This window comes from Arvicola amphibius, chromosome 8 (genome assembly GCF_903992535.2).
Source record: "Arvicola amphibius chromosome 8, mArvAmp1.2, whole genome shotgun sequence".
Taxonomy (NCBI): Eukaryota; Metazoa; Chordata; class Mammalia; order Rodentia; family Cricetidae; genus Arvicola; species Arvicola amphibius.
The window spans coordinates 127256025-127400203 of NC_052054.1; the positions used below are offsets into that span (position 1 = coordinate 127256025).

Genomic DNA, 144179 nt, shown 5'->3' on the forward strand with positions numbered 1-144179 from the left:
TTAGTCAAGAAAAATCTTACTAGGATTAGTGGTACGTTTGTGATGAGAGCTCTTGGGAGCCTGAGACAGGAGGATCATGTAGATCCAGGCCAGCCTGGGCTACGCAGCAGCAACACTGAAAACAATTAAACAAACCAAACCAAATAAATCAGTTAAACCTCCCCTCCAACAACAACAATGAAAATTAATTGGGAGATAGGCAAAATCTGTGACGACTGATTAAGGGAGTTAATGCAAGGATGGGGTTGCAGAGATGGCTGGGTGGTTAAGTGTGTTGCTCTTATAGAGGCCCTGAACTCAGTTCCTAGCACCCATACCAAACAGCACAGAATCGCCTGCAACTATAGCTCCAGGGGACCCTAGACCCTCTGCCGGCCTATGCATGTGCGCGTACCACCCGCAAACAGATGGACACACATGCGGAATTAAAAATAAATAAATACTAAGAAGTCCTGAAAGGAGGGCAAGCAAGGATGAGATGTTTCTATCGGCATACGGATATGCAGTTAGGAACCGTCCTCTCCCTCCTGTAGAGATCAGCTGCGGCTCTTCAGTTATCACATGCGCTACCAATGTCTGGGCTGAGAATTTCTTGGTGAGTTTCACACACTGCATATGCGACATACAAGTCCAGTTTAAGTACAGTGCCTCAGAATAATAACTCCTTGACTGTTTAGAGTTCTCACCATACAGTACTAAATGTCCGGGCTATCCTAATGGCAAGCAAACTCTCGTTATCTGTAAATGTGTTCTCATTAGAACTCTGGTTAGAAGAAAAGATATTCAACCCAAATTTGTTAAAAACACCCACACTAGAGCCAAGAAGCAGGAGATGAGTGAGATGAACCCAGAGAGTGCAGAGTGCTCCCTAGAGTCGATTCTTGTTGGAGGAGGAGCTAGAAACAGGGAGTTCCCAGAGACCTGTGCCTTGGGGCCTCCAGGCCAGAGCCTGTCCAGAGCACCAAGAGAGCCCCTCTGTGGAGTAAACGCCCTGTGTGACCCTCCTGCCCTGTCCTAGTGCCTAGTGTTCTGAAGCTACGACAGCCACTATTGCCGAAGACCCAGCATGCGAGAGGAAACAGAGGTTTGTGGAAGACTATGAAGTTTAACTGCACAGATGATCTCATGTTCGGTCATCAAAACCCATGGAGACACTCGCTAAAATTTCCACTGCTGAGGGTAACGAGTCATGACCTCATTCTCTCTCACACCAGCTTTAGTGAAGACGCTAAGAATAGCAAGTAGGAGCCTTGTATCGGATTTTCAGAGGGCACATGGGGGGGGGGGGGCTCGGAAACAACAGTCACCTTCAAAGGCTGCCCCCAGATGGCAGAAGACAAGCAGAGAGTCTAATGTACCTCAAGAAACAGGGCAAAGGAACTCTAAGAATACTACAAAATTTCTCTCTAAAGAAAGCACAAATTGGACGCCTAGGTTCAAATATGCAGGGTTATCCTTAGAAAACCATAAAGGGCTGGGTACATGCCCAGCACTCAGGAGACAGAGGCAGACGGATCTCTGTGAGTTCAAGGTCACCCTAGGCTATATGAAATTGATCCAGTCTGAAAGAGAAACAGAACCAGCTGTGATGGCTCACACCTGTAATCCCAGTACTTGGGAGTCACAGGACTTTAATCCCAACACTAGGGAGGTGGAGACAGGAGTGGTATGGCTGGGCAGAGAGAGGAATATAAGGCGGGAGGAGACAGGAGCTCAAGCCATTCAGTCTGAGGCCTTGTAGAGACAGAATACCCCACTCAGTCTGAGGATTTCTTAGAGGCTGGTCTGCTTCTCTGATCTTTTGGTTTTCACCCTCTAATATCTGACTATGGGTTTTTATTGTTAGAGTTTGCACTACACTCCAGTTTGGAGTCAAAATTTGAAATAACACCTTCGGGGTCAAGCTGTGCTGGGAAAGAATACAGGGCTTACTTTACTATGCCCACTACATAGATTTGTATATAAAGTCTAAGTTATTACAAGTGGGAGTACCATGTCTGCTCTTAGCATTTTAAGGCTAGCAACATCAGGAAGTATCCCGAGGACCAAGTCAGTGGCAGACAGGAGTGCTGCTCTTGGAAGTGTGGCTGTTTATTCAGCTGACAAGGGCTTATGAAGATTCTCAGACCCAATAGCTAAACTGGAACAAATGAGACTTTTCTCAGATATTACAGTAATGGATCAGGAACAGTAGCTCCCTAAAATCTAATTCCTCCCCCAAAGGAGGCATCATTTGTGAAAAGGAAAGGTTGTTGCAGAAAATTAACACTTACCTCAGAGTCAAGAGGGATAGGCAGGTGAGGGTGCTGTCCTGGAGCTTCATGGTGCTGCTTACATACAAGTTCAGAAAGAGGGCATCAAGGAACACCAACCTGAACAGATATTTCTCTTTTTAACAGGTATATGTACATGTGTGCTTGTGTGCATTCAGGCGCACGTGTGTGTGTGAGAGGGGGGGGAGGGAGAGGAAAAGGGAGGGAGAGAGATATGTGTTCATATGAGTATGTGTAAGTCAGAGTTTTACATCTGGTGTCTTTTAAAAAATTCTTTTATATTTTTTTATTTTATTGATTTTTATTGAGTTCACCTTTTTCTCTGGTGTCTTTTTTGATGGTGACAGTTCTCCATTTTATTTGCTGGTGCATGGTTTCCAGATCTTTGCAGTTTCAGCAAGCCTAGCTACCCAGCTTCCCCAGGCGACCCCCTGTCTCCTCCTGGCGACTATTAGGATCACAGGAGTGTGTCACACTCTCCTAGTTAGGGATACTATTGCTTTGATGAGACACCATGACCAAAAGCAACTTGGGAAGGAAGGGGTTTTGCAGTCACAGTTCCATGTAAACATTCATCATCAAAAGGGCAGGAACTCCATCAGAGCAGGAACCTGGAGGCAGGAGCTGATGTAGCAGAGGCCATGGAGGACAGTTGCTTACTGGCATGCTTCAATTGCTTGCTCAGCCTGCTTTCTTGTAGAGCCCAGGACCCTCAGACCAGGGATGGTCCTACACACAATGAGCTGGGCCCGGCCCCAACAATCACTTACAATAAGAAAATGCCCTGTAGCATTGTAGAATATTATTTTAAGATGCATTACATTTGTTTATATGGTGGAACATTTGTGTAATGATGCAAAGATGTGTTGCATTATTTTATGCTGCATTTCTTTAACTCTGTAAAGCTGTGTTACTTTACCTGTCTAGAACACATGATTGGTCTAATGAAGAGATGAACAGCCAATAGCAAGGCAGGAGAAATGATAGACAGGGTTGGTAGGCAGAGAGAATAAATAGAAGGAGAAACCTGGGGAAAAGATCAAGGAGCAAGGAAAGAAGGGGCCAGCTACCCAGTCACACAGCTTGACACAGAATAAGAAGGAAAGGAAAAAATATACAGAAATAGAGAAAGGTAAAAACCCAGAGGAAAAAGGTAGATGAGATAATCTAAGTAAGGGGAAGCTGGCTACAAACAAGCCAAGCTAAGGCCAGGCATTCGTAAGAAAGAATAAGTCTTCATGCAAATTTATTTAGAAACTGGGAGCATGCCACTAAAGAGCAAAGAGCCAAAAAAAAAAAAAAAAACAGTCGAAGAGTACAAAACAACCAACAACACTATAGCCCTTTCTTTTTGAGACATTTTTCAATTGAGGTTCCCTCCTTTTAGATAACTCTGTCAAGTTGACACAAAACTAGCCAGCACAATTGACCCCTTGTTAGCTTGACACACCAACATATCATTGTTAAGCTATAACTTTTCCTTTCTTGTTCATCCCCCAAATTACATATGAATATCAATCTTACAATATAAACATTCTAAATTTTAAAAGTCCCACAGTCTTTAAAAAATTCAAACACTTAAAAATTGTCTCTTTAAAATATTCAGTCTCTTTTAAAATCCAAAGTCTTTGTAAAATCCCAAAATCCCTTTAATGGCTCAAAGTCCCTCAACTAAAATAATAAACTCAGTGTCTAACATTTGGGATCCACTCGCTATATGCTGGGCTCCTCCAAAGGGCATTGGGTGACTTCTCCAGCTCTGTCCTCTGCAGCACATACAGCTTGCCTTCCAAGATTTGACAGGTTCTGCTCCACCACTGCTGCTGTTCCTGGCAGTCATCCCATGGTATTAGCGTATCCAAAACGCTGGCATCTCTTGCAGCTGGACTGCACTTTTACCAATAGGCTCTCCTGGGCTCTCTTCGATATTCCAACCTTGCCCCACAGTGCCAAGCCTCAGTTGCTCTCCATGATCCCTGTATGACTTCAAAACCAGATGTACCTGGCTGGCTTTTACACTACCAGGTTTGACTGCCAGCCCGGACAACCCCGGGCTCCTCTGGAACACAGCTTCTCTGTGTTGACCCCAAGGAAACACTGCCTAGAAGATTTTACCTCAATGATGGTCGTGTCTTTATTTGTTTGCTTTTCCTTTTTATTTGTTTTGCTTTGCTTCTGAGACAGAATTTCTCTGTATCACAGTTCTAGCCATCCTGGAACTAGCTCTTGTAGCCCAGGCTGACCTCAAACTCACAGGGATCCGCCTGCCTCTGCCTCCCGAGTGCTGGGATTAAAGGCGTGCACCTCCACCGCCTGGCTTGCTGGTCTCTTTTTAATCACTGCTAATTTCTCAGCTCCGGCTAACCAGCATCGACTATCTCAGCAAAGCAGAGGTTCTACTTCAGTGCTCTGGTCTCTTGATAATCATCACAGCTGATTCTTCAGCTCCAGCTGACCAAACACCACCGATTCCTCACACAAAATGCACAGCAGAGTCTTTGCTCCCCAGTCTCCAATGTTCCCGAACATGCTTACCTTTTTTCTAAAGATTTATTTTATTAATATATTTTTATTGATTTGGAGGAAATTTCGCATCATGCACCCCAGTCCCACTCATTCCCCAGTCCTTCTATATCTCCTCTCCACCCCTGCAGCCTCCCCAACCCACCACACAAAAGAAAATTAAAAAAAATAAAAATAATTCTTTAAAAAGAAAAACAAAACCAAACAAACAAAACCCTTTGCTCCTCTGTCTTTCCTGCCTCTTCATTATATTATAATAACTCCTTTGTTGTAGTGGCCTTGGGAGCTGTAGTGTGTCACACAGTAGACCCTGTGCCCAAACAGCTGTACTTGCAAATGTTCATTGCAATGAGTGTTGGTCCGGTTCAAGGCCTCTGACTCCTGCTACACCATCAATGCTGGACTCTCACTGAAAGATCTCTTGGATATCCTGCTGTTGCCCTGAGTCATGGAGATTCTGCAGTACCATTCTGCAGGACCAGTCCCTTGTCTAGCTCCAGCAGGTCATAGGTGGGGTGGGCCAACTCAAAGCTCTTGATGTGAGCCTGAGTGGTAGTTGGGGTCAGCTTTCTAGCTCTTCAGCTTTCCTACATGCATGGCCAAGGATGGGGTCAGCTTTCCCATGTGCGGAGCCAGTTCTCCCAGGGCCGTTTGAGGACTGGGGCCAGCTCTCCCATATCCACACCACTGGGGCCAGTTCTTCTGGGAGGTGGGGCAGGTCTTCTGCTGAGGAAGCTGGCCAGCTCAGGCCACCAGGGCCAGCTCTCCCTCGGTTTCTGGTGTTAACATGGGTCCAGCTGTGATAGGAACATTGACCCAGACGTGACCTTCGGCTACAGAGCAGGCCTGGATGTCATCATGTCAGGGAGTAGCAGCACAGGCCACTCAGATAGGTGTGACCTTGGTAACAGCGCGGCCCTTTAGTCACCAGTGTGGTCTCAGGTGGCAGCCTAGGCCCTGGGCATTCACAAGGCAACCTTCTTATTTTACAGACTCCTACAGAATAGCTCACTGAGCTTTGAACACTCAATGACTTTCTAGTCCGAACTTCCAAAGTCCTTCCACAATCCTCCCCAAAATAACATGGTCAGGCCTGCCGCAGCAACACCGACTCCTGGTGCCAAATTGTCTTAGTTAGGGTCAATATCGCCATGACTAAAAGCAACTTGGCGAGGAAAATCTTTGCTTCGCTCACAGCTCTATAGAGCAGCCCGTCATCTATAGTGCGAACAGGAACTCAAGCAGGGCAGGACGCTGGAGGTAGGAGCGGAGGCAGAGGCCCTGAAGGGGTGCTGCTTTCTGGCTTTGCTCAGACGGTTTGCTCAGCCTGCTTTCTTAAAGAACCCAGGACTGCCAACCAGGCCACGGATGGCACCCCTTACAATGGGCTGTGCCTTTCTCCATCATTACAAATTAAAAAATGCCCTCCAGCCAAATCTTTTTTTTGTTTTTTTTCATGGTTTATTTTTTTATATTTAAAAATTTCCATCTCCTCCCCTCCTCCTCCCCCTTACCTCCCCTCCCCTCCACCCATACCCCCCTCCCTCCCTCTCCAGGCCAAGGAGCCATCAGGGTTCCATACTCTATGTTAGACCAAGGTCCTCCCAGCTCCCCCCAGGTCCAGGAAGGTGATCAACCAAGCAGAGAAGGCTCACACAGAGCCCGTCCATGCAGAAGAATCAAAGCCCAGCGCCATTGTCCTTGGCTTCTCAGTCAGCCTCCACCGTTGGCCACATTCAGAGTCCAGTTTGGTCGCATGTTCTATCAGTCCCATTCCAACTGGAGTTGGTGATCTCCCGTTAGTTCTGTCCCACCATCTCCATGGGTGAACACACCCCTCACGGTCCTGACTTTCTTTCTCATGTTCTCCCTCCTTCTGCTCCTCATCAGGACCTTGGGAGCTCAGTCCGGTGCTCCAATGTGGGGCTCAGTCATTTTCTTCATCTATCGCCAGGTGAAGGTTCTATGGTGATATGCAAGATATTTATGAGTATGGCTATAGGATCTGGCCTTTTCGGGCTCCCTCTCCTCAGCTGCCCAAGGAACTAGCTGGGGGCATCTCCCTGGAAACCTGGGAACCCCTCTAGAGTCAAGTCTCTTGACAACCCTCAGATGGCTCCCTTAATTCTTAAGGACGTATTTTTTCAGTTAAGGTTCCCTCATTTCAGATAATTCTAGCTTGTGTCAAGCTGACATAAAACAGACGAGACATCCTTCAAGCTTTTACATGGATGCAGAGGATCCCAACTGTGGTCCTCACACTTGCACATCTAGTTCTTTATCCACCGGCTCTCCTCCCCTGCCCCTCCTCTACGCTTACTGTGTAGCCTGGGGATTTTATTCAAAAGCACCTAGCAGCTCTGTAGGTCTAGATGGGGCTGTTTTCTGTGTTGTCAGGTTGTCTGGTGGTGCAGGTCTAAAGGTTATACCTGGAGCAGCAAAGTCCTCCCTGATCTCCAAAGTGAAGCCAGCCGGGGAACAGGAGCTTCCCAAACTGAAATTCTGAGGACTTTCTGGGGTTGGCCTTCCTCAGCACGGAAACACCGAGGACTGTGGAGATCCTGGCCTGAGTAGCCTACAGGATTCCTCAACAAACTCAGCTTACAAAAGAGTGTGGGAAAGTTGGGGGGAGAGACGCACAGCAGAGAATGATTATAAACAAATGGTATAGATTAGCCTAGGATGTTGAAACCGAGTGCGGCATGTCATTTAAACATCATTAAGTGATAATATAGGGGGATTCAGGAGACAGACTTAAGGTGGAGACCCTATTTCCGGAACACTGTGGGAATTCTTACAGCAGGCTGCTTGGAGGCCAACCAAAATCTCCTAAATCAAAAGTATATTTTTATTTTGACATAATTTCTTCAAAAATTCTATGAGTTACAGCTAAACTCGTAGAGTGTATGGACTCAGAAAGATAAGCAATAGTCTCTAGGGATCAACATCTATGCTTTCAGTTGGAGTCGGGCCAAGCAGCGTAAAGACTGTGCCTGAGTGGTGACCGAGCGCGGCCAGAGGGCTGTGGACACAGTATTCCTAAGCAACACAGCCAATGAAAGGAACCGCGCTGCTGGCGCTGCGGCTTGAACGTGATGTGCGTAGTCCCTAGCTGATGGTACGATTTTAGAAGGTAATAAGATCTTTAGGACGTGGTATATGGCTTTTTCTTTTGGGCCACCAACCAGCTTCCAAATCATGACAGGGAGACTTCTTATTAGTTTCGAATGTTCTGTCCAGCTTAGGCTTGTTTCTAGCTAGCTCTTTTAACTTAAACTGTTTCTTTTTATCTATATTTTGGTTGAGGGCTTTGTATTTCCCTCCCTCCCTCCCTCCCTTCCTCCCTCCCTTCCTCCCTCCCTCCCTCCGTTCCTTTCTGTCCTATTTTTCCTGTTTCTGTGCCTAGCAGGCTGGCCCTGGGTGTGTCCCTCTCTTTCTCCCTCCTCCTCTTCTCTTCCACTTGAGGCTAGATTTCTCCTATTCATTTTCTCTGCCTACCAGCCCTGCCTGTCCCTCACTTTCTGCCTATCTATTGGCCGTTCAGCTCTTTATTAGACCAATCAGGTGCCTTAGGCAGGCAAGGTGAAACAAATGCCACACAGCTTTACATGATTAAACACACGTCCTTACATCACGGAACAAATGCAGCATAAGCAAATGGCACACACCGTCACAGGTTAAAGTCATATTCCGCAGCGTAAACAAGTGTAACATGTCTTTATATAGTTAGATATTCCATAACAAGGTGGGGTCTCTCTGGAAGAAGTGGCTCATCAGGCTGGTCCTTCTGCTTCCTGTCCACACTGTCAGGATCCAAGGAAGAGCGGCAGTAAAGCTGCAGGCTCCTGCCACCCCAGCCCTACCTGCCACATAGCTACCCCTCCATGCTGGACCCAATCTCCTTAAACTGGGGTTCTCCCTTAAGTTGCTTGTCAGAATTCACTCACAGTGAAGATAAAAGTAACTGACATGCATGGTGTCATCGTGGGAAAGAGAATGAGTGGCGCAGCGTGTGCTAAGGACGTCTGGGAAGGCTTCAGTGTAGCAGGGACATCCGGATCCATCACCCTCAGAGTTCCGACAGGCAGGCACAGGCAAGCCAGGCACGCGGGCTTTCCACTTAGCTCACCTGGCTTATCCCTCAGAGACTGTGCAGCCTGGAGGGGTTTGTTTCATCCTTCTGTGCCTCACTGTTTTACATAGGTGGACAGTGAGTGTGTGCGTCCCATGTTATTCTGTGTCTACAACACCAAGGTAGACACAGGATAATATGTGCCAAGCCCTAACACAGGACCAGGTACACAGCAAGCCTTATGTGTTACAGCTATAATTATCAGGCCTGTCTATTTTGTAGTCCCAGGTGACGAAGAGTTTGGAAGGGTACCAAATGTGTTAGACTATGAAATCAAGAACTTAAAAAGACTTTCGACAGGAAACATAATAAAATATTAAAAAGTGACATTTAATGACAGAAAGTCCATTAGAGGCAAAATAACAAGAATGAGATTGTTTTGATAACAGTGCATGAATTATAAGTTTTTAGCTGATTACATTTGATGTAAGTTAATATATACTCACGAAAACTAAATGGAAGTTGACTTAATAGAAATACAGTGTCCAACACTGACCCTACACTGGTGGAAATACAGTTGGAATTCCATTTCATATTCTTTGTAGGCATTGGAAAGTGAGTGCATCCAAAGGAATCAAAATCTGATGGATTAGATGAAAACCTTTTTTTCTAAGATTTAATTTTTATTTTATGGACATGTGTTTTGCCTGTATGCATGTATGTATGTATGTATGTATGTATGTATGTATGTGCACACACACACACCCATCACATCTGTGTAGTGCCTGGGGAGACCAGAAAAGGACATCATACTCTCTGGAACTGGAGGTCATAAGATCCCATGTGGAGCCTGAGTAACTGAAGTGATCCAGCTCCAATGACAGAGTCTGGGTGGTGGCCTCACCAGAAGAGAAGAGCCTGTAGCTCAGTTCTCCCAGAGTCTGGGTGGTGGCCTCACCAGAAGAGAAGGACCTGTAGCTCACTTCTCCCAGAGTCTGGGTGGTGGCCTCACCAGAAGAGAAGAGCCTGTAGCTCAGTTCTCCCAGAGTCTGGGTGGTGGCCTCACCAGAAGAGAAGAGCCTGTAGCTCAGTTCTCCCAGAGTCTGGGTGGTGGCCTCACCAGAAGAGAAGAGCCTGTAGCTCAGTTCTCCCAGAGTCTGGGTGGTGGCCTCACCAGAAGAGAAGAGCCTGTAACTCAGTTCTCCCCATTTAAAAACCAACGACGAAATTCACAGAGGTGAGATTTTTGTGCTCTAGGGACCTTGATTCACAAAGCAAATTTACAAGGAACTAATTTATATATATATAAAAAAATCACCACGTGATTAGTATTTAATGGAAGGCCTAGCTAGAATGGTGAAGGGAACCTATTATATTTATTTTTCCCCTTTATATTTGATTTTTATATTTCTTTAAATACAAATAGGCTTTTGTATTAAAGATCTTGTTTTTTATTGCAGTTATTCATATGAACCTCTGGGTAGAATAAATAATAGGCAAGTATGAAAATAAATAAAAATTGATACCATGTGTTTATCCAAGTGTTAGCAAGGACAATCTTGTATAAGTCAGTCCACTCTGAAAATGAAATCACAGACTAGGAGGTTGCTATGAGGACAAGCCAGAAAGGGGAAATTCAAGGTTGCCAAATTCTCACTGTGAACTTCTGAAGTAGATATCTCTTAGCCTAAGTGGTCTTGAATGGCCATTGTATGAGGCCATCTCACCTCCTGACGATGTGGGAAAAGCTTTTGTACTTAGCTTCCTTGCCAGCATTGCTGCTGGTTCATAGGAGGGTCCATTATCATACCAGGCTTTGTAATGTGCTGGTATTAGGATCACATAGTTTCTCTTCTAAAAACAATGTAAGAAATCTCAGTGCATGTGCTGGTAGGCCTGTGTTATGATTTAGCTCTAAGCCTACAAAAGGTCCTCAGCCTGCCGGGAGCTGTTAAGACATGGTGGGGCCTTTAGGAAGTGGGGCCCATTAAATAAACCTTGTCACAGGAGTGTATAGACCCGTGCAGGATACATTGTCACTGGAAACCCTGTTGTCTTTTTCCCTCTGCATCCCGGCCTCCGAGAGGTGACGAGCTCCCCTCACAATGCGCTGTGCTGTCACTGACCCAAAGAGATGACATCCAGAAACCATGCACCAAAGTCTCGAAAATCATGAGCCAAAAGAAACCAGTCTTCCATTTTTTTTCCCTCAGGTAGTTTATCATGATGAAGGGAAGCAGACACAACTGGGGAACACCTTATAGAAACTTAGAGAGAGGTTCAGTGTGGTGGCACATGCCATCAATCCCAGAACTCAGGAGAATCACACGTTTGAGGTCAGCCTGGGCTATATAGTGAGCGTCAGATCAGCCTGAATCATAGAAGGAGGATAGCCTGTCTTTAAAAACCAAAACAACATGCATGCTGAATCCTATACATTAAACATAGTATAGATAGTATTCATATATACAGAAAAATCCAGTTACTGAATACTAAAATCCCCCGATGTTCAAGGTCCTTCTGTAAAGGGGTAGAGTGTTTACATATAACCTCCACACATACGCCTGTGTATTTTAAATCATCTCTTGCTTATTCATAAACTTAATATGATGTAAATGCTGTGTAAATACTTGTCACACTCTATTGCTTAGAGAATAACTAAAGAAAAATGTTTGTGCATATTGGGGACACACTTCTCTGGGTATATGAGTGCCTCTCTGCCCTGTCGTTTACCGAATCCACAGCTGAAGAATTCATGTTGAAAACCAATCGCACAGAGGTCTTTCTAGAAATCCTAGAACTTTTATTTTCTTGAAGTCCACTTGACATCATCTGAAGTAACATTTCCTCTAGTTTAGCCAACTTCACAGAAGCTGGCAGAGGTACAAACATGCCTGGAGAGGAGGAATCATATTTAAAACTTTATTTATCATGTTTTATTGAAAAAGATCATGAATTTTGTTTATTTTCCTGTATGTACATTTATGTGATGTACACACATGTATATGTGCAATATATGTATATACATACATACATACACACATATATAGTCAAGTGCCTAGCCATGTACATATGAGTGTGAGTCTATGTACAGAGAAAGATCAGAGGTCCACATTGTATGTCTTTCTTGATTACTCTCTACCTTATATAATGAGATAGGGTTTCTCACTTGAACCCAAAGCTCACTGACTCAGCCAGTGTAGTTAGGCAGCTTACCACAGTGATCCCATATGTCTGCCTCCTGAGCGCTGCGGTTACAATGGGTTGCAGTGCCCACTTGGCACTTAAGTGGGTACTGTGGATCTAAACTCCCATCCCAAAGCTTGTGAACCAGACGTTTTACCCACTGAGTCATCTCTCCAGCCCTAAATCTCGTAAATTATTTGAAAAGCAATGTGTATGTTGTTTCTACAGATGATAGGAAATTCTCTGTAGGATTGGTCTCAAAGAGAGTCCATCTTCTTAAAGGGGTTATGATGCACGAGGGTGCAGAAAGAACGACCGAACAAAGGAATTGGTCTAAAGCAAGCACCAATCCAATTGTGAGAACCTGTACTTCAGAAAAACAAAGATGGCAATTAATCTCTAGTACAGGGAGGTCAGGTGGCCTCACCTTTGGATGGCTGGGTGCAGAGAGGACTCTTTCTGGGTTGCACTGGTTTTAGTCTTTGCGAAATGGGGCTGCTTTGTCTTTCCAAGTAGTGACACCCAACTTGGATGCAATGTAGGCACAGAATTTTGCCAAAAAGCCAAAATGAGAGGACGCCCAGGGTAAGACATGACCACATTGATCTAAAGGAATCCTTCACAATAGTAAACAGCAAGGAGAGTTGGTTAAGAATGGGAACGGTTCCAGACGGGCACTGAACCATTATGTCTCCATTGAGACTGCTGGAGAGAGGGTCTTGGCTACTTCTGCGAAGGGCAGTAACCACCTCTAAAAGCTGTGGACTTTCTACCCATTCAGATAAGCATTCTTAGTAAAGAAAATTCAGTAGAATTTAAATGAGCCACCAGTCAGCAAAAACTGCTGCTGACATTATTAATCTTCCAAATTACTCAGATCCATCATATACATAAAAACTCATCATCAGGCACTTGTGGAATAGGTATCCTTCACTTAAGAAATGGTCCCTGTCAGCAAAGTTTGCAGTACGGAGACTTTCTATCAAATCAATCTTATTTTCCCATTGATTTCCATTACAAAATCTGAGATGCATTCTGCTGTTAACTGCCATTAACGGCCTACGGAACCCTTTGGAAATGGCACACGTAAAAGAAAAATGATAATATCCCAATAAAAGTGACATTGATATTTAATATATTAATAATAACATTGTGTTGTATTCAACATGTCACAACAAAAAACATTCAGACTAAAATATAAAACTGCCTCACATTCACAAAGGGAAACCATCCCTAAAACTTGGGACTTAATTTATCACTACCTTTATAACTGTCTGGCGTTTCTATCCTTCTACAGTAAAAGTCACTTTTTATCATTTAGAAAAATCTTCTCATTTCCTGCTGGTTTCTTTCTTTAAATCTTTGTTCAGAAACCCTTTAAGGGTCTCTGATACTGCCCCTAGGTGAGGGAAATCAGCCTATCAGGTTTAGTCATAGTGGGTTAACCCTGTGCTGCAGGGATTGAGGGAACAGGGCGCCTCCTGGAAGGGGCTACAGAAGTTAGCACCGACTCTCGTAAATCATAGAGTAGATGCTTCCGGCGCCTTTTCTACGTCCTAGGGCAGTCTAGGAACTGCCCAACGACTGTCTGACACTGGTGACACATCTGTGTTTACTATGGTATTTTCAGCCTATACCTTAGCACTGTATATGTGTGTTTTACTGAATGTAAGTTGAATGACTAAATTTCAATGACTTTGCTCATCCTTCATTACTGCTTCTCAGGTCTAGTTTTTCAAACTGGACAAGTGATTGATGATATTGATTTCTGTAGGAATCCTGTCATGATGGTGGAATTAAACACCTGTCTAGACACAGAGCCTGGGCTGGATACTCTTGACAATGGGCTTTTGCTGAATTTTTGAGTTCCTTACTTTTTCATCATGCTCTATGAAGTTTTGTTAAGTGGTAGGTCACTCAAGCTAGAGGGAAAAGCAAACTGACTCCCTAGCCCATGGCTGCCACCAGTAATGCACCTAGTCATCTCTTTACCCAATCTGGATGACCTCGTACAACGCAGCAAGCCTCAGCATTCTGTGTTGGCCTTCACATTTCATGTTGAAATAAATATTCTATTAAACTGTTACCCACAGAATTCTGAAATGTTAAAAACCGGAAAATTGGGGTACAGCTTGAAGTAAAATCAGTAGACTAAATAGTTTTAGTTTGTTAAGAGTCCTTGGTTAATTCAACCAAGACCAATTATTATTAGTATTACTTATTTTGGCTGATCATGTTCAGAGTTCTTAACATGTCAGTGTCTCAAGACTGAACCCATATAGAGAGTGAGGTCGATGCTAACTAAACTCAGAAGGAATAGACAGAATCTTATTTATAAACATTTTTTGTTGGCATTAGCAACCATGTTGGTCGCAGTGGCCATGTTCCCTTAGGAGGCACATCTTTTCCCTGCAGGCTGAGCAGGAGGGATGCCCAAGTATGAGTGGAAGGTGAGCATAGGATGACAACTCAGACAGGTATTTAACCTTTAGGAATAGTATTCTGTAGACGTGTGCTTGTCTGGACAAGGTGTTTCTGAGGCTGTGCTGGAAGAAGCATGCCTCTGGGGCTGCGTTCTCTGAGCTCAAGGCCTCGCTTACAGTTCAAGATGTGAGCCCCTGTTTTCTGCTCCTGCGGCCAAGCTGTCCCTGCCATCATGGATGTCAACTCTCTGGAACTGTAAGCCAAAAGTAAACTCTTTAAGTTTCCTTGGTCACTGTGCTTTGTCACTACAGTATAGTGACTAAGGCAAGAGGCCAGATAAAGCTGACTCTTTTCTCAACTTGGAATCACAGGACAACTTTTTCCTCTCTTCTCGCTCTTCCATTTCAGCCTCCAACATTTACACCTCGTCCTGTCAGTTTTAATCCACCTCCTGCCAGACACTCTTGTTTCCACACTACCGCAGACTGCTTCCTCATCTCTCACTTTATTTTAATAAGAGTGTGAAGGGACGGAAGTCACGAATACTCGAAAGTATTTTTTAATTTTTTATTACAATTATTAATGCATGCTAATTAGACACATTCATAAGTTTCATTATGATATATCCATGCATGAAAAGTATTTATTCGTGGTAAGACCATTTGTAAGATGGTCTGTCATTCAAATGCTCCTCCCTAATACTCCCCTTCCCCATAAGGACAAAGACAATATAATGCAAATACATTCAATTCTGTTGCAACAGTGAAACTGCAGGTCTGGCAAGAGGTGTCAGGGTTTATATGCCAATGAAAGGGAGGTCAGGAAAGTCACTGGCAAATGAGGGGTGCAGAGCTAAACTCAAAATGCAGGTAAAACCAACAGGCAAGGTGATTACTTTGTTGTGTCAGAAAAGAATACTTCAAATACGAAAAAACTGAGATCTTCCAAGATGTGTATGAAGTCTCACGTTTTTACAAGATGGCCCTTTCTTTGATTATGCTGCAAAAGTTTAATATTAGACAAAGTGACTTAGGAGTTGAGTAATTCCTCCTTCCCATTGGAAGGTTTTAATCCTTTTGATATATACGGATAGCAAAAGATGACGTGGGAGAGAAAGCAAATCAGATTTATCGAATTAATCAAAGCTATGTGTGAGATGAGGACCTGAGAAAGACTGCATCTTAGTGCTTTGGCTCGCTGAAGACGTGGCAGTTTGCTGAAGACGTGGCAGTTTGCTGAAGACGTGGCAGTTTGCTGAAGACACGTGGCAATTTGCTGAAGACGTGGCAGTTTGCTGAAGACGTGGCAGTTTGCTGAAGACACGTGGCAGTTTGCTGAAGACATGGCAGTTTGCTGAAGACACGTGGCAGTTTGCTGAAGACACGTGGCAGTTTGCTGAAGACATGGCAGTTTGCTGAAGACATGGCAGTTTGCTGAAGACGTGGCAGTTTGCTGAAGACATGGCAGTTTGCTGAAGACATGGCAGTTTGCTGAAGACACGTGGCAGTTTGCTGAAGACATGGCAGTTTGCTGAAGACATGGCAGTTTGCTGAAGACATGGCAGTTTGCTGAAGACACGTGGCAGTTTGCTGAAGACACGTGGCAGTTTGCTGAAGACATGGCAGTTTGCTGAAGACATGGCAGTTTGCTGAAGACACGTGGCAGTTTGCTGAAGACACGTGGCAGTTTGCTGAAGATACGTGGCAGTTTGCTGAAAAAGATGTGGCAGTTGTGGGGAGCCTGAGGGGACAAAGGGCATACAAAGGAGAGTGACAGACCGAGGAAGTAACCAAGGCTGCTGCTCAAAGGCTGCTGCCAGTGTTGGGTGGGACACTCGCAACAGGAGGATCTTAGGGGAGACAGTGGGAAGTTACAGGGTGGCACTCTTACTTGCTATGGGTCATTTTAGAGGAAAAGAATCCAATTTTCGCCACAACTTCAGGGGAGTAGGGAGAAGCCAGGGTAACCCAGAAAGATCTTGCTTCATGTTCAGCTCAAACTTACTCAGCACAGCACAACATCTTCTCTTGAGAGTTTGTTGAGACCCCAGACAGGTGCTTCATATTTTGTAGACAAAATCAAGTGAATAAAATTGATGTGTTATTAATTAATTCTATAATTAGCACAAAAAGCCCTAAACCACATCTTTTTTTTTGCTAAGTACCACATAGAATAGTTATCTTTTTAAAATTGTTTTTGTTGAGCTATACATTTTTCTCTGCTCCCCTTCCTCCCCCCCTTCTACTCTCTACTCAGGAGATCTTATCTTTTTATCCTTCCTGTGCAGATGCGTGCACATCTCTCATAGGGTCCTCTTTGTTGTCTAGTTTCTTTGGTGTTGCGGACTGTAGGCTGGTTTCTCTTTGCTTTATGCCTGAAAGGCACTTATGAGTGAATGCTGGTGGGAGAGCAAACTGGTACAGCTGCTTTGGAAATCAGTATGGCAGTTTCTCAGAACGTTGAGAAACAACCTACCTCAAGACCCAGCAATACCATTTTGGGGTACATACGCAAAGGATGCTCAATCATACCACAAGGACTATGTTCAACTATGTTCATAGAAGCCTTATTCATAATAGCCAGAATCCAGAAACAACCTAGATGTTCCTCAACTGAAGAATGGATAAAAAATGTGGTACATTTACACAATGGAATAGTACATAGCAATAAAAAATAATGACATCTTGAAATTTGCAGGCAAATGAATGGATCTGGAAAAAACCATATTGAGTGAGGTAAACCAGACCCAGAAAGACTAATATAATATGTAATTGCTCATAGAATAGGTATCTTAAGACTTAAGGGTTTTTTATTTCTTTTTTGAGAATTCCATATATAAGTACAACGTGTTTTAATTAAATATACCCCCTTTTCTCCCTCCTACAATTTCTCTCCTATTTCCCTACCACCATTCCTTCCTCATATCATCTTGGTTTTAAAATCCATTGCTAACTACATTCAGCATTGAGTTTTAGTTTTAAATAAAATTCCAAACAAACCCTTAATTAAAAAAATATTGCTCTAAAACTCAGTCTCTGTTTTAAGCAGCTGTCCCCTGAGGAAGCCCTACTAGTCCTAGGCATAGGAGGATAAGGTATCCATATATTAATAAAGCTGAAATTACCCTGTGGCAATGCATCCTTTAGTTATGTCCGTGAGTGACGTGTCTGGATCAGCTACTTTCATGCCATCGTGGTCCAGAACTCATGAACAACTTAACGGAGGGAAGGCTTATTTGGGCTTGTGGTTTTGAAGAGCTGAAGTCCATCCCTGCAGGGAAGGCATAGGGAGGGCTCTGTGTGTGGCAACAGGATCATGAAGAGAGTGGTCCCATCTAGTGGACCATGAAGTAAACAGAGAAGGACAAGGCCCAGGCAGGTACACCTTTAAAGATCCAACCACTTGCTGCCTGCTTTGGAAAGCCAGGCTTCAACTTCTAAATGCTCCACAACCTTCAGAACAGCAAGAACCACCAGCTGGGGAATCAAGAATTCAAAACACAAACCGATGGAGGGAAATCAGATCCAAACTGTGCTTTACATACATACTGAATTACAATGCTTTTAAAATTTATTTCACGTGTGTGATTGTGGTGCCTACATGTATGTATGAACACTGTGTGCCTGGTGCCTGCAGAGGTCAGAAAAAGTATTAGACCTCCTGGAAATGGAGCCATAGATCACTGTGAGCCACGATGTGGGTGCTGGAAATCAAACCTGGCTTCTCTGCAAGAGCAGCAAGCACTCCCAACCACTGAGCCATCTCTCCAGCTTCTTATATTAAGTTACGATTAATAAAATATTCTCATTTCTGAATTCATGGCATTAATATTTATTCTTGGGTATTCCCTGTAGTATCACTTTCAAAGCATTTTATTTATTTGATTATTTAAGGCAGAGTTTCACTGTGTAGCCCTGCATTGTCTGAACACACAGAGATCTGGCTACCTCTACCTCCCAAAAGTTGAAACTAAAGATATGTAACACCACCTCTGACAATTATTATTGAAAATGTTATCATCAGTGTTTCCCAAGACAGTGTTTACCTAGAAGACAGATTTTGGAGTCAACCTGGAGGGATAGCTATATCTGAATTTGCTTCTGGTACTTAACAGACATGGAAGAATGGGAAAAATACACGCATTCTCTGAACTTCAGTTCTTCAAACAGACCAACACACCACAGTAGTGAAGGCCTGATGTGAACAACTGGCAGAAGCCAGATACTGCGAAGGCATTCAATACATGAGTCAGAAAAGTGCAGGCTACTTTTGTTCCTGTGATCTTAATTTGTTGATTATTTCATACATTGGCATACTTAACATGTATTTTTGCAATGTGAAACTAGGATTTCTAGGCTATTAAAAATATGGAACTAAATCCTAATACACAAGACAGCCCACTCTGAGTTGTTTGATGAGCGGAGTCCAAAAGACTCTCAAAACAATATAAGTCATTTCTGTTGACCTTGCTTGCCTCCCAGAGGTTTATGGTAGGTTGCCTATTGCTGAAGACATGCACTTCTGAGGCTGGACCCAAAGGACCCAAGCTAGATCTGATCTGATCTGAAAGACTCCTTCCCAAGGACTAGTTTTCATAGTACCGGAAGGCACTATGCATGTGTCCGAGAACCACAGCCACCACCATGGCATGGCACCCCTAGAGGCAGTCATCTTGGTGGTAACAACAGCTCTCTAATTGGTCTTAAGGCCCCTCAACAGGAGGGAACTCATGCCTGATAATGGAAACCTAGTCAAGTACCCAGGGTTAGTGAGGTCAGGGACCTTGGAGGAAAACCTGCTACTGCTTATCCTTATACCCACAGGTGAGTGGAGATCTCACCCGTCATCAAAGGAGTGTCGGTTTGCAACAGACAAATACCATAACAGAAATCACAACTTGTCAGAATTCAGAGAACAAAGAATCTCGAGGTGCCCAGCCTCAGTTGCTCCATCTACAACACAACTCCTGTGCCCAAGGCTCGGGAACCACCAAGGAAGAGGAGCTGAAGGACCAGGAAATCCTCCCGTGAGGCTGTGTCTTCTACAAAGGCATGGGGCGTCACCCATGATTCCTCATGCTTTGAACAAGTGCATCTCCAAAAGATATGATGGTGTTGGTTGTTTTTACTGTTTTGCTCTTTTGGGGGCCCGCCCAGCTCCCAAACAAATATACACAGAGACTTGTTATTACTTATGAATGCCTGGCCTTAGCTTGGTTTGTTTCTAGCTAGCTTTTCTTAACTTAAATAGTCCCATCTATCTTTTTGCCCCTCAGTTTTTTACTGTTCTCTCTCTCTCTCTCTCTCTCTCTCTCTCTCTCTCTCTCTCTCTCTCTCTCTCTCTCTCTCTCTCTCTCTCGCCGTGGATGTCAGGCCCCCTGGACCTGGAATTATAGACAGTGGTGAGCTGTCACGTGGGTACTGGGAACTGAGCCATGGTCCTGTCCTCCCCTTTCTCACTCCTCCATCCTCTCTTGATTTTTTTTTCTTCTTTTATTTATCCTCTCTGCCTACCAGCCCCACCTATCCTTTCTCCTGCCTTGCTATTAGCCATTCAGCTCTTTATTAGACAGGTGTTTTAGACAGGCAAAGAGACATAACATCACAGAGCTAAACAAACGTAACATCTTTGCATTATTAAACAAATGTTCCAGAACATAAACAAATGTAACCCATCTTAAAATGATATTCTACAGCATTATGCTAACAGGGAGGGGGGAAAGTGTCACAGGGCCCACCCCTAGGCAAAGAATGCAGGCAACTAAAGAATGCTGAGAGCAAAAGAAATTTCTACAGCAATGAGCTTCCTGTTGGTTATCCAGTATCAATTGGTCAGCCCTAAAATCATATACATACAACAACACTAAATGGACTGAGCACACATACATTTAGGCATATGTATGTTACACAAATACACATATATACATACACAAGTATAATGATAGCAAAGAAAAAGAGGCCATGAGTTTGAGATGGAGGGGGAGAGGACAGGGGAGGATTTAGAGGGTGGAAAGGGAACTGAATTCATTAAATATCTAAATATGATGAGTGTTGGAAGCACACCCTTTGGAGTGTTTTGTTGCATACATCTCTTAGAACAAATTCTCTATAAAAAAAAAAACCTCAAAATGTTATTTGCAAGAATTACTTTGTAAAACTTTGTAGGTTGGATGCCCGGAAGTTACATGGAGAAAGCTTCGGTGGCAGTCCTCCAACCCACTAGAGCAATCGCTATAGACACATCTCAACCTAAAACCAAGACACCCAATATTCTGCCAGGCAGAGCCTCATGCAGACGTCTTGTAAGTCAGGCACTCATGAGCTTCAAGCTCTGCCAGGTCACTTCCTGCCTATCTGATCTTGGTCAGTTTATATGTTAAACCTGGAGATCTTTGTCCATTAAGTTAGAATAATGAGAATCCCTATTCCGGGATAGTCCTGAGGGTTAAATGAGACATTACACACACAGAGCATAATGTGTGAGATTTACAAAATCTTCAAACTCAAAAATTAAGATATATTTTGTTTAAAAATGGTAATAAGCTGGGTGTGGTGGAGCACACCTTTAATCCCAGCACTCAGGAGGCTGAGGCAGGTGGATCTCTGTGTTCAAGGCCAGCCTGGTCTACAGAGTGAGTTCCAGGACAGCTACAAGCTTCAGAGAAACCCTGTCTCGAATAAACCAAACCAAACAAATAAAAATGATAATAGTAAAAATGCATAAATTTAATTTCCCTGAGCCTTAAATAACAAACTATACAATCTTGCCTTGATATTTTCTCTTGTATCCAAGTTCTTTTTCTTCTCTTATTACTCACGAATACATCTTCCGCACTAGGGTCTCTCAATGGATTTCTGCCCAAGTCCTACAACCAGGTAGTCTTGGGGGAAGAGTGGTGGGCACGAGGTCTTCTAACAAATTAATGCAAGGGCTTGGGATCTTGCTTTCTTTTTCAAGACCCCGCTTGGTTCCCTATGGAGCCTATTAACTCAGACTCAGATGCTCTTTAATTTCCTTGCTTAAAGTCTGGAGACAGTGACAGCTAACATTTAGTGCTTTTAACAGTGACATGCTACGCTAGGTTGATTGCAAATGTTATTTTGTCTCTTTTGACAAATAAAGGCAGAGACTGGCATTCTTGTGCCCATGACGGGTAGGCAAAAGCCTCGACTCAACTCCACCATTTGCTAAGGTGGCAGTGGCAGAGATCAATTATAAAATTAATTTGGTTACTTTGATCAACAGAATCTCAGGAACTGAAGGATAAATAAACCGGCTTTTCTTCAATCTTAGTAATTTGTTTAATTTCCTCTGAAGAATAGGGAATTTTTGTTTTACAGAACAAATTCAATATTGTTATCAATGAACGGGAAAGGTATGGAATTGGTGAAATTGTGTGTTCCATTGAAGGTAGTTTCTTGTCCCTAAGTACCGAATTCTGCAGTCATTCCGAAAGTAGTCCAGCTTTCGGTGTATTTTGGAGAAACTTGTACCACACTAGCCATTTAAGGTCAAGCAATCGGGCAACTCTTAACCACGTGCCCTGCGCAGGTTTCCATCTCCGAGTTTGCGGAATCTCTGCATCTCTAATGCCCTGCACCACCCCAGCTGTTTGCGCGACTCCAGGAAGCTCCTGGATAAACCTCGTGTCAGGATTCACTAGCTAGCTGCCCGCTCCCGTCTGCACCCTAATTCTACCCAGGGTCCCTCTATTCTCAAAGATGCTGGGCACCAGTCCCTTAGCCAGGTCTCCAGTTCAGGCCTGAGAAACCAGAGGGCGGTAGGCGGTCGGCGGCGCGCACGAAGACGCGCGGGCCGGGGCGGGGACAGCGTGCAGCGTCGGGGGCGGGCGCAGGCTGCGTCTGTGTGCAGCTCGCCTTTGTTCTCTGCCATTGTGAGGCACTTCCTCCTCTGGCTCTTCATTTCTGCACCGCACGGGGAATTCGGAAGGGGCTTTTGGGGTTTACTTTTGGGTATGTGACGCTGTCCTGTGCTTGGCCTCTCCCTCGCTCCCCTCCTTCCCATGCTTGTTGGGGAGGCCGAGTGCAAAGAGCCACTTGAACCCCCCTATCCCCCGACGGCTGCGCCGCCACTCAACCGGCTGCACCCGCAGGAGGCATCCCAACCCAGCACCAGGGATCGCACCTCCCGATCGGCCACCGCGGCGGCGACCCGTTCCCTCGGATCCGCACAGGGTCCGGGCACCAGCGGCCCGGGAGAGCCCCGCAGCGAGGGTCGGAGGCCAGCGCGCAGCCCAAGCCCGGTCGCCCCGGCTCCCGGGAGCCAGCGCTAGTGTCGCAGCGGCCCTCCCCAGCGCGATCGGGCTCCCTGGCCGCAAGGCGGCCGCCTCAGCCCCCTTATATAGCCCTCTAAAAATAGCTTGCCTCGCACCGCCTTGTAAGGCAGCAGGGAGATCCGCAGCGCGCCAATCGGAGGCCGCCGTCGGGGCCAGGCCCCGCCTCAGGGCCCGCTCCGAGAGCCGCATTGGTCCTCAGTGACTTCATGAGCCCCCTGTTTACCTTACATGGTCACACGCGGCCTAATGGACGCCCTCCTCCGAGATCCCACGGCTGCGCGCAGAGCCCGGCGGAGGGAGGGAGTTTGGGGAGGGGGAAGAGCAGGAGGAGGAGACAAGGGTGTGGGGGGGGGACTACAAACTAGCGAGGATGGGGTGGGGGGTGGGGAGGGAAGGGAAGGGGTGGGGGGGAGAGAAGCGATCGCGAGAAAAAAAAAATGCAACCTCCCAAAATAAAGAGCAAAGATTGCATTAGGAGCGAACAGCGCTGCAGATATAGATGGCAGCTTCGTGTCAGTGAGTTTGCGTCCCCTTTCCTGATCCACGAGCTGGAGTGATTAGAGCCCTGGAAGGGAATCGTTACTCCCGTGAAGTCCCCTTTTCCTGGCAGTCATCTGCACTGTACACGCTGGATCCCTCGCTCCATCCACCCCACTCACTCGCTCCTCTCTCACCTCCTCTCTCCCTCTCTCCTGCATTGATTTTTTTTCTCTCCTTTTTTTAGTTGACTGAAACAAAACAAAACAAGGGCCACTGGATGTCTGCCTTCTTGGGGGGTGAGCCAGACAGACTGACAAACAAACAGACCCAGCTGAGCTCGGGGGAGGGTTTCTCCTCCGGTTTTGCCCGGCAGCAGCAGCATGGACGTGTTGGCTAGTTATAGTATATTCCAGGAGCTACAACTTGTCCACGACACCGGCTACTTCTCAGCTTTGCCATCCCTGGAGGAGACCTGGCAGCAGGTGAATGATTTAAATTACTTGTGTAAATCGTGTTGCGGCGGCGGAGACGCGGGGGCTGCGTTGGTGTGGGCTTTGCGTTGAATTTTTAATTTTTTTCTTATTTTCTTATTTATTTTTGTCTGTGTGTTGTTTAAAATGTTTTCTGAAACAATCATATGCGCTTACCTCTCCACCCACCCCTAACCCCTTAGTGTGCTGAGCTGCCTGCGTTTCTCTCACCAACACAACATCCTTGCGCACGTTGTCGGGCTCACTGTCCCCCAGCAGAGACCTGCTGGTGAACTTCTGGGGTTTAGAGGAGCCGGGTGGGAAGGTGGTTGAGCAATGGTTGACAGGATGCCACGCTCCCAAATTCAGGAGTTCTGACCTTCCTAGTACTTAAATCAGGTTCATCTATTTCAACTGGTGCTGAGGACCGTTGTCAGCTGTGTGTGGGGGGGGGGGTGGGAAGCACGGAGTGTTTCCCCCAGTTATTTAGCGAGTGTCAATAAAGAACAGGAGCTTGATTTTTAGATTAGAAAGTGAGCTGTAGGAATAGAAGCCAGGTGACAAAAGATGCTTGAGGATATGTGCACAAGGAAGATGGGAAGATGGATCTTAGGCTGACAATGCATTGTAGGTTTCCCCAGCTAACGCCCCCAGAACGAACAGCCAGTACTGTACCCTTGTTTTTCTTTTTTGTTTGAGGTGCCTCTCAGGTTAGCTCTACCTTGGACAAAGGGTGGTGTGTGCTTCCTGGCTTCCGACTTTGTCTTAGAGGACTAGTTAAGAAACTCCTAGGATGCTGAAGGGTACCGGTGCCAAGTTGGCTTGGTATGGAAGTGGGGTTGAAGCCTGACTGGGGACAAGTTTAAGGGGCTTTGTGAAGTGGGATAAAGAAAGTGCTGGTCAGTGGAAAGTGCTGGGTCTGCTGCGGAAACAGTGGTTTTCCCAGCACCGATTAGGAGCTGCTGAGGGGACATTCTGCAGGAAAGATGGTGGTAGGTGGGGGCAGGGCGGCTGGGGAGAGGGGACACTATGGAAAGTGGAAAGTCCAGGAAGGCCGTCCAGATTTGAACGTCAGGAGTGTGAACTTGTACAGTCCATCCAAGAGAAAACCACTTGCCCTTGGGGAGGGCTGGGCGATCCTTGGTGTGCGGCTGCTCATGTAACTCCTCTGCTCAGTGACAGCAGCTTGTTAAGGCTAATGAACGGCTGGGTTTTCTCTGCCAGGATCGAAAGCAGGATTTGCCAGCTTGGGGCTGGGGTGTAACAGTTGCTGCTTTAGGAAGAGATGTTTAGCTCGTGGTATAAGGAGCCAGTGGCAAAGCCCTTGCTCTTCAGACGGTGCCATTGTTACTAGTTGTTCTTGCCTGGCTAGAAGCTGTGAGTTTTCCTCCAGGTATTGGTGGCCTGTGTCTGTGAGTCTGTGTCTGTGAGTCTGTGCAGGGCATGCATTCCAATCGGAAGACTGGAAGACGTTCGCGGTTGCTGTCCTTTGCTAAAAACACCCAGCCACACCAAAAGAACATGCATCCCTTCCTCTCATCCTTAACGAGACTAGGTCACATGAAGGAGCTCACTACATCCCTTTCCTCCTTTTCATTTCGCTTGTGAAGTAAGCCAAAATGTTGCCAGAATTTCATTTTCTGAGCAGCTTTCTTTTTCACACGGGCAGCCCATTGGTGTGGAGTCAGTGGCGTTTTAACAACAGTCTAGACTGGTTAGGGAAGGGAATCTGTTGATTATTTAGTCAGCCTGCCCCAGGCAGCCCTTGTTTGCAACTAACTGTTTAGTGTTGGAGGGAAGAAAGTTGGCTTTATTTGTTACAACGTTCCCTACTGATGAATCACACAACTTTGTTTTGGTTCAAGTTTTCAAGGTAGTAAAGCCTGCTCATGGAGCTGGGTGGGCTCTTTAGAGGATACCTGCTTTTCTAGATCTGCCTAGAGAATCCAGAAGGTACAGCTTCAAGGAAACATCATTGGCTTGACAATTAGGGGATGTATTAGATCTATTGTTTCCTCAGAAGCCAGCTCTGCTCTTCCTCTCCCCCTCCTTCTCCCTTCTCCATCTCCCTCCTCCCTCCTCTAGAAACCTCTAGCTTAGTGGTTTTTTTTTAATGACTAGGCAAAGGAATTCTCGTGTCCCCTCTTATTTCTTGCCTCAACTGTCCCCAACTGCCATCTTCTGTCATCTTAAAACCCTTCTCCAAGTCCACATGGAAACATAACTTGTGGCAAGCACTTGTAAACAGGGTACCAGGGCCAGGAGCTCCCTGCTCGCGACTCTGTGCACAGCTGCCCTGTATAAAGGTAACTAGGACCTGAGTTCATGCTGATGACAAAACCCTTAGCCTTTATCTCTTCCTTCCTCCCCCTCCCAAGCCCCCTTGCTTCTGAGTCTAAGGGGTACTGGTGGTTTTACGCAACTGTTAGTTCACAATTAACCAGATGGTGAAATTTTAAGACTCCTTTGCTCAAAACAGCTCAAGAAGGTTGCTACAGAAACCCCAGGCAGCAGGAAGCTTCCCGATGGTGCTGTGGGGCAACCGGATTCTAGAGGTCAAATGGGGAATCGTTATTAGATGTTTTTCTTAAAGTGAACAATATACCTGGCCTCGGGAACATGCGGGGAAACGTGGGTACTGATAATCTAATTTGGTTTCTAGAGAATGGTTTTGGATGATAAATCCAAGAACACCTGTGCGTTGGAAAATTGAGGAGGTGCTGTTTGTTGACTTCCTTCAAACTGAGGCTACGGGAGAGTTTCCTGTGTGTGACACGGATACTTAGGCAGTGATAGTCAGCCAGGGTTCCAGCTCCCAGAGTTGTTGTTGTTGTAATTAGAAATCCAAATGGACACCCCAGATAAACAGCCCTCCACCTCTGGCCCCTAACTGCGTGCTCAAGCTCCTGGCCCACGTAAGATCACGTCTGCCTGTCATGTAGCTATAAATCCTGCATGTGTGCTTATGCGGTCTGTTATTCTGTGGGATTCAGGCGACCAACCCTAAACTCTCGAAAACTTTCAGGAAATATTTTAGAAGCTGTTTGAACAAAAGTTGAAAACAGCCAAGGCTAGGACAGAGGCGAGAGTAAAATGTCAGGTACCATTTGATGGCAAAGCGAGGTGTATCCATAGAGTCAGGAAAGTCGGACTCTTTGAACTGACTGCTGACTCAGAAAATAGAAAGCTTTCATATAGCACATTCATTTTCTTCCAGGCCCTATAGAGACTTAGAATTTTTATAGATTCTTTATTCCCAGCATGCCATTTCATGAGGGCAGTCTCAAGTAATGATAATAAGTATTATTTGCACTTAACTTTGCTACATGTCATTGAGAAGCATGGCATGTTTGCTTGAAAACTCTTATGGAATTATGTTCATTGTTAATGCTGATTCATAATTGGCAAATGGGGTCAATTTCAGGCCTCTCTTTTGCTTGGAGAAAATTTTCCACTGCTACTGGAAACAGATAAATAAATCATAGAACATCCTTCCCTCCTCCTCCTCCATCCCCCGTTGCTTTAAACTAATGGCAATCTTGGCTTCTGTGAGGACTAAAGTGTCCCCATAACTCTGCAATTTCATCTTGGTTTCAGGCGTCCTGAAACACTTTTTATGAGGGCTTTTGGTATGGGGCATCTCTAGGGGGAAAACCTACAGAAATAAATGGTTGCCTTCCAAGAACAGCCTCACGGTACCGGAGCTGGGATTTGGTCTGTGAGGAGATCTTGCCCTTACGTTGCCTTCCACAGGCCTGGGCAGCCAGGTACTACCTCAAGCAGCAAGACAAAGCAAACTGCAGGATCTGTCCATCTGCAGGTCTGCCACTGTCCCAATTTGCAGGAAACCTTATCATGAATTAGAATTTCTTGGCAACAGCACCACCCTGAGAAATTTGTAGACACAAAGGAGCCTTGGCAACCACGTTGAAAGGATTAAATAGCTGGCTTTTTTTTTTCTTTTTTGCTATGTGATTTGTGGGTTCGTCAGTTACTGTAAATCTATTTCTTTATTTGAAACAGTGTCTTGGCAGAAAAAAATCAGAACTGCATGATTATGAATATTTTCTTTATCGATGCAGTCGCTGAATACATGTGAGCACATGTGAGTGCCATCCATCACACACTTAGCCTCTGTGTGATAGATCCACTCTTATGTTCTCTTAATAGACACATCTTCGTGTGGGTTTATGGATCGCACACATCATCATTCAGTCTACCTGTTTGCAGTTTGGTATTTTAAAGTAAGCAACGATCTCAGTGCAGATACTGCTGCTACACCTGTCCTCACTAAGGGAAAGGAACTCACTAGTCTTTGTTCTCATGCGTCTCACAGCCCTGCTCACCACTGTGAGGAGACAGGGATGTTGGGGTCCCATCCATTTAAAAAGCAAAGTGGAGGATACTGAGTGACAGCTTTACCCTGGGATGATTTATGGGTGGGTATATCGGAGACCTTAAGTGTTCCAGTGTGCCTCTTCTCTCCCAGCGCCCTTCTACATAGAAATGCCTATTGAGGCTAATTTGCCTCCTCTTAAATGGGGATAGTGTAGAGAGGGTCAGAATGGGGCTTTTAATAGCCGTTCTCTTATGACCCTTCAAGTTCTCCCTTCATAGAATCCCTTTTATTTTAGCTGTTGGAGTACAGGCTCTCCACGCTTCCTTTGTGCAGTCCCAGCTAGCTCATGGCGGTAGGGTATCTCCTCCAATATTTGACCTGTTAGTTGGTAGATGTACCTGTCCGGAGTTTCTAGTCACCTTCCCTGGACCTGTTACTGGTGAGTGTACACAATGCCTCCGTGGTGCTGGCTCACTTACTTGGAACTAGCCCACATGTTGGAGCTGGGATTTGCTGAAAGTTTAGGACAGCTCCCTGACTTGACATGAAACAAGGCAGGATGCTGAGGGCAGAGACTTTGTGTCCTACCAGTCCCTTTGTTCTCTTGAACCAGCTAAGTTCTTGCTTATTGTAAACAGGTGGAAATGTGTTAGCCAACTCCACCAAGGAAGGAACCAGAAAACTCTACAGCTACTAACAATACTTAATCATTAATGTTATATATAACATTATATAACATTATATATATATAATTATATATTATATTATATATATATTATATATATAATATATATAACTGACAAAACTAGAAAATACTCCTCTTTCCCCTACATTATATACCCATTTTAGAACATCCTCAAGAGAAAACATTCTTACTAAACCTCATTTAGGAGTCCCCCAAATACAGTCTTGCCATTTTTAAGACGTGTGTTTGTCCGAGTAGTTCTGACCCTGCCCTCCAGTTGCCCGTGCTTGCTCTGGTAGTCTGCAGTCTGTTGGTCCCACTTTCCCTTGCAGTAGCTCTGTCCGCTACATCCTTTGTGTGCCTGCTCCAGCTGAGTCAGCAGCCGCCTTGGGGAAACGAGTCCCAAACGTCCACCTGCTTGAGATGCAAGTGACCTCCAGTTCCAGAGGGAAACCATTTCTGATTGACCCAGTGATGCTGTGTGGGACTTAGCTATTAATAAAATATTCTATTTATAAAGCTATATTAAATCTGTTCCATGGTAAATATTTCATTTATTAAGACTTTGTTTATGCAGACTGTGGTGTTTGAGTCATGCAAAGTTGAATAGGATTGCTGATTCTGCGCCATGGCTGCTTCACCCCAGAAGAGAACATGTCTAACATTAATGCAGAAAAGGTTGCCATTGTAAAAATGAACTCTTGGTTGCCCTCGGTCTATGCCTGTCTTTTTTTCACCAATGGACTTGTTTATTTCAACCAGGTTTGAGATCTGCTCAGTTCTCTTGTGGGCAAGCTTGGGGCATGTTGGGGGCCAGTGAGCACCAGTGTGACTTCACATATTCGTAATGTCCAGGAAATGGCGTCTATGTGTGTGTCATTCGGAAATGACTTGACGTAATTAAAATAATTAATGTAGAACTGCGTGCAATATCTATTTCTGAATATGGATTCATTAACATTTCCTGAGGGTCATCTTGAAAGTCTGGCCTCTAGCTTGTAACAAAGCTAAGAACATAAAAGTCTTATAATTTCAAATCTTGAAAGGGGTTCTGGTTTGCGCGACCCTGAAATACTGGAGTTGAATCACCGTTAGCATTGATGATTCCAGACAACAGGACTCAGACACTTGAGTAAGTTTCAAATAACTGCTTTTGAATATACTTCAGCTAATTTCTCATTCTACCATCCCAAAGAGACACAAGGAAAATCTTCCTTTTACCTTGGAGACGAGAACAGAAACAAAACACACACACACACACACACACACACACACACACTTTTGTTTACATTAACATCGCCTCTGCCCTAGGACAAACCATAGCATACTTTAGGGAAAATTGGTTCAGCTTGACCCTTCTCCCACTCTCAGTAATCTATAGTGGTTTTTAAAAATAAAAACTATGTTCTGTTTTTGGTGTGAGGCGAGATACCCGTAGTAACAACGCCACTCTTGTAAACCGTGGTATCATGTAAGGAGTAGCAGATTGGTGGGGAGGTGTGTCCAGGTATAGCTCCTCACGGGCTGGGTGAAAGACAGACCTGGGGTTGATAAAGAAGGCAGCAGCTGTTCAGTGGCCCTGTGACACCTTGCCAGCCAGGGGACTGCAGAGAGCAGTCGCCTCTTCGTGGCCCAGTTCATGGCAGTCTTTTCTGAAATGTTCTGAATTCTCTGGAAGTTTAGACGGATGTGGGGCTGGGATGCATCACGTAGGAAGAAATCCAGTCTCACAAACAGAACATTTATATGGCTGCCATGTCACTCCAGAGTCCAGGATCTTCTTTCTTCTTGTCCACCCTCACAGTCCCTGCTAGTTCTCATGGGAGAAATTCTCTCCTGAAACTCACCTCATGGTCACCCTTTGCCTTCTAAGAGCTTAGGATCTGAGATTCCACACACCACCCCCACAGTTAGAGTCTTCCATAACGTCTCAGCGCTGTGTTCTGTTCTCTGGTCTTTGTGAATGTGATGTGCTGCAGGGCTTTCAGGTTGTTCACCATCACCAAAGCTCTAACTTTTCTTTTCCCATCTTCCCTCTTCCTTTTGTGACTATGGCAACCCCTCTCATGACCTACCTGCAGCTCTCCAGCTGTCTGTATACTCTACAATAAAAAAAGTTCTAGATTGGAAAATCCTGTGAGTTGATACATAACATCAGTGTTAAATCTCCCTTTGAGCTGGTTTTGGTGTGTTAGCCCCTTCTGTCACTGCTCTGGAACTGTCATTGTATCTCGATCACCTCCTGTGGTCTCCATATTACACATAGGTAAGGTCTAAGATCTAAGGGTAAAGTTGTTCCAAGACCAGTCCCATATCACATTAGCAAATTCCCCCTGCTCTTAAGAGTAGCCAGTGGCATCCAGATGAGGCAAGTGGCTTTATCTACCCTTGTTTTTTTTTTTTTTAATTTAGGGTTTCCCCCCTTTACATTTTTCCACTTCTTCCTCTCTCTGCAATTTTCTTGTCTAAATTCTGTATTCTTTAACTTTAAGATGGTTGCTGTATTTCCCAAGAAACCTCCCACCTGTTTCCCTTGTCCTTAGCCACTAGCAACTGCTTCTATTTTAACAAATTGTGTCCAATTCTTTATTTCCTTGTGATCTTTTCTTGTTATACTATTTTCTATTCGGGTTATATTTCTTAAAACAGAGTTGTGCCTTAATTATGATTTTGATAGTTACCCTTTCATATTTACCTGCTAGGTTTTAGTAAATCCAGTAAAGGGTCCATAGTTCCTTGAATGCTTGTGGTGGCTGTGGTTTAAGATATAATTTTTTAACAATGGTTCTTAGTCACACAGACCAAGCAAATGGTATCCCATTGGGAGGGACTCAGTCAGGCTTCTATATGATTCTAGTATGTAGCCTCAGATTTGAGCCACTGATATACAGAGGGTTAACTATCAGTCCTTACATTAGAGCATTTTATTCCTGGTGCAATTTGAAAATAAGATTGCTGGCTGTTGGGGCTGGAGAGATGGCTCAGTGGTTAAGAGCACCTCCTGCTCTTCCAAAGGTCCTGAGTTCAATTCCCAGCAAGCACATGGTGGCTCACAACCATCTGTAATGAGATCTTGTGCCCTCTTTTGGCCTGCAGGCAGAGCACTGAGAATACTGTATACATAATAAATAAAGAAATCTTAAAAAAAAAAAAAAAAGATTGCTGGCTGATTCTAAGGAAGCAGAACAGATCTGTTCAGTATTCCCCATCCAGCTTTGTTGGGATGTTGAGTTTTGTTCGGAGCAGCTGCCCAGGGGTTGTTCCACCCATCTTCTTTGTTTTTCCAAACTTGGTAGGTCTAAGGCAGTTCTGTTTGGCTCACATTTCCTATGACCCACCCCGAGTTTGCTTAACCTGGTCAGATTCCATTTCTGGAAGCTTTGTGGTGTTGGGCATTAGTATCCAGTTAGTGACATTTCAGATAATTTATCCCTGGTAAGTCTGCAGCCAGGGTTCTCCACTTAGCTCAGCCTGCTCTGTGGTTTAAAGGAATCTATGCGTGCATGCACGCCTGTCTATCAGATGGTACAGACAGGCATTAGGGTCCACTTCTCCATTTTTCTTACTAACCACAGTGTTTGAAAGTAGACTCTGCTGAAAAAAAAAAAAAAAAAAAAAAAAAAAAGAAAGAAAGAAAGAAAAGAAAATCAAAGGCGCCATCCTTCTAGTAAGAGGAACAAAAATAAACTGTAGAAAAATGTCGGCCGAGGCCATTCGGGCAAAGAGCGGCCTCCAGATCCGTGGAAGGCTTGGTTCCTGTGGTAATGACTGTGGGCGTGTGGTGATATTCACAGAGCAGCTTTAGAAACGCTCTTTCTCAAACTGTGATGTTTGCAAAATTACATCTCCTGTAGCTTTGTCCTTTTATCTGTAAGCTGTCTTTGAAGGGGTATGGTTGGCAAGAGAGACCTCCAGGAGAAGCTTAGGGCTCCGAGTTGAAGGATGCTTTTTGGAACACTCAACCCAGCTGTGAAAATGGCAATTAGCCATGGAGCGATTGCCCGGCAAGGGAGTGTCCACCTGCTTTTGACCCCACACACATTCACCTTCCAAGGCCAAGGGAGCAGAATTCAATGGAGTGGCTATAGTCTTGGTGCTTACTTTTGGAGAAGCGGCAGATTTGTTCAATCTACAAAGGGGTGGAAACAGATACTACCTGCCCCTGACTTTTGAACCTTTGTGTCTTGTTCATCTGGTACCATTGTCCCTGCTCATGGGCACAGTTTCTCCTCTGGCATTGGAGGTCCCCTGTGAGGAGGCTGTGGACAAAGCAGTTCTCCTGTGATCCTGCTCATACCGAATTCTGGATTCAAAAGTTGTTAGCCCTTAGCTCTAAGTCCTCCCCTGTGACTCAAGATTCTTACTTCCTTTACTAATGACCAAGAGATGATTTACTCTACAGTAAAGAGTTTCACATTAGCCAGGCAGCGATGGCACACGCCTTTCATCCCGGCACTTGGGAGGCAGAGACAGACGGATCTCTATGAGTGTGAGGCCAGCCTGGTCTACGAGAGGGGGTTCCAAGAAAGCCAGGGCTGTTACACAGAGGAACGCTGTCTCGAAAAATCAATCAAACAAACAAATTTTCACATTTGTTCATGAACATCTTAACAAACATATAAATTGAATTTAAAAGTTCTAAGGGGCTCATAGCCTCTTGACATTGACACATTCATTCTGTAACTAGGAAGCAAGAAAATATTACAGAATTTCCTACTCAGAGGTGAGAAAATTGAGGTGGAGACGATTAAGCAAGTTATCTTACTGTGGCTGCAGAGTAAACAGGTTGCAAAAGTGGTAGTAGATACGGTGTGGTTACTATTCTTATTATCATAAAAGGACCAAAATAACACTTAATATGTATCAGATACTTCCTAAAGATTTTCTCCTTTGAGAGTATTATATGTATGATTTTATTCTCTTTTCTGCACAACCATGTGAAACACACAGTGTGCTCGTCCCACATTAGAGATGGGATCACTGGGATTTGGACATCCAGTGTGTTACCTAAAGTTACATGCTAAAGTGGCTTGGCAGAATCCAAACCAATGCTTCCAGTTTTGTATTTATACTAACTCTTGGTTTGGTAGGAGACGTAAAGGCGCAAGTCAAAGATATGGCTTGGTACCAGTTAACCCATAGCTTGTTTATGGGACGTCTTGCCTTTTGAACCTTGGTTTTTGTCCTCTCTGCATGTTCCAGGTACTTCACACAGTTAGTGTTTTGTCATACACAAATTACATGGAAGTGTTTCTGGAACCTCAAGGTCACTGCCAGCTCTTATTCCTTACCTGGAATGGAGTTATTGGTTCCTTAAGAGTTGGCTCTGTGACCCACTCGGCTAGTGCTCCTAGTACTTAGAACTGGGGAAAGGAATGCACTGACCCCAGAAATCAGACCCAGGGTGACATCCTTGGAATTTTCTTGGCTTATTCATGCAAACATCCAACCTTTTCCCTTTCTTTTGCACCTGTCTTATTTTTAGCTACTTCTCCTGAGTTTTTCCAGTGTGCATTCTCCCCTCCCCCTTCTTCTTGGAGCCAGAATTAGGCACATATAACTCAATACAGTGCTAGTTACCACACCTCCCATTTCCAGCTTACCTGATGACTGAGCTTACAGCAGCTCATGAGAACAAATCAGGTTTTATGAGATCTATAAATATCTCAGATAGGAATTTTATTTCATTTTCCTCCTTCAAATAAGACATAATGGAAGCACTCACATATACGAGGAATATTCTTTCTGTGATAAAGTGGGGTGTTTGTGAATAGGCCTCTGAAAAGCAATCATTTGATATGGTTGTTCATGTTAGGAGTTTTCTCTTGGGGAGGGGGCATAGCTGTGCTTACAGTGCTATAAAACTCAAAGATTATATCTTGGAATTTCAGGTTTGGTTCAGCACCTATGGAGAGGTGTATTTCACAGAAGCCAGCCTGTGTAAAGACTGCATCCCTTCCTTCAGTGGATTTTACATCTCTTGTTTTAGAGATAGAGGAACAAGACTAGGGGAGTCCCATTGATCAACAAGGGTGGAGAACTTCCAGAAGGCGTCCTCAGTTTCCTTAGTTGCTTCCCTTCCAGCTGACTTCCCTTCTCTCCCTCTCTCCACTTCATGGATTGTCCTAGGAAGACGTCAAACCACTGCATAGCACCGAGGATGCTGTTTTCTCCCAGGTTTAGATTTTCAAAATGTGTTTAAGCTTCTTCATTTCCTTAAGGTGTGTTAACCTATACCTGCTAATGGAAAAGCCTCTTTATTGTTGTTATTAATTATTATTAGCCCTTTCCTTTGAATAGTAGCTGCAAGGAACTTGTGAGCCAAGGACATTAAATCATGCGTTGTATATCCAGGGCTACCTTTAGAAGTTTATATATAGGTTTAACAGAGGTTTGTTGTTGTTTGCTTTGGTTTTGAGAGGCATTTTTAACTTTTAGCACACATTTCCCTCATCCCATTCTCAGGGACTCAGTTAACTAGGCTAGAATTTAATTTGTTCTTGAAACAGTGAATCATTTGAACTAAGTATGCACAAACCAGACAAGGATTTTTCCTCTAGTGTTATTTGTTTGCTCATTCATTCATTCATTCATTAAGTCACTGGCTTAAAGCTGTGTCTCGCTTGGCTAGCATGCATGTGTCAGTCTCCTTTATACCTTAGATGTTTGCGACAGGATAGCATCTTCTTCCATTCACCTTGTCTCCGACGTTCACATCCTCCTACATTTGTGATTCACATGCATTTGGGGTTGACCCCTAGACTAGCAACACTCTGAGGCTGCACCTCCCAACAGCTCCTGTTTGGGGACAGCCCTGACATCTCCATCAGTCTTATAAGCTGCATGGCTTTGTGCATTCACTCAGAATCCATTTTAATTTCTGCCGCAATCTCTCCCATCTTGTTGAATGTCTTTTCCTTGGGGCTCGTTCTGTTTCCCTGGCTGTCCAGGTTCTGTTGTCCAGGGTGGAAAGCTGGGGAGGAAAGGACCATCTGTCTTGCCCCTCCCCCGCCCCGGCTGAGCAGTCGCTCCAGCACCCATTCTTTATTGGTATCTGCAACACTTTCCAACTTGGAAAGAAACTGACTCTGGGTTTCCTGAGCCGTGCAACCTCTTCTTGTTTTAAATGAGAGTAAAATGGAATTTAAAAACGCACACACACACACACACACACGCACACACACACATACAAATAAACAAAACAAAAACCCCAAACTCTTCAACCCCTTCAGTGCTATTTATGCTGACATTTAAAATTAAATAAAATTTATTAAATAAAATTAAAACTCAAATCCTTTTTTTCCCACCAGACATTGCTTGCTCATTAACAAAAAATGTTTTTGTCAAAACCCTGATGTAGAAACATGTGCAGAATTCTGCTGACACTTTAGCTGCGGGGTTTTGTTTTGTTTTTTGTTTTTTGTGGATGTTGACTTTGTGGGACTTGTAGAAGTGGTGCTCTTTGTGCTAAAAAGTCCTGGTTTTATAATAAAAGACTTTCTAAGGCTCAAGGACTTTGCCCTCTTCCTGCCATTGACATTCAGAAATTGCCAGCAAGGCACTTGGCCTTCATTTCTAGTGCGTTCAGAATGCCTGTCTACATTAGGGGTGCTTAAAGGAATTATTCTCCTTTCTATTGGCTTCCTTATATAACTAAGGGTATCACTTTTGTTGCTCAGATGGGATTTTTTTTCTTTCAGGGTCGTTTTTATGCCCCCTTTAAAGCAATCTCTTTGAGTGACTTAATATGAAATTCCCCTCTTTCTCCAGTCTCTAATTATTTTTTTTCTTTTCTAAAATACCTGAATGCTAAGTTGTGACTCAAGGTCACTCACAGTCTCTCTCTCTTTCTCTCTCCCTCTGTGTGTGTTTGAATAAGTTTTAGAATCCACGTGCCATTTATATTACTGTGTGAATGAACCACTATTAAAATGTTTCAGAAAATACTTCTAGCAAGAAAAGAGAAAAAGAAAGAAGGAGAAAGGAATACGGACAGACAGGGTGTGGGCACGAAGGGGCTGCAGAAGAGAAACAGAACGCAGGCCCTTTGCTCTTCCCGAGATGTGCCTGCAGACCTTTTCCTCCCACCTCTGGGTCATGAAAGCCAGAGTTTTAAGGACTAGAAGTCTAAGAGCGCTATACATTTCATGGGCATCTCTTCTCCTCCCTCTCAATTTGCAAATAACCTGGCTGAGCTTCAGGGGCCATTAAGTCCGAGGCTGGATTGGTCTCTCAAGAATTGTGAGCTCTCTGTGCAGTAATATAAACACATTTGCATATTAGCACAGTGCGTGGTTGTAGGCTCGGCATGGCCTGCTTAGGGCAGTGCCTGCCAGGGTCTGCTGTGCAAATTGTGTTCCAGAGTGTGGTGCTGAACAACACAGCGCCACCTTGGGGGACAGCTTTAGTCCCCTTCAGCTTTCTCTCTGTCCTGATGCGAGCAAGGTCAGCGTTGGAGTAGCTCTTGCCGTTAGCCTCGCCATCCTTCCCTCCCATGTTTTCTCTTTCCTTTCTTTTGATTATATTACCAATGCTATTACTACTATTTTAAATGAAGAGAAGAAGTTTGAGATCAAGGACATCTGATTGGCATACATTCAGTTAAAAGGTTGTAGTAATTGTTTTCCTTTTATGATTGCCCCATATGAGCGGATATTTTTAGTAAAAACTTTTTTGCTTGTTTGTTTTGTTTTTTTGAGACAGGGTTTCTTTGTGTAGCCCTGGCTGTCCTGGAACTCGCTCTGTAGAGTAGGCTGGCCTTGAACTCACAGAGATCCGCCTGCCTCTGCCTCCATAGTGCTGATATTAAAGGCGGGCGCCACCACTGCCCAGCAATAAAAACTTATAAACGTGCGGCTGTAGTGAGGAACGGTGCTCCAGCAGGGTTTGCTGATCTCATAGAAATGTGTGATGACGACCAAAGTGGTAGTGGCATGGAAAAGTGAGGGATTCAGTCTCGTAAGCATAAGCCGAAACAAATCATCAGGCTCTTTTCCCCATCTGCAGTGTGGGCGTTGTAAGGACAGGATTGCGGTCTTCAGATGACACAAGGATGTGAACACCTTGTCTGCATCCCATGGCATCCTGGACTGTTTCTGGATTGTGGTGGGGTGGGGTGACTGTGGTTTCAAGCTTTGAGCTAATGCTTCTTGTTGAGCTTTAAACCACATTTTTCATCATTAAAATATGTTGACATATTTAAACTCAGTTGTGTGTGTGCGTGCGTGTGCGTGCTCACGTTCTGTCTGGTAGAAGTGTGCAGAGATGAAGAAAGGCTAGGTTTGAGGGTGGGACTGAGAGCTCTGTGTCTGAAAGTGGATCTGTATGGCTAAGTGACTCATTAACAATGAACTGTCACATGCTGGTCTGCGATGGGAAGATGGGGGCTTACCTGGACAGGAAGTCCTGGGCTTACTGGGACCTCCAACGTGGTTTCTCTGAGAGTCTTCTAAGTTTCTACCACTGTAGAAGTGAGGGAGAGAGCCGTGTGTGGCTGTATTCAATGTGGCCTCTTGTCTCAGCCGGAGACGACCTTGGTGGGAATAGCGAATGTAGGGAGGGAGCATGAGTTTTCCAGTAGGGCCACATTGACCTTGGAGTTGCTGCAGGTAGGGAAGGACATCACATCCGCATTAACTGGACTGGCCAATCACCATGACATCTTACCTGAGGATGCTCGTGTTTGCCTGCTGTTCAGGACAGGTCTCGTGCTGACAGGGCTCTGAGAATCAAGTGTCAGTTACTAAGGACATTCTCAGCCTGTGTTCCCGCTTCTAGGTCTCTGTGAGAGATGTTCTATCCTCCTGTTACTTGTGATGTGGCAAGAGTACGGTGTCTCTAGTGGACAGTGCTCTAGAAGTTTCGTATTTCCTAGATGGGAAGGCATGGGCAGGTGTGAGGTATGCCTGGGGACCCCTTTTATCATGTTAGTCTAACACCCCAAAAACTCAACTAATGACGGTGCTCATGGAGAGAGGGATGCCTCTGAACGGGGTGTTGCTTTTAGCATGGTTTTCTTTTTTTTCCAGAAATTATTTAATACCCTTCACAGACCAGAAATTCCATCAATTCTTAATATCTCTTAATGTACTTTTGTCAATTTCATATCTCGATCAATTTACTTCCTCTCAGGTCTCTCTCTCCTTCCCTCTTTCATGCCCTACCAGTAACTCGGTGAGTTCAGTTTGTGCTGCCTCCTGGATATGCACGTGGGGCCACACACAGGAGAATGGACAGCCTGATAGGGGCTGTACTCCAGAAGAAAATACCCCTGCTGTCAGCTGCCCATAGCTCCTCGGCTGGGGCCGGGTGTCTGGTAAACACTTCCTCCTGCGTGCTGGAATGCAGGCAACCGTAGCTTCCGAGTGCATGTGTACCACAGTCCTGTCGTGCCCAGGAGACAGCATTCCACAGCCCTTCCTCGTCCTCCAGCTTTTATGTTCTTTTTCCTCCCTCCCTGTGATATTCCCTGAGTCTTGGGGGGGTTGATATAGGTGCTTAGGGCTCTGCATTTGGCCTAGCTTGCTTTTTATTGCTATGATAAAACACTGACCAAAACCAACTTGGAAATGGTTTCTTTGGCTTCCAGGTTATAGTCCATCATCAAGGGAAGCCTTGGCAGGGGCCTGTATGTAGGAACTGAAGCTGAGACCATGGAGGAGTGCTGCTTGCTAGCTTGCTCTCTCTGCTCGCTCAGTTACCTTTATTATATAGGCCTGCTTGCCTAGGTGTTAAGCTCCTACAGTGGCCTGGGTCCTCCTATACCAACTAGAAAGCACTTAGAAAGCAATTAGAAAACACTCCCATGTCCACAGGCCCATCTGACTCTCTTCTCAGGTGACCTTAGGTTTGTGACAGGTTGATGGCCCAGGTTAGAGGACAGCACTCTACAGTCACTCTTTTGCAGCTCTTTGACCAGGTATAAGCCACTGTAGTGGCTTCTTCCCAGTGGCAAAGAAGCTCTTCTGGCAATGAAAATGCAGAGCTACCTCGTCCGTGGGTATAAAGAGAGATTTAGAAAGCAGTCTGACGACGTGAGCATTTACCCAAACAACACCAGCGGGTTCTACGTGAAGGTCTGTGACCTCCTCAGCTGTGGGCCTTTGGCTATATTTACAGTATCATCCATGAATTCCCTCTTGTGAATGGGTCTCAAATCCAAGCAGAAAGTGGTTGGTTACCTCCATAACGGTCATACCACCAATACATCTTGCTGGATGCATTGGTACAATACAAGATGCATCTTGCTAGGCAGGGTTTTGTAACATTCAGGGTCCACCACTGGGTAAGTCTGTTGAAGGTATTTTCTCTACCAGTTGCCTTAATAGCTTCTTCTGGCGCAGTGAAAGCTGGCCAGCCGAGGATGTTTGCTGTAGATTCGGAGACTGATGTCTCAGTGTCCTGCAACCAAAGCATGGTTCACTGATTTCTTACTACTTTTTACAAGGTTTCTAAATGATTTTATTATTATTATTGTGTGTGTGAGAGAGGGAGGGAGGAAGGGAGGGAGGGAGGGAGGGAGAGAGAGAGAGAAAGAGAGAGAGAGAGAGAGCCTGTGTAGGTCATGAGACTACTTTGTGAAGTCAGTTTTCTCCTTCCTCCTTTACCTGGGTTCTGGGGTTGTGCTCTTAGCTTGTCATTGCCAGGTTTGTGCATAAAGTGCTTTTACCCAGCGAGCCACCTGGTTGATTCCACTTTCTTTCTCATTCTTATCTAAGAAACAAACACATCTAGATGGTAATTGGGAGAAAGCTAGTGTCAGCCCTTGATAACTAATTTTCATAGTGCTGTAGGTAGAGCAGGAGGGGCACTGGGACATTTCTTTTTTCCTAGTGTTTATAAGCAAAACTGAGGTATTAGTGGGGCAGGTGAAGACTGGGTCCATAGTATGTGCTAAGAGCACCAAGTATTCGGAGAATGGAGAACAGATCAGGGATAGAAAGGTGATGGAGACATTAGCAAATAAAAAGAGCCAGGGGAGTGGATACTGGAGCTAAGGAGAGGCTGGAAGAGTGGCAGGTAATGGAGATATGGTAATGTTGGTATCTAAGGGGGAAGCACCAGTTCTAGCCAGCTGCTGCTGCTATGGGGGATACAGAATCTGCTGACAGATCTCAGATTTCAAGAGAAGCTAAAAAAAATATCAAGACACAGCAAGAAAAAGCTAGAATTTAAGAATTGTCGTTTCCTGCTTATTTTCTGTCTAAAACACTGGCAGAATAAAAATATTGAATGTTCAAATAAACATTGTGGGCTGGACCCGGCCTGGGTGTTTAGTTTATCTATCTTTTAGGCTTGTGCAGTTTTGTGCCTCTGTGTCCCTTCAAAGTGAAAGTTTGCATTTCAGGATGACATTGGGCAGGGGTACCATTTACCAGGACTTTCTTGGTCTGTCTGCTTGAGTGGGCAGACTTTAAGTAGAGTCCAGTGGGGTCTCTGCAAGCTCACAGCTTCCGACGGTCCCAGCTCTAGATTTCCATGAGGAATGAGAGGTGAAACTGAGCAGGTTTAGTCCTCAGCCTCCTGACCCACTTCTGTAGGGATTTGTTGGACATACATTTGGCTCAGTTTCCCAGAGGGGCAGTTTGCTTCTGGGGTCAGGAATGCAACAGAACATTTGAACACGTTGCTAGGTTTTGCCACCAATACGATTTGCAGGGAGTTGTGGCCATAGAATGCTGGAGGTATGGGTTGGTCAGACTCTTCATCTGGACAGCTGCACCTGTCTCTGTAAACGTGAATACTTGTGTATATTGAAGGTGTAGCTTTGATTTTTTTAAGTGAGGATTAGAAAAGCTCAACTATTTAAAAAAAAATGGTAAATGATTCAGATTAGGTAGCAGCATTCCAACTTATAACTATGACAGTTAACTTCATTTGAAAACAGTTTTCTTCAAAAAAAAAAAAAAAAGATCAAATATGTCCTAAAATAGTTCAGAAACTAACTGGTGTCCCAGGAACCCTGACCCCGGGACCATAGAAGTAGCCAGGCCAGGGGTGGTGATATTTATATTCAAAATCTTTGCTGTCCTTAAGTAGGTCCCCTTTCTCCTACATGAGGGGCCCCTCACTGTGCCTTTCCCCTTAAAGCATGGAGTCACTCATTTTTGAAGACTTTATTTTGAAATAATTATAGACTCATGGGAAGTTGAAAAAAAGGAGTACAAAAGAGACCTATGTGTTCTTTACCCAGCCTTCTCCAGTGAGACCTACACACCCGTCCTAAGGCTTGTTTTATTTTGAGGCATTTCTTAGGAATGTGGTGAGGTAGGAGAAATGCCTAGGAAAACCATGTGTTTACGACCAATAAGGACTGTGGGGAGGGCTCTGCTCAGCTCCAGCAGGGGTGGGGGGCTCTGCTTGACTCCAGCGGGGGGTTGGGGGGGCTCTGCTCTGCCCTAGCCTCTGTACCTTTCAGATGATAAAATGAAAACCCCCAAAGCCAATCACTTTCCTTTTATAAACAAGAAAAGAAAAAGTAATAAAACTATCTGTTGTGGATGCTGATGTATATAAAATTTGAATATAAAACATAGGAGAATTCAGATTGATAGTTTGGAGGAAGGGATGAGGAGTGAGAGGATCCAAAGAAAGGGGAAATTGGACTTTCTATAACTTTCTGCTCTCTTTAAATGCTTTTGGCTTTCCTGTGGGATCATTACTTTTTCAGTTTTAAAGAGCAGTCTAGGTAATGGAGTGATGGACCAGTCATGTTTTCCTGCCAGCGCGCGTGCGTGCGTGCCTGCGTGCGTGCGTGCGTGCGTGCGTGCGTGCGCGTGTGAAGTCTTACATGTTAGCTTGAATGACCGCAAGGTTCTTACTGGGTTGGACCATTAAGAGGGCTCTGTAATAGCACTGCTTTTTCAGCAAAGGCAATAAACTAATCTTTCCTCTTCCTGTAGCCTTCATGGAGTAGACGCAAGAGCCAGGCATGTGAATGTCAGATACCAGCTTTGTTATTGACGAAGCTGCACATAGATCCATCAGATGTACTCTCAGACTAGCCTCTTTATGTCTAACCACTTTTGCCCAGAATTGAGCTTCCAGTGGGCTGATGTGTAATTGTCCCCATCCTACCTGGGCTTCAATGGAGCCGCTGTGTCTTGGCCCGTGATGGGGGTAGAATCGGGTAGAAGACAGCTCCTCTCCAGGGAGAGGGAGAGGGTGGTCAGGGGATGACAGCTGAGCTGCACGCTGACCTCTTTCCCTTTTCTGTTTTCTTTTCTCTTGGGCAGCAGTGAGTGAGTGGAGTAAGAGGAATTCTGGGAGGCTGACTTCCCAGGGTACCTTGAAAGAATTTCCTTACATCAGGGAAGGTCTCACGGAATCATTGGAGATGAGAAATGGAGAGCAGAAGAAGACAGCTTTCTGGGGGTGCGAAGGGAAGTTCCAGGGAAGCAGGGGAACTGGGGGAGGAGGAAAGGGAAAAGCAGTACCAACAGATACTGGCCTTGCTCAGGGGCAGGGCTAGAGGGAGTACTTCCTCTTAGTATTGAAGAGAGTGGCAGAATGGAGCTAGTACAATGACTTAGGGAATAACTTTACCTGAAGGAAAATGGAGGGAAGGAAAGGAGTATTCACCAGGACCCTTAGTGGTCAGGTAGTGTAAACAGCAACGAAAAGACAAGAACTCTGGCCTCCCGGCCTTGTACTTGCCTGTTCTCTGTCACGTTACATCAGCACAGTTATTCCTACTCCTGACGTCAGCTGGCCTCCTGGAAGAGTCCCTCGTCTACCAACAATGGGTGGACACACGAGAATGGCCACCCATTCACTGTAAGCCATGGATGCTTAGCCTACAGCTGGCTCTAGCTCAGGCTTCCCCTTCCTGTTTGCTTTCCTCCATCCCATCTATTTAATTCCTCCCTCCCTTTTATTCTTCCTTCCCTTTCTTCAGTGATAAAGTTAAGCTCTGTGCTATGTGTTGAGGATGCTCTAGCGAGCCAAAGGGGCGTTGTCGCTGTTTACATGGAGCTTAGTGTATCGGAGTGGAACAAGGAGAGAGGAGAGTAACTATGGAAGAGTGAAGTATCCCTGGGACAGGAGGAAAAGAACGGGCTGCCGAGAGTGGATGGTGTTCAGACACATCTGACATAGCCGAGGAATTTTCCTACCCATCTTTCTAAAACTGGCCTCCCAGAACTTTCCCCAGATGTTTATAGTTATTACTCAGAAAGACTCTAAAAGGGAACAGATATTTGATAATTCTTGCAGCAACTCTTGACCACCTCTGTTTCATTACTTTGAGTCTCCTTAAGTTGTTTCATTTTCTTTCTCTGCATTTAGCCGGAGTTCGCTGTTGCTAAACAAAGGCCTCGTCGCCCTCCATGTTTTCTGTGTGGCGGTACTTTGTGTCTATTCCAGCGCTGAGTGGAAACAGTAGAAAGTAATGTCTGTGACTGAGCATGTGCTCACGCCTCTTTCTCTTTCTTCCTTCCATCTCCTGCTTTCCTAAACAGCAAGGGTGGCGGCTAGTTCCAAAGCACGTACACTGTAAAGGGTGTTAGAAGCAATCTAGGAATTACTTAAAGAGGTCTGCAGATTAGGCACAAACATCACTCCATTTTAGATAGTGTTTGAACAGATTTTAATGTCTGATGTAGGGGGGTTATTCTAAAAGTTAGCCTCCTACATACTAGAGTTAAGTGATGTCATTAGCATTGAATCAATGTGTTGTTTAAAGCTTTTTAAAAATTCCCTTGTGGGGGGAGGTGAAAGAATAAAGAAAAGTTAGTAGGTGTCCCTATGTGACTTAGTAAGTCATGTCAGGCAAAAGAAGTCCCAACGGAGCCCCTAAATACAAAAGCAGCAGGTGGTTCATGGTCATCAGGGGTGGTAGTTTGTTTCTGAATATAGATTACAGGGGATGTCCTGGTCCTGAAGTTCTGCTGGAGGCCCGATGAGCGAGATGCCATCTACTCTGCTGATGGATGTGAATGTTTCTGAGCAGGCTGCAGGAGTCTGATCTACTCGGGCCTTTCTGGGGAGAGCCATGCTCTTAACAGCAGACAGACTGAACGAATGTCTGCTTTTCAATAGGAAATGGTCAAACTTCTATTTAGAATCAAAAGCAAGAATCTGAGAAGCTGAAGGAGGCATTTGCTTGGTCTGTGTGGAGGCTGTGGGGACTAATATGTACGTGCAAGTGTGCTTGTTTATGTTTCATGACAGTTCGCTGTGTGCAGGCAGTCACTGGCACTACTGAGGCCTGCTGTCAGGAGACTACACATACTTGCACATGAAGGCACACATTAGGAGTCTCATTCCACTGGGTATTGTGAGCTTTGGTGGTGGTTTTGACCAGGTGATGGAGGCATTTGGATTGGGTCAGGAGCCCTCATGGAGGAAAAAGTGACCTTTTTCTAGGCTGAGAGCCCTAGGCAAAGCAGAAGTGACCCAAGCCTGGTGATGCCAGCGTCTTGGCAGGGTTAGCATATCTCCTCGGCCTTTTGTCCTGGGGTAGACAAACCAGAGAAAAATGGAAAGTATTCATTTTGGTGTGTGAAGGTGACTCAAATCCAAGTGGATATTTAGTGACAGTGGGGTGCTTTAGGAATTTATGACTGTAAATGAGTAGATGTCATGTTTGCATGATACACTTCAAACTTTTGCCTTAGCCCCCTGGCATGACTTTTCCCCCCTTGGCATTCAGGAAGCTCCCAGATACTAGCTCTTTGCGGGCTAGACTTTGCTTGTAGCTGTTCTTGGTGACAACAGTTGGACCTGGAGAAATTTATTTTAAGGGAACCCTGGGCTACTCTGTTGTTCCTTCAGGACTGCTGCCTCCTTGGCATTGATAGCTTCAATGGGTAGACAGTATCCCCTCTTGCATCTGATAGCCCCTCCCTTCTGCCTTCTAGGCAGTGGTAAAGCCCTCTCTCATGATACTGCAGAGTCCATAATACTGCTATATTGATTTTGCCAGCTGCAGTCATAGTGGGGCATGGGGGCTGGGCCTGGAGCATGCAGCGAGCTGCTTCCTGCTCTCTCCAGCTTTTGTCAGTTTGGAAGCTGCAGAGAGAGCTGGATTTTCCAAGTTCTGGCATCCCGAGCACTCCATCCTAAATGAGGGATCCTTGCCTCTAGAGCCCTGCTTAGGTGACCAGCATCGAACCCTTGCTGTAGCTAACAGAGCCCTCCATAGCCAGGTGTCCTGGCTAGATCTGGATTGCCCCCACATCCGGAGAAGGCCCCTCTCCTCCTGGAGCAGTGAGTGCCATTGGCTGCCACAGTTGGGTCACAAACTCAGTCTACAGGAATGGGAGAGGTTTCCTCTTTGCTTAGAAAGCCAGAAAAACATCCACAGTGAGAGGCTACAAAAGAGAAAAACATGCTCAGGCCATGAACCTTTGGTTGGATCTTTGACAAAAACCTTTTTGAGGGTTTTGAAGGAAAGTGTTTCAATGTATGAAAAATCTTTGTGTCGGGGTCAAGTTTTTCTCATTATCTAATTTCAGTGTCCCTTCCATTCTCTCTCTCTCTCTCTCTCTCTCTCTCTCTCTCTCTCTCTCTCTCTCTCTCTCTCTCTCTCTCTCTCTCTGTATGTTATACATACAGTAAACCTAACGAATGGCTATCTGATAGTTGTTTGGTGGGGAGACTTTCTTAGCTCACTGGGGCTATGTTTAGGAACCTTTCTTTTCTTTTGTAAGCTGTTCAGGATAGAGGTCATATATGTATTGATTTCTTACTCTGTTTCGATTCTATTTTGCGGTTTGTTGTGAGTGTGCTTTATGTTGGGAGTATAAATCTGGAAAAGCAATGCCTTAGAAGACTTTGTGAAGACACATAGCTTCCCCAAGTTGGTACTACGTAGAGAAGCAGCCAGGCCCTTTCAGTGAGTGCCCCAGTAAAGCTGAACCAGAGAAAACTAGCCAACCAGTGACCTGCGCTGATCGCCCTTGGCCATTTCTGGGCCTTGCTGGTATATTTCTCACTGTTCCTGATCATGTACCATGTGCATCAGAACCCCCTAGGTGTGGGGCATCTTTCCCCAAATACACAGTGTAGCTTTTATGCCTCCAGGCCCTCCCTCTTGTGGCTTATACTTCAAGAATGTCATTGTTCTGCCCTCAACTCTGCAAAGGCTCTCTCATTTGTCAAGGTCTCCCTCAAATGTGCCTCTGTCACAACATTTTCACTGACCTCTTTAGGAACAATGTATTGGTTCCTTTCCTATGTCGCCATAGCAACGAATCTATCCCAGTTACTAGTTACACATATACAAGATCACCTCCCATTGTTCGTGTTTCTGAACACAAACACAGCCCCAGCTCCATAGCCAGATGTCCTGGCTGGACCTGGATGGCTATCCAGGAGCAGGAAAAGGGCCATTGACAGCCATGTTTGTAACCAATATGATATACCGTGGGCAATTTTCAGTGAAGTACTGAGCTGCAGGATCCCCAGGAGTCTCCATCAGTGCCTGATAGAAAGTAGAAACTCACAAAGTGAGCGTTGAGGTAATGTCAGAGCAAAAAAGCTACAGTCTCTGCCTCTCACGCCCTACCATCTAACCAGAACCTTTTTTGTCCTCAGCCATTATCCTGATGACCAGTCCTACCTACCACGGAGTCATAGCCAGTCACCTTGCAGAGGAACATGCAATGAGAAATAAACATGGCTGTATGAATCTAAACCTTTAAAAAAAATTCTTCATTTTTAAGTTAATTATGCCTCTCCTGAGCCCACCAGACTCAAAACTCTCAGACACAGATGGCCCTCATTAAACCTGGTGGTTCACAAAACCAAACAGACAGACGTAAACATGACAGAGACATTTGTGGGGAGGGGGGATGGATAGGCAGGGTATGGTAGGGGGCTCAGAGGTTAGAGTTGTCAGTTTGCAAAGTGTACATGTGGGAAATTAGTTTTTAAGAGATGTAGAAGTACATAGAATACCAGAGAAGATAAGATATTAAAGTGCAGCCCTCTAGTTCATAAATACATAATTTTATTAAATATGACAATGTTTTTATGTAAAATTTATTTCATTGAACGACCACCAGTTGTGCCGAGCACCATGCTTAGCCCAAAGGAAGTTTCAAGCTTCAAGGCTGCTGTGAATCATCGTGGTACCTGCCTGGGGTTCCTTGCTGCTATCTCTGTAGGTCATATGTCTTGCTGTATTCTGTAAGGATAGGGATTGTAGCAAGGGGTACTGAGCAAGAGGATTAGCCAGATTGCGGTGTGCAATGGCACTTGTTCTGTGTTCCTTCCAGTGGGTCTCTCTCCAAAGGGTATTGCCTCAGAATTTGGGGAGAGCAGTTCAGGTCTTCCTGGTCTGTAACTCCCCTAAAGACGCAAACAGGAAAGAACTGCACAGATGTGCCTGGAGTTTTTCCTTCTCTCCTCCTTTCTTTCGGAATGGAAGCCTCAGTATGGCTCCTTGGGTCATTTGCTTATCTCGTACACTCTAATTTTTCATAGTTCAAATGTTCAAAAGATTTCAGATAGCCTTCTTAGATTGAAGCTTCTTTAAAAAACAAAAAAAGAAAGTCAACTCTGGGCCTACATTTCCCACTTGAGAGCAGCAAGCAGAGACTATGTTTCTCTTTTAGATGATGTGTGCAATCCAGTTGACCATGGTCCCTACTCCTCTCGACTGTCTTATTTCTTTCATGAATACATCGTATTTTCCTTGGCCCCTCTTTGTATTTGAGAACTATTGATTTGTCAGGAAGAGGACTTAATGGCTACAGGCGTCTACCCTCAGACGTGTGCTATCATTGCCACAGTGTAACAGTCTGGGAGATGGGGTAGACACTGTCGTTTCAAGTCTTTATCATTGAGATTCCTGGAAACATGGCACTTTTATATGTAGAGGGATCAGAGTGGCAAATCCCATCTCCTTTGTGCCTAGCTTCTTGCAGACAGGCAAGATTTGTCCATAAGAAGTTTATTATATTTACAGCCAGAGGATTTTCGGGTATTGAAAAGGATTGTGTATAGCTAGTCCATTTTTATTAACACCTTTAGTTTCTTGGTAAAGAAACCAAGGAGTAAGGATAAGATGACTCACCAAGGGACACACAGTTAATTAAGTAAAAGGGTCTGGAAGACATTCTCCTGGCTCTGGTCTGCATTCTTTCCCCTATACTTTCCTTGATTTTACATGCTTTCAAAAGTCCCGAAGTTGAAAGACCAAGCTCGTCTGGACAGTCTGGCTGTTCCTGTCCCCAGAGTTACTCACAGAGATGATCCACCACCATCCCTATCTGAGCCATGCTCATATGTATTTACACTGTCCCCTTTCCATTTAGTCTCTTGCTACCAAATGACTGTATACAAAATGCTGTAAAAGTAATGTTTACGTTCCAGGTAGGAAGCAAAGCCATATGTCTGATGGGTCTTTATGTTGGTGGCCAGGATTTTTACATCAATGGGAGAAGCTCGCTGTTCTGTTTCCCATTGCTCTATTTTCTCCTCCGCTTCTTTAAAAAATATTTTAAGTCTTATTTTTATTGTTTTACTTATGTGTCCACATGTGTATCTGTGTAGGGCTATGGATGTGCACTTCAGTTTAACTGTCCTCAGAGGCCAGAGGCATTGGAGCCCCTGAATCTGAAGTTATGGTCAGTTGCGAGCTGCATGACATGGTTGTGGGCAACCAAATTTGTGTTCTCCGAAAGATCAGCGTGCCCTCTTAACCAGCGAACTGACGAGCTATCTCTCCAGCACCCTTGCCTTGCCTTTCCTTGTTGTTTTAAAGATTACATTTTCGTGTGTGTGTGTGTGTGTGTGTGTGTGTTAGAGGGGACGCCAAGGAGATGAGAAAAGGGTATCAGATTCCTTGTTGCTGGACTCACAGGTAGTTGTGAGTTGCCAGATTGGGTGTTGGGAACGAAATGGCGGTTCTCTAGAAGAGTAACAAGCTCCCTTAGCCACTAAACCATCTCTGTAGCCCTTCTCCTCCTCTTGATGCTCTTTTCCTGTGGGTTTTTTTTTGTTATCTGCCTTTTCTGTTTGATTCTTAAACAAATATGGATGAGTGATTAGTAATATTGGTGTTAAAAAATTAACACCACACATTAACAACTTACAGTAGTTCTGTTCTTTACATTTAGTAAGTTACACTGGAAGTGGAGAGATCAGAATGACTAAGTCCCATTTGCCTTCAGCAGTTTCACCAAAGTGTGGAATAACCATAGAAGACAGAAATGGCATAATAATGGGGTGTTTTCTGAACCAAGGGTACCTAGCCCAGTTTTATCAGAAACGAGAGAAAAATATAGTCAAAAGCTTCTGAAATGAAGCTCAGGATCTGTGGGTTTTTTTCTAATTTAGAAGATCCCATTCCCTCATCAGAAATTTTATTTCTCAAAATCTTCTGAGGGCTGTCATATGTTGAAGGCTTAGACTGTACCCGAGATCCCAGGTTAAAAGCGCAGGGTTGGACTAAAATTGTTGAACCTAATTGTTATTTGCCCAAACTTTTGATTCTGTCTCTGGTTTTATCAGTGATTTGGCTGCTTAATTGTGAAAATGCCAATTTTCTTACTAAGTCAGGTTCCATATGCATTGCAATTTTAATCCTTGTAGCCTTACAAGGCTTCCCTATGGGACTCCCAGCTATGAGACCACAAAAACTACTGATGAGCCTTTTAGATGGTTTTCAGAACATGAATTCTGTTTGGAAAACAAAACTCATCCTTTCATATGGATTGAATTTGAAGAGTCCTTCTCCTGCCTGTGTTCCAGTTACGAGTTGGCTTCTTATCTGCCAGCTTTGTTTGGTTTGTTTGGTTTGTTTAGAGGAGTGGAAGGTTTCTGTAGATTTCTAAATCAGGAAATCTTTGGTTGTCATCTCACCGTGTACTTTTGAGAACTCTGTAGATCCTCTCCTCTCCATTCATGGGGATCAGTTAACAAATGCTGAGAGTCTAGATGCCATTGTTGTTTTTCAAGAAAATAAGTCACATGCAAGAAAAGCTTAAGTCATTGAAGATCAAACCAAATATGACCAAACTTGTGCAATGATATTCATACAAAACATCAAAAGTCCCCTTAATTAAAGCAGTGGCTCTACTGGGGCCCACATTCCAGGATTCTCAGTAGAGAAAATGTTTTCTTTATAGGCGAGTTTTATTAGCAGTGATGTTCCGGTATGTGGTTCAGGTTAATTAATGATGTAGTCACCCTGGTGTCTTGCCATGAGCTTTATTCCAGTCAGTGAGCACTAGGAAATCACATTGGCTTATCTTGTCATACCAAAAAGAAATCCATAATTTGGACCATTGTAATATATTTCTGTGAGGTATGTCAACAAAGTAATTTAAGAATTCTTACATGAATATGGCTGTTGACTAAGAATTAATTCACTATAAACAGTACGTGTCCTGTGCAGCGGCCTCAGTGGTTATGCACATTCTTAACTATTTTATTGGCTGAAATGATTGAGACCTCAAGGTTCAGACCACCCACAAATTCCAGAGGCACTGACCTTCATTGTATGAGGAGATTTGTACCAAGGGCCATTTCCCCCCCCCCCCAGGGGAGTTTTTTTATTATTAATTTTTTATCATGGTAATGTTTTAAAACTTAATTTGGGTTGTGCCTACATAGCAACCTTCCTTGGAGGTTGAAACAACAAAGCAACTGGATTGGAAATTAGATTTTCCCCCTTCCACAGCTAATGTAGTTCTCATTCCTTTGGGAGTTCCCCTTTGCATGGGCTGATGATTTCTCTGGAACTCTATGGAAATTGGTTCAGACAGGAACAAAGGGGAGAGGGGATGGCAGTGATGATTCAAATTAGTGTCTCTTCTTCAGTGAGAGTCTGGTCGCTTGAAAGTGCGTGTCATCTGATGTCAGTCAAGCCATCTAGGGTTAAGTGAGGTGCCAGAGTAACTGGAATCCAAACTTCAGGGTCTCAGCAGTGAATTCATCCTGTCAAGATGGCTTGAATTGTTCATTTGAAGCCTGTAGTATCTTCACATGGTTCAGAAATGGGCCACACACAATTTTACTTTTCATTACATGATGGAAAACCATCTCTTTTCTCCCAGGCAGCCCAAGAAAGATTCCTAGTGCCTAACATAATGAATTAGAAAGGGAACAGCTTAGCGACCCAGAACAATGACAGCTTTAGGAAGAGGCATCCAAAATACATTAAAAAGAATATACACTTGCTGTCAGTGGCATGCATGCAAACACATACACACAGTCAAGGGAATCCTGCACAGATACTATTCAATATTTTTACCTTCAGCTCTTGCCGGTTCAAACACAATCCCCTGTTAATTGAATTTTGGCTTACTTCCAATGTTTGAGAGCCTGTACCCGTGAAATAATGACCTGAAATAAATAGTATCTCAGTAGAGATATCTTTTTATGTAAAATTCTTAAAAGGAACAGAGAGGAATGAAATGTTTCTATGTTTGGAAATTGCGGGAAAGACAGACAAATGGGCCAACAAAAGGATTTCGAAGGCCCTCACCCATGGAAGTGCTCTAAACGTCAGAAAACGGTAGTTCCTGGAGACTTCTAGGTTTGAATGGATTTTTCTATGGAAGGACTGATTTAGCGTTTGATGGCTATACGGCTGCTAATCCTTGAGACGAGATTGTTGTAAGCGTCTGTGCTTTGAAGACTGAGTGACTAGAGTTACCTTTGTTGTGGACATCCCATTAAGTGGCAGAGATGGTAATAAATGGTAGAGAGGGGGTGAGCCTCTCTCTGTCGTTACCCTGTTCCCTCAGGACAGCAGTTAATAAGCACCCATCACGCAGGTGCTGAGAGGGGTGGGTTTCTTCTCCTGAGTGGCACTTGAAGTACATGATGCAATACGGCCTGCTGAGAGGAAACAGGCGGGTGTTTGCATCCCTCTGGAAGGGGCAAGTTTGAGCAGCCCAAGGAGACTTTGTCTTCAGGAGAGACTATCTCCCTCCTGTTTGATGGGTGTGAATCAGCAGTTACCTTCCAGGTGAAATGATGGAGCCTGTCAGATCAGTATGACAGCATTTGGGGATGGATTTCCGTGTTCAAGAGATCACCTCAAGGGTTATCTAAAATTCCCAGTTGAAACATAACTTCATTTATTCATTCAACTATTACGCTTTTGGGGGTGGGGTTAAAGGACATTTTTGCTGGGTGCTGGGGATTTATTGGTACATTTCAGCCTCTACTCTCTGGATCTGTTGTTCTCGTAGGAAAAGGTAGGCAGGTAAATATGAGAACCAAGAGTTGAGATCAGTCCAGGACTTTGTAAACACTAAACTGCATGTCAAACAGGTAGTGTGGAGATGAGTGGATGTGGGTCTTCGGGGCTGGTTTGTCTAGGCGGGTCAGAGCAGGCCTGTCTGTGTAGGTACCAGTGAGCCGAACCGTGACAGGAGCCCACGCTCTGGGTAGTGGGAGGGTGGGTACCTGAGGAGTGTAATGAGTGGGAGAGAGAAGAGTGGGTGGGGGGAAGACAGGTCAGCAAGGCGTAGGAAAGAAGCAGGGGGTGGCGGTGGCTTATCCGCAGAAGTTGTGTGTGCGTGTGTGCGTGTGTGTGGGGGGGGGGGAGTTTGAATGCGTAGTTCATGCATCTTGTAGAGAAGCAGATGAGCCCTTGCTTGGGGAAAGCTGAGGGGCCAGGTGAAGAAAGGAAATCCTGAACCAGATTCTCAGGCTCGGGTTCTTTTCATCAGTGGGAGTGGGGGTGGGGAACAGCCACAGAACAAACAAGAAGAGCACGGTGTCCACTTGTCCACACTGCTCTTCTCTTGGTATTTTCTAGAGCAAGAGAAGAAGGAGGTGGCAAGTCTGTGAAGGCAATGGGCGTTTCTTTTGCAGACATGATGCTTGTAGTCCAAGCTTCGTGAGAAACAGGAGCAAGGACGACCACCCACCCTGTCTCTTGTGTTTTTTCCACTGAAGCGGTTTTGCATTTATCACACTCCTGCCTCCCCAGAATTGTGGTCACTGATGGCTTTTTCACAGAATCCAGGGTTAGTTTATTCATTCATTCACCTACCCACCCATCATGCATCAGACAAGTTTATGAGGGCAGGTCACAAGTCAGGAATGGGTTCAGATGTCGTTGACGCTCCCACACTAGCTAAATTTACATTTTAGATACTGGTGAAGCCAGTAGCCATGGGGAGGCAGGAAACACAAGATCATAGCATTCTGTAAAGAGGATTACAGAGAGTCCAGACTCTTGAGTTCCTGCTCAGAGACATGTCTCAGGACACCGTCCCTTCCCTTCACTATAGTGTCAGTGTTGAGCCATGTCTCGTGCTTCTGACCCTGCTCTCCATATGCGGGCTGCACTTTGAGTCTGCCCGTCCTATTTCAAGGGCTCTGCCTGCTTTAGACGTTCAGTCCATTCTTCCAGTAGATGAACAAACTGAGTTCAGGGAGGTTAAGGTTGCTCCGTCATGCGGCCATCTTAAATATTTTACGAAATTGATTCCACGGGCATACAATTACACAAAATGACAACAGTCCAAGCAAGAAAAGCAGCTCAGAGCTAGCTAGCTTTCATTGTGCCCTTGGCTGCCATTTTCCGTGGCCTGAGGAGTACAGCGCTCTCCTTGTTCCCTGCATTGTCAGTAACACTCTGCACCAGAGGTTCCTGGAAGCTCTATTTTCAAAGTGTCTTCTGTGATCATCAGCCACGAGATTGCATCTGCCACTGAAAGCCCCAGTGGGCTTTGAACCTGTTGTTCTTGGGAAATTCAAGCTGTGAGAGGAATAGGAGAATGGTGTGTGTGTGTGTGTGTGTGTGTGTGTGTGTGTGTGTGCGCGCGTGTGTGCGCGTGCGCGCTGTGGAAGAGCATGTTTAATTAACCCAGTGGAGAAGGACGTAACAGTGGCCTAGGAGGAAGTCAATAAAAAAAAAAAAAAAAAAAGGAAAGAAAAAAAGGAAGAGAAAATCCCAGTAGCCTGAGTCAGGCTGTGGAGTGTTCTGGGAGAGGAAGGGGATGATGTCATGTTCCCATCCTGGTTGCTGAGAGGGAAGGGGCCCAGGGAGTTTGTGGAGGGTGTGTGCGTGTGTACACAAGGTTAATGGGAACGGGTGGGGTGTGGATGAGCTAGCCGTAAAGCAGGATTAATAACCCCTTGTCAGACCTTTCTCCGTTACTGTGTTTTTCAGTAATTTTCGTTTGAATGAGAGCTCTCTAGCCAATTAATGTTTATTTGTTTCTTTTGGCAAGGCACGGTGGGGGAAGGGATTGAGATTGGTGAGTTTAAATTTTTTGTTTTGTTTTTGCATTTTGGAGGAAGTGAGTAGCATGAGCTTGGATTTTCAATGATGCCCCTCCTCCCGTCTCTTAAGAGGCAGGAGGCAAGACATGGCCAGCTGGTGCCTTGAACTGGCACAGGTGCAGAGGCTGTGGGGGTGGGGAGCCAGGAATAATTACAGGTTTCTGAAGCATCAGGCCCTGCCTGACACAAGCACTCGTCAAGAAAACTGCTCTTTATGGGAACTGAATGGTGAAGCCGAGCGCCTGTCAGGCTCACCGTTGTTCTTGGGACACCATCAGTGAGAAAAAGTCCTCCTAGGCCTGCAGGCTCTGAGACACCATCCTTCCTGAACAGGAACTGCTTAGCACTGTCATCTGCCATAACAGACTTTTCCTTTAGGGCTCTCCCTTCAGGGGTCTTGTTTAATGTTCAGATCTCGTCCATTGCTCTTGACAGCAGTATATGGAGTCATTTTCTTTGGCTCTTCTTAAGGCACAGGTTTTATTTTGTCCATGCAGATGTAATAATGACTACATCTGGGACATCTACTGAAACTTAGCTTCGGGTTACTAAGTAGCAAACAGTACTTTCACCGGCTTGACCCTATATGGTGGCTTGGTTGGAAGAGATGGATAGAAGAAACTAAGTGTCTTCTCTATCTAGCTATTCCGGAGCCTTAGCATCTAAATCACTCCAGAGCTTGGATTTAGTTTTGTTCCATGGGCAAGGAACAGTGAGCAGCCTTTCTGAGGACTAGCTGCAGACCCATGTACTTCAATTGTTTTTCAAACCCATTTCCAAGTGTTCTGACAATGAATGAAAACAAGGCAGAACCAAGTTTAGAGGTTCTGTTTGTGCTTGGTCCATCTCACTCCTAGTTGATGCAAGGAAAGGCATTCCGAGTTGGAGAAGGTGGAGACCCAGTCTTCCTCCCAGACCCCGAAGCTCAGCTTCGTGCAGTGCCTGACATTAGTATTTTATTTGGATTTGAGTTGTTTTGGATGATTTGCTTTCTGCATCACAACTAAAGATCCCTTGGAAGATGAAAGGGGTATCTGAGGATGCTGCACATCGTATACCCAGGAAAAGTCACTTCAAAGACATTATCCTCTTCCCGAGCTTTTACGCTCCTCTTCTTCCTTCCTGGCTTCCCCAGGGAAACATATACAAACAAATATTTTCTTTATCTGTTGGAAATCATTTGGGGAAGGAGAAGCCCTTGAAGAGGTTTTGATACAAATTTCCTAACTTTCATGTTTGTTTGGAATTAAATTAATTTTCACAGCATTGTCTCAGAATTTAGAAATTACTAGAGGGAGATGCTTTAATTTGGTTTCAGCTCCAGCAACCAGTTGATGTGAGAAAGAGCCAGGAGGAATGTGATCTTGCCTCTCCTATAGTTCCCTGGTTGTTTTGTGGAGCTCAGCAGTTCTGACAGCAGTGTGCAATGGTGTTGTACCTATGTAGTATGCTATTGATGTGTTGGCTTCTTTTTAACCTACTAGCTAAAACATGCAGTAAGAGATTGTTACTTATACTGTATTCTTGCTTACTCGAATTTTCTAGACAGAACCCTTCCTTTTCCAACTTTTTATCCTAATGCACTGATAATAAAAGTCAAGAAGGTGAAAATTGTCTTGGGGGAGTGACTGTCTCAGCTGTCGGAGGTGGGTCAGGACAGTGACACCGGTTCATATGCGCTTTCTGTCCTAAAGTATGCTCAGTGTGACTGTGCCCTTTCTCAATCAGCTTTAAAATGTTGAGGCAGTGAACTTTTCAAGTGCTTGGAAGGAAGTTGAAATTCTCCCTCAGGCTTACTGGGTTACTCAGTGGTGGCTCTTCTCCCCTAGCCACAGAGAAAAATGGTACCAAATCTCTCTGGTTCCTTTTCCATCTTTTAATGCTGACCTAATTTTAAAAGAGAAGAAATATGTCAGCAACTTTGATCCTGTCATTCTTTGAAGAGAACAAAGCCATGAAGTTCCCATCCATATCAGTCTTTGTAAATCTTTTTGTTGATTTCAGGAGTTGGATGAGTCCTTCTTTTTTGCTAGGAAGGTTAAGCATAAGCACATCCTCAGAGTCCCTGGGAGGAAGGTTTTAGAAGTGTCCACAGAGAGGGACCCGATGTCCACGCCCATCAGTAGCTTGTCTGGTACCATGCTGAATTTCCATTCTGGGATGTGTCTGAAGATTTCAGAGCACACACACACAAAGCGAGCTTTAGGCCCCTCCCTGGAGAAAGCAAGAGGTTGCTTCTCCGCTTTCTCCCTGTGAGGCTCTTTAGGGACTGTGGCACCGTGGTTAATAGCACGTGGCAAAACCGCATGTAATAATTGGCAGAAAGAGGTTCCCATGGGCAGCCAAGTGCAGTTCACCTGTGTGTGATTACCTGCGTGAACATTCTTGCTTGGAACAAACGCTCACCCCTTCCTTGCCAGGAGCATCATCATTGCCACCCCTTACCTTCCTCAACAGCAGCCTCAGGTCAGAGGCTCATCCGAGAGGAAGCCCGACCTTGTATGTTTACAAAGAGCAAGTCTATATTTCCATGTATTTTTTGCATCTATGTGCTTTGCCTAAAATTGTCTTATCTCTGTATAGGCTCAACTCTTGACCCTTCTAGGCGAGACAAATGGGATGGTTATAATAGAGGACAACTGCCAGAAAGACCACAAATGACCATTGATTGATTAGCAAATTACGTATCGATTACTGGCCTTTTATTTCTTTGACTTTGCATTATTCCAGAAAAAAAAATCATTAGCAAAATGCAATTTATTTTCCTCTGTTTTTTTTTTATTTAACTTAATAACTTGAATAAACATGGATCCAGAGTCCGGAATACCTGTTCTGCCATAGTTATTAAATAGTAACAAAAGTGTTTCACCTATGGCGTTGTCTCATGTTCAAATTGAGATCAAAAATAAAAATGAGAACTTTTATGAGCTAAAAAGGTTTGAAAGGGGGCGATCCAGGGGAACCTAGGCTAGAGCCTGCTCTTCTTGCTTTTATGATCATAACCGTAAGCATCCAGACATCCCACCACTCTGTCCACACTTAGATTTGGTTTTGCAGATACATTTTATTGCCCAGACTTGGGAAGGGGAGTCTTTCAACATTTGGCAATCAGCACATTTCCTCGGCACCCTGTTTTGTAGACCAGGCTTCCTGTGGGACATGGACTCCATGCTGAGATTTGAGTGAAGAAGGATTAATGGGCAGGAGGGTGAAAGATGGCATCAAGCCTGTGAACTTGAGGGAAAGTAACAAGGAAAAATGAGTGAGAAAAGCCTTCAGGGAGGCGTGGTGGGGAGGTGGTAATGGGTTGGTAGTTTGGTATAATTTGTAATGAAGTGGGCAGAGTGGAAGAAAAGCCCTTTGGTTACTTTGACATCATATACCCAGGTGCTTTACATTTTTCCTGAACCCATGGCAGTAACTGTTTACTGCCAGTGAGGAGATTTTTGATCGGCTTGTGTGCTGCAGGACTGGAATTTTCTTGTTCTCCAACTTTGGTTTCTGGGACTTGTCATAGAAGAAGAGGCTATGGCAGTAACAGGCTTGAAATCTTTTTAAAATCGTTTTCTATTGTTTATTTGCATGGTGCGAGGCAGAGACAAAGTAGGGAGGTTCAGGTCAAGGAGCCCCTGTAGAGATCAGCTCCCTCCTTCTACACGTGGTTCTGGGCCTCTAACTCGGAAATCAGATCATCAGGAATGGCAGCACCTGCTCCCATGGAGCCCTTTCCCCGGCCCATTCTCCTTCCTGTTTCTAAAGCCAGGTCTTGGATCGTTACCTTTAACAAGCTTGTTTCAGTAGCAAAGGGGCTGGGAAAGCACAGAGTGAGTCACGAAGGAGCTTTTAGGGTGATAGCTTCAGAGGCGGCTCCAGGGATCGTTATTCGGAGACGGGGCAGAGAAGCCGTGCATTTTAGAATTGGGTATCACAGCCTTCACGGAGCACATTTGTGACTCCTAAGTTCATAAGGAAATCACTAGCACTTGGGAACAGGCGCTCCCTTTGCTGAGATTAATGGCGTGTTCAGGATTCAGGCTGATGCAACAGATCGAGCCTTAAGTTGTGTTGTTGGATCAGGCTGCAAGAAGCCTCTGTCACCAAGGCGAGGTAGCAGACGGGCATAATTCATGTCAGTAAACTTGACGTCTGCTGACCCAGACTTGGAGTTTGGTGGCTGAAGTGTCATCAGAATAGAGAAAAACATGAACACTCTTCAAATTTATAGCCTAGAGATATCAGCTTGCTGATGTTTGCTCAATTTCATTCTCCTCCTTTTCTTCAGTAGAGCTAACTACGGTATGATTATCACTGCCAGGAAATTTTCATTCGGAAAAATACCATTAGCTAGTTTATATACTTTATTTGAATTGCATTATTTTCCCAGTATTTTATTTGTCTAAGATCCATTATACTTAAAGTATCATTATCATTTTCTGTCTTCTGGTCTGTGACAGCTTCTCAACCTTGCTTTATAGTTTATGACCATGACATTTGTAACCGGCCAGTTGTTTTGTGTAATGGATTCTGTTTGGGTTTGTCTCATATTTTCTCATAATTAGATTGGGCTTGTGTATCTTTGGTAGGAATACCACAGAATCTTGTAGTACCCCATTGAGCATATCATACAGGGGTTGCCAATATGACTTGTCACGGGTATGGTAACTATAAACAGTGATTCAGGCGGTATCTGCCAGCTTTCCCCACTGGGAAGTTACCATTTTTGTCTCTGGATTTAACATCTCGTTGGGAGATACTTTAAGAGGACAGATACCTTGCTGCTTATGTTTTCCCTTCTTGTCTTGAGCCTCCATTGATTAGTCTTACTTGGTATTGCTATTGCTTTGTTGTTTGCCTCATGCTGGGTTTTTAATTACTGTCAACATTTCTCCCAGCCATATACTTGTCATCTCATATAAGGAAAAAAACGATCTTTCCCCTCCATTTATTTATTTAATAATCTGTTTATAATAGTGTGAGGTTTCGATTTATTCGGGTTGTAATCTATTATCATTATAAAATTTCCCCTCACTGTCTCTATTTGGCCACTGAAGACGTCTATAAGTTAGAAGCATGGATGTCTTTACTGCACCCCACTTCCCTTATGCTTCCTTGTCTTCTGGAATCACAGGGTCTTCTAGGCTTAGCTAGTTTTAGCTAGTTTTACCCCAGTCCATGAAACAAGTATTTTTTTAGTGAGCCCTGACTGTCTGCAGACTGTATGAGTTGACAGAGTTTAGAGTTGACGCTCCACCTATAGACACAGAAGCTAGGTGTGGGACAGGAATCCTTGCACAGGAGACAAGCGCTATCCCAGGACATTCAGTAACCCATGACTCAGCTGATTTTTACCTGGACCGTTCCGCATCTCCACTTTGGGCAAAAGGGCAAGAAGCATTCTGCTTTTTGTATACAAGGCTATCTTTTAGTGGCCATTTCTAAACCTGCCTGCCTCAGCAAGATGAGCCGTACTCTTGACTGTAATGTAAACCTCAGTAGACTTAAAAGGCTTGATAGCTACAGTCTGCTATTTGATCACAAAGAAATGAAATCAGGAAACACTAATAGATATCTAGAAAAATCTCCAAATATCTGGATATTAGCATACCTTTTACTTGCTCCCTGTGATGATGGCTATCTCCACTGAAACAGCTGTAGAATAAGGAGAGTAACAAAACCATCTACATGAAGGTGTTGAAGAGATAAGAGAAGCAAATAGATTTAGGTGACAAATACATTCACGTAGGGGAACTATACAATTATGTTCCCGTTTTTTTGTGTGTGTGTCTGTTTGTTTGGGTTTTAAAACTTCACTAGGTGTTGGGTGGGAGAGTTACTTGGGCAGCTGACTTTTGAAAAGTGGAAGAGACAGAATGACCAAAGCAAGAGTAGTTGGGTGCCCAGCACTGTCCCTGTTGGGGGAGGAGGGACTTAATAGTTTTAAGATTAGGGTTGTATAACACAGAAGTGAATCCATTAGAGTGTTGACTGAGGGCATCAGCAGTGGAAAGAAGGTAATAATTCATAGCAATTAGGTGGAGAAAGAAAGGGGAAAATGTTTAGACATAAAATTCAAAAAGGGGTCCAGCAAGGTAATACAAATTCTAGATCTGAGAAGGTGGCAGTATTGGGCTATTTGTTTCTAATATAAAGTACCTGGAACAACTGAGCCATCTAGTTGTGTGGTTGGCAGTAAAATATCAGAACTTAGTAAACCTTCCGTGATGAGCACTCCACATTAGAAGCGAGAATTCCTTTCTCACTCGCCTCTCAGCACCTTAGAAACACTGGCAGGCACCTCACTTTGTGAATTCATGCCACTCTTAGTGCACCACTGTGTATGCTGCCCCTACCTCACATGTTTGATGGCATCTTGTATCATATAAATCCCTGAGCCCTACTTCAAGCATGAGAGTTGTTTGTATGCATACTTGTAATGTGAATGTTGAATGAGTACAGAAACCATTCATTAGTTGATGGCATTAGACACCAGCTGGGAAGCCCAAAGCTGATTTTTAGTTAGGAATCTGGTTCTCATTCAGAAATACAAAGATTTACCTGGTCTGACCAAACACCAGTTGGTTTAAATGTTGCCAAAATAAAATCCTAACAGACACAATGTGTCTACGTATGCCATCAGAATAGGTTGTGAACAGGATAAATCCCTCCAGCCAGAACGCTGGTTGAATAGAAGCACTGTGGAAGCAGCAAATCCGGAACGAGTCACATTTGGAATTGCCTTTAGCATTAGAAGAAAGAGTGGAGGTGGGGTGATTGTGCAAGTCAGCAAGATCATTTATGGAAGAGTCTGGAATGGTGAAATTGAGGAGAGCTTTGGAAGACGAACTTATTTTTGCCATGAAAGGGCTCCTACAATCTTTCAAGGACTTAGGAGCACCTTGGTCAAAGATTTGCAAAAGCTATTTTTGTTTCTCTCTATTACGTGAAAGTTTTATGATTTATAATCTTCTATATTTCATATATGAGGTCTTTCACTCACTGCCTAAGCCAAGCTGGCCAGGGACTCAGAGATTTGCCTGCTTCTGACTCCTGAGTACTGGGATTAAAATTGTGCACCACCAAACCTGGTCTTAACTGCTGTCTTTGAACTTATTTTTGCTGGACAGTCAGAGGTACCAAGCAGTGGTAATAAGATTCATGCGTCTTCCTACACAGTGGAGAGTAATTGCATTTGTTATAATGTACTAAGGACAATAGAGGTTTTTCTTACATCTTCAAGATTTTATAATAGGCATTCTGTAGAATGATATCCATTCCCTGTGGCCATAGAATCCAGACTCAAGTCAGGGCCGGCTCTGGCTGACGGCTCCAGGAGTTGCCTCTTTGATTAAATATGTGTAGAACACAACTTGTAAAGTTGACTTAGCTTTGTAACTTGTTCGAGTCTGTCTTGAGCATTGGATTGGGACCATGAACAATCTCTGCTTCTGTTTGCATTGATTCCATGGCAAATCCTAGTGGGGCTTAGACCATCTTAGCTGCTGAATTGATAGAAACAAAAGAGACCGTGTTGGTGTTAAGGTTCTGTGGATTTCACAGGTGTGAGACAGTCCTTCTGGGGAGCCAGTTTTCTGTCTCCTGCAGTAGTTGAAGTCATCCATGTGGCCTTGCTGAGCTCCGCAGAAGGACTCAAAGAGTACATACGAAGGCATCAGACTCATAGGCAAGAGCATTTTTAGACATTGGCCATGAAAGCCTTCACTGCAGTTCCTGTTTGCCTCCGGGTGTCCTTTGCCTCTGATGGTTACTTCTCTTCTTCCTTCTCCCACAGACATGCCTTGAGTTGGAACGCTACCTCCAGACGGAACCCCGACGGATCTCGGAGACCTTTGGTGAGGATTTGGACTGCTTCCTCCATGCCTCTCCTCCCCCGTGCATTGAGGAAAGCTTCCGGCGCTTAGACCCCTTGCTGCTCCCAGTGGAAGCCGCCATTTGTGAGAAGAGCTCTGCTGTGGACATTCTGCTCTCTCGGGACAAGTTGCTATCTGAGACCTGCCTCAGTCTCCAGCCAACCAGCTCTTCCCTAGACAGCTACACAGCCGTCAACCAGGCCCAGCTCAACGCAGTGACCTCATTAACGCCCCCCTCCTCCCCTGAGCTCAGCCGCCATCTGGTCAAAACCTCACAGACTCTCTCAGCCGTGGATGGTACAATGACGTTGAAACTGGTGGCCAAGAAGGCTTCCCTCAGCTCAGTGAAGGTGGGAGGGGTGGCGGCGGCCGCAGCCGTGACACCAGCTGGCGCAGTTAAGAGTGGACAGAGCGACAGTGAACAAGGAGGGGTAGGGGCTGACACGTGCCCCGAAAACAAGAAGAGGGTTCACCGCTGTCAGTTTAACGGATGCCGGAAAGTTTATACAAAAAGCTCCCACTTAAAGGCCCACCAGAGGACTCACACAGGTAGTGGTACAAGTTGGCCGCAGGTCATTTCTTCCTCTTTTACATATTCCCCTTGTGGTGAGATGGGCTTCTCTTATAAGAGGTTGCCGTCCTGCTCACTAGGAGGGCACAAAGAGGCAGGAGAGCTGGCTAGGGAACTGGAATGCCTCACTTCTGACTCTGGGGTCGTAAGTTCTTCCAGCACAGCACATAGGATTTTTCCCTGCCTGGCTGAGGGGCTGGTTTCAGTGGCAAGGCTAATCCCATCAGAGAACCAAGGGCTGAAGGAAGGGAACTCTGGTGTGACATTCCCAGTACCCCACACTAGCGTCTCTGGGTATGGTTCTGAGTTTGATCCACACGGACACTGAAGAGGTACATTTCAGAACATCCACGGCTGTACCTGGTAGCCAAGACGGCCCTAGCCACTCTCCCCTCAGCATCCCTGATTTTTTATCAAAGTCACCAACAGCAGGAGGGTTTCAGAGTTCATTAGATGTGATCATCCTATAATTAATTGGCATCTCCTCTTTTGCATTGTTCTCTGGCGCGTGCTTTATGGAGAGGTGGCAGAATTGCTTTTTAATGAGCTTGTTACCGAGAAGTTGCTGAAGTGATTACATGGCTGTGTGTGCGGGAAGGGTGGCGGGGAGGGGACGGGATTTTTCACTCATGATTTCTGTGCTGCTCTTTGGGGGACAATGGGGTCCTTTGGAAGTGGGTGGTTCACACAGGAAAGAGAAGGGTTGCCAGTTTCCTTAAGACTGTCTGTGTTTTGAGTTTGGGGACTGGAGCTTGGGGTCACGACTCTTCATGGTCGGCTAAAGTGCCATGAGGAGAAATTTCTAGAACTGGTGGTTTGTGCATCGCCACCAGTGCATCACGTGTATGGCTTTTGTGCCCTGCTTAGGGAGCATCCGCAAAGGTGTAAGAGATAAGAACGTTCTCAGAGGAAAGCAGGGGATAGCCTGTGAGGTAAGAGAAGAGCCTAGGGCCAGCGCTGGCCTTCAATCCCAGCACTCAGGAGGCAGAAACAAGTGGATCTCTACGAGTTCTAGGCTAGTCTGGTCTATAAAAGTGAGAATCAGCCTAGTCAGGGCTACACAGTAAGACTCTGTCTAAAAACACAACCAAGCAACCCGGTAACAATGTGGCTGTGAGTGTCTCTCTCAGCTGTGATGTTTGGGTTCCATGATGTCTTTGTATGACCATGAAGACAGTTCCTGAAGGAAACCCTGTGTGAAGAGAAGCCACCGGTTTGAACCTCAGTGGTGGCCTCATGAAGAGGCCTAGCATTGCTTCCTGGGTCCTGACTTAGGCAAACACCCACAGGACTGAGCAGAAAGCACTGTGTGACTCTTGCTAGGTTTGTGGAGTCTTCCTAACACAGCCTCTGAGTCCACGGCCCAGCTTCAGATTCTGTCAGAGTCTGAGTTCAACTTCTCCAGCTGCAAACATTAAAGTCAGTGCTTCTTTCTGTTCTCCTCCTTTCCCCTCCCCTCCCCCTTTTTTTCTTTTGTTGTTGTTTTTTTTGTTTTTGTTTTTGTTTTTTGTTTTTTTTTTTCCAGACAGGGTTTCTCTGTGTAGCCCTAGCTGTCCTGGAACTAGCTCTTGTTGACCAGGCTGGCCTTGAACTCACAGACATCGCCTGCCTCTGCCTCCCAGAGTGCTGGGATTAAAGGCGTGCGCCACCACCCAGCCCTTTCCCTCTCTTGATGCTATTTGAAATCATTTTAATTTTTATCTTCTTTGAGTCAGGGAAGAAAGTAATGACAAGACATTACAATACCCTCAGGCTGTAGAGCAAAACTTACCCCTTCTGTTCCCCAAGGAAACCAAAGAAAGCAAAATGAAGCAATAATGCTGTGATATGCTGAGTTGTGAAATACGTGATTATAGATAGCTATCTTCCTCAATGTTTGGCACTAACCAGGTTACCTCTTGGTTAGAAGCTGGGCATCTCTGAGGAACAGAGATTTAGGGAGTGGTGGGGAGAGTCTAGAGTGTTTTCCTCTTCCCACCGTGTGACCCCAGAGGAGGTGTCCGAAGGGTCACCATGATAACTGATGCATGATTTGGGCATTGTTCTTTGAAAATAGGTTCTCAGAGTGAGTACCAGGGTGGAGCTTGTTATGCATAGCGCCTGCAGCCACTTGCTGTGTAGTGGACTAAGTGCCAAGATTGCTGAGCACAGAAATGTACTGAGAAAGGCAGTGTTGACTAGCAGGTGAGCAGGGTGGTATAGTCAAGCCCACTGGGGTTTGTGTTCTGCCTCTCCTACTTCCTAGACTTATGACCTGTATGCATTATCTTCTCGGGCCTCCGTCTCCTCGTCTGTGAAGAAGGATATGTACTTCTACATTACAGTTTCCAAAACTGAATGAGCTGTTTGCTTGGCAGACAGTCGTAGCTCATTAACGATAGTAGTGGAGCTGTTTTGTTATTATTACAGTTGTGATGATTCATTGGGTAATGATACGTGAGTGGAACAGCCGTATGAAAACTAGACATGGGTCAGTCAGGTAGCACTAAAGAAAGGCTGAGTGTCCTTAATCACAATGTTCCAAACTCCCACACTGTCTTTTGGCGTGTATGTCTATGTGTTTGTGGGTTGTGGGTATGGGCACATACATACCTGTGGAGGCCAGAAGTCAGTGTTCAGTGCCTCTTCAATCTCTTTTTCCTCTTATTTTTTGAGAAAGGGAGACTTAATGAACATGGAGCTCATTGATTGGCTAGACTGACTAGCCAGTGAACACTCAGGGTCCTCCTGTCTCCACTTCTCCAACTCTGGGATTATAGATGACACTTGGTATATCTGTCTGTCTGTCTGTCTATCTATCTATGAACTATCTATCATCTATTTATTTATTGAAAATAGATTCTTTTCTCATACATCCTGATCAAAGATTCCCATCCCTCCACTCTTTCCAGCCCCCCACCACCACCTCTTCTCTCCCAGATCCATGGCTCCTCTACATTTCTCTTCAGAAAAGAGCAGCCTCTGGGAGACAACAACCAGATACAACAAAACAAGGTACAATAAGACAAGGCAAATGCACTTATATTGAGGCTCAACAAGTCAACCCAATAGGAGGAAAAGAGTCCCAAGAGCAGGCAAAAGAGTCAGAGACATACTGGCTCCCACCCACTATTACGAGTTTCACAAAAACACCAAGCTAACAGTCATAACGTATATGTAGAGGACATGGTGCAGACCCATGTAGGCCCTGTGCTTGCCACTTCAGTCTCTGTGAGCCCCTATGAGCCCTGCTTGGTTGATTCTGCAGGCCGTGTTCTCCTGGTGTCCTCCATCCCCTCTGACTCCTGTAGTCTTTCCTCCCCTTCTTCCTCAGTGTCCTCTGAGCTCTGAGGGGAGGGACACCATGGAAACCTCCTCTTTAGACTCCTTACATATATAATGTCTGGCTGTGGGTCTCTGCACCCGCTTCCGTCTGTTGCCAGAGGAAGCTCTCTGATGTCTACTGGACAGGGCACTGAACTGTGAGTGTAGCACACTTCTCATTACGGGCGTGTTTGTATTTCAAGATCAGAAAGTACAAAGTCTGGCATACTTCTGCACCTAAGGTTTTTGGAAGGATGTTCAACATGCAGTCAAGTGACCCCCATGGCTGATTTGCGGGTAGGGAGGGATGATGCTGTTGGACACCAAGTTGCAGGGTTAAACTGGTCCTGCAAATTCTAGCCTAGGGAAATGGCTTTCCTCAGATAGCAAGGGAAGCAGTCCTGGAAGAGGAGCATGGGAGGGCGGGGGGAGAAGAGGAGCAGTTGCTGTAGGAAAGAGAAATTGATGCGAAGGGGAGGTGGGGAGAGGAATGGAGGATGGGCGAAGGGATATGAATTAATTTGGATTAAATGGAAGGGAATCAGAAGTATTTATTTGGAATTGGTGTGAATGGGGCACATGGGGAACTGAAAATGAAGGTGATAATTTATGTGGTGTGGATGAACTAAGAATAAAGAGAAAAGCACGAGGGGTAAAATCAGACTAAGTGCCTCCGTATAGGAGATGGGCGGTGGGAACTGGGGTGGGAAGGGTCTGCTTCTGATGGGATGAGTGCAATGGGGAGAAGCAGACGATGAGACGACTCTGGATAGATCCGGGCAAGCTATTCAAGTAGAAGATTCACTCCAAGTCAGTGGAAATATTTCTTATTTTTCTGGTGTTTGGGGATAGAAAAGGAAAGACCATAAGGAAAAGATCCCAGAGAAAGGAGAGAGACTGGCGTTTTGTTCTCTGGAGTTATGTGTATTTGCCTTATCTCTTTCTATAGTAATATGTTGCAAAGGAGACACAGTAGCAAGATGGGATGAAATAAGATAAAATGTGTGAGCCTGTGTCTTCTCCACATAAAAACGAAACATTGTTGGTGACGTGAATTTGTTCACATTAAGGAATTTTTAGAGTGTTATTCATTTAGTCTTTGTACAGATGGGATTTCCTAGGCTGGAAAAGATATTCATTTTGTTTTTCTTTCTTCTGTGACTGTTTTTGAAGATGCTGAATCCTACAAACTTTCTGACCCAGAGGCTATTAAGCAATGACGTGTTTTTTCCTCCTCCTCCTCCTCCTCCTCCTCCTCCTCCTCCTCCTCCTCCTCTTCCTCCTCCTCTTCCTCCTCCTCCTCCTCCTTTTCTTCCTCTTCTTCTTCTTCTTCTTCTTCTTCTTCTTCTTCTTCTTCTTCTTCTTCTTCTTCTTCTTCTCCTTCTCCTTCTCCTCCTCCTCCTCCTCCTCCTCCTCCTCCTCCTCCTCCTCCTCCTCTTCTTCTCTTCTTCTTTCTCTCGCTTCCGTAACCTCCTCCTCCTCCTCCCTCCTCCCCCTCCCCCTCCCCCTCCTCCTCCTCCTCCTCCTCCTCCTCCTCCTCTTCTTCTTCTTCTTCTTCTTCTTCTTCTTCATGTTCAGTTGGTAAGTTGGGTACAAATACCATTTTCTAAAGGAGAAGTTAGGGATTGAGGATCCAGGGTGGAGGGGTAAGAAGGTGAGACAGGAAACCCGACGATGGGAACATTGAGGAAAAGGATCTGAGTGAAGGAAGGTGTGTGCACACATTGGCTCCGCCCCCTTCTGATCTGTGTAAAGTCTTTCTCATTCATTGACTTGCTTTGACCATAGTTTTCTCTTCCGTTGACCTTCGTGTAGTTGTTACCAGGGGAACCTTCTCTTCCAGTGTTTAAGAAAATCTCTCCTTTATGCTCATTTTCATCAGAACACAGCTTCTGTGACCATCTTTCTGCACAGAGACAAAGTTGATCTTCTTGATCTCTGCTCAGAAGTAGGAAGACTGAGGTGGCAGCGGGGCTGTGTACACAGGAGGCCTTTCTTGTTCAGCCACCCGTAGAGAAGCATGTCCACACTCACGATAGTAGGAGTGAGCTGTGTAGACAAAGGCAGGACAGAGGTCAGCCATTCAGTCTGGGCTTCTGGGTCACCCCAGAGGGAGAAGGAGCCTGCTCTCCTGGGTGCTTCTTGGAGACTCCTTTCTGCGGGGTGGGGTGTTGAAGGCCATGAGCAGGAGGACCTAGGTTTTACATGCAGGAGTGTAGCAGGATGCTTTCCAGCTAGGGGAACACAAGTGTGAAGTTTGCTTTCGCCTTTAAGTCTGCTTTGGGGAAGTTTCAGGTGGAACCAAGAGGTGATATAATTTATTTTCAAATGAGAAGGTGATTAAAAGTATTTCAAACAAAGGGACAAGTGTGGGTGTTTGGAAGGTAAATAGAAGTGATTATAAGCTATGCACAGTGAAAGTTCTTTAAGGTTTTGCGTGCAACTTGTTTACTTCGCTTGCTCAGCAGACTCTTGAAAAGTGCTGCTGCATGCCAGGCATCGTTTCCATCCCTTACGAACCTGCCCCTCAGTTCTCATGCTAAATGACGTGAGTGCTGTCTTGTTTTATATAGGAGGAAGTGACTCAGAGAGGTCACATGGTTTTCACAGCGCCACACAGCATCGCCCGACATGACTAGACTAGGATTTGAACCTGAGATTTTAACTTCCATGTCCAAACTAATGACAGAGGGAAGTAAATTTTTTTTTCATAATCTATTTTTTGTTGTTGTGTTGTTTTGTTTTTCAAGACAGGGCTTCTCTGTGTAACAGCTCAGTCTGTCCTGGAACTCGCTCTGTAGACCAGGCTGGCACTGAACTCATAGAGATCCGCCTGCCTCTGCCTCCCAAGTGCTGGGACGAAAGGTGTGTGCCACCACCTTCAAGCTCATAATCTATTATGAAATGAAAAACATAGTTTAAATACAGATGGACAATGAAAACTTCTTTAAGTAAATAGTTACAAGTTAGGGGCACTTTAAATCTACTTCTCTTTAGGCACCTGGGACTCAGAACAAGGAAAAGGCAAAGCTAGCCACTATTACTATGGTTATTACCACCTTCAGCCTTAAGAGAGAATTTCTTGCAGATATTCCGATTCATGTGTTAGAATGGCAGATATTAATCACTCTCCCCGTAAAACAAGAAGGGCAAGCAAGATCACACAGAGGGAAAACTGAGATCAAGGGTGAGACAGACTTATCCCAGGCTGTTCAGTGCCCTCCCTGACAGGCTCATGGTTAGACCCAGCTTCCTCCCCACCTTGTGGGTTTTCATCCTTTGTAACAGGTTATCTTGCTTCCCTTATTTGTTCTTCAGCTATCCCTCAAATGCCACTGACATTGCTTACTGTCGTTGTTGCTGTGACAAGACACCCAGCAGTGTAGGGAGGGAGGACTATATTTCGGCTCATAGTTTCAGGGTACCGTCTGTCATGTCAGGAAGACAGCAGCAGGCGGGGAAGATGGCTGATCCTGTCGTGACTGCAGGGAAAAAGTGGAGAGAATGGATCTGGGTTCTCGTTCTCCCTCTTTTATTCAGGCTGGCACTCCAGGTCAAGGGGTGGTGTTGCCCATCGTTAGAGTGAGTCTTTCCACCGGCTGAACATCTAGGAAATACCCTCACAGACATGCCACCCTAAGACAACTCTAAATCCCGTGAAGTGAAGTGGACAACCAAAATTAAGTGCCACATCGCTCACAGGTGAGATCCGTTGTGCCACCGAATGGCCATCAGAGAGCAGGGAAGGGCATTCTGAGAAACCTTACAGGAGAATGGGCTTTTTATCAGAATGAGAACAAGGGCCTTTATCAGTAGGGGGAGGCGGCATGGAAGATTCCCCCGTTAAGAAGTCGCTTTTCCCTTTTTGGATGGGCGTTTAGTGATGCTGTTCATGTTTTTAAATGACAGGAATGGGATAATACACTAATTTATATAAATAAAAGACCTAATTCAAGGTCAGGCATATCAGCAGGATAAAATTAAATACCTCAGCATCAAACTGCAGGGGGGCCTATTGGCCCACTTTCAACTTCCTCAGTGCCTTGGATAGGGCTTCTTTGAATTTATACAATAGCAACTGAAATGGGGACAATTTAGAGACATTAAAGGGGCCTTTAAGATGCTAAGACACATGGCTGCTAATGCCACTTATCCATGTGTTGAGGCAGAAACTCATTAGGCCTCTATTAGGGCATGGGAAGTAAAATAAGGGTTAATCATTCAGTTCATGGGGTGGGCAGAGTTCGTTAGTCTGGATTTAGCTTAGGAGCTTGGAAAGAAGATGTATGAAATGAGGTGGCGAGAGACAACTGGTGGGGGAGTTCTGTGATTCAGAGGAATCTAGTCTTCACGCCATGATAATCTAGTAATACGAACGCTCTAAACATTTATGAAGATAAATTTATCTAAACACATGTTGGGTAAGAATGGTTTAAACTCAGCATATACACAATAAGCACATTAATTTTATCATTATAGTATAGTAATAAAATATAGGCTTTGTAGGACGCCGATTCCAGATGTCCCTTTAATGGATAATTGGTGTTCACACAGTAAATAAGTATGTTAAAATAAAAGAACCACGAAGGAAGAAGCAGGAAATTACTCAGGATTTTATTGCTCTGCTCGGAGCTCTTCCTGCCCCATCTCTGGGAGTGTGTGTCTAGTCTGCGTGAGTGGCTTCCTCCTCCTTCCAGTCACCCATGCCTTCGATAGGCCTTTCCCCCACCCTCTCCTGCTGTGGCTTCGTGTCACGTGTCTATTTATACTTACATCTCGGTTCCACGTCTGTGGGAAACCTGCAGTATCTGTCTGAGTCGGGTTTGTGTCGTTCTGTTTGTTAAACTTGAATGCAGTGGAGGTTACAGGCGAAACCTTGACAATGCATCGCTAAGAAACAAGCTTTTCACATACAGTCGTTCTGAGGAGCCGGTGGAATTGCGTGGGCATCTGGGCATCGGGAGAAAGTCTGACCCTTCCCATCCAGGCAGTTCCTGATCCCACCCTGATGGAGCATACTGAGGGCCTAAATCCCAATTCCTTCTTCTTCACTCCCTACCCAGATACCCGATCCCCTTCTCCAGTTGCTTCTGTAGCCTTCCTTAAATTAGGATTCACTAGCAGTGAATAAGGTTGATTGGTGGCTTGCATGTCGCTGAGGACAATGGGATGATTTCTTCTTTCAATTTAAAAATTCTCAATTATGTGAGATTATAGAATTTTCAGGGTCTTTAAACAACTTGATAGGCACGATGGTGGTTTTAGAAATTACTCCATCCCTGCTTCTTCATCTCTGGTTCTCTGTCTTCCTAAGACTAGCTTCTCTCCAGCGTTATGTACAGATAATATATTGACATGACAGTCACCATACTAAATGTCAGTGGAGACATGATCATAAAAGTAATCAAAAGGTAGCAATGTTTTAGCATGCTCGGTACTTGGCCAGCCGAGAAAGTGCTGTTCTCCAACCTTACAGTGCTCCTGTGCTCAGATAACTGTTCTCAGCGGTGCTGTGACCCTTTGGGCTTATGCAATGGTGCTCAAACCCCCTGAATTATTTAGGAATATGTATAGCAACAAGAACTTTACCATGATTTGTTCTGTATTTCGGTTGCCTTACCAGCACGGTTAAGGCTTTCCGAAGAAGCCAGGGATTGACCCAGAGCTGGACCCCATACGTTTTCAGGGAAAGGAAGATCAAGGAATATCCCACTGCCAGTTCCTTAGGAAGCTCAGATACAGCTTTGTCTGAGCCAAGCCTCTTTGATAGGCCCTCTTCTCTTTTGCCCTTGTAGCTTTTTCTGTCCTCCAAAATTGTATCTGCCCTCAAGCACACTCTTTTGTTGGTGTTTTCAAAATAAAATGCATTTATAATTTGGACCTCTTTATGTTTTAAACCATCATTCAGTATCATAACATATACTCGGGTTTCTTTTGTCGTTTTGGCCTTCAGAATATACCCTCATTTTATCACTATGATGAGCACTAAATATACAAAAATCGTTAAGGTGGTGCATGCTGCTTCCAGTTCTGTTTCAAAAATTCCCAAGTATATGAGACAAAACAGTTTCACCCATTTTACTGGATGAGCTAAAGATAACAAAAGCTGTCAGTCTTTTTGTTGCATCAAGAAGGTGGATGCTGTCTTCCAACTCTCTTGCCTAGTTAGGTGTGCTGTGCTTGATGACATTTTCCTCTAGATCCCTTGCTTCCACATCAGGGCAGTCTGAAGGAAGAGCATACGTTTTTATATCTAAACCATTGTCAGAGGAGGAAGATCCTAGGATTCTGGTGGGTGCTCTGAGAATGGTAGAGCTGCCCAGGGTTTGCTGAGGAATAGGCTGTAAGGAAAGGCTCACTCTCGTATATATTCCACTTGATGAATAGCAGCATCAAGTATAGCAGGAAATATATTTTAGGATAACTGTAGGAAAGTCATATTTAAATGCTTTCTGTCTCCATTTTGTGTGTTCATGGAGGTTGATGTCACCTTAGTGGGATTCACTGCTTGGTTATGAACCGATTGATGACCTGGAGATAGAAGCCTCCTGCGATGGGGTACACAGCATCCTTTGCTTGCATTCAACTTGTAGCACGGAAATAATGATTGCTGATATTGAATTCTCAATTGCTCATGAGCCTGTTGAAGCTGGTATTGGTGTTTTAGAAAGAGCAACAAAAGATACATCTCCCTTTTCTGATACAGGTAATAAGACGTTTTATGTTCCCAGTGTTCAGGGGAGCATCAGAAAATCAATATGAATAAATTCGAGTACCCAGAAGATCCCACCTATTTGAAGATGCAGAACATAGCAAACGATAGAATGTATTAGAAATACTTTTGCTTCTCTCACATGCGAACGCTTGTAGCTTGCATGTAGAAGAGGTTTCATAGGCTCCTTACACATTTAGGCAGAAGGAGTGTTGCGGCTTTTCCTTTTCTTCGTTCTTTGTTGTTGTTGTTTAGTGTTTCAAGGCTTACAGCTAAACTGAATTTGAAACTAAATACTGTCATTACAGAAGATTTTTTTCTGAGTTCTTCCAATTTCTCTGGGGACAAAATAATGGTTGCTTGAAGCAGAGGAGAAACAGTAATTAGGGCAAATAGTAATACTGTGCATGATTGAGGAAAATGTGGGGTGGGGGAGTGAATTCAACAGACAGACTTGTACAGCTTGTTACTAGGAAACCACATCAGCATTAAATACAGTGTGCTAATTGGCTATCCTGTTTCTGCCTGGGTACCAGCCTGGGCCTGCTACACAGCTGTTTCTGCTCCTTCCCGTTGCTAGGTAACTGCATCCTTCCCTCCTCCCCCTTTGTATTCTGGAGGGTAATTGGCTGCTTCTGCTCCTGGTGTTGCTGCTGGGTACCAGTCTGGGCCTGCTGCTCTGCTGTTTTCCAGAGGGATTTAATGGGGGAGGGGAGGAAAGGAGAGAGGAAGATACGCTGGCAATTAATGGAGCATAAGTGCAAATTCTACAAGATGTCTGGCACCTGCGTCCCCTCGTCCTGCTTTCTCCACTAAACCCTTTAGCTCTGAAAAACACATTAGGCTCTTGAAGTCTTTCCTTTTTCTGCATGCCTTATGAGTATAGTTTAAAAGAAATACGGCATTTAAAGACCAATCACATAAATGATAGTTTGGGTCTTATTAAAAAAAAAAAAAAAAACCTGGCAGACCGTTACACACTGGCATCTGATAGAGGCACCAGCAGAATCTACAGAAACGTTAAAATTACTGTCACTAACAAAGCAGCGGCTTATGTGTCTCCGGTGTAATACCACTTTCTCTCTTAAACGGGCAGAATTCTTTTGTAAGCCTCTCCTTGATACACGGTGCACAAAGTACAAACAAAGTGAACCAAAACACAATAGGATTTCTCCCAGTGGTTTTGTTCCCTACAAAGTGGTAGGGGAAGGCTTCTGGACCCTGCTGACTCGGCATTGTGGGTTTTGTTCCTCTGATGTGCGCGGCGCATATCCTATGCTTAAGGACAGTACATTGTTGCAGCCGCAGGGAATTACAGTGCACGTTTTTGCACAACTTGATCACTTGTGGCAAATGACCAAATACAAAGCGAAATACTGAAACCAATCCTGGGATTCTTAGAAGAGATTTGGGGAGAAAAAGTAAAAATGTACAATTACAGTTGTCAACTCCTGTTCAGGTTGAAGTTTCCAGTTTACATTATGGAAATTCTCCCTGGAAGAGAGGAGAATTCTTCAGATGTGAAGTCATGCTCCAAGGACATTTCCCTTTTAGTAGTTGGGAAAGTCTATGTAAACTGGGGCCCCTTGAAGAGGCTGCTCTCCCCTGGGAAGAAAACTTGGTGTGGCGGGGTGTCTGCACAAAGAAATAGTTAGCAAACTTGACACCCATGGCTGCTGCCGGCTTCCCATCCTAAGGAGATCACCATGCCCTTTTGGAAGTGCAGCAGAGGAAGACCCTGCTGCCCAGGCAGGCACTTCTACTGTACATTCAGATCAGGCTCCGCGAAATCAGGTCTGTTTAACAGGGCTTTAAAAACAGTGGAGGGACTCACATTGTGCTAAGTGGATGGAGAGACTGGATTGTCCCATAGTAGTGAACCAGCTGGCCATTAGTTGCATTCGGTGAGCAAGAGACAAATCTCATCTTTAGAGGGTACCACCAAGCCGGTGCGGTTGTATTTCCATTGTCTGCACTCAGAGGACCAGTTCTTACTCACTCCTAAGTGTTGTACATTGAAATGCAGCCATTTTCTCTTGTGGCACCAGCAGAAGTCGGAGCATTCTTCGTTTGTCAAGTTGTATGTTCCAACGAGGAGCATGTTGTTAATTGGAAGGTTTAATCATTGCTGGTAGCAAATTGCCAGAATAACATTTTTTAAGTGTGTATTGACTGTCCCTAGTTGACTGTGAATTAAAACACAAGGAGTTCTGGGGAATTGTCGTGCCTGGCCCTATTTGTCTTTGTCCATTACTTGGATATGATAATATGGCCTCACTGTATTTCTGACCAGGGAGCTCGGACGGGGAGTCTTTGAAGTCTTGGGTGATTGGTGGTTAGTTCCAGTGACAGGTGGGCATCAGTGCACACTTCTGAGTTCCCTTTGTATTCTCCAAGAGAACAGATTTATTGTCTCTGGGCACCTCCATTAATAAAAATGCGTGTATCCAATCAAGTGTACTTCAGGGTCTGAAGGAAGGAGGAATATCACATAGCGCTTCGACTTTGCTATTCTCCGCAGTCCTAAAGACAGGCTTGCTAATTCTCATGCTTCACATAGCTAATGCCTGTTATATCAAGAAGGGAGTTGGGACCACTGGACAGAGGAATCTGATCACTGCTTCCCAGCCAGGATCAGTACTGGCTGTAGTGTGCCTTGGTGGGAATCTGGGGGGGTGGGGGGAGAGCAGCGTGGGGCGGGGGCAGCGTGGGGCGGGGGCAGCGTGGGGCGGGGGCAGCGTGGGGCGGGGGCAGCGTGGGGCGGGGGCAGCATGGGGCAGGCTCAGCCCTCTGCTTGGGAGTAGAATCAGCTCTTCTTCCCCTTCAGCTTTTGAGGTGGACCTCGTGTGTTTACCCTTTTACATGGCCACCTTCTCACTAGGGCAATGACCTGCTCAGACACACATCCCCCTCACTCTTAAGCCCTGAGGCTAACGAGATTTAGCAGGAATATGAAAACCAGCAGTTTGAGGGGAAACTGAGGACTCTGCCTGGCTGAACAGCCCCCCTACAAGTGCAAACAGACCTTTGAGTCCAGCTGTTTCCCACAAATGTGAGATTATCAGTTGCTAAATATGGTGGTTCCCAGCTGAGAGTGGGGAGAGTTGGCCCTCGGGGACATCTGGCAAGGTCTGAGGATACATTTCATCTCCCATCTCGGTGGGGGTGGAGGCTGGTAAAGCTAGCATCTGGTGAATGGAGGCTGAGAGTCTGCTAAATTTCCCGTGATGCACAGAGCAGCCTCGCAGCTGAGGTGGGGAGATAGTTGCCTGTTACAGCCTCGTCATCTGCTCCCTGAGTCGCCATACACAACTTGAAAGATATTTCCTATTCACTTAAGATCATCATCCAGGCCTTCCCTCATGTTTAATAGTCTTTGTTAATATGGACCAAATAGATGCATTTCATACATTATTATTTCTGTTGAGATTTAGAGCCTATGCTGTTTCCCCCTTAGGAAGTGAAGGAAATCACCCTACCTGCTAGATGCTTTCCTTTCTAGATTAACATTCGTGAGGATCATCCATACGGCTTTTGCTGATGGCTCCTGACCTGTAATAATTTGAGATTTTGCTGAAGCAAAAATTTGAATTACACAAGCTTCCGGCTTGCTGGAAGTTGGCCTAGCTGGCCAGCTCTGCATTACCATGTGGTGTTGTCTTTCTATACCTGTCTGCTCATTGTGGTGTGTCCACGGGGATTTATGATACCCATTTCCCTGCTATCAAAAAGATGAACTCTTACAATACAGAAGCAAGAGAGATGTATTTCCAGCCCAAAATGCTACTTTTTTCAAGGAAACTTTGCATTGTATTTGATTGATGCTTCATTTCATTTTCTGTCACTCACTGTGGTCTGCAACAGCACCGTAAGGAGTAGCCTGCAAGTGTTTGGAGTTCGTAGAGAGAATCGTGCCATTTCAGGGAAAGACTTAAGTGGTGCAGCCTAATGCACGAGTGTTTTATATGTGCATTTTGTGAGACGTGAATTATGCATTGGCCCTCTTAGCTGTATTCACGTGCATAGAAAATAAGATTGTCAGCCACGCTCTCCCCCAGATACAATGGACAATGTGCTATTATAATTGCAAGGCACTGGTCTTGCAGGACATAATGCCGCTGACAGTATTGCTCTGATACATGTGGATGTGGCTGAGTACGTGACATCTGTGGATTTCACACGGATTAGCTTCTCCATTGCCACTTGGAGAGATTGCCATTAGTGAGCTGGCCTCATGGGGTCATAGTAAGTGTCATGTTTTGGATCACAGTTGTTATTGGACCCTCGTTTTAGACCCTGTAGGGAATCAGTAGTATTTATCTTGATGACCTATAGATGCAATGGTTATTTAACCGGTTCCCCGAGCAGATGTGCCAAAGAAAGGAGAAGATGAGCCATTATGACTTGGGCTGGCTTCAAGGGTGAGGAGGCAGTTTGGGTGCCAAGGCTGTTTCTACATCATTTCATTACCCAAGTATGCTATAATGTCCCTTACATCAATAGTTATAGCTTACGAAGCACACTCTGTTGTTCATGCTTTCCATAAATCTCACCTTCCTAGGAGTAAGTTTTCTCATACCCATTTTACAGACAAAACGCACAACAGAAAATTGCTAACTGTGATCTGGTCACTGTCACAGACCTTGCTGCCCTAGTTCCCCTTCAAGGCCTGTTGTTTCTTTGGGGAACTCTGTCAACACAGAGGGAACATAAATTACTAACTAGTTTCTGTTCTGCTTAACTCACACGCAAGACAGCAGTCATAGGAAGTATCACCTCGTCCAGTCGGATGGCGAATTCGGGATCGCTGAGAGAATGAAATGTCTTATGTGTTCTGACCATGGGGATAATAAGGAGTCTTAGGTGCATATTCCCATTGCAAGTTAGTCTGATAGATGCAAACAAATATAAAGCATAGATTCTTGAAATGATATCGAATAGCAGAGAATTGGTGGCTGGAAGTGTAAACAGAAAATTCCGCCTGGCCCCTTAGCAGCCATCACCTTTGGCCATAAGACTGGGAAGTCAGATGAAGACGCTGTAAGAAATTACTCTGTGTATGAATGGATCTCATGTCAGTGTTCCATTCTGATTTTACTTTGTTCATAGTCTTCCTAGCAGTGTTTGAAAGAATCATTTTGCTTGTATGAAAAAATAAGAAACTAGGAATAATTCTGTTTGGTCCCTCCCCACCCCACCACACCCCCAGTTTTTTGAGGATCATTATGGACAAGCTAAACATCTTCAGAAGCAGAAGCCATGGGAAATGCAGGAACTGTGTGTCCACTAATTGAGCCAAAGCTCTAACTTGAGCCGGGATATGCTGTGATCTCTCCTCTGTATCCAGAGGAGGCACACGGTGAAGAAGAATGGCTGTTCTCTGCCAGTCTGTCTAAAGGATGTATGGGGACCACAAAGAGATGGGCACTTACATTGTCTTCTAGAGATCTGAAGGAAACAGATACTGACACCAGCAGACAAATTCCTAGAAGGCAAGGGAATAGCACACCTTACCCCTCAGGGCTCACTCTTCTGAGGTCTGTTTGCCTGTGGGTTTTCCTTTGTGTGGTCCTCTATTCTCATGAATTGCTGTGTTTTCAAATCCCTTTCTCCCTTTCATTTTCTCCTGCCAGCTGAGGAAATAAACTTAAGAAGCCATTGTAGTTGGCTTGCCCTACCCCCATCTCCATTTGATAATAGACTTTAGCTTGTTTGCCGTTTGCTGTTGAGCATTTAGAGTAGTTTCCAGCCTGCCTTCATGTCTTCTCTTCCCAGCCCCGCTGCCACAGGGTTTTCTGTGGTTTTCCTCCGTGTCCCTCCTTCTACCAAAACCAGAATGTTTAATGATCAAAGCCACGGACTGGGAAGACTCCTTTTCAGCCAAGGAAAGCCTGCATGTACCCTTCCCACCACTGTCATTGCATGGCCTAGCAGGGCCATGGACACAAAGCTTATTAGATCAATTACCACAGGCTTGCTTTTACACTTTTTTTTCTTTGATCTGTTACAGGGCGAATAAGACAATGCTTAAAATTAACTGAAAAGCTTTTGCTCTATTGAGGCGTGAAGTCTTTGTGTACACAACTACATTGTCCAAACACGAGTCCTTTCAGATGTGATTTAGACTCAAACCACTGGAATTTTGAGGTCTGTGGATCAAGGGCCCATATTGACATGGTTTGAAAAGTCACCTGGTTATTCTTGTGTGAGTACCTGCTGCAGGGAGGGCTGGGAACTTATGGAGCTCCCTGCCTGATAACACATCACAGGGATCCGGCTGGCATTTGGCAGATAGCTTCTATGTGACAAGTGGGGGTGGGGGACTGTCCATGAAGAGAGGCTGCTGTATATGGGGGCCAGTGGGGAGTACTTGGGAGCCACTGGGGCCCGGGCAATGAGGCAGCCTGAATGTGTAGAAAGCAGCAGTTATAAAATATAAATGTGTTTATTATTATACTGGGCCTGTGCTATATAATTTTACAGCCATATTTGTGATTTACGGCTGGAAATCCATATGGAGGGGAAGCTTGCTAATTTATCCAGATTGACAAGGAGGGCTCTGAAGATGCTCTAAGAGAGAAGAGGAGAAAATGGCCTCCTGAAACAGCCTCTGAAAGATGGGGGCAGGGATGGCTCTCTCAGACACTCCTTTGTTCATTTATTTTGATAAGCAGAGCTTGGCTTTAATTATTCATGATAATGCTTGCCCTGGAAGGAGCAGGCCTCCGATGTCACGGCAGCCGCAGGCTGGTGTCCGGTTCTCTGCACAGTTAACACTGAAATGTCTGCCCCGCTTTTCTTCCTGAGAGTTCCTGTGCTTTCTGCACCTGAGCCCTGAGAACTAGTTCCACTGACACCCAGTTCCCTCTCTGGGGACTCAGTATTGGCTGGCGTAGAGGGAGAACGTTGAGTTTCTGAAGTGTTCTGAACAAACTGGGGAGACCAGTGGTTCTTTGCATGTGCTATTTCACTGAGTTTTTATAGGGAAGGCAGATTTTTCGAGTTCAGGGGCTTAGGTGTCTGCATTTAGCACATGGTCCTTGAGTTGAACTGCCCTTGAAGCTGAGTGTCATTGTGAAGCTTGCTCGCCTGCACTGTCGTGCTGCAATTTCCTAGGGAGGAAGGGAAGAAAGGGTCCCAATAGCGAAGAGCCCGCCCCCTTAGCCCACTGGGGCCCATTTACTGCACTCTCGTCCTCGTCCCTGGACTTAACATCAATTACCGTCCTCATTTCCGGCAGCATTCCAAAGTGTTTCTTGGCTTAGCACAATCTGTAGTAGTTGTTCTGAGCTCTTGAGAAAGAAAGCACTTTGGAGCAGTGTGTGCTTTAATTCCACCATCCCCAGGGCATCTATGATGCATGCCTCTTGAAGGAGAACTTCGTGCACGCTGGCTACTGCAACCTCAGGATACTTGATAAACCAGAAATATTAGCAGTATAATGCTGAATGGCCCATCCACTCTGCACATAGTTCGTAGAGTGAAATCCACGATGTTAAATGTGGCCATCGGAGTGCTTTTCAACAGGAAGATGCTATGAGCGTCATATATGTCATTACAGCTTTTTTTCTACTACTTCCAGTTCAAAAGCAGCCAATCGCCCCAATTGATTAACTCCAATACTGCTTTATTTGCTCAATATCCAAAATACAACTTCAAATGTAATTAGTATACACAATTTATTGCGCTGTTTTGTATGCCCTTCATTACTGCTTTCTTCCCCCATTTCACAGACTATGTATTGCCCACTTAGGACGCGGCTCCACTCAGATCACTCACGTTGGAAGCACTCAGGATTTGCATTTCTGGAGGCTGTCTGACTGGATGGTACCAGTCTGTAAGCCTGTGCCAGCTGGCCCCTGCCTATTCTTCAGTCACACTGAATAGCTCCTGATGGTGTGGCGAAACTTTTTCTGGGGAGATGTAATACACAGGTTTACTCACCAATGGAGTAGTAGTCCACCAACTTGGTGAACCAGTGAGTTTTCTTGAGGTTACTTACTGGAACAGAAAAGACTCAAAGACAGCTGCATGACCAAAATGCATCCCCTGCATAGGTGGCAGCTCCCAAAAGCCAGGAACCTGGTGCACACTGTATAGCTTTCAGGCAGCTCAACATATTGAAGACTATCCTCTCCAGGTGGCCCAGTTAGTCTGAACCTCCTCCGGGCAGCTCAGCTGGTTTCTGCTTCTTCAGACGGCTGGTCTGCTCTCAGTCATCTTTGTAGCTTGTCTTGTCTGAGAGTGACTCTCAGCAATGTTTATTATTTATTACTGGGTGGGTGGGGCCTAATGAATCTGGTCAGTTTTAGGGACTTCCTGAAGCTATTTTGGGTTGTTTCCCTTCTGTTTTAAGGATGGAAGGTTTCCAGATACTGCTGCATCCCACTTTTCCGGGGCACACAGTGGACCAGGTATGGGAGAGGATGTGACTGGGGAAGGAGAGAGCATCAGGTCCTGTGATGAACTTGTGGGAACTTGTTTCTGGCAAGGCTGCCAGCCATTGCACCATTAGACAGGGGTGACAAACGAAGGCTTGCTTTGCAATCGGCCTTGTGGCTTTCCAGTTTTGGTTTGCCTAGAACTGTTTCAGGTAACAGATGTGCAGAACGTGAAGGGAGTAAAGTGAGGAAATGAGGAAATGCTGATCCAGCTGACGTGCGTCTTGTCTAGGAAAAATGCCTGCCTTCCTGCACTGCGGTACTGTAGCCAACAGTGTCGTCCTGTGCACCAGCCATGAGGCCTTGGACCCTGCAGGAAGTTTCTAGTCTTTGCAGGTTACATTCCTTGGTTTCTTCATAGATTGAAAGTACTACAATGCCGGTACATCAAAATAGCTCTGACATTCTTTCCCATTGAAACATTTGTTTTATGAGAATATATTTCCAAAGGAATGTAAGCATGATTTTTTTCTATTTTAATTGTTCAAAGAGGTGGTACGATAGAGATTGTGTATGTTAAGTAAATTAAGGCAAGATGGCCGAGTCTGAAATCGATACTCTTCCTCTCGTACTCTAGGTGGATTGGCACATAGCTTCATTGACTATCCTGGTCTCTTGAGAGAATTAAAGAGTGGAATATACCTAAAGCAGCTCAGGGACTTGAGGGATACAGTATCCAAAATGTGCCCGATAAGTATTAGCCTGGCCCATCCCACCATGGTGTGCCAAACATGGCCAGCCGATAAAAAGCGGTGGAATCAGGCCACGGTCTTAACACCATAGTTTAGCAGGGTTTAGACTTTGGTGTCTGTTTATAAATGCAGCCTTGAGCTCAAGTTGTGTGGTTCAAACCCTTTGGTTTCCTAACCATCGCCGCGTCATGTGTTGAAAAGCGGGAATATGGAGGTGCATCTCTACCAAAAGAAACACCAGTCTGGACATGTGTCACTTTCTTCTGCTCGTTTCTGTTATCATGTGAATTCATTGGGTCCTGAACAGAGCTTTTGTGTCCAAAATTCAAGCTAGTTGAAGGTTACATGTAAGATAGTCTCTTTTATCAGAAACCTGGGCTCTTAGCTGTGTTCTAAGCAGCCGGTCAACACCTAGACTCATCATTGTCCCGTGTTCCCGTCCTCAGGGCTCATGTTTTGAAGAATTGCTGGTCCCTGCTATTTAAGGTGGCTCCCAGCAGGTCTGCTTTCCAGGGACCCAGTTTTTCGCACAGCCCTTTTCAAAGTGGGAGGGAGTGGGGCTGCCCCAGCCTTTCCAGGTGCATTTGTCATTTGCACTCATGGCTCATGAGCCAGGGCTTAGTCACACGTCAGCAAGTAACTGCAAAGATCATCTGTCTGCCCATCCGTCTGTCCATCCATCCATCCACCCATCCACCCATCCATCCACCCATCCACCTATCTATCCATCTGCCATTGCCTTTTGAGACCTTTTGAGGTAGGGTCTTGCTGTATAGCCCAGACTTCCCTGAGCTTGTAGCCCCCACGCCTCTGAAATATTCAGGTGATAGATAGAGTATGTACCACATTCCTGGTCAGATATAATCTTTATTCTTGGTGCTCATTAGCTTAGCCAAAAGTCAGGGTGCTCCTACTGCAGGTGAGAAGTGCATAAACGGAGGCAGTCACTGGCAGTTGGCGCTGCACGCTTTTAGCCTATAATGCAGACATCCTAATATAAAATGCTTGGCTTGTGAAATTCCCCGTGTGGCACATGGTCCGGGGAAAATCCTAGTGCATTCTAGTTGGTGTGTGAAAGTTAAGCTCCTAATGGGAGTTTTCGTGTGCATTTTGCATGCCATGAGAAGATAGCTCTGTTGGTGGAAGAGTATGAAGTGAATACCAAGCCCCCAACTTGAGAGAGTGAGCACACGGGGTCAGTTTGGCCACACGCTAAAATTTCTTGTACCTCTTCTCCTTCCAGAACACAAAGTCAGATTGCATTGGCATTTTCTTCCCAGGGTGCCTTCATTTTTCAGAAGAAGAATAAAGAGAAAATATTATAGCTGTGGGTTTAGGACTGAGAAAATGCAGCCTGTTTGGGGTTAGGACTCTGTAGTCTGACAGATTGTGTGGGGGTGCTTCTGCATATGTGGGTGCCGGGTGTTTGTAGATTTGAGGGGAAGAGGAGGTCGACTGTGTGATAATGTAGATTCTATGGATGACTTTATCACTGTGTTTTCTTCCTGATGATCCCATGAGGGAGCATGAGACAGAGGACGAATGCTGATGGACAGGACAGTGCTTGAAGAAAGGCGTGTGTGTGTGTTCACATCAGGTTAACGGAAGTTCTCTACCAGTCTTCTGGGTCTTGGGAACATTGAGGTGGATTGCTGTGGCCCTTAAAGGGACCATTGGTTTTGTAGTTCTAGGCCTTGTAAAACAGATTTTTCATATGATAAGACTCTTCTAGACCATGTCTCACACTGAAAGAGGGAGGGAGAGGGAAACAGGGAGAGACAAGGGGGGAAAGCGTGCCTACCCGTGCTAATGACAACTTCCCAGAGTACAGGCTTCTGGAAGTATGAAGGTCATATATTGTGTCAGGTTCTGAACATACAAGTGTCACAAACTGGGCCTCTGGCCTCAAGACCATCCATTTGAAATCAAGTCCCTTGTTCTGGCTTTTACCATCTGTCTGTCCGCTGGTAGTATTGCTCCTCATGTGTTCACCCTTCACCTCCACTATGATAAGCCACTGCTGCTGCTTGTCTCTGGGCCTTTGCGTATGTCCCTTATATGTCCCTTCTCTTTGGAATGCCCTTGCACCTGGCATCTTTCAAATTTCACCATCTCTGCTTTCCCTCAGTGGCTTCTGTTTTGATGATCCTAATGAGTTATAAGGATTTTCCTCTCTACATGATAGCTCGTGTGTGCGTGCATGCCTGCGGGCGCGTGCACACACACACACACACACACACACACACACACACACACACACCTCTGAACCCTGCATTATTTGTGTGCATGCCTGGGATTTCTCCAATGGAATCATACTTTCCTACTCACCTCACTTTCCTCTCTAGCCATGTCATTGGTGGATACATATTAGAACCAATGCTGGTGGAACCCAGTACACCACAGAGCAGAGAGTAGCAATGAGTTAGAACTAAATCTGCTATGTTTACTGTAGACAGAGATGAAGGAAGAATTCATTATTTTTATGATAACTCATCTTAAAGGTCTGTGGATCTGGGAGGCAATCCAGTGCCAGTAGGGTCCCAGCGCCTGGCCACACACTCTGCACTTAATAGTTATTGAATTGCAAGTGTAAAATGTCCCAGTTTAAAGAACACTTTGTGTCTGATGTGGGTTGGGAAAATCAGGACACAATATTGTGCCATAAGAAGATAACAATCTACAGGAACTAGAAGACAGGTGGTCATACTGAAGATGTAGAGAAGGCTAAAATTTGGGGGGAGGTAAAATACTTCAGTAGGGGTGGCACGTGGCACCTTGTGAGTGGAAGCCAATGACACTGCAGTCAGCAGAGTTCTAGGCATTTCGGAGGATGCAGATGCCATGGCTTAGGCATGGTAAATAGCTGGTAAGGTAGAAGAGCAGACCGCACAGTTTCTTGGACAGCTTCTCTTAACTACCTCAGTAGTGGGGACAGTGTCTGCCCTAGGCTGTCAGTTGTCAAAAAATCGGAAATGTAGGTTTTTCTTTTTCTTAGACTTTTATACTAGGTAGAATAGATGGTTGGATTGATTTAAACTGTGGAAAGATTCAACTTCTGAAAAGAACGTTTGATTATTTTTGAAGAGGTTTTAGTAGGTTATTGGTGACTTGACCCTTTACTTGTTTGACATTTATCGCTAAAGGAACTGGATCCACACATATTCCGTTGAAGGCAGCTCATTCAGAGGAGGTATCTGCCTCCGTTATCTCTGTGTAAAGTCTCTAATTTGAGCTTTTGGGGGTTTGATGACTTGCATTTTTTGACCCATTAAATTTTAGAGCAAATTATCCTGTGAAAATTGATGTGTTTAGGCTACATCTCTAGCATCAGAGTTGTATAATCATGGAATAACAAAATATCATCATGATCTTAATCAAAATATACTCATTCCAGTTATTTTATAGCTTCGAAAACCAGCCCTGATGTGGGTTTGGATAATCCTGTCCTATTTTTTTAAAAATACATATCATCTCTTTTCATAGTCATAACGTATATCGTAGGAAGCTCACTTCTCATCCTAATAGTAATTCGGCCTGCATCCTTCAGTTTGTAGTTAGAACTAAAGAAAGCGCAGCGTGCCCAACAGCGCGTTAGATGTCGTCCGGCGGGTGTGGCGTTCGGTAGGTAGATTCTATGGATGGCTTCGTCATTGCGCATCCCAGCTCTGGCTTGTTCTAATGCTGGACTTTCGCTGTCCTGACCGTCCCACCCTCTCCATGTTCTGTGACTCCCAAGTCCCAGCCGCCTCACATCGTCCTCAGCTTCCCCAAGTCACGTGACCAGCCCTTGTCCAGACTTCAGTGTTCCCCAGTTGTTCTGGTTTTTACTGTCACATTCCAGTCAGTAAGAATAGACTTGCCATTGCACTCTGGGGCTGCCAGTCTTTGAACTGGATCGACTCTTTAGGGGGTCCAGGCCTCGTCAGATAGGCTTCCTAATGAATGTCTTCAAGATTCTTTATGCTTTACAGTTTTTGTTGTAGTGAAAGCCTGCTCTTTAGTCCTTTATGACTATTTTTATATTTGAAAGTGAATCCCAAGGATTGGCCGTAGGTGAATTTAAATAAAGCATATTTTTAACAATAAAATTCCTACTTAAATATCAGTATGAATGGTAGAAACTTGACTTAAGGAAGAATTATTTTAGTAGCAAATGGAAGAATTATCTTGCGCATTAATTTCAATTGGTTCACATGGTGGTAAACTTGTCATGTTAAAAGGAAAATATGAATGCTCTAGTAACTTTCTTTTTCAAATTTGACATATTCCTGGTCTTTAACTATTATTTTAACCAGTCACCAGCAAAATATGTTAGATTTTCCAGGGATATCAAGATTTTGCTAGATTAATCTTGAAAACAGCTGATAAAAATCATTTTTAAAAGTAAACTCAAACCAAATACAAACAAAACAGGAAAAATACTTTTGAAAGTAGCTTTGTGCTTTAAAAAATGGTAGTAGTCAAGCCCTCTCAACTTCAAGTGGTCATGATTTCCTAGTTCATAATTTGAGGACAGAGAGTGCCAGATGTGGGTGCTGTTGGGGTTTTATTTGGTCCCCCTCTCCTTTTCTCTTGGGGGGGGGGGACGTTCTTTGAGACTGTTGGCCTTGACCTTGCTAGGTAGCCAAGGATGACCTTGAATTGCTGCCCGACACCTAAATGTGTTAATTAGTTCACAGTCATGAGGAAATAACAACCCTATCTTAATCGTTGTGCCATTTGGCCTTGTTGTGTTGAGGGATGATGTTCACTGGTTGTGCTTTCCTCGGCCCCACTAGAACAGGTTAGAACACTTCATGGATTTCCCATTAAACAAGAAACTTGACTACAACTCTCCTTCAGCGTTCTTTGGCTTATGGGAAGCCTGGGGTGTGTCTCCAAACACATAGGATGGCGTCACATGTTCCACATAGAAAAGGCTTCTTAACTTGCAGCAAACAAGTTATTTCAGCATCTAGGTTTGCCACCTTGATTTCATGACTGACCCAACATTTCAAACACAGTCACTTCCGTGTATGTGACAGGGGCCTCTGTTCACACCATCCTCTCTGGCCTCTCACGTGCCAGATCCTTTTTGCAACCCCCATCACAGATCAAAGTAACACCTTCCATGGAAGTGGGGCAATGTAGTCGGCCAGTCACACTCACACACCTGCTCCCACGAGGGCAGGTGAGCACGTGGGCCAGTAGTCGGCCAGTCACACTCACACACCTGCTCCCACCAGGGCAGGTGAGCACGTGGGCCAGTAGTCGGCCAGTCACACTCACACACCTGCTCCCACCAGGGCAGGTGAGCACGTGGGCCAGAGCGCGCGGAGGACGGTGAGGACGTTGCTTTTCATCATCCATCTTGGGTTTTGTTGTTGTTGCTTCTGTTTACTTGTTTTATTTTTATAATTTATTTTTATTTGGTGTGCATTGATGTTTTGCCTGCATATAAATCTGTGTGAGGGTGTCAGATCCCCTGGAACTGGAGTTAGAGATAGGTGTGAGCCGTCATGGGGATGCTGGAAATTGAGCCTGGGCCTCTGCAAGAGCAACTCGTGCCTTTTAATCACCATCTCTCAGGCCCGCCATCCACCTTGTTCAAGCAGCTGTGCCGTGCTCTTCAGGTTAGCTGGCACTCAAGCTTTTAGATGAGCCTCCTGTCTTCGCCTCCCACCTCACTGTAGAAGTGCTAAGATCCTAGATGTGCACTACCACATCCAGGTGTTCTCACACGGGTTCAGGATGCTGAGCTCAGTCATCAGGCTCCGGGTGTGCCTAGGTAGTGCTTTTGCCCGCTGAGCCATCTTTCCAGCCCCGTGGACTCTCTGGTGACTGACTCCGAGGACACACTGTTATTATATGACAAAGGTAGAACTGAATGATCCACTTCCCCCTTTGGAACAATGGTTTCTGAAGCACTGACTAGGAATTTGCTTGACACGCAGATTCCTGAGTCTTCCTTTAGTGAATCAGACACTCTGGGTGGAGTCCAACTGTTTTGTTTTTTTTTTCCTAGACCTTAAGGGGACTCTAATGCAAACTGAAGTGAGAAAACTCCTGCAATAGAAGATAATCCATGGCAAGAGAGGTTGCTATGGGAGATAAAAAACACAAGAAATAGTAATTATGTTGGGCTTCTTATTGCACTTTGTGGATATATATAGTTGAACACATGTATGTCAAAATTAACATATAGATGTTAATGGCATAATACGCATGTTAAACTTTCAATGGTGTAAGTTAATGTAGTCCTACAAAGAGTATAAAATATTTTATACTGCTTCCGTTGTATATGTGTCTGTGAATAAGCACACACACACACACACACACACACACACACACACAGAGAGAGAGAGAGAGAGAGAGAGAGAGAGAGAGAGAGAGAGAGAGAGAGAGAGAGAGAGAGGAAGTTTATGCTATGCTCTGTGAATAAAGGGAATAAATTAATCATGGATCTTGTCCTCAGTGAAATTTACTCTCTGGCGAAGAGGAGACTACCCACCTATTACATTTGGAAGATCAGAGAAGTGTTCTTTGAGTCTTTGGATGAACATTTCCTAAATGGTCCAAGTATGTGTTCCCATGCCCTTACCACGTGGTGCGGTTTAAACTTACAGTTTAAACTTACAGAGTTTCCTTCCTTCCACATGTTTACTGCCTTCACCTTGACATCCTGTCTTGACTATCACTTGATCAGGCTTCCAAAGGCATGCCCAGAGAGTCTCAAAGCAGACTGCATAGAAGGATAACTCAGGCAGTCAAACCATTGTGGCAACAAGGAGAATCCACCAAAGAGGGAGGGTTGCTGGTACATTTGGGGAGTTTGCCAGAGCCTTCTAGACAGAGAAATAAGAGGCAAGAGGAAGAGGGAGGAGTAGAAAGAGAATGGGGAAGGAAGGAGTAAGTTTGAGGATCCACCAAAGTAGAATAACTGAGTGGGTCTACCAAGTCTCTCTCTTCACAGCCTTTTTTTTTTTTTTTTTTTTTTTTTTTTTTTTTTTTTTTTTTTTTTTTTTTTGGTTTTTTCGAGACAAGGTTTCTCTGTGGCTTTGGAGCCTGTCCTGGAACTAGCTCTTGTAGACCAGGCTGGTCTCGAACTCACAGAGATCCGCCTGCCTCTGCCTCCCGAGTGCTGGGATTAAAGGCGTGCGCCACCACCGCCCGGCTTCTTCACAGCCTTTTAGAGTTGAGAATTCATGCAAGTTTCTCAGTGTAGGAGCAAGCTTGCTTCTCCCACGGATCAGAACATGGGAATGCCAACCATGGGTCTAAAGTCATGGGCTGGACATGGGAAGAACTGTAGTCACATTCAGGAGGATGGACCTTTAAGGTTGAGTTGGTCATGGAATTTGTGAAGTTCAGTTGAGAACAGAAATATATGTATGCCACAAAGGCAATCTCTTATTTATTTTGTCTGTGTTGGGGGAGAGGTTAGCTTAGTCGCAGAATTCTTGCTCAGCTTCAACAAAACACTGCCAAAAAATAAAAGAAAAACAGGTAAAATTAATTTTAGCAACATATAGTATATAAAACAATGAACATAAATATGATAACATAAAATCGATGTTAAAAATGTATCAATATGTCATATTTTCCACTCCTTTTAGAGTGGGTCTTTAAAATTTAGTATGTATTCCTTTTGATGGCATATCTGAATCCGTGTGTTAAACTTTCAGTTGTGAATGTAGTCCTGCTAAGAGCACAAAGCAATTTGTGCTGCTTCAGTTTCTAAGGTGCGTTTTACAACTATAGGTTGTAGTTCTTCAGCTCACTTAGTGCCTTTCAGTTATGCACAACCACATGCAGCTCGTGCCCTGCAGAGATATCAGAGGCTATGAGAGTAAGCAGAACCCTTCCCATCTCTCTCCATGTTCTGAGGTAGGACCTATCTGTCTTTGAGGATGTGATTTCACTTACTTATTTTTGAACAGCCATCTTAAAGTAGATACTCAGTCTATGGAGAGTTCAGCTAACCTAAGATGGCCATTGCTTTATAACTGTTTGAAGAATAAATTTTAAAAAAGAATAGATAGTAATTTGTCCTGAAAATGGATAAATGTTTTGTGTAAATGCAGTATCTTGGGTCCTAGCACCTGGGAGGCCTTGGGTGAGGGAGTAATACGGGAATGGTAAATCAACATGAAGTCCAGATTAGTGAAAACACTATCTTATGTAGTAGCTATTGGAGGTGCTTTCGATATTCTGGGCAGGTACAGTCTTTGTCTTAGGTTCCATCAGTCAGCCAGTCCTTTATTGGAGAAGAAACTACTTAAGATACAACCGGAATCAAAGAGAAACCTGGGCAATTTTCCAAAGCGGAGCCCATCAATAACTTGGTACTGGTACCTACAGCCTAAGCTGATAGGACCAGCTAGTTTGCTGGTTGTTCTGTTTCTGGTGTTAGGAAAGTTTCATGGCATTGCCTCTCCTGATGATTCATTCCCTACGTACCACACTGTAGTCTTTAGTGCTGTTGAGTAGGATGTGAAAGCAATTGGTGGGTCTGTGCTGATGGCCTTTGGTTGTCCTTAAATGGAAAAAAAAAATGAACCCATTGCAATATTTCCCATCCTCTCCATTTCCTGGTCTGAGAAATTTCCGTGTTCTTAATTCAAGTCCTGAAAGGACTGGAGCCTTGATGTACCAGGATGCCTAGTAATCACATCACAAGTAAGCAAAGACTTAAATTAGCCTTTTCAGACTTCTAACCATGTCAAAGTTCTCCTCCTTTTAAGACATGGATTCAAAATGACATTCTGCAGATCAGGAAGTGGATTTAGAAAATTTGCGTGCACAGTACTCATTTCCAAGGGTCTTTTAAAATCCTTGCATGCACGATTCTGCTTCCTGCTCATATTTCCTGCTACCATCTGGATCTTAAAGGTGAACTTGAGACTCGGTGCATCTGCTCCATCAGGGATGCTCTCCTGCCCCAGAGGCAGCCTTTAGAACTGGACTTCCTAGGTTCAAGCACTCCACTTTCCAGGGGGCAATTGCTCAGAAGGCCCAGGTCCTAGGTGTGAGATGAAAGTGGTCAGGATGCTTTTTTTTCCTCTGAGAGGTGGGAAAGAGATGGAAATGGGGAAGTGGCCTCTGGTGGTGAAGCAATTAACATTTAGTCCACTTCCAGGAAGAATGACAGATTTAAACAGCCATGCACACATTTTACCACTTAAACCAGCAAGGGATTAGAACTCACACGAACTATCTTGGTCCTGTGTGGACTCCAGTCTTCGTTGACAGTGAAGATGCAGTAGGTTTGAAGAATTTATCATCATCATCATCATTATTTTTTTTACATGTTGAATATTTATTCAGGGGGTTATGGAGGGGAAAGGGAGAGGGGGGCAGAGAGAGAGAGAGAGAGAGACAGACAGACAGACAGACAGACAGAGAAGAGAAAGGAGAGAGAGAGGGACAGAGAGACAGACATGCATGCACACACCAAGAAAGGGAGAAATTCAAGATCTATCATCATTATTATTAATATAGTGTGTTCTACTGCTCACTTGGGCTGTAGATGGCTGCTTTGCCTAAAACATAGTCTTACAGAGGAAGGGGACAGTAGCTCACTAATGCACACGCCAGCACCACGCCGTCTCTTTCCAGCATGCACACACCAGCACCGTGCCATCTCATTCCAACACGGCACACACCACACCACGCTGTCTCATTTCCAACACGGCACACACCACGCTGTCTCCCATTCCAACACAGCACACGCCAGCACCACACCGTCTCATTTCCAACACGGCACACGCCAGCACCACGCCGTCTCATTCCAACACGGCACACACCAGCACCATGCTGTCTCATTTCCAACACGGCACGCACCAGCACCGTGCCGTCTCTTTCCAGCATGCACACACCAGCACCGTGCCGTCTCATTTCCAACACGGCACACACCACACCACGCTGCCGTCTCTTCCCCGGTGAGCAGGTACTGTGGATAGAGGCACAGTCTGCACTCTGTCTTTTATTTCATCTTATTTAGAGACACAGCTGGCTTTGAATTCTGCATCCTCCTGCCTCCTTCCACCTCCCACATGCTAAGATTGCAGTGTGTGCCACTGGGTCCCCCGCCACCTGCTTTTCTTCAGAGGCTAATGAGAGTAGGGGCTACTTTGAGCCAGAGGCTGAATGAAGAGGTATATGAAGAAACAAGAGCCAGGGCATACAGAGGCCCTGAGGTAGAAGCGCCTTTAAGAAGCAGAGCTGGTTGATGAGAAAGGAGGTCAGGATTCAGGTCATGCTAACTGCACACCATAGGGCTCTGTAGACTTGGAACTTTTTTTCTGAGAATGATAGAGAACAACTAAACATTTTAATCTTGTTTGAGGTGGGAATGGTTATGGTAGCCTGGTGTAGCCTGCTGTCACCTTTCACAGAAAATGGTGTGTAAGGGGTGTGTGGAGTTATGTAGGGGCATGGGGAGGGTGCATGCATGCATGCACACACGTGTATGCGTGCATGTGAATTTCAATATTGGGCATATTCCTTGGTCACTATTGTTCTCTCCCTCTTCTGTTTTGAGACAGTCTATCGCCGAACCTGGAGCTCACGGATTTTGCTAGTCTGGCTAGCCCGTGAGTTTCAGGCATCCTGTCTCCACCCACCTAGCTCGGAGATTATAGGTGTGCGGCACAATGCTTGCTTTTTTTTTTTTAGTGTGGGTGCTGGGATTCCAAATTCAAGTCCTCATGTCACCTACTGAGCCATTTCCCCAGCCCTCAGAATAAGGTTTTCAGATGCTTAAGACAAAACCCATAGAATGTCAAAGAAGCTGATTGTGTGGGCATGTCAAGGTGCCCTGGAAGAGACACCTGCTGTGGTTTGAATTTTCAAAGGAAGAACTAAACTGTAAGGACCAAGAATGGAAGCAGATCAGTGGCATGAAGCTGGAGCAGCTGCCTCTCTTTGCCTTTCAGGACCCTGGCCTTAGAAGCCGGGCTGTGCAACTCCATCTCTTTGAGTGCAAGAGGGAAAAAATGTATAACTTCTATTTATATTTAATTTACAATCTTTTTGAGTGCAAGAAGAATAATGTATGACTTGATTTATATTTAATTTGTTCTCATTCTTTTTAACGATTGCTCTGTTGAATATAGGCTTTACAGTATCCTAGCATGCTAGGACTTTAGTACATTTATATAATTCATGAATAAATCTACATGTGTTTGGGCTGCATGGTCAGAAAGTATTTATGACAGTGTTTTTTGATCCATCAGGTCTGCCAGTTGCAATTTAGGGGGAGTGGCCCTGTGAGAAGCCGAGAAAATGCCATGCTGGTTTAGAGCACACTCCATTTCAGATCCATTTTGTGGGAGCGTGTGAATTCTTGCTGTAATTCAACCTCGATAAATGTCAGTTGTGTTTCTCCGGCACCCTCACCTCTCCTTAAGAGCCCTCATCCAGCAGTAATTCACCTCTGAGGTGGCATGTCTCCCCCAGGGAAACAAGTTTTGTGATGTGATTGCCAGGCAGGCAAAGTGGTTCCTGATATTCAAACTGAGATCTGGGGGTTGTGAAGGGTGTTCTCCTTCCTGCACTGGGAGCTGGGTGCGTAGTAGCTGGGAGTGTAGTCGCCTCTGGGAGGTGTACACCTGCCTCTGCTCTGTGATCCACTGGGGACTCTGGACCTAATGCTTTATGTGTCTCTTAATCTGCCTGTCTCAAACGCCCTCTACCTGGACATTTTTGTTCACTCTTGATGTGCAGCGGGATGGATGGTATAGCCATTCTAGATGTCCCACAGCTGTCATGTGCTTCATTTTTATGCCCTGGAGGAGTATCTGGATAGACAAGAAGGAAGTCAGGGTGAATGAGAAGGCCAGGTGGGGAGAAGAACTGGGTCACAGCTTACCTCGTCTGCTTACAGTGAGCAACCGCTACCATCCCTCTGGTCCTCTCCCGTCTTCCTCATCCACCTTCCTTCTCTTTCCTCTCCATCCTCTTCTCTCTCCCCCTCTTTCATCTTATACCTCCCCCTCTCTCTCTCCTCTCCACCCACCTCTCTCCTACCTCCACTCCTATCCTTCTTTCTCCCTTCCCTTCCTTTCCCCCCTCTTTCTCATTAAAATTATTTTCTTAACAAACAGGGAAATTCCTTTATATGGAAAGAAGATTAAGCCTTTCATGAAATGAGCAAACTTTCCTTTAGGTAGGACTAGTAGGATACAAACTCATGCCTTTTAGGTCTCGGTGGGTCGACACCTCAGATCTAGTGAGGTGTTGGAGTCTGTGGAGAAGCTACCCTGACCATGGTGAAAATGCTAACAAGAATTTTACAGACCTGCCTCACCAGTACAGACCAGCTTAAGGATCTGGGCCCAGAATGTGGAGGCACAGCAGCCTGATTCCTGGTCCTGATGAGAAGGCATATCCACAACTCCGTGTGTCTTTTCTGATCCTCTGACCTCTAAGCCCTGTGTTCAGGCACAGTGCCTTAATTTTGCTGAATTCTCTTATGATTACTTAAATTTTCTCATTAATGAGTATTTGCAGATAAACTGATTAGACATTGAGGAAAACAAACCTAAAACCAAAAACCAGGTCAGTGAGTCACCGTCACGTCACGTGGCTCAGATGTCCTTTGCACTCGTGCCTGACCACAGCCAAGACAGTGCTGGGAGAACAATCCTGAGCCACATCAGGCCTAGGCTGTCCCACTCTACCCTGCTGCCAGAGTCACAGCCCCAGGGCTCTGAACTCTCCTGCATAGGACAACTGGTGTGTGCAGGGAACAAGCCAGGCAGATGCAACATTTGGGGAAAAATAACTGAAACTTAATTTAAGAAACAAAACAGTTAAAAGAATTCAGCAAAAGAAAACCAAAAACTTTGAAATGAGAAAAACAAAACCCTAAGTGCCCCTGCATCTGTTGCCTTTCTTCTCTGTCCTTTCTGGAGCCTTCCCAATGTGGTTAGCGCTGCTGGACCAGCCAGTTCCAAGGTGACATTGATCGGGAGCAATGGATATTGGCTGTGGCTGTGGGATTCATAGTATTTCCTCAGCTCCTTGTTATTTTGACATGGTTGGTTCCTGGAACTAGGAAACTCCAGTCTTCAGATTTATTATCATTATTTGAAGGTCTTTGGGACTGGAAGGCATCTTGAATTTTTGAGCACTTAGGTGCCTTGTTCATATTTACATATGTATTTTTATGTGATCCATGGCATTAAGTAGCTGATGCCCACTAGTCTTTCAAACAGGGCACGGGGTGGGGGTGGGAGTGGGGGTAGTTTGCTTTCCTAGGGCATCCCTCTTGTTCTGAATGTACCTGAAGAGCACTCTGGTCTTTTCTCCATCCACAGGGCACGGGGTGGGGGTGGGAGTGGGAGTAGCTTGCTTTTCTAGGGCATCCCTCTCGTTCTGAATGTACCTGAAGAGCACTCTGGTCTTCTCTCCATCCACACACTGAATAACTACCATAACTTGAACTGTCTCCTTCTTTCTCAGCATTGAAGCTGACCACATTGGCTTCAGCCTTGGCTGTCTGGAGTCATGAGCTCTCGGTGCTTTTTAAATTGGCATCTGATTAGGCCTTCCTCCTAAGCAGTTCCTGCAAACACAGGAGCTAGGGAAAGAATTGACGTTCATTGGCTGTTCACGAGGTATCTGGCCCACGAAATCTGTTGTATGAACCATATTTTAAAACAGATTTACTAATAAGTCCACTGACTCCCATTGATCAGATAGATTCACTGAATAATGAATCCAGCAATGTCACAGGTGTGCTGACTCACCAGCTGAGGGGAAACCTTCACGCTTCTCTGCAGCAAGTATGTCCTTTTCACATCAGGAGCTAGCAATAAGGTAAATCCAGTATTGCTTTCTCCAACCCACTTCCATAAATGAATCCTTTCTCCTAGGTGCCTACCATTCCTTGTACTCTTGGTTTCCTTTGAGAGAGGTTTGTGTTTCTCTTCTCTTCTGTACTGTGTCTTGCAAAGCAGTGGGCTCACCTGGGCAACAATTTAATGAAGTAAGAAATTCAAGCATGGGTGGGCAGTGGAGGCACACACCTTTAATCAATCCCAGCACTGGGGAGACAGAGGTAGGCAGATCTCTGTGAGTTCGAGGCCAGCCTGGTCTACAGAGAGAGGTCTAGGACAATGAGGGCTACACAGAGAAACCAGGTCACAAAAAACCAAGAGGCGGGGTGGACAATTTCAAGCATGTTTGATTTGATTTCAAGTGATAAAAATAGAGAACTGTGAGTGCTTTTTAGTCAAGTTTAAAGGGAAAATAGTACATTTAACAGGTAATGTTTTCTTAAATGCGTGCTGGGAGACAGCTGTTGAAAACGCAGAAAGATGGTTGTATCCTTCGTACTTTGGATGGGTAGCCTCTGTAGCCTGAAACGTGTGTGTGTGTGTGTGTGTGTGTGTGTGTGTGTGTGTGTGTGTGCTCGCTCTTGTAGCTGTGTCTGTGTGTGCATGCAGATGTGTGCTCATGAACACAGAGGCCAGAGGTCAGCATCAGGTGTCTTCTTCGGTCATGCCCCACTTTGTTTTTCAAGATGATCTCTCACTGAACCTGGGGCTCCCCGGCATGGTTAAGCTGACTGGCTTGCTCAGGAATGCCAGGGATCAGCTTGTCTCACTCTAGTGCCGGGATCGCAGGTGTGCACAGCTGTACGCAGCTGTTTCACATGGGTGTCAGGACGCTTATTCATGTGCCTGTGCTTACGCATCAAGCACTTTAGTGAGCCATCTCCCTGGCCCTCAAATTGTACAGTTTATAATGTTTAGCAATAATATGCGTCTCCCATGTGCCTGCTACTGTGTCTAATTAATTCGCAATATGTAAGCTATATTTGTTAATTTTTGCAAACCTTTTAGGGGTACACACTATTGTTATCTCTGAGAAAACATGTCTAACTTGCCCAAGGTTAAATAGCCACCCAAGATTAATCAATCACCCTTGCCTATGGTCAAAGACGGGACCCCAGGAAGATTGACTTTGAGTCCCAAACCACTGCGCTCACCTGCCTTCCAGTGGCAGGGCCTCCATGTCATGATTTCATTTGGGGTTTTAAACATTTTTCTACTTAATGAGGACCAGCTCACTATATAGCTAGAAGGATAAATATTTGTCCTATTTGATGACAGATGTGATGGGTTTAAAGAAAAAAAAAGCCCCAGGCAAAGTCGTGCACGTTTTCTTCCATATTCCTCTGTCTGTGTTTACTCTGTGAAAAGGTCGCTGGAGCGCGAGTACTCAGATTTCATGTTCCTCAGCAGCTTCTCTGTGGCTAAAGCTTGCTCTACAAATCGGCTTCTGCAACACTTTGTGATGATGTATGTGCTATCCAGTGTGAACACTCTAGAAGAGAGCCACTGAGTCATGGGAACCTCCCAACTAGGACCTCTGGGAGGTTTCTCCATGAATGCCAGGAACTGGGAAGTGAGTTTTATCATTCTCTCAGATGATGATCCTGCTGTCTGTCCATCCAATCACATTTACTGGAAGGAACACTGTTCTGGGAGCCTAAGGTGTGTCCCTCATCACTTAACTACCTGGCTATGAGTTGTAGGGGAAGAGTCAGGGAAGGGAGAGACAAAAAAAGACTAAAATGGTAAATTACTGCAGGTTCTTGAGAAAAATAGAATTAGAAGCATTTGTGGTTCGGATGAAAATAGCACATTTCCTTTCTGCTTGGACCACGGGGCTCAGAGTGCTCCAGGGAATAGAAAATAAATAAAAATTGATTCCTCACCAGTTGAAGGAAATGCCCTGACTCTGGGAACTGAATGACAGCCCCAGAACCAAAGATCATGTAAAGCCACTTTTGAAGGTTAAAAAAAGGAATGAACCAAAAGAAAACAACACCAGGAGGCTATATATATATATATATATATATATATATATATATATATATATATAGGCATTCTTTATTAGGGAACATAGTCTACCTACAATGATCTGAGAGGCCGTTTTCTGATACTAACCACCAGGTAGCAGAAGCTGAGCAGGCATCAAGTCCTTCCTTGCTGACCATGGTCCTTCTGTGTCTTCTGCAGGTGAGAAGCCTTACAAGTGCTCATGGGAAGGATGTGAGTGGCGTTTTGCACGGAGCGATGAGCTCACAAGGCACTACAGGAAACACACAGGTGCAAAGCCCTTTAAGTGCAACCACTGCGACAGGTAAGGCCACTTAGAAGCTGCTGGACTGAGGAGGAAGATCGTGCAGTAGGTTGGAGGGTGGTCCACACGTATGATGTGGGACTAGTCACAGGCCTGGCTCAGGCCCAGCTCTGGTGCAGTAGACTGGAGGCCGGTCCACATGTATGATGTGGGACTAGTCACAGGCCTGTTTCACACCCAGCTCCACGGCCCTAGCAATGCCTTCTACTTCTCTGCTGCTTAAAAAGTGAGAAGCAGCATGCTCGAATGTGATCTAAATTCAGGTTCTCGATTTGGTTGCACAATATTTTGAATTGGCTTTGAACTAGTGCTGGTCACTGGGTACAAACAAGACATCAACACTGGCTCGCACAGAGGTGATGGGAGAGAGAATTACAGTATACTGGAAGAAGGAATAGAATGTCTCATCATGGTTGTCCTTTGATCTTTTTATTATCATCCATACCGCTTTTCCTCATCTTTCATAGCGAGGGGAAGAAAAGGTTTATTCATAGGAGAAAGACTGATTTCTAAGACTTTTCTCTGAAGCAGTATTGGAAATGAGTTTACTAAAGGAAAGGCCTGGTCTTTGGACATCTGGACTATTCCTTCCTCGATGAAGATATGCTTAAGGGTCCAAAGATGGCAGTACTCCCCCAACTCACCCTTAATTCAATTTCAAACCTTCAGCATTTGATAGTGGAAGGATCACGTGGCAACAGATAGTAGCCGAGTAATAGCATCTGACAGCCCTGGCATTATCAGCCGATAAACCCCAAAATGGAGACTCTGCAGGCCAAGGTGAAGGCAGGATTAGGTTTAGACATAATCAAATAATGGGCTTGCATCTGAGCATGTTATCCTTCTAATCCTATTTCTGTGTTTAAAAGGAAGCTTAAGAAAATTAACCATCTTTTTAATGCAATACTAAAGGTCTCAGTTATGATGAGAAAAATGCTTCTAATACAATAAAAGCCCCTGAAAGCCTCAGGGCTCCTCGGCTTTGGACAGTGGCTTGTGGGATGGCAGGAGGGGGAGCAGGATGTCCACCCAGGCCTGGCTGTCCTTGAGAGGAAATGAGATCCCTCTCACTTCCTGCATCTCCCACTGGCCAGACCTTCCTCTGAGGGTTTGCGAGCTTGGAGAGCAGAACAGAGATGGCTGAGTCCGAGCTCTGTCTGCCAAGTTGGCCCAAGCTTTGTAAGGACAGTCCCCCATTCTTCCGGAAGGAAAGGCTATTTTCCTCTTATCTCCATACTTTAAGAACTAAATAAAGATCCCGTGCCTCCTGGAGTGCAGAGATAACCTCCCCCAGGTCTGAGGAAGTGTGCCTCTCATGGCTATTGTCTTCCACTGCCTGGAGAGCTCTGTCTGCCACCCAGGAAAGTGGCCCTTGTTCCATAGCCATTCCATTCCCTAGAAGGCCTCAGGAGTGCAGCCTCTTTTTTCCTTCCGCGTGTCCCCATCCCCGTCACTGTCTCTGTGTTTGGCACCATCCTCCAACCTCTGTTCACATATCCGGGTTGAGTCCTCCCCAGCCATGGCTGATAAAGAAGCCTATAGGTGGGTGTTGGCTCTGCCCACAGGCCGGTGAAGAGCTTCCCACTGTTACCTCCTGGGATGAAGATGAGTCTTTGTGAGTTGTCAGCGTAGTGGCAGAGATACCCTACCCATCTCTTGAGGGAGTTGAGGCTGTGTTGAGGGAGATGGTGGCATTATGGCTCGCCCTCGTGCTTAGAAGCGGACAGTGAGCACTTAGCAGGAAATCGCCAGGTCAACTCACTGAGGAATTCCTGACTTGATCCATTAGCGGTCGGTCATCCACATGTGTGGGTGATGTGGAAAATTATTCCCAGCCTGCTGGGTGTGAGGGAGAGAGCAGTGATGGGAAATCTGGTGAATCATTTGCTTTCTTTTCCTCATCAAAATACACTGTGGCCTTTGGAGGTAGGATTTGTTGTGTTGACGGCACAGATTTGGTGGTACTGGGGAGTTTGAGTAGACCAGAGCCCTATGCCCTAGGTTAGGAACCCATTTTCAACCTCAGAAATAAGGGCGGGAACTTGCTAGTGTGTCTCATGACAGGCAGGACCTCCCATTTCACCACTTAGGGTGCTAAGAATAGACAGGTCTGAGAGTTGTCGTGAGGCCCCAGAGCAGATGAAAGGAAAGCCCGCAGTGATGGGAGCTGCCATTCCTTAGGAGACTTTGACCTTTGGACATTGAGGATATCTACAGCTGCTAGCAGGATCTTATGTCCTGTTGGCTTCACAGTGTGTGTGAATGCATTGTTCCTTGCCTCAGACTTTACTCAGTTCAACCCCCTTTTCTGTAGAGACTCAAAGAGGTTTAACCTCCTTTTTCTTAAACATACACCATGTATAATATACGCTTTTATTTTGTGTGTGTGAGTTTTAAAAATACATGAAATAATTAAATTTATTTGCTTCCTTTGCTCCTACTTAAAATGGTTAAATGTAGTTTTATCTAGAACAATTGTACCTTACCACCAAAGGCTCCTATTCTCAGACGTTGTCATGGGCTGGAGTTGCTTTTGTACTTGTCCCCACCACTCCCTGTTGCCTCTCCACTGTGAAAGCACGGCATTCGCTGTCTGGTATTATCCTACTTCCTGTGATATCTCCTCTCACAAGGAGCACAATTTCTTCACACGTAATGCCTTTTCACACGTGGAAAGAGGCAGTCCCCGAGTGTCATGCGTTTGTTAGACTAGGTTCGATGCGCTTGCATCCTTTCCCTGCCTGGCCCCCAGGACACTGAGGGAAAACCAGTGAGGACTGTGTCACGTCCTCAGCATCAGACAGAGCCTGCTGTAGCCCGACAAGTGATCCATGCCAGAGGGACAGGTCCTGTCTCAGCCCAGAGAGCACGAGGCTGATGGTGGAGATAAACAGAGCTCCATTTCTGCAGGGAGCAGGCTGTAGAATCCGGGTGGGCCTGGTACCAGGTGGTCATAGAGGGTCTTAGAGAGTTGAGAGCGAGCATTTTGGTTTTACAGCAGTACACCTTTAGGTGATAGCAAGAATTAGTTAGGTCAGCCGCCAAGTCCTCTAGAGGGTTGCAGTTGGCTTAACGTACATTCAGAGTGCTCCGACCATAAGCAAGAATGACTATGAGCTTCGACTAGTCCTCCGCAATGTACCGATTCCAATCACCAAAGACCTTGTTGTGTACAGTCACTAGGCTACTGTGTCATGAGAACCTCCTGGGGTGCAGGAACCTTACAATGACTGACATTTAAGATGCCCTTCTAGAGGCTCGGTTTATCTACTCCTCTTTTCTCTTTCTATGCAGAGCTCAGAAGGATAAATTGATAAATATAAATTCATCTTGACTAAGTACCTAACCTGGTATATTGAATTTGAGTGGAAACCTTAATGCTAGGGAGTCTGGTCTGAGTCTAAATATCAGACATTTCCTGGAATTTAAGCAAATGAAGAAGCTTGTTTGGGTCACTTGGCACGCAGCTGTACTTCATACCAGGCGAAAGGACTTGGCTTTCTTCCTGAAAGATTGGAGGATAAGGGTAGAGTTGAACATACATGTTTAGATGTCCTGCCATAGTAGAAGCAAATGGAAAGCTGGACACTTGTGACCGAGTAACATTCCATGTCGGGGATATGTTCCCAGGACCTGAGAAGGAAAGCAAAGAGGCCCCTCCTCGTTTCACCAGTTCAAATCCCTACGTGCCCTGGAGACAGACTGGATTCCAAGAGCCTGCTCTGTTGTTTTCTCTCAGGTCCTAATTCCACCCTGACCACTGTTCCTCTGGGGTGATGTTCTGGTTGGTGTGGAAACCTGCGACCACAGATGTCTCATGTTTATTTACATTGCAAAATCCTTCCCTTGCCAGCTTGTAGCTTCCAGGTTCAACATAAGTCCCTCTTGCTGGGCTGTGGTCAAGGTGTTGGCAGCCTGCGTTCTATCTTAGAGGGTTTTTTTTGGGGGGGGGCTATTCTTGCCCTTTTCCAGGATCTAGCAGCTGCCCATACTCATTGTTGGAGACTCCAGTCCTCCGTTTTCAGAGCTGCTCTGCCTCTTTCAACCCCCCTCTTCCATTTTAAAGACTGCGCTTTGATGATGGAGGGGAGGGATAGAGTCTCCAGAAATGGTGTGGGCAGCCTGTAGATACTAGAGAAAAGCCGGGGGAGGCGGTGAGAGGAGGAAGGAGAGACGGCAGCCCCATGATAGTGTGGAACTGTGCAGGTTAAAAACTGAGTTCCTAAAGATTAGTTAGCTGTGTTGCTGTTCTACGGTAAGTCAAATCTGTTTCAGAGTTGGTTCAGAGGGACCATCTAGGTAGCTCCCTCCCTCCAAATTACGGCCTAAAATAAGCTGCTGGGGCTAGGGCTGGGGCTGTTGGTGGTCAGGTATCATTGGGGTAGATTGTCTCCTGCTGTAATATTCCCATTCTGTAAGTTTTTCATTGTCTTTCTGTCTTATGTCACATCATCTCCTTGGGTCCTGTTTTGGTGGTGTACCTATTTAAGCACTGGGCACAGACAGGATGTAGAGACTGTTGGGGTCAGGGGACAGGGTGAATTTGGGTTTGTTTGTTTTAAGAATGAACAAACACAAGGAAGTCTTGCCTTGGACAGGAAATTCCACAAACCTGAATGGGCAGTTTGCTAATGTTTTGAGTGATGGGGCTATCTCAGGCTAGAGGGATGCCTAGGAATGTTTTCATAGGCAAGGCAGGGGCTGGCTTACAAAAAGAGGGAGAAAGGGAGGGCACACAGCCAGGGTGAAACTGAAGTTAGTGTAAAAGGTTATCTGTTAGCTCAGATAACTGTCAGAAGTGCAATTCGGTTTGCCTTTCAGGCTGGTTCAATCCAAGTTCTCAGATTTCATCCAGATTCTTTTCCTTTCACCCTTTTCTCTGCCCACTTTCTTCCCCAGTCGGCTTTTCCACAGCTGCAGTACAGGCACTGGCAGCTCCAAGCTCTCAGCAGTTTAGCATTCCCAGTCGAAGGTGAATGTCTCTCTTCCAGTAATTTCAGCAACTAAGACCTGCCTTCCTTTGGCTTCTGTGGGTCATGTGACTGTTGCTTAGCCATCACTGCCGCCATAGCTTTCACCTTCGAAGGAAGGTCAGCTTTATACTACTGAGAGCATAAAAGGGTTTCTACCTGAGAGACTATCGTGTGTCTACTATCAGTAAAGATGACTATAGCATCTGCCATATAAGGAAGGAAGGCGCTTGGTTATAGAACTTACGTGCCATGTGTTGGTCCAAAGCCTCAGTACCGTCTCCATTCCACTCCTCCCACCTATGTAGCCTCAGCCCAGCTCTTTAAAACACACTGAAACAGACAGACAGATGCATATACCCAGACTGACTGACTCATGGAGACGTGACTAGGGTAGTGTTGAGGGTACACTGGCACAACGCCTACATACTCTAACATCCTCGGTCTGTGAACACTGTTCTCCGTTCTCTGACCTGTTGTGCATGTATTATACCTGTGTGAGCCTTGGGAATGACAGGTGCTACATTCCTGGGCTCTTGTAAAGCTTGAGGCTGCCGTCTGGGTGTCGAAACATCAGTGCCCCGCCAGCTGATGGTGACATGGTGACACAGGCCAATTATTCGTTACTGTATTTACAGTGTGTGAGCGTGATGTACGTTCTGAAAGCATCTTAGATAATTATAGTTATGATTATAACACTTAATGCGCATTGACATCTTACTCCATGTGACGTGATATTCTAATACTGGTTTGGTTTAATCCTGTGAGCAAGGCTGTGAGCTGCAGTGAGCATCCCTGTCAGCCACACAGCTACTGGAAAAGCTTGGGTTTGAACTGAAGCCATGTAATGCTAGTGACTCCTCCGGTACACTTCTTCATCTTTCCATAATTCATGGGTGTAGTCTCTCTTTAAGACTGACCATTTGGTCAAGTGATAGAAGCAGCTGGGCCTCTCTAACATGCCTATTGTTTATTGTTCTAGGTGTTTCTCCAGGTCTGACCATCTTGCTCTCCATATGAAGAGACATATCTAAACAAAACAACAAACAAGAGTCAACAACAACAACAAAAACAACAAAACACCATAAAGGCCAGAGCTGCCATGGCATCAGCCAATGTGCGAAGGAAATGCCCTGAGGCAGAGGGCTGGACTTCAGGCGGGGAGCACTGCCTCGCAGAAGAAAGTTCTCGCTTACAAACCTCTGTGTACATACATGTACACGCACACATACACACACCCTCACACACAGACCCACACACATACCCACTGTCATGCACTCAACTATATTTAAAGTATATATGTGTATTTCTTATGCCTTGCCCTAGCCAGACGGTAGAAAACGAGGAAGAAGGAAGCCAGGTGAACTCAGCAAGGCGCTGGCTGCTGACTCCACCACTATTGGAATTACTCCCCGCTGTTGCCAATGGAAAGAAAGCAAGCAAAGAAGCATGGATGTCTCCATGGTGGCCCGCAGTGCGAGGGGCTTATGTAACTTTGCTTCTTGGTGCAACGTTATACGAGAATTCGACATCTCCCGGTTGCGTACGTGTAGCGCTAACGTTTCTCTTTAAGTCGTTGGGGGAATTGACCTAGCAAACCAAATTGCAGTTTGGTAGCCAAACTTAACTCCTGGTTTATTTGTCCTTTGTGTGTGAAAAGTCCTGCTATTCCGTGCGTCACGCTTCCTCCCAGAACTGTCGGTTGGTTTGGGTTCTTCTTAGGACCCTTGAGCTCCTTTGAGTCGGTACCAACGGCGTAGCGGCGGCAGCCTGTGGATTCCCATGTTACACCTCTCTGGCCTGCATCTCTCTAGACTTCACTCTCAAGGGAGGAGTTTTCTTTTCTTATCTTTTTGACTCTCGCACATCATATGCACTAGGGATTCTGGAAACTTCTAGCATGACTGCAAAGTGGCCAAGAGAGTAAAGTCCTTGATGACAAGTCACAGTATACCCCTTGAGCCTCACCTTCTTGCCAGTGCTAGATTTTTTTCTTTTTAATCTCTCTGATTTTTTGCTAACAGAAACTTGAAAAAAAAAAAAAAGCTTATTTGGAAGCTTAAATGTTTTACCTTTTCTCCATGGACTCTCGCAGCACCTGGATGTCCAGCTCTCGAAGCAGCCAATCAGACGAGACATCCCAGTTCTCTCCTCCCTCCTTGAGGCGTGATGACCTCCGCTCACAGGGAGCAGCTCCTGTGCTGTCATGGCTACCCTAGAACCAGTTACAGCATAGATGTCGCTAGTCTCAAAGGGCAGCTGCATATTTAATCTAACTCTGGGTTATGACCTGACAAAAAGCCAAAAATATCACTCTTTTCCAGGAGTGGGGAATCTGAGGATGCCTCCCAAGTTGAGAGGCATCACATCATCCCGTCCCTTCCCTCTTACCTACTGAGCTCGTGGTACCCACTTGTTAAATACATTCTCCAACATGCCATTGTGGGAATGAAGGTTGTCCGTTTAGGAAAGGATGGAGGTGTCTCTCTTGTGATGTGTCTAGGGGTAGAGGGGGCTTTCTTTGGGGCAGGGGGAGCTGGTTCTCTTGGCTAGGCCCACCATGACTTGTGACCTAAAGCACCCAGGATCAACAGAGGCCTCATATTTACTCCAAAAGCTGACTGACTCCAAGGGGTTATATTGCTCACTTGCCTCTCACACACATACACCCAATATTGGTCTCTATCTTCCTGAATTCTTAGCTAGCTGGCACTGGCCTAAACTCCAAAGACTGCCTTTAGGACCATAAAATGTCCTATGCAAGCAAGCGGGGTGGTTATTAGGGCAGATTGTATATTTTGTATATTCTGGGACCATCCCTTCAAGATATGTCTAACAAACAAAAATGGCATTTGGTCCACACGTGGTTGCTGCTCCTTCATACCAGCTGGCTCCCTCCTGCCCTCCTCTGACTGCTTCACTCACTGACTGTTAAAATGCGACCCCATACATATTTGGGATGCAAAACTGAAGTCTTTTAAAGGAAATAATAATAATAATAATAATATAAGCAACACAAACACATATGACAGCAACCTTCAAGATCCTTGGCACTTGGGTTCTTAGCTTTCTACAACTTTTGTTTCATTGAGATGTTGAATCTACTCATCTGAGAGTGAAAGGACCTCCTTGTCACAAATGCTGTAGCTTCCAGTGGGACAGTTGGAGCATTTCGAGGTCTGGCTTTTAGAATTTTCTTTTTTCTTTTACTTTTTTTTTCAGTTTAGACCAAAAATACATAATAAAAAAAAGAAAAGAAAGTACCCTAAAACATACACGTGCACACTCACTCACACACATACACACACACATGAGCGCGCGCACACACACACACACACACACACACACACACATTCCATTTTGCCAGAAGCAATTATATATATGTTAGTTGGAGGGTATTAAAGAAAAAAGAAATCTGTTTTATTCCAAAGATTTAAAAGCGGACATGACTTACTTCCTGGAGCTCTGCTTACTGACAATCTCATTCTCTACTACATTGGAGTGCATTTTGCAGCCAGTCCATCAGGGCACACCATGGGATTATATTTGAATGTGTGGTGCATCCTCTTTGGGTGAAGGATGTGTGAGGGACCTTGAACCTCAGCTGTATTGAACTGTAGCGCCTCCAGTCAGTGCACTAGATGAAACTTCACCCAGATTTTGTTGGTTTGTTCCTTTTTTTTTCTCCTACAGCAGCCTCTAGCATGAATGCACGCACACGCCAGGGATGGCATTAAGCCATGGCTGTCACGATTCACAGATGTTCTCTCCAAGGCTGGGGCTGCTCTTGCTCTCAAAATGTTATTACTAAGGTTTATAGTGCTTAATTTAAATTTTGTACTGACCATTGCAAGGCTCTATTTAAAAAGAAAAGAAAAGGAAAAAAAAGAAAAAGAAAAAAGTGAAAAAAATACACAAAAGAGTAATCATTGCTATTTGTTCCTCTCGTCATCTGTGGTTTCATTTGAATGTGGCAGAACAAAGGCTCCTTGGTCCTCTTTGGTGTCTGAAATGTTTGGTAATTTCTCTTTTGTATCAGTGAGGTCCTCTGTCATCTGCTCCTGCCATCTCTTGGAGCTGATGCACTGAGATACCATGACGGCTTGCTTGCTTCAGAGTCCTTTGTTGACTGTGGGAATCGGCCTGAGAATTTGGTGGGTGCTAAGCGCGTGGCTTTGAACCTCTTCTTCTCTAGCCCCAATGGACACCTGTGGAGCGTGAAGTGGGCAGCCCTTGGACGTTTTGGAAATAGGTTTGTGGAGAAACCATCTGTCCTTTCTCAAATTGCAGAGGTGGTCTCTTGAAACCTCTTGGGGGGGGGGGCAGGTTTCCCAAGAAATAACCTCTACATATATTTTGCTCCCAAGAGGACTGGTTATCTAGAATGATGTAATGAACATTTCAATCACAAAATCTCGTTCACAGTTTAAAACATTACCTCCTCACAGTCCAAGGGATCTAAAATTTGAAAGGACAGACCTGGCATAGTGTGCCGTAGGCTGCCCTCTTGAGGGCTCTATCCAGGGTCCAGAGTTGGCTGTGCAGAAGATGTGTTTCTAAGCCACCGGCGATTTCCTTTGCTTCAAGTGACGCCTCTTTCTCGTCCACACGACGTCAGGGATGTGGAGACCTGACTGTGTAATGCTGCTTCTTGCTTCTGGCCTCCGGTCCCACTGTCGGCTCACTGGCCGAGCTTCATGCTCATGGTGATGAGCATTTGGTCCAGAAAAAAAGAGATGTTTGGATTCCATGATAAAGCTGCATTTTTGTAAAAATATTGGAGACCCCAAAATGACCTTCATGCTGGCCATTTACCCCTTCCTTTCCAAATTCCTTCATAAGACCCTCCCAACAGTCCTCTCCCGCCATCACCTCCCCACGCGCACCTCCTCTACCCTCTTCCATCCTCGATTGCCTGATGATAACAGGGTAAAAAGACAGCCAACCTCATGCCTGATGAGCAGAATGGGTTCTTAGGGGGTTTTTTGTTTGGTTGGTTTTTGTGTTCTTTAAATCTTCTTTGAAATTAGAGAAGAGCTTATTTGGGGACTTGAATATGAGCTAAGCTTCCAAATGATTCCTGTCTATTTGCATTCAAGGGAAAACTTCTGGGGTTGGAGGTGGGGGCTGACCCATGCATTCAGAACTTCCTGCCTGCAGCCTCCACTCCTGCATCTTCCCCTGGGAAAGCCCAAAGAAACACATTGCCAGTGCTAACCTCAGTAATGGTTCTTAGTAGTTCTGGGTGACGACTCCTTGGTCACTTTATAAGGTCAAAGTAAAAGCAACTTTTACTCCTCTTTTGTGTGCGTTCCTCCAAAAGGACAAAGGTGGGGAGCATACGGCTGCTTTCTCCCCTTCAAAAGCAAAGAAACGAAAGGCCTCATGTCAACATGTGGCTGAAATCTTGCACCCAAAATATTGACCGAGTGGAAATTTAGCAAGTAGTACCTGGCTGAAATAAATTCACAAAAGCTTTCCCTCAAATCTTCTAGAAGTGGCAGAAGTTGGGGCAGGCGGATACCTAGTTCTGAGTGCCTAGGTTGCATTTCGGGAACTTGGGTGACGCTTACTTAATCTGGAACTGGAGGGCCCAGCCTGAGTATAGTTTGCTGCCTTCCTGGTGGCCTCTTTTTCTCTTTGAGAATCTTTGGAAGCTTTTGAGATGGACAACAGAAATATGTCAAAGAAAGCAAAATCTGTTTCTATGAAATGTGGTGTCTCATTACTAATGCCTGGGGCTTCAGGGTTTCTTGTTTTTAACACGTAAGTCTCCTCTCCTGGTTCCGCTACCAGATCCCAGAAAGGGGACGACTTAGCTGCAGTTAACTTTATGTGCATCCTTTCAATATAGTACTGTATTCTTCAGGTGTTCTGTATCTGCGTGTAAGTCCTCGGGAAACAGGTATCCAAAACAAGAGTGAAATCCAGGCTGTTACTTCAGAAATATCCCTAACAAGATAGACTCTTTCAAAACAGGGCTCCCTCTCTGTGGTCATGAGGGAAGGTTGATGTGTTCTTGGTTGGGGACCGTTTATACGATTTTTTTCAACTGTGAGCTCTGACCCCAGCTTCTGTCTACTGCCATAAAAAGGACCCCACGTCAGAATAATGAGGGTGGTGTGTGTGCACAGGCCTTCATGGATGTGCACACGTACCTACTGTACCTTCACAGAAGGAAAACAGGCTCCTGAGGTATAAGAGGGGTAGCCACCAGTGCCTAATCTCTTTTGGGGGGATGAATGCTTATAACGCCAGTAAATAAAAAACCACACCACTGGGAGTTAGTTCCTCGTACAGGGGAGGAGCAGTGGGTGGGGAAAGGGGACATTTTAATCCTAGCCCTTGGGACCAGAGGCAGAACAATTTCTGTAAATCGGGTCCTGAAGATTTGGGGGCTCATTGACGGTTCCTAGTTTTGCTTCCCAGCATGCATTTCCTAACCCAAGCTCAGACAGTTCGATTTCTTTCGTTTTCACTTCTGCTCCATTCCAGGGAGGAAAAACACACCTGTTAGGGCCAAGATCTCCTTGCTAGCACAGAGGCAAAAATAAATGTTTAATGTCTTTGGAGCCTCCCTCCCTCCCTCCCTCCCCTCACCACCACACCCCCCAGCACCGTCGTCCCTGCTCATCATACATGACTCCCCAGCCACCATGACTTTTATTTCTACTCTCTATTATCTTCTTCACAGTTGCTTGAAGAAATTTAATTTTGCACTATACATTTTCGTTTTGCCGGACGTGTCTAACAAGCGTGTTTGGAAAGACTTGCTCCCAGCCCCTCCCCTCCCCCCACCTCCCCGTCACATTCTCTCAGGCCTTCTCTGGTATTTATAATATATCACAGAAGTACCCAGTCTTATAGCCCTCGGTTATGCCTTTTTTTGACATTTTATTTTTTTTAAGCTTTTTATATATATATATAAATATATTACTTTGTCAAGTTTTTTTGCTGTACAAAAGTCTTAAGATTTAAAACTATTATTTGTATTATATGATGGTGGTATGTTAATGTTACAAAATTATTAATGAAGAAAAAATTTATTTTTGTTACTGGTCTGTTTCATAATTCTTTTTTAAATTGGTATATTGTAAGATATCTATGCAAAAATGTTATGTGACGCATTTTTATTTAAGAATGTAATATGTGTAATAAACAGTAGAATGTGTTTGGCCTTGGGATGGTTCACTGTAGTTCCCATCAACTCATTTTATTAAGGGGAAAATCATCAAGGAGATACAAATGGCTCCTTATAATCTTCATATAACTTTTCTTTCTTGGGGAAGGGGAGGAAAAAGGTGTCTCCTCTCTCTCTCTCTCCTCTCTCTCTCTCTCTCTCTCTCTCTCTCTCTGTGTGTGTGTGTGTGTGTGTGTGTGTGTGTGTGTGTATGCACTTCATGGTTTCAGTGAAGTAAAGGAGAAACAGCAAATGCTTGGAGGTTATGAAAAGCAATATTTTAGAATGAGGTCGATTATGGGATGCTATTTGTTTAGGGAGCTTGGAGAGGCTTATTGAAAGTGGGTTATTTGATGAGGGAAAAGGGGCAGTTTGCTCTGTACTGCTGTTAACCAGAAATGTGTTTGGAAAAGATCATTTGAGGCGGTTTGTGGAGAAGGGCTGAAGGGGCACGGGTAGAGGGAATCCCTGAGGTAAAGACCAGGGAGTGTGCACAGCAGCAGTGGGTAAGAAGGGGCCGGGATGGCTAAGCAGGCGGGAGAACTCAAGTGATTCCACAGGGAGGAACAGATGCAGGTACAAGTACCCCAGAAAGCAAGAGAGGAGAAATCGGAAAGAATCTCAGAAGGAAGGGACTACTGACGTTGCTTCTGCGCCGGGCTTCTAGAGGGAGCATCAAGGTAAGACGTTGTGGGGAGGATCCAACTGCAGTGTGATCCCAGCTCTCTTACCCTGCCATTCCCCCAGGGCAACAGTATTATTAGCTAAAAGCAACAATAAACACTCTGTCCCATGGGACACACAGCTACTGGGGCTTTCTTTTCCTGCTTTGGGTTTCCTGAAATGGATATGGTGGCTTAAAACCTCTATCTCTAGTTACGTAAGCCTGTGGAGAAATTTCAGTAAGTGTCCACATTAGAAACCATGACTGCAGGGACTGAGCCAGTGCTTCCTGGACGGTGAACTTGGGGAGTGGGGTGGGAGCTGCCAGGAAAGATGGGAACGCTTCTACAAGTGTGATTCTCAGCTACCACCTCTGCGCAGGGAAGCAGCCCAGACAGGCAGTGACGACCCGGTGAGGGAAAGCAGCGCTAGAAATGCAGAGTTCCTGTAGGTGAACAATTGAATTCTCATAACCAGAATCATTCTCTGGAAACTTCTCTGAGCAAGAAGGGGGAAAGGTAGCTTTGCAGCATTGCTTGTGACAAGGCTTGCTAGTCTATTTCGTTGACTGATGATAAGGTATCACACTGGACATTTTAAATGACTTACAGCCTGTGCTGGGCTGGAATGCTGACAAGAGAGGGTAAATCTAATCTGTATGGCATAAGGAGATGAGATACACATAGGGAATATTCTAGACGACAGAAAGGCCCTTCTTTAGAGTCACAATTTTGTATAGAATCAGTTGAAATATGGATTATCCATGCCACAACCTTTTGAATATCCTTTTAAAAAATTATATTTGTGTGTATGTGTGTGTGTGTGTGTGTGTGTGTATGTGTAGGCCAAATGACAACTCTCAGGAGTCAATTCTACCATGTATGTCTCAAGAGTCTCAGAGATTGAATTTGACTGGGCAATCTTAATGACAAGCTCCTTTAATTACTGACCCGTCTTGCTGGCTCTTGAGCATCCATTTTATAGAGTATAAATTTGAGGACAGCTCCAGTCTCCAGGTTTCACTTCCCTGGCACTGAAAGACTATACTTTATGTAGAGTAGTGGAAGTGGTAGTTAGTGTCCTGTAGTAAGGAGCAGTGGGCCACGGTCCCGTCGCCCCGCTCCTGGCTTCCTGGCTAGCTTATGTCCCAAAATATCAACACACAAACTGTATTCTTTTAAACACTGCCTGGCCCATTAGTTTCAGCCTCTTATTGGCTAATTCTCACATTTTGCTTTAACCCATATTTAATAATCTGTGTAACGAGTAGTGTCTTACCGGGAAAGATTCAGCATGTCTGACCTGGCGGCTGGCTTCATGGCATCTGTCTCAGAGAGGAGAGGCATGGCAACTGTCTGAGCCATCTGCCTCACTTCCTTCTTCCTATTCTGTCTACTCCACCCACCTAAGGGCTGGCCTATTAAATGGGTCAAGGCAGTTTCTTTATTAACCAATAAAATCAACACAAACAGAAGACTCTCCCACATCAGTAGTGTGTGTGTGTGTGTGTGTGTGTGTGTGTGTGTGTGTGATCTTTGCCCTCTTTGGTTGTGGCAGAGTTTTTGTTTGACATTTTCTAGAAGTATCTATCTTCTTGTGAAGTAGCAGATCAGATAAGTGAGATTAGGAATGTAATAAATAAATAAATAAATAAATAAATAAATAAATAAATAATAAGTCAAAAACTACAGCAGTGGTCTGAGCGTGCGGCCTGGCTCTCCTTGGGCACGAGGAATGTGAGCGTGGTGGTGGCTGCAGTCCGAGTTTGTGTATCCAGCTGAGAGTAGTGGACTACAGAGTTCGATGGAATTGGTAAATATTTAGTCTTTTGTAGCTCATCTTCCACTTGCAGATTTAGAAGAGGAGATGGCTGTAATTTCTAACTCCCAGCTAGTGATGGGTTCTGGTTGATCTGTGATGAGCTAGTTTCATCTCCAACTCTCAATGTTTTAAAGCTGTCAGTATCAACTGGCTTGAGTTTCATCACCTTTTAAAAGTACATCTGATTTTGCTGTAGCTATAAATACAACAAGAGCCTATTTTTAAATGATGAAATAGTCCAAAAAATCTACAAGAGAATGGGAGGCCAAGATTTCTGTTTGCAGACTTTTTTTTCTTTTCCCAAAGCTGCATCCAGTAGTCTGTCAAGATTGAATAGTCACTATCTACCATCCTAGACGTTTGCTCTCTTAAGTAGAGAAAATGGGAGAAAATGGTCACACTGAAAGACATATACTGCGAGGTGTCATTTATAGAGTGAATCCTAAAATGTTGAATTCTTAGAAGCAGAAAGCCACCACAGGTTGCACGGGGCTTACTGGAGGGGATGTTGGTCAAAGAAGATAGAATTTCAATGGGAAGGAATACACTCAGTAGGTTATTGGACCACATACTGACTATAGTCAATTAAAATGTATTCCATTTTTTAAGGTTTATTTTTGTTATTTTCTATCGTGTGTGTGGGGGTGGGGGTCATGCAAGCGTGTGTGTGTGTGTGTGTGTGTGTGCGTGTGCGTGTGCGTGTGGGCTCCATGAAGTCCAGAAGAGGGCAAAGAGACTCCTGGAGCTGGAGCTACAGGCTCTTGTGAGCTGCCTGATGCACGTGCTACGGACATAACTCACGCCCTCTGCAAGAACAGCGATTATCTTAATGGCTAAGCCATCTCTCCGGTTCCAAACAATTGTATTCTTGAAAATCACAAACAGAATATACCATAAGTGTTCTCATCACAATAGACAAATAAATAGGTAAGTATGTGAAAGAATATGATAACTAGATTGCTTGGAGTGGTCCACCATGCAATTCAAAGCATCACATTCTGTAATAAGTATATGCTATTTTTCAAGGTTAAAAATGATTGATTAAAAGTAAGCAAAGGAACTGGAGCCTTAGGAAGATACTTGATTTTATTGGTGCCACATTACACATGTGACAGAGGTGGCCACAGTTCCTTGCTTCCTAATCTTTTTGTTTGTTGTTGTTTGTTTTTCGAGACAGGGTTTCCCTGTAGTTTCTAGAACCTGTCCTGGAACTAGCTCTTGTAGACCAGGCTGGCCTCGAACTCAGAGATCCGCCTGCCTCTGCCTCCCGAGTGCTAGGATTAAAGGCGTGCGCCACCATCTAATACATTTACTTTCTCCTTCCCTGCATTAGGGAAACCAAGAGTTACCTTGATGCCTCAAATCATACCAGGCAACACTCATTCCATCTCCTCATTTCCTCTTCACTTCCCACAGAAGGCTCCCTGCATGGTAGTTAGCGCTGTCACGTGGTAGGTAGGAGAGCATCTTGGATATGCCTGTGAGTGCCGCCGTACCTCTTGAGTCAAGAGTTTAGCAGATTCCACCTTGCCCAAGTTCATACAGTACATTCCTTGCACAATGAAGTCAGCCCAGGGGTGTTGATAGGCAGCCATGTTCTAATGGTCTTGACCATGGTCCTTCAACTTGAGCTACTTCAGTGTGACTTTCAGGAGCCCTGTGATAACTTTGCACTAGTAATTGTTTTCTTAGTAATTTTCTGCTGATCAAAGTGCTTTTAAGGTATTAAAAGTTTTAGTTTTGTGTTAAGCAAAACTATTCCCAGATCATTCGGCTTGATAACTATTTTCTTTTAAACTATAAGTGAAGATAAGTAAATAACTCAGAATATAACTACCCATCTTTGAATTGCGTTAAAATGCTGCTGTTGGTACTTGAGAGACAGTTTGTGGCCCACTCTCTGAAGTGCCTGCTGCCCCATCTCCCTTTAGCTGATTGCTGAGTCCCTGAGCCTCTCCTTGGAGCACATTTCACATTGATTCTAAAACTAAGTGCCTGTGAAGATTTAATAGAGACTGGTTTGATGCCTGGGAAGTTATGTCAGGACACAGCGCTCTTGGAGCCTCCATGACTTATTGGTGAGAGATGTGTGTGCTCTTCCTCACTTTCCCTTCTTGAAAGACTACCTGTCAAGACATCCTCATGGTGCGTTCACATGTAGGTTGTGCCATTAGCCTGGGAATGGAGCCTCGCATAAGAGGTGGCAGCAGATTCTCCCTTACTCCTGCTCCAGGGTCAACAGTCAGTGCCTGGAAAGCATTGCATTCTGGGAGGCTCATTTTCAAAATGGGCTCACCTTCATGCCATGATTCTGGGTTCTCTAGCCAGCACCCACACATGTACACAGACACACAACTTGGTCTCCTAAATACTTTTCTAATTGTACTGCAGATCTTTCCTGTCCCCTGTCCTACTATTAAATATGTATACTTTGCCTAATGTCTTCCTAGTTCGTATCCCCAACTAGCCCAAAAGAGGCAACTCTTTCTGTCTTACCCATGCTTAATATTAATGCACCTTAATATAAACAAGTTTATTCTTGTACGTGAAAGCAATGAGACAGTGAGAAGTGTGGAGACTTTAGGTAAGAGGAAAGAAACTGAAACAGTAGCCGACTTTGGAGGTGTAAGCTGCCAGGCAGGCTACACCTTGCCCATTACTGCCAGGTCACCGGGCAGCCAGGGAATCAAGGGACTGAAGCAGTATTTGTCACCATTAAAGTCTTCTGTGTGATCAAAATGAAGAATCGCCAGGAACCTGGGTCTGCAGAGCCGATCTCAAGAAACAGCTACTAGTAAATGGCTGGATAAATAACCATGGAAATTGCATGTGCCTCTCATGCAGCTGGGTTTGGCCTGTTCTTTGAAGTGACAACTAACTCCCAATTGAGTCTCTGGGACATAAAGTCAACAGGCTATCTTGGCTGATGAGGATGATTGAGCCCCTGGGGGTGTATTTAAAGACACACTGTTGAGGACTCTAACATCAGAGCCACAGCGGTGATGATGAGCTTTCTGTTCGTCCACAATCTATACTGCTCTTGGCATTATAACTGCAAACTATTTTGAGAAGTATGTGAGCTGCAGTTACACAATCTCTGCTCAGAGAGGCCCAACTGCTAGAAACAAGATGTGCAGGCAATATTTCCACGCTCTGGTGAACTCGGGGAAGAAGGTACAAAGTGCTGGGTAACTATACTAAGTAACAGCAAAACTTAAACCTGGTCTTTGGTTCTGGGAGCTTTTAGCACCTTTTGCTCCTCGTCTTGGAATCCTGATTTTTGTTTGTTTGCTGCTAATTCCATTTTGTTTGCATTTATTCTCTTCTTCTTACTTACCTTTCTCACTCCTCTTTCTGCCTCTCATGTCACTACGAGAGGAACCAGTTCCAGAGCCCACAGTGGGCTTTCTTCTCTAGGGTTGTCCCAATGCTGCTGCCCATCTTTCTTGGAGGTTTTTTCATGATCCTTTCTTCCTCCTCTGTACAAGTCACTCTCTCTGTTTTTCAACACAATTAGGATGGTAATAAGTAAAGAATGCATTTAGTTTGTCTTCTGCTTTCTTAAGGTATAGCCATAAAATGGAAAAGCACAGGGAAGATTCCAGCACATCTTCATATACTAGGCACCGTTATGCCAGACAGTGAGTCTGCCGTTTAGAATATATAAGTCTGTCATGTAGATTTCAATATTCCTTACTGCACGTGAACAATAAGAAATGCATAATAATGAAACAGTTATCTGCTGAGTTCTAGAAAGACAGGGTTGTAACATGGCCATATGGAAACCACTTTCTTTCGTTTGCAGTCCTTGGTCGGCTTTGGCTTACGAGAAATAACTAGTCCCCAAGCAGAAACCAACCTCTGTTTAAATGGAGGGAGAAGCCTGCTGTGGGCGGTGTTTCTTGAGTGGATGCCAGTGACCACAAACATTAGACTTGATCAGCATTCGCTTTATAAGTGCCATTTTCTGTTTCGTTCCAACTCAATTTAGACCTCCATGGTCAGGACCTAGAGCTATGGGCTCAGCGAGGGTGGCTTCACAGGAGAGCTCCCCAGAGTCAGAAACACTGATAAAGAAATTATAAAACAGAGCCGGGCAGTGGTGGCACACGCCTTTAATCCCAGCACTCGGGAGGCAGAGGCAGGCGGATCTCTGTGAGTTCGAGGCCAGCCTGGTCTACAAGAGCTAGTTCCAGGACAGGCTCTAAAAAAAGCTGCAGAGAAACCCTGTCTCGAAAAACCAAAAAAAGAAAAGAAAGAAAAAAAAAGAAATTATAAAACAAATAAGATTTTTTGTAAGGTAAATAAATATTTTTTATGGTTTTGTTCTGTGAAAATATAGATTTGCAAAGAGCTGCAATGAGATTTTGCTAGGTTAGTGCAGCTGTCATTAGGCACCAGTGACAGAGAAGATAATCCGCTCACCCCTCCCCCCCCCACACACACATATCCCTTACTTAGTACGGGTGACTTCAGCAGGCAGCCAGGCAGCCCTGCTAGGTCCCTCGGAGGATGCGCTGAAGTCAAACCTCCATGGGCCTTTTCCTTTGCATTTTTTACCACACATTTTCAAGTGTGTGTGTGTGTGTGTGTGTGTGTGTGTGTGTGTGTGTGTGTGTGGTGTATGGATCAGAGGAGGAGAACTTTTGGGAATCAGCTCTCTCCTGCTGTATAGGTTCTATGGACCAAACTCAGATCTTCAGTCTCGGTGATAGGCACCTTCATCCAAGCCCCATCCCCACCCCCTCTCTGGATCTTTTCTCAGCATGAGCCTCTGTGGTCACAGTTCTTTGAGATGTATTTTCATTTCGTTGGCTTTGTTCCAACTGCCTTGTTTGCACTTGGGAGCTAACGCTCTATGCAGCAGTGAAGTCCTCTGACCCAGCCATAGTAGGGTGCCAGGAACACTGAATCGGAAGGTCTTATCCTCTTTGGGAAATAAGATCACAGTTTGGGGCCCATCCTGGGCTGCAGAGGAGTCAGTGGCACTCTGTCTTTAAGTCCTGTAAGGTTTTAAACCTCTGCCTCTCCATTCACCATCGAAAGAAACCTAAGACCAAGCACTGGAAGGAACCCCAAGTTAGAAAGAGCTTGAAGTATGTCTGTCAACCAACTATTTGGAACTAAGTCCAGTTCTATGTCCAAATGTTCCCAGTCACACTAGGGGAAGAACTGTGTGTCACAGCTGGAGAATATGGGCTTCTCTGTATTTTGAGAAAACTACTCTAAAAATAACCTCTCTGGAAGCCCCAACAGAAAAACATGAACAGAGAGGAAATTATGGGATTATGGAAGTTCTTCCTTAAAATGTTTAGGTGCCGGTTCTTGCCTCTCTCCTTCTCCTGACCTCAGGGTGGGGATGGTGTGAGTGACTTGGGGAACAGAAAGGACATGCAGTAAATCTGAGCTAATTTGAAAAGGGAAGGACGAGGCAGATACGTGGTGATCAATAGAGCAAGGCCTTGTTCTGTGGTCGGTGTTAAGGGCTCCGCTGCTGTGATGTGATCCTGCTGCGCCTAACCCTGAGCTGGGGAGGAGACTAGCATTCACAGCAGGTCTCCCCTGTGCTTGGTGGGCCTGCCTCTTCCATACAGGGACTCCTTAGTTTCCCCACTGGAGAAAACGGTTATGGATGAGTCTACATTTTTCCTTTTTATGCCTCTGTGTTTTTCCCATAAAAGAGGAAAATGACCAATTTCTACCCCCACCTCCCATTCATTTGCAGGACGGAATGTACGAATTTGAAACATTTCCTTCTGAAAAATTCTGTTGGGAGAACAAACAGGGAAAGAAGAGCCGCAGTGAGCACAGGGACTCAATTGTTCCTCCGCTGACTAAGCCAGCAAGATGCCTTGCTCTGCCACTGCGCAGGGGGACCAGGCAGAAGGGGCTTACTGCCCTGGAAAGGAAATCGCATGAAAGTGCTTTGACTGAAAAGTGAGAGCATTAATTGATTGTTAATGACTGTGCAGCCCTAAATGTCTGGAATTTGGTTTAGATTCAATGTAATTTGACATTTGCCAACCATTATTAAATCCCTTTGATGCGCTCCCTGCGCAGCCTTGATGAGCGGCTGATTGACTCTGGGGCATGGCAAATGCAACTGGCTGGGCAGGGAGTCAACGGGTGTCTGGAAGTCAGCCATCCGCCCCTCCCCCCGGTGGGTGGCCTTCCCCACACCCTGTCGTCTCTGTTTCTCTTATTCTTCTGCAGCCTTCCAACACCTGTCCACCTGGCTCAGAGCGAGGCGTCCTCTGTTAGATTGTTTTTCTCTGAGTTAGAAGTCAGCCTTCCTTTTCTAATAAAAAAAAAAATACTACAGTTGTATCAAAGGTTAAGAAAAAGGTGCAGAGATTGGGGGTGCAGAAAAGCTACTGTGGGAAAAATAGTGCCTGTGGGAATTTGAGGAATTTTCTTTTTCCCCTTCCCCTCCCTCCCTCTCCTCCTGCTCTTCCTCCCTTTCTCTTCCTCCCTCCTTCCCACACTTCATTTCTATTTCTCACAACTCCCTTGGTTCCTCATCTCTTGCATATGGTGCAACGTAGCTTCGCCATAATTCCTCCCAAATAACTCGGTTTCTTTCCTGGCATGACCTGTCACCTGGCTCCCACAGAAACTGAGTCTGGGGACCTCATTGCAGTTTCCTGGGAGAAAGAATTTGATTGTTCAGGTTCGGGTCTGTGGCTCACATTGGCCAGGATACGCTTATCCTTCTGGAGCTCAGGTAAGTCATCCGTAGGCAAGGAGCAAAGGATGCGGTGCCCAAGGAGACTTCTGCAGGGCAGGGCACAAGCCTGTTCTTTCTTCTTGAGATAAACTCTTAGAATGTTCCATCTGGCCTTGAAAACAGTTGAACTGTGTGTTGGTAGTTCGTGAGGAATGCCTGCCTCCCATGAGGACACCCACTTGCCTCAGCAGGAAGGATGGTTCCTCCTCAGTCAAAACTGTTAACACCCATTTGTGAAAGGTTCTGGAGGAAACCATAAGAATCCTTCAAAGCAGCTCCTATGAGTTAAGAGCAGAGCACAACCATGAGTGAAAAACCCTCAGTTCCATCCCAACTAGAACAAAGAGTCATCTTTCTTGTCATGCACAGACAGCCCGATGGGAGAAAGGGGTACGTGAAGGCTCTGGACTCAGTTTCCTAGCTCTCTGGCTGTGCCTCTGATGAGCTGTGTGTCCCAAGGTCCGTTGCTTGGCCTCTCTGGGCCTCGTTCCTTCAGCTGTGTTGCAATAGTAAGAAAAATGGACATAGCTGGAGGGAGATACCAGGTCATTTCCCCTCCTGCTTCAAACATTCTTAAGTGCACTCTTGCAGTTTGGAATTACTTCCAAAAATATTTCAAGATTAGTTTTACAAGCATTGAGGATCCTTGAGCACACACTAATTATGAATCTTCTACCACCTGTACTGTTCCAGGCTCTCTCGGCGCTATCCAAGATGTTTGGGAGAATTACCTGAGTCCATGCAAGTGAATGATGGTGTGTGTGCACCCTGGCACACTTGCTGGGGGAGTGCGTGCACTGAAACACTTGCTGGGGGAGTGCCTGCACCCTGGCACATTTTCTGGGAGTGTGTGTGCACCCTGGCACACTTGCTGGAAGTGTGTAACCTGGCACACTTGCTGGGGGGGTGTGCACCCTGACACTTGCTGGGGGAGTGGGAGTGCGGGCACCCTGACACTTACTGGGGGAGTGTGTGCACCCTGGCACACTTGCTTGAGGTGTGCATGCACCCTAGCACACTTGCTGGGGGAGTGCGTGCACCCTGGCACACTTGCTGGGGGAATACTCATTGGCATCAGAGACAGACATTCTAATCACAGATGGGAGGGAAGAGGGCGGGAAGGGGTTCCTAGTCTGTGTGTAGTCCTGTCACAGTCTCTTTGCCTGCTCATCTGGGTCCCCAAACACAGTGTCCCCAAACTCCTCTCCGAGTCTACTTAGTAGCTGGTTTGTTCACACCTGAGGTGGGCTTTTCCCAGCTTCTTCTGGCCCTTTCTCCAATGACTCAATCCCTGAAAAACTAACCAATGTGTTCTCAGAAAATGGAACCTGGCCAGGAATGTTTGTCGTTTTCTTAGCTAAGAGTTGCTTTTTTTCCATGTTGGGCCTCTGATTTCCTACAGTTCTTAGACAGCACTAGGAAGAAGAGGGCAGGGAACCGTGTCCCCTAGAGGGGCTGTGCTTAAGTTTGCGCCCTCCCTTCCGTTTGGAGTTCCCTTCAGGGCTGCAGCAAGCTGGGTGCCCTGCACCAGTGCCCCCTACCCCATAAAAACACAGACAACACACACACACACAGATCCACAAACTGACAGACACACACAGACACACATACAGACACACACACACAGATACACACACAGATATACACACAGATACACACCCAGATACACACCCCCATACACACACACACGCAGACCCACAAGACACACAAGCACACACACATACACAGATACACACACACACACACACATCCACGCATGCACACCCAGGAAGACAGTGTCTTTGATGGTGAAACTTTAGATGGTCTCTGCAGAATCATCCCTATACTCTGTCCCTCCCCAGCAGCATGATTTTCCCTTGACTTGCTTATTCAATGGAAATGAAAAATTAATACATTTTTCCTTCCGAATAAAATGTAAGCAAAACCAGTGCACTATAGTTCTTAGAAAACGCTCCTGCCTTGAGAAGTGGCTTTCAAGAAGTGGTGGAGATGGAAGATGAGGAAAAGGAAAGGCACCAATGATTCCAGAAGCATCCCCACTCTGGGCTAAGAGGAACTTCTGTTTTTAATGTCTGAGTGTACATGTGTTTGCATATCCTTGTGCACGAGACAGCAGAGGCCAGAGATCGAGGTCAGGTCTTAACTCTCTATATACCTTCTCCTCCTCCCCACCACCAAGATGGGGGTTCTCTGTGTGACAGTCTTGGCTGTCCTGAAACTCACTCTATAGACCAGGCTGGCCTCGAATTCACAGAGATCTGCCTGCCTCTGCCCCCTAAGCCCTGGGATAAAGCCTGTCCCACGCCACCACTGCCCTGCAACTACCCTGTCTTTGAAATAGTCTCTCACTCAGTTCAGAAGTCACCTAATGGCCTAAGCTGACTGGCCAATGAGCTCCAGGAATCCTTGGATCATTGCCCCCACCCCCTCCCCAGCCACAGACGCCTGCCTTTATTAGCCATAGATCTAGACCAAGGTCCTCCTCGTTCTTGCCAGGCTAACACTGTACCAACTGAGCCATCTTCCTTCTAAGGGAAACTTGGTAGTGGCGGTCACAAGCTGATCATGGGTGGCACTGTGTTTCTATCTATGATAGTTTCACTATTTCAGTATCTAGATTTTAAATAACAGTTCACATGGCAGGGGGCTATGAAAACAGCCATTGTTTAAGCCCAACTCCCTAGTACCACCTCCCCTTTGTTTTTGAAAGAAGACACCAAAGACCAGGGAGGCTCGGTTACATGGGCCCTAAAAAGGAAGCTTTGCTATTCCAATAATTCTATTTCCGCTTGGAGTTCTGTCCAGCCCGTACCAAGCAACTTTAACCAACTGTGATAGGCTGTACACAGATCTTTATGTTTATAACTGAGTTATTCCGGAAGTTTGCTCAAACGGTGTCCTCTACTATATTTGTATTAAGATAGGCAGCTTCATTTTATAAGCTAAAGCACAACTACACCATTGTATTTGTTCTTTTACAAGAGGAGGCATTTTCATTTGGTGTTGTAGGACACAGGAATTAGGACAAGAATTAATTAATTTACCAATTTAGCTAATGAGTATACAGTAAGCTAAAGATTGTGCTGAACACTGGGAATACAAAGACTGGGAATATTGCAGAAGGCAATTTATGTTTGTTAGAACTGTGGTTCATATTTACTCATTTGCTTTGCTGGTGACAGAAGCTCAACATGAAGAGGCCTTGGACAAAAGGGAGTTCATTATAAGTATCTTAGCGTATGTATAATTCATTACAGGAATAAAGGAGTGGAATGTGACTTCTAGAACCATTAGGACTGGGACCTCAAATGCACAGGGCCTTCCCCTCCACTCATTTAGTTCACTGTTCTCTTTCTAGAGACTTTTACTTCTTTGACTTCACATCAGAAAATATGGCTGCCATAGCTCAGAAGTGCACCCCATCAGAACCAGAGACACTGACTTCCCATTCTTGGAGACAATACAGCAATTCCCAGGGAAAGCCACTGCTGGGCTCTGTTGGGGTCAGGAGCTCATTTTACACCCACTGACTCTTGACTCTGGGTGGCCTCCTTCTCTCCAGTCAGGAGCACGCCCTCAATCAACAGGGGCCAACTGTAGCTTCTCAAAGGCGTAGGACCTCTGTGCTAAAGGCTGTGATACCCACGTGAGATCTGCAGGAGCATAGGTGGGAAGGGGCTGCTTCTGGAGGAGGAAGATAGCCCCGGGATCATGATACCGCGTGTGTGCGCACGTGTGCGTGTGTGCGCACGTGTGCGTGTGTGTTCGCATGTGTGTGTGCGTGCGTGTGCATGCGTGTGTGTGTGTATGCGTGCGTGTGTGTGTGTGTGCGTGTGTGTGTGCGCATGCGCGTGTGTGCGCATGTGTGCGTGTGCGTGTGTGTGCACTTGTGTGTGCGTGTGTGTGCACGTGTGTGTGTTTGCGCACGGGTGTGGGGGATGTGGGGGATCAGTATACCTGCACGTGTGTGTGGAGGCTAGAACTCAACCTCAGATAGCCTTTCTCAGGTGGTACCTACCTTGGTTTCCTCAGACAGAGCCTCTCAGTGGCTAAGCTGACCCGGCACGCCCCCTCAGGACTGGGGACACATACACCACGGCACCCATGGGCTCTGAGCCGAGCACAATAGCACTTAGCCAACCGAGCTAGCACCCCTGCCTGATGCTATCTTTCTAACATGAGCTTGATCCATTGCAGACACATGGATTTGCTTTGCTCAAAAGCTCGTGACTCTTCAAAGGAGAAACTTCGTTGCCTAAAGAAAGAAACTGGGGAGGGTGTACAGAGGAAAGAGAGGGTCGTTCGAGCGAGTCATGAAATATGAAAATAAAATCGGCAAGAGAAAGGTATTCCAGGAACAGGGAACAGCATGTATGGAAGCTCAGAGGCATGGAAATCTAACACAGGCATAAAAAGATAAAATCAAGAAGCATAGCAGAATCCTGCACCCCTCTGCTCCTTTGACCCATCTTTTGTGGGGCAAAGGAAGTCCTGAGATAATGGCATACAGTGCACAGAATCCACTGTGGTAGCATCTGGGCATTGCTCAAGGTTTGTGGGGTTCCTCAACAGGCAGAGTGGACAGGGTCCCCAGGCAGTAACTGAGAAAGACAGCGTTTGGAAGTGAGGCTGAGCTGCAAAGGACCATGCACTTGACCGTGAACCTCAGAAAGGCTGGAAGAGGCGACTCCAAGGCGGTGACATTTGAACTAAGACCCGAGGAGGATGAGGATCCATGGGGAGAGGTTCCAGAGAGCTGGGGACGGGAAGCAGGCTTTCATGGCCAGAGCATGGGGACAAGAGGATACTAGGTGGACGAGAGCCCAACAAGTGGCCAGCAGTTCCCTGTTGGCACGGGGTTGCACGAAGAGCAAGAGGGAGTCGCGGGCCCGCTGGAATGGCAGTTCCCCCTGACCTGACTTTCACAGCGAAATAAACTCTCTGCCAGGTGAAGAACATCCTTGTCTAGTCCGTAAGTGAAAAGACTGAGATAGGGCTGGAGAGATGGCGCAGCGGTTAAGAGCACTGACTCTTTTTCCAGAGGTCCTGAGTTCAATTCCCAGCCACCACACGGTGGATCACAACCATCTGTAATGAGATCTAGTGCCCTCTTCTGATGTGCAGGTACCCATGCAGGCAGAATGCTGTATATATAATAAATGAACAAATCTTAAAAAAAATAGATTAAGATATTCTTATTTTCTCAGTTTCCCTCTCCTGCCCGGTCAACCAGCCTCGAGTTCTTGTTCTCTTGGTTTCTTTCTTCCTTCATCTGTGCTCCACTCGCTTGTCTAGGCTGTGGATGTTGCTGAGCCCGTGCTCCATGTGGTGGGATGTCTAAGGCAGAAGCTGGGACACGCTAAGGTCACAGTCACAGCACTTGACTTTTAAAGTGTCTTCCTTACGTTTGATCAATTTTTATCTTCTTTTCGTTTTTTTCTTTTTTCTTTTCTTTTTTCTTTCTTTCTTTTCTTTCTTTTTTTGTAATTCCCATCTTCCTAGTACATTTCAATATGATAAAGAGATCATGGGATTTTGGACAGGAGACTTGAATTTTATGTCCTAGTTTAAAAGACATGTGGCCTTGGGCAAGCCCTAATCTCTCTCAGCTACAAATCCCTTCTCTGGGCGTGAGGATGCTGGATACTTCTCATTCCTATTACACAGGGCTTCACATAGATGTGAAAATGTTTTGAAATCAGGAACAAATTTTTATGTGAGTGATCAACTTTATAAAATTATATTTAATTCCATTTCCTTTTGTGTGTGACCTTTCTGATTCCTATACTGTAAGACACCAGAAAATAAATTTTATTATAGAGCACTGGGATCTTTAGCTTGAAGGACCCTGATTCCTAAAGTCTAGCCTGTATGATGTGTAGCCCAATTGGTCTTTCTGCTAATATGGAAACATAATTGTCCTGTCCAAATATGGCAGTCACCAGTCAATGTACCATTGTGTGCTTGAAACATGGACAATGTAGCTTAGTAACAATGCATATTGTGTTTTTTGGGTTAGTCAGATTAAATTTAAATATTCACACGTAGCTAGTGGTCGCTCAGTAACCACTACAAATCCAAGGCCTCTGCATTCTTGGGGTTCTGGTCCATATAGCAAGGACCACCCAAAGACCTTTCTAACTATGCTTTAAGATAGACAATTCAGAAGCAAGTAAGCCAATTCAAATACTGTAAGGACTGAATCCTTACCTAGGTTTCTTGTTTTTGAGCTGAATATAATTCTAGACTTTTTTTTAGGGTCATAGTTAGTTTATGTATCAACAAGAGAAAAGACTTCAAAACAAGAGTCTCAAGTAAAAGGCAGCCTTGGAAGATAAGCTGCCTAAGAAACAGTCTCCTGGGAGTTATATTTGAGCATGGAGCTGTTCCAAATTTAACAGACTCTCTTTCTCATTAGGAAAAATAGCTGTGGAAAACCAAGAGTTGAATTTTTAAAAAGGGTGCGTGTGCCTAACCAGGGATTGTTTCATGATGGTTACAGTCTCAAGATCACAAGGGGGTTCCCTAATGAATTTTGTCACACACACACACGATTATCTTCCTGTGTCTGGACATTTAAACCATAATGGACAAGCTGACAGAGAAAGGAAAAGAACAAATAGAATGTGGTAGAATTGTTTCGAGAAGGCGAGGAGAGCTCAGCGAAAAAGAATCAAGACTGTGGAAAAGACTAGCAGAGGGGGAAATGTTGAGCTCTAAGAACAGCTTCTGGAGGGGAAATGAATACAAAGATGAAACCAAGAGGAAGAAGAGAGAACAGATTGGGGTGGGCGGGGTGAGCAGCAAAGAAATTGAAGCTCCATTTGTTAAAGATTCCTCCCCGTGTGTGTGTGTGTGTGTGTGTGTGTGTGTGTGTGTGTGTGTGTGTGTAGAGGGAGAATCAGAATCAGAAAATAAGAATGACCAGATTGAAATTACTTTGTAAAGAAAGACAGGGGCAAGCTAGTATGGACAAAGAGGGACAGCTTTTTCACCCATTTAATTAAGGAACTATTAATGGATCAGGCAGGCAGATAGAGTGGGCCTTTGCTGTTTTAGGAGCTACTGAAATTCCAGATAATAGGAGTGGAAGGCTGCGAAGTTATTGAGAGCCAAAGTGGTAAGAATGCTAATTTAATTGATAATAACATTATACTTAGTACAATGCTTGGGAATTTAAAAATCACACATTAAATAAATTTAAATGACTCTGGTTATCATCCAATTATGATTGTTTAAATAATGTAATATAATTAAATGCAAAAAAGTATTTTAAGCAGTCACTCTCCTGTTCTGAATTCTCATTTTAAGCATTTGCTGTTTGATTCTGCAGTCATAGCTAGAGCCCAGGGCCAACTCTTTCCAAACAGATGCAACTGTGAAGAAGATAAATAGTAAAGATAGCTTCAAGACCCCTTATTTTATTCTTATTATTTTCCCCTTTTCTTGTTCCACAGACACAACGGTTAGCTTCTTTCTTCAGACACCAGTGGTTTAACTTAATGAAGCAAAGCAGACCTGTGGTCACCGTACTTGACAGCAATGACTCACGGATTTGTTTAGAGTCATGGTTTCTATGGGTGCCGTCCTTCATGATAGAAAGGCAGGGTGGAGCATCTCAAGTCTCCTCGTGGTGGACCAGGAAGCAGGGAGCAATACAGGGAGTTGCCAGGGGTAAAAAATCTCCACAGGGATCCATGCTAGACCTATGCCCATTGATCTACTTCCTCCAGCCAGGCCCCACCTCCTAAATTTTCAAAGTCTCCCAAAGCAGCCTATCTTCTGGGATCAAACACTCACAGGTCGAGCCTGCAGGGGACGCTTCACATCCATACTGTCCAGTTTGTCCCTTCTCCTTGCTCTCCCCAACAGGCAGGTTTTCTGTCAAGACCTCTAGCATTCTTCCTGATCCTACTTGCTAAGCTTGGCTGGTCACACAGAGGTTTAGTCAGGCAAGTGGGCATCACAGAAAACTGTTTGGATGGTGGGCTTGAGTTTGGGGACCATAGACTGGTGGCCATGGCCTTATCACCGCCTAAGGTTGTCATCTGCCTCATTTATGGGCAGCCAGGCCTCCAGAGTCTTCTCAGTTGGAGTTATAGCCTCATTGTTGGAAGGAAAAATAAGCTGACACATCTCCAGGTTTGTTTGAAATTATCTTTATTTTTTTCTTAGAATATGCAGCATTGTAAATTTACCTTTTAGAGCACAGAGAAGGTTCTTCGAGCCTGTTCAGAAACAGTCACAATCCCGAATTGTTGCACCTATTTAAAAAACTTCACATGCACGTCAGCCTACGTACAATCTTATCTACGGCCCGCCTGTAGGATCTTTTTTCAAACAGTGTATTGTCTACATTCCTACATTGGTAGTCCATGCTTCAACTATCAACTTGAAGATGCCTGTGATTTTAAAATTCCCTGCCCACTGAAATGAGGAAGTACTGCTGATTATCACTGGCAGATTCCCTTAACCAGAAGAAACTCGTTTCAGATATATTATACTAATTTATAAAAAAAATATATATAAATTATATAACATAATATCCCCCCCCCAAAAAAAAATGGATGTTTCTGTCAGTTCACATACTTCTTGCTTGCTTTGTCTTTTGGTGACACATTCTCATGTAGCTTGTCCACGAAATACTATGCACCAAGGCTTTCCTTAATCTGCCATCCTCCTCTACCTCCCTGGAGCTGGGATAGCAGACATGAGCTACCATTACTGACTTTCGTGAACTTTTTAATGTGTTTCTTTGCACATCTGTCTTTTTACTTCCTACGGTTAAATCCCTAGAAACAGAACTGATGGAGTGCAAATGTGAATTAGCTTAGTTCAGCCATTCCACAATGAATACGTATTAAGTATAGACAATTTTTGTTAATTAAAAAATTTAATCCCAGCACTTGAGAGGCAGAGGCAGGCAGATCTATCTCTGTAAGTTTGAGGCCATCTTAATCTATAAAGAGAGTTCCAGGGGCTACACTGAGAAACCCTGCCTCGAAAACCCTAAATAAATAAATAAATAAATAAATAAATAAATGAGTTTTTGAGGCATGTGTCATGGTGTACACCTTTAATCCTAGGACTGGGAGGCAGAGGCAGGCAGATCTCTGTGAGTTTGAGGTCAGCCTGGAACAAAGAGAATTCCAGGACGGCAAGGGCAGCCCAGAGAAACCCAGTCTCTAAAAAACAAAACAGAGAAATAAATTAAAAAATATCAAAAGGCCTGGTACATTAAAGTGATGAATCCTTCGTGTTCTTGGTAACGCGCACTCACAGGGTTGCCTTTACAACATCTGTGTAAATCTCACTTGTGCTCACGTAAGAAAATCCCCGAGCCATCCCCTCCTTTACTGTTCCTACATTTCTCATCTTTCGTCTCGGCATCTCCAGGACTTTGAGACAGTGATTCCTGCAGGGGATCCCTGATGAAGGGAAAGTCTGTGAGTTTTCAGAGAGCCATCCTTAACAACAGGAATGTTTGTGATAATCGACCTGATTGTCTTTTATCTTGCAGTCAGGTAAGGACAAGGGCTCAAGAATTGTGACCCTTTACAGGTGACAACAATCGTGGCACCAGTAACTAGAAAATGCTTTGGGGTCACTTTCCTAAGTTCTTTTGTTCATTTGATCTGAAGTTGCTGGAGCCCCCTGGGTGCCTAACTGTGGGAAGCCATGCTAGCCATGGACAATCCTGTAATGGGGAAGAGAGGTGAGATGTGGTCACACGTAAAGTCACAGAACAACAGAAAGACAGGGTATGGTTTAGTATCAAATGTGTAGACATTAAGTCCAGAGTTTGAATGTGGTCTGGAGACAAAATCCCCTCTTCCTCTGAAAGGGACCACGACAAACGCTAATTTGCCGTGACCCTCTGGCAGCACAGCGACGACACATGGTCTGTCTTTTCCAGGGAACATCTGTGTCCTGCAGTGTCCCTCAGGACTGTAAGTCACATCAGCAATGTTCGATCCTTTCCTGGGGCAGCTGAGGCACAGCTGTATCTCTGATGTCCCGTATGTCCTAGAGGGGAGGCCAGGATGAGGTGCACAGCTCGGGGATGCTGAGAGCACATGACCTGGGGCTGCCACTCTAAGAAAGCGGGAATTCAAGGAACACATTTCCATGTTCAGTGGTGTGGAAACAAAAGTCTCTCCCACAAAGCGGGCTTCTCTGTTCATCAGCAATTCCAGTTTGTGGGCATGTGCTTCCACACCGAATTTCATAAGAGAGAGGGAAGGAAAGAGAGACGGTTCTTTAAGGATACAGAAATAGTTCCTAAAGGCAGATTCACGTGACTTTTGAGAAGCACTCCACCGCTGTCTGGCTGCAGGGCTCCGATCTAATGAGGATGGCAAGAAACAGGCCACTCACTTGCCCTTGCTGAAAACGAACACATGCACCTGCCCCGGGCTCTCCAAGGCAGGGCATATGCTTGTAAATGCTATGCAGACTGCAAACCCAAGGGTGGAGCCCCAGATGGGAGGCAGAAGAGACAACTGGGCCAAATGAGTAGATCTTAATCAGAACCGTGCCCAGAACACCCCAGGGCATTAGGCATAGACATGGGTCCCAAATATACCCCAGACTTCCTGAATCAGAATCTTGGGCCAGATTGAGCTTTATTTTCCAGGATTCAAACACTCTCCTGTGATTAGAAATTACTAAGCCTGGGAAGGTCAGAGGGGGCCAGGCAGCCTCATTCCTTATGTACTGGGGCTCCTGCATAATTAAAAAACAAAAAATGAAAATAGAGCTTTAAAACAAGTAGGTAAGCACATTTTAGATACTATAACCTGTGTCTACAGTTAGCCTATTCACGGCGAGCATAAACTGCAATGCTGTTTAATATCATAAGGTAATTAAAAGATTTATGAAAATAATTCTTAGAAACCATTGGTCATGTTGTTATTCTTTTGGCTGTCACTTTAAGAGGCAAGCCACGCCCACTCCCGCTACCTCTCACCTTCCGTAGCCATCTTGGAATTCCTTCTTACTGTCCCCTCTCGCGTGTACACGTGGCTCTGTCTATCCCTGTCTCTCCCTCTCCCTCCCTCCCTCCCTCCCTCCCTCCCTCCTTCTCCCCCTCCTCCCCTCCCTCTCCCTCTCCCTATCTCTCCCTCTCTCCCTCGCTCCCTCTCCCCCTCCTTCCCCTCCTCCCCCTCCCCCTTCCCCTCCCTCTCTTTCCCCCTCTCTCTCCGTCTCCCTCCCGCCCTCCTCCCTCCCTCCCTCCCTGCTCTCTCTCCCTCTCCTCCCCCTCCTTCTACTCCCCCTCCCCCTCCCTCTCTCCCCCCCTCTCTCCCTCTCCCTGTCTCCTTTAATAAATGTTTAGCTTTATGCCTATTTCCTGTGTCTATGTGCCTTTTACCCGCAGCCTGTTTACACACGCCCTCCTGCTGCTGGGAACCCACCCGCTTGGCTCTCCTGGGCCATCACTGCTTGGGCCACAGCTCTGGGACCGGCAGCCATCTCTGCCTTGGGACTGGCTGCTCGCAGAGTCCACCGCCTGCCTACGGCTGCCGCCCGGGACTTCATAGCATTTAGAAAAAGAACAACAATGTGATGCGAAAATGGAATGTAAATTTGAAGCTGTGTACACACCCTATGATTTCTTTCCATCTTCTCGGGTCCGACTGAAGGAAACCACCTCACCTGGAGAAACAATCAAAGTATGGTGATGACCCCCTCTTTTCTTTGTTAGTGGGAATCCCAGGCTTGGCGATCCTCTCACCCCTCTTTCCATCCTGACCCCTCAAGCATCCCTGTGGTCAAAGTCCTGGGTTTTAGCTGCATTAATGAAAGACTCTTGTAGAAGGAAGCGGCGGGGTTGCGTCCCGCCACCCAGCCGCCGGCTAGCTTTACACCCAAAATAATTACACGGAAATTGTATTCTTTTAAAACACTGCCTGGCCCATAGTTTCAGCCTCTTATTGGCTATTTCTCACATCTTCCTTTAACCCATATTTAGTAATCCGTGTAGCACCACGAGGTGTGGCTTACCAGGAGAGATCTTAACCTGCATCCGTCTCAGAGAGGAGAATCATGGCGACTCACTATGGCGACTGCCTGAAGCATCTCCCTACTCCTGCTACCCAGCATTCTGTTCTGTCTTCTCCGCCTACCTAATTTTCTGTCTCTTAAAGGGCCAAGGCAGTTTTCTTTATTAATTAACCAATGAAAGTAACATAGACAGATAACTCTCCTCCATCATTTCCCCTTTTTCTGTTTAAACAAAAAGAAAGGCTTCAACTTTAACATAGCAAAATTACATATAACAAAACAGTTATCAAGCAAGTATTACAGTTACAATATTTAAATCTATTTTATCTTTTATCATAACTAAGGAAAGCTATAACTATCTATTCATTCTTCAACTCCATCAAAGATTCCAGAAGGATATAATATTACCTAAGTAAACAAGTCATATGCAACTTTCAAACTCTAGAAATGACAGAGACAACTCGCTGCCTGGACAGTCACCCAAAGTTCCTCTGTACCGTTGGGGCATCCATCTTCAGCCTACAGGCCCATAAGTATCCAATAGACATTTCCATGAAGCAGGAAATTCCAAAGACAGTTCAGTCACTTTCTGCTGTGTCCTGCAGAACATCTCGCAGACTCTTTAATGAATCAGGAACCCCAAAAGACCATCTCACCTTTAGGCAAGTTCAGCAGTCCTCTTTCTGTGGGTTCCTTGTGTCCAGTTTATGCAACAGTCCAGGCAAGAGCAGTTTCTTGCCCAAATGGCTAACAAACTCCATAAGTAGCCTCTTCGATGCCCATCTTCCTCTCGAAGTAGATTGGTGCTGCCAGCAGCAGACGTGTCTCATGAAAAACCCTAAGTTATTAAAAATCTTAAATGCCATGTTCTGTAGTCTTTGAAAGATATGAAGAATGCCTATCTGAAATATATCTATGCACATCTAGAAAATCTAACTAACATGACTACAAGTTTGACTATTGAAAGATATGAAGAATGCCTATTTAACTAAAGTATATCTCTATATATCTAGAAAATCTAATTAACATGACTATAAGCTTGACTATTATCGATGATTATCCATTAACAACCTATATTTCCTAATTATACATTACATTTTAAAATAAACTACACAATCACAATAGCTTAATCAAGATCAGAAATACATATACATATAACAAATTGACCTTAAAATCCATACCAATGCAAATTATTCATATCTATATCATATCCCCCTTTAAATGTAAAAGAACATTTATAAACAATATTTGGGAAAATGGGCACAGTTTTTTCTCTCCAAACTGCTTCCTGCTGAATGGGGGCACTGTTATTTAGGTCTTTCATGGTATAACCTGTATGCTAGGTTCATCTCAGTCGGCAGTTGAGTGAAGTAATTTTTTGAAGATGTTCACAGCAACCTTTCAGGAGGGCGTGGTCTATCATACCATATTGGGATAGAAGCAATCCACAGAGTCTCGTCCTCTGTGAAAACAAAAGAAGAAACTCTTTTCCAAAGCATCATGTTCTTAGGTCCAAATCCTGAAGTCATACCGTTAAGATGTCCATTCTGGTCTAGACTGGCAGCCCATATAATGAAATGTCTCTCTGTACTTAGCTCCTTTACAGTCAAAAATTTCAAAGAAAACACAATAAAATACATAATCCAGACTCTCTGTGAATTTTCCATTTTTACGTGGCTCATTTTTACTCTATCACTTTACTTCTTTTAATCTATAACTATCTGTACTCTGTCTCTTTAAAGACTTTACCCTTTTTTAAGGCATTAACTTTATATTTTATATTTTTTCTTCTCTCTCTCAAGCATACATGTTCATCCAACATTGTGACTCATTTAAAAGTCTTTTATGTCTGAATCTGTCCTATTGTGAATCTGTAATTTTTTTACTGTCCAGAAACATGTTTGATTTGCGCCTTTACATCGCTAAGCGCTTAAGACTCTAAGCTGTGACATTCCTGGATCAAAAACAGGTACTGTGGGCTTGCCCCACCCAGTCCAACATGGCGGAGCCGCTTGTGACTCTTAATCGGTTGCACCTCTGAGCTGCAGAGCCGCTGGGCTATTCTGGATGTTGGCTCCACCTCTCTCCAATTTCAAAATGGAGGATGTAGCATTTTCTGCTAGCTCTGGGGCCTCCAGGTAGGAGCCACACTCAGCACTTTAATTCTGAGACTGAGTGTGCGGCACAGAAACTCTTTTCATCCAAGTTACAGCCAAATCTGACGCACAGAGCATCGCGCAGCCTGGAAACATCGGCAGAAATCCGCCATGCTCTCCCGCTCGCCTAAGCCTGATTCCGCCATCTGCCCAGGTGCAGGCAGGGAGCAGTGAGCCATTGGCATGGTCTCAGAGCACTTTCTTTCCTATCCCAAGCGGGCACACAAACATCCAGGCCCATAAAAGCCACTGAAATGCTTTAAAGCCAGAGTTTGCACTGGCGGCACAGCACAAGGAAGCCGCGTTTTAAAATGACTCAGCTTTTTCTCTGCCGCTATTGCCGAAACAGGAAATCTCTCTACAGCACGTCCAGGCAAACAGCAAAAAGCTGTGTTAAACTCTCTCTCTCCTTTATTTAAAGCCCTCTCAGGTTTTTAAGTGGATTTAGTCACCACGTTGGGCACCAATCTGTAGAAGGAAGCAGTGGGGCTGTTTCCTGCCACCCAGCTAGCTTTACCCTAAATAATTACACGGAAATTGTATTCTTTTAAAACACTGCCTGGCCCATAGTTTCAGCCTCTTATTGGCTAATTCTCACATCTTCCTTTAACCCATATTTAGTAATCCGTGTAGCACCACGAGGTGTGGCTTACCAGGAGAGATCTTAACCTGCATCCATCTCAGAGAGGAGAATCATGGTGACTCACTATGGCGACTGCCTGAAGCGTCTCCCCACTCCTGCTACGCAGCATTCTGTTCTGTCTTCTCCGCCTACCTAATTTTCTGTCTCTTAAAGGGCCAAGGCAGTTTTCTTTATTAATTAACCAATGAAAGTAACATAGACAGATAACTCTCCTCCATCAGACTCTTGGAATTTAGAGTCAATAGCAATGTTCTTGGAGACAGCCATGTCCCCTCTATGGGAAAACTGTTACTATGGATATAGGATATAGGAGCTGCTCACAGGTGAGGTGCTCCTGTTATCTTTCAAGTTCTATGCTAGGGTCAGAATGTAGATCTTCTTTTCTCATGCCAATGGTCCAGATGTCTGAGAATATACAACTCAAGAGAAGCAGTTTATGCCCCCAGTACAGGTGTCCTATAATCCTGTCCCAATGGTGAAGACAGTGCTTCTTGGTTTGGCTTTTACATCACATCTCTTCCAAGAACAAGTACACCAGGTCCTAAGCTGATGACACCGGACACGGCCTTAAGATTTGGCCTTAAGAAGTACATAGAACTGGAGACAGGAAATTCTGAAGTGGACAGGGTTTTCCAGTGGAATGAGAACTACAGGCTGGTAGGAAATCTTACAAGTGTGCGGGCTGAATCGCAGATCTGGTTTTCATGGGATGGGTCTTTGCCACCTGTTCCTCTGCCAGGAGCCTTTCCTTCTGTTCCACATCTTGACCTTTTATGATGTCGGTGCACTTATGGTCTCATTTCATGATGTCTCCTCTGAAAGGAGTTCCTTTGCTGATGGAATGTGTCCCTAACCACACCCTTCAGACTGTTGAAATGCTTTTCCAGGGTCACCCCACAGACACTCACCCTCCAGACCCACATGAGAGCAGCATATCCAGCTTTCCACTGCAAGAATCTTTCAGAAGGAAACAAAAAGGCTCCCTTCTCACCACTGCCTCTGTGTATTTCTGTGACATCAGGAAGCAATGTGACTTCTACTCTCACTGTGCTCTGGCTCAGGCATCAGCACCACCCCCATAATATCCAGTTCCCCAAGCCCTTGCTGTAGCAAGTCTTTCTCTGTACTGTCAGCCAGCTCCCAAATAACAACACAGAGACTTCTTATTAATTATGAAAGCTTCGCCATTAGCTTAGGGTTATCCCACTAGCTCTTATGATTTAATTTAACCCATTTATGTTAATCTATATGATATCATGTGTGGCATTACCTCTCCTCCATTTTGCACCCCGTTACCTCCCTGTGTCTCCTGCAGGCCTAGTTTCACCCTCCTCTTCCTTTCTCTCCCCTGAAATCCCACCTGTACCTCCTGCCTAGCTATTTGCCATTCAGCTTTTTATGACATCAACCACGGCAATGTATCTTCACACAGTGTACAGATATCCCATAATAGCTTGCTGTGGATGTGAGATGCTGAGTTTCTGTCTCCGGCCGTGTTGCTCTTCTCTCTCTGCTCCAGTGCTCCTTTGGATCTGCTCCTCTTCCTGGATTCTAGATGTCATGATTTGCAGAAGTTCTTCCCACTTCTCCCCTCTACTGTCAACTCATCTCCTCCCACTACTTTCCCACTTATGCTATAAATGACACCTGTATCTGTCCATCTCATCCCCACCCTGGACTAGTTCTCCCCACTTCCCCTGTAAACTCCTCTTCAAAACTACACCTTCTACTTTATAAAGATTAAGTTCATCATTTTTCCCCAACCCCGAAACCCAAGTCATTATTTTCTCCCTTAAATTCCCAAATCTTATTCCTCTCTCAATCTTGAAGCAACTCTAGGGAGTTTCTGATGTGCCGAGATGGAGAAGAGCAGACTCAGCTCTGTGCCATTCAGGGACCAGGCCATGGCCAGGTCACGAAGATTCTTCCATCTTTACTACGTGACATCTAAAGAAATCTGAGATGTTGACATCCTGAGGGCAGGGGAGACACACTGCACTGAGAATCCTGGCTGGGAGATATCTGTACACAGAATTATGTCTGCATTTCACTGGCTAAATTTGATCACCCAGACGAACACCAAGGAGATATCAAATGTTACCGTGCTAGGGGTCCAGAAGGCTTTTCATGAGTGACTGCTGGTTTTCAAGTTTCCCTGAAATCTGTATTCAAAGCTATGAAGGAAGCTCGCTCTCTCTTGAGCTCCTCCACTATCCAGTTGAGCAGCAGCTCTTCCTGGCCATTACTCTGCAGTGACATTCCCCATATCCAACCTCATGTCCCATCCCTTAAAGCTTCATCCCTCTCTCAGCTCTCAGCATCGTTCTAACTTGACCACTGCGACGATCTTTAAACTTGGGCCTTTCTTCTTTTAATCTCTCACTTAGCAAACAAGTACTTCTCAAGCGATGTATTCTAGATACCAGGTTAAATAGCGAGGGGGAAGTGAGGAAATGGATAGATTCCTAATCCCACCTTTAGGTAGAGACATACATGTTCTTCTCAGTTGCTTGCTTGTGATGGGGGAAGGACAGGATACAGGACATAATGTGGAAAGGGCTCCTCCTTCTCTTACCACTTCAGTAAGCAGGATACATGACTGCCCTGCTCACTGCCCCTCATGGCCCTTGGGGTGAGCGCCCCTCACTATTTCCACCACAGTCTCTGCCTCCATGTTTAATTATCATGCACGTGTGTGCTCATGCTTGCTGGGTTTGTGCCTCCTCCGTCCGAACGGGGTGCACCAAAGTGTAGGAACTGCGTCTATGTCACCAGCATGGTCCAGCACAGAGTGCAGAACAGTCTGACGCAGGGCAGGAAGGCAGCTAATCTGGGACTAGCAGTCTAAGAGACAGAGAAACTTCTCAGACTGTAGCCAGGTTGGTGATGGGGCTAAGTGCTTGTTCCAGGCTGAGAGGGGGTGTGGCTGAGGTTCAGGCTTGGGAAGGAAGAGAGTTGGGGCTAGAAACTGCAGTCCATAAATTGTGTGTGTGTGTGCGCGCAAGCACACAAGCACACGCATGCGCACAGGTGTGCACGTGCATGCATTCCCTCTAAACTGATGAGAAGCCACAGGAAGACCCAGTTAGCGTTTTAGATCTGTGCTGTTCTTTCTAGAAGTGACTGGAGAACAGGATGAGGCCGGACAGCCTGGGAGGACACAGCACAATCCTAATAGTGTGAACAAAACAGTTCCAGCGAGATCCACACTGATGTGTCAAAGGTGCTGGCTGGGATGATACTGTCCCTGCAGAGAAAAGCCTCCAGACGGAGAGCAATGCAGGAAGCTTGCTCCGTGAGCCTGTCAATCAAAGACTTTCCAAATCAAACCATGCCTCCTCCTAGGGGCTTCCCCTGATTGCCCCTTGCTCTAAATCATTTTAAACTATCAGAGTTAGATAAATTCATTTGGCTTCCCAGTGTTCCTTCAACTTCTAGGCAAAAGTGACCTATATATGGTATTTCATTAAAATACTCATATAGGAACATAATCTGATCACACTAATTCATTTGAGGTTTTGCTCACTGATTATAGGAGCTTTCCCTATAAACTGGAATCTTAAGGGGGCGGGGAGGCTTAGTTCAGGCTTCATGAGAGCATGTCTCCTTGGGCTGTTACACAGCACAAATGTAACCCGTGGCTTTACTTCAGTTTGACAAATCATTTTTGATGGACTCTCTGGCTCTCTTGAGGAGAGCATTAAGTAATAGGAATGGCTGGCACTCTGCAGACAGTGCCCTCCTGGAGGCCCTGAAGTCAGATTCTACTGTCCTGTTGGTCAGGAGTTCCCTCTTGCCTGGACTTTTCTTGTGTCCCCAATCAGGTATTCCAGCCAGTCTGAAATGGCTTAAGGGAGCACGCGGCCCTTTGTGGGTCTTTGATTGACAGGCTCACGGAGCAAGGCAGCAAGGGAGTATGTTTTAGTCCCAGGTGTGGCTGGAGGGCTGCTCAGTTCTGAAATGGAAATTTCTTGCTCCCCTCCACCTTTGTCTTGCTGTTTCCCACCTTCCAGACTCTAGACCACCAAGGCCAGCCTTGCCCAGCAGAGGAAGAAGACAGCTGCAGAGGACCCGATGGGGTTTTATTTCTTTACTGCCTGTGCTGAGAGGGGGAGAGGAGAATTCTGTTTGGAGGAAGCAAAGTAATTGACACCTGGAAAGCCAGTTATTCACAAACTCCAGGATATAAAAATGAAAAAGCCCTTTTGTATCAAGCCCATGTCTCCCCGGCAGGGCAGAGTCTTCTCGTGATAATTGCAGCCAAGGTGAGGTGCTGGCGGGCCTTGAAACATCATTTATCCCCCTTCCTTTGTCTTTCAGACCATGCCTTGGAGCCTTCTGTTTTCTCCATCTGCTCTTCTTCCTTTTCTTTTTAATAATAATTAAAATCGCAGGAACTTCTGTTTCATAGGGCTTTTCTTTGGATGGCTTCCCCTTTTCATTTCAGATGGCTGTGTTTACAAGCAAGGGCTCCCCTAACCCCTTTTAAATAAAGCCTCAGTCCCCAGCAGCACTCAGGACTGCAACATTTGAATCAGGACCATGGCTGCAGGCTCTGGGTGTAAACAGATGTGACCAGGCAGAGCTAGCTCAGGAGGGTGCTCACCAGTTTGTATAAGGAGATAGAAGACCCATCTCACCCCCTTACAGAGCAAGACGGAAATTCCACCAGGGTCCACCAGACAGGGTAAACTGAATTTAATTGGAAAGGTCACCAAGTCTCTTGATTTTTTTTTTAAATATTCAAAAGCAATGTTCTGTGTGCTCAGTGTAAAAATGTAATCCAAAAAACAACAAAGCCAGCCACGCCAGTGCAGCTGAGAAAGAAGTGGAACAGGCGGCCGCTGGAATTCTGCCTTCTCTCTCATTGCACACATCTATGGATAGAAATGGAAGAAATTAGGAAAATCAAAAATTTTTTTATCCCCCACAAGCTGAGGAGCCTGGACCCGGGCAATCAGTAGTTGAGCACTTTCTTTCTGGACACACCCTTAGACTGCAGGAGCAGGTACTGCTCCACACTTGCCAGCACCTCAGAAGCTTGCAGCTTCTCCCTTCTCCCTGTCCCCGGAGGCCCAGGTAGCATGCTAATATACTACATAGCCACTTTAGATTGTATACTTGGCAGACTGTCATTTCGCTTTCTCAGAATCAGATCCTGAGAGGAACATGAACTTGATCCATGCCATAAATCAAGTTCTAATACACAGTGAGAGTCTTAACCCTTCTCTGGCCGGCTCTCTCCCCTGTGGAGCTCTGAGCACCACCTTAGGCTTCCAATACTATGGAAATGAGTCAGACTCAAATAGACCTTTTTTTTTTTTTTTTAATCACTGGGTCTCTAAAGCAAATCACACCCTATGTTTACATGTGGAAAAAGAAAGGCCAAGAAAGGGGGAGAGGATGCTTTGACAAGTCAGTCTTTAAAATAAATAAAAAATAAAAGCTCATGGAAAAGGAGAGGGAGAAGAAGCCACTGGGAAGGAAGCTGTCTGGGCCTAGCAACGCTCCCTTTGTTTGCAGTAATTCCCCTCCCCCAATTAAGGATGTGTCTTCCTTTGCTCCTTATTAATTTTCTCCGCTCCTCCCTCAGCCTTTAGGTACGGAAGACCAAAGCCCCCACCTGTTCCAGAGGCTGCAGCTGTTCTGCCACACAGGCTGGCCCAGAGCTCACTAGCGGATAGCGCACTGCAGGCTCTGGGCCACACAACTTGTGCAGCAGGCAGAAGGCTGTGTGCAGAAGGGGGTTTGCACCCCTCACACCTCCCAGGAAGGCTAGTTGTCTCCTTAGCAATCAGCATTTGTTCTTTCCGGTGTATCTTGAAATATAGATGTCAGGTCCCAAATCTATATATAAATTTTAATATCTGTCCTCCAGGGATTAGAGAGCACACTGCCTGGAGTCCTTAATGGCTACTCTCTGCAGTTCCTGTGCCTTCTCATTTGTGGGACGTCATCACAGTTTCAGGTTTTAGTGTGACACAGGTGTGCTGGCTGTGGTTTGTTTGCTTTGTCAACTTCACACAAGCTAGAGTCATCTGGAAGGGGGAGAGTAATTGCCTCCAGAGGATGGCCAATAGGCAAGCCCGCAGGGCATCTGCTGTGGGTAGTTTATCTCTGGTTAGGTGGTCCTTGAAAGAATTCTGTACCCCAATATTGGGTTTCTCCGCTGATGCAATAAATCAGATCAGGCCAAATTTTTTTTTTTTTTTTTTTTTTTTTTTTTTTTTTTGGTTTTTCGAGACAGGGTTTCCCTGTAGTTTCTAGAGCCTGTCCTGGAGCTAGCTCTTGTAGACCAGGCTGGCCTCGAACTCAGAGATCCGCCTGCCTCTGCCTCCCGAGTGCTGGGATTAAAGGCGTGCGCCACCACCGCCCGGCCTCAGGCCAAATTATTAAGTTCAGGTTCAATGACCAAAGCACCCCGGTGGTTCTCAGGGGAATAAAGCAGGGAAACCCACGTGGCGGCCGGGTCTTAAATACCCTGTAGGCGTGGTCTTGAGCAGCTGTGGGGAGGAGCTGACCCTTGGTGGGCTCTCTGAGGGGCGGGGTCTGCAATGGAGGCTTGGGGCTGGGTTTCCAACGGAACCTGGACAGAGTTTGGAATGGGGAGAGTGAGGCTGGACCAGAGTTTCCAACTGAACAGTCCTGGGTGGTAAACGAAAACAAGCCGAGCAAATCAGGGAAAGCAAACAGTCAGCCACGTCTCTCCATAGCCTTCTGCTTTAGTTTCTGCCTCCAGGTTCTCACCTTGAACTTTCCACCTGACTCCTCTCAGTTACTGACAGTAAACTGTGAGGGGTCCTCAACCCTTTCCTACCCAGTTTCTGTTAGTCATGATGCTTGATTACAGCAACAGAAGGCGAATTTGAGCAGCAGGGGCAGGACGGGGCGGTTTCCAAGCTAAGGGCTCTGAACGAAGTTTTTCCAAAGCAGTGGGCTGACAGTTGTTACCTGCATGACCACAGCCAAGTCGCATAGACTCTCTCGGTCTCAGTTTCCCCATTGATAAAAAGGAGATAAGAGACAGCAGTGGGAAGGAGCTAAGAATAATCAAAGTGCCCTATGCATGTTATAAAGATATCATAGCGAAGCCCATTATGTTATACAGTCAATCCACTCAAATAAAGGTGAATGGTACAACTAATATGCAATAAAGTTTAGGAAATGAGGATGAGCATTGCGGAGCTTAGTTACTCGTGCTTTGGGGGAATTTGACGGGCACATGTGAGCAATGTGCTTAGTTGTTGTTGCTGGCTTCACCTAAGGACATTGCAGATCAGAGCTGAAGACTTACAGATGCTGTTCCTCTTGTACCACTCTCAGCAATTTTAATTTTTGATGAGTTGACTTGAAATTTGATTAAAGATTTAATCTGGATCATTGTCAAATGATAGTATAGGCTGTGATAGGGTCAATTTAGAAAAACTGAATCCCCTCTATGTACTTAGCAGAGGGTCATTAGCAGCAGAATTCACAGTGTACGGGGTAGAAGAGAGGAGAAGCCACACAGGAAGGGTGATGCCGCTCAGAAATTAACCAGAACAGACTGCTGCCCTACTTAGGCCCAGAGAAGCCTAGGGAAAGGCAGTGTTACAGAGTCCAGCAAGGGATTGCAGGAAGGCAGCTAGAGCCACAGAGGACACGCAGCCATTAATGCAAACTGCTAGCTAAGGCAGACAGAATTACCCAGGGCCCCATTCCTCTGGCTCTGGGATATCGCTCACTGACTGGAGCTGACTTGCTGTCTGGCAATAGTGAAACTGGGGAAATGTGCAGCTTTCTTAGCTTCAGCAAACTCAACAGAAGAGGATTTCAGCCTTGAGGTTCTTCATTGCCACGAGGTTGAATGGATGACATTGGATGACATACGGAAGATGCCAGAAGGGCCACTTAGATCTGGTTTCAATTTTCCCTGGACTGGCTAAGGAAATAGCAGTTTGAATCATGTGATTCTATTTGACGTACACATGTTAGGAAAATGATAGGACCGAGCTAGTAATCCCTTACTGTCTGTGACATTCCTTTTTCTCTCTCCTTCTAGAGTGTTCTTACGTGCAGCTGTTTTAAAAATTCACAGTAATAGTTGCTTTTCTACAACCAAAATAGTCGACAGAAAAATCTAAAAAGAGGGGAATTATTTTGGCTCACAGTTTCTAGGGTTTTAGCTCATCTTGGAAGCTCATTTCAGTTCATGGTTGTGAGAGCTTTCAGTGGTCTGCTCACATATCTGGACTCAGAAGCTGAGAAAAAGGCAGACCAGGGGCCAGGGGTAACTTTCAAAGAAGCTCTCCATCAAATTTCCAGAACCACCAGAAATAGTGACACCAGCTAAGGAACAAACATTTAAAACATGAGCTTGTGCTGGGACATTTAGGATTCCAGCCATAGCCCTTGCCCAAAGGCTCTGTTCTTAACTATCCATGTTCACTGTATAAGGTTTTGGTTATCATTACTGTCCATGATGAAAGAAAGTAATTTTGCCTTTGTGGAAGCCCACCAGTGAGAAAAATAGCAAATATTTTTGCCTTCTGTAGAGTTTCTTTCACAGAGGGCTGTCTTCTTCAAAATGTGATCAGCCTTAAATATAAACAAAGGCAGCTGATCAAGATTCAGGCTGATCTCTGCTGTAATTGCCCAACCAGTGTGTTGGCTTCATCTCTCTGTCCTAGACGGTAACGTTGTTTCTCACAAAGAGCTAGACTCTGGCCCTCTTCCCAGCACCGGGTGGACTCCTTAGCCATTTCATTACCAGAAATTACAGCCAGCATCTAACTGGGAACAGCATTATCTGAAACACAATTGGAAGTAAACGGAAAGTGTAGATGGCCCCGTGATAGCTAATCAGAAAGGTGACCCCAGCTGACATGTCACATCACATCTGAGAAACATCACAGATTCAGATTGCTCTTGTTGGTAGAGACACACAGCTGGAAAGACTGAAGCAGTTATGATACCTTAAACTCAGGTTTTGCAGTGGGGAAGACCAGGAGGTCGGAATTCATCAGGACTGAAGACTGAGAGGGAGGTTATCTCCTAAGACCGGTATGCAGCAGTGGTCTGCTCAGATTCCAAGTCAAGGCAGGAAGACAGTCTGAAAAATGGGACCACTCGAGTCCAGAATAATACCTGGTAATGTAATGTGGTAGCAGGACACATACTTCAAGGAATAAAGCTGAAGCAATTTCCCCAGAAGAAACCAGGCACCAGAGTCCAACTGAGTGTGTGACTGCAAATCAGGGTCCTGCAAATCCAGACGAGTCATGGAGAATGTCCTAGTCTGAGGTCACTGATGCTGAAAAGACAAAGTCCCTTCTCGCTAAAGCAAAACAAATGCACTGAGAAAGTGAT

At 45.1% G+C, this 144179-nt stretch overlaps 1 protein-coding gene across 3 annotated transcripts; it reads left to right on the forward strand.

Annotated features, from left to right (window-relative positions):
* Positions 1 to 23191: 23191 nt before the first annotated feature.
* Positions 23192 to 105023, forward strand: Klf7 (Kruppel like factor 7). 3 transcript variants are annotated; one of them, XM_038339632.1, is made up of 5 exons: positions 23192 to 23290; positions 23499 to 23736; positions 62734 to 63361; positions 98545 to 98668; positions 104621 to 105023. In XM_038339632.1, exons 2-5 carry the CDS (start codon positions 23635 to 23637, stop codon positions 104670 to 104672), a joined length of 906 nt encoding a protein of 301 aa, XP_038195560.1. In that variant the 5' UTR covers positions 23192 to 23290; positions 23499 to 23634; the 3' UTR covers positions 104673 to 105023. The 3 variants fall into 3 exon arrangements, with proteins under 3 accessions (XP_038195560.1, XP_038195559.1, XP_041911466.1); XM_038339631.1 differs by having other exon boundaries at positions 23198 to 23736; XM_042055532.1 differs by having other exon boundaries at positions 23198 to 23736; positions 62734 to 63162.
* Positions 105024 to 144179: the final 39156 nt, after the last annotated feature.

Excerpts from the sequence above, each read along its gene's own strand:
- Klf7 (XM_038339632.1), top strand. The coding sequence starts at position 23,635 with ATGGACGTGTTGGCTAGTTATAGTATATTCCAGGAGCTACAACTTGTC. Across the intron at positions 23,737-62,733 it reads TGGAGGAGACCTGGCAGCAG|ACATGCCTTGAGTTGGAACG; the intron begins GTGAATGATTTA and ends CTTCTCCCACAG. Across the intron at positions 63,362-98,544 it reads CCACCAGAGGACTCACACAG|GTGAGAAGCCTTACAAGTGC; the intron begins GTAGTGGTACAA and ends TGTCTTCTGCAG.